Raw genomic sequence first — 113,112 nt, forward strand, 5'->3', positions numbered from 1 at the left:
CATACAACGCCTTAGTAAGCTTTGTAGTAGAAGAAGACGAGGAATGATGGATGATGAAAGCAATTAAAAAACTGTATTAAACATTTTAATTTTAACAAGTTGGTATGCAGCAACTCATATCTAGTGGTATACTGAAGCGCCAAGAAACTGGTATAGGCATGCATATACAAATACAGAGATACGTAAACAGGCAGAATACGACGCTGCGATCAGCAAAGCCTATATAAGACAACGAGTGTCTGGCACAGTTGTCAGATCGGTTACTGCTGCTACAATGGAAGGTTATCAAGATTTATCTAAGTTTGAACGTGGTGTTGTAGTCGCCGCATGAGCGATGGGAGACAGCATCTCCGAGGTAGCGATGAGTGGGGATTTTCCCGTACGACCATTTCACGAGTGTACCGTGAATATCAGGAATCTGCTTATACATCAAATCTCTGACATTGCTGCGGATGGAAAAAGATCCTGCAAGAACGAGACCAACGACGACTGAAGAGAATCGTTCAACGTGACAAAAGTGCAATCCTGCCGCAAATTTCAATGCTGAGGCAGCAGCAAGTGTCAGCGTGCGAACCATTCAACGAAACATCATCGATATGGGCTTTCCGAGCCGGAGGACCACTCATGTACCCTTAATGACTGAACGACATAAAGCTTTACGCCTCACCTGTGCCCGTCAACATCGACATTGGACTATTGATAACTGGAGACATGTTGTCTGGTGGACGAATCTCGTTTGAAATTTTATCTAGCGGATGGACGCGTACGAATATGGAGACAACCTCATGAATCCGTGGTCCCTGCATGTCAGCAGGGGACTGTTCAAGTTGCTGGAGGCAAATCAAATCTCTGACATTGCTGCGGATGGAAAAAGATCCTGCAAGAACGAGACCAACGACGACTGAAGAGAATCGTTCAACGTGACAAAAGTGCAATCCTGCCGCAAATTTCAATGCTGAGGCAGCAGCAAGTGTCAGCGTGCGAACCATTCAACGAAACATCATCGATATGGGCTTTCCGAGCCGGAGGACCACTCATGTACCCTTAATGACTGAACGACATAAAGCTTTACGCCTCACCTGTGCCCGTCAACATCGACATTGGACTATTGATAACTGGAGACATGTTGTCTGGTGGACGAATCTCGTTTGAAATTTTATCTAGCGGATGGACGCGTACGAATATGGAGACAACCTCATGAATCCGTGGTCCCTGCATGTCAGCAGGGGACTGTTCAAGTTGCTGGAGGCTCTGTAACGGTGTGGGGCGTGTGCAGCTGGAGTGATATTGGACCTCTGTTACGTCTAGATACGGTTCTGACAGATGACATGTACGTAAGCATCCTGTCTGTTGTACATTCCGAGGGACTCAGGCAATTCCAGCAGGACAGTGCGTCACCCCAGGGAGCCAGAATTGCTAGAGTGGCTCCAGGAACGCTCTTCTGAGTTTAAACACTTCCGCTGGTCACCAAACTCCCCAGATATGAATATTACTGACAAGGGAACCTCCCCATCGCACCCCCCTCAGATTTAGTTATAAGTTGGCACAGTGGATAGGCCTTGAAAAACTGAACACACATCAATCGAGAAAACAGGAAGAAGTTGTGTGGAACTATGAAAAAATGAGCAAAATATATAAACTGAGTAGTCCATGTGCAACATAAGCAACATCAAGGATAACACAAACACAGGAGCGTCGTGGTCCCGTGGTTAGTGTGAGTAGCTGTGGAACGGGAGGTCCTTGGTTCAAGTCTTGTCTCGAGTGAAAACTTTAAATTTTTATTTTCAGTTTATGTGACAAACTGTATGTTTTCATCAGTGTTTTGGGAGTGATTATCACATCCACAAGAAAACCTAAATCGGGCAAGGTAGAAGAATCTTTTTACCCATTCGCCAAGTGTACAAGTTGGGTGGGTCGACAACAAATTCCTGTCATGTGACACACATACCGTCACCAGTGCCGTATACAATATATCAGACGTGTTTTTCTGTGGAGGAATCGGTTGACCTATGACCTTGCGATCAAATGTTTTCGGTTCCTATTGGAGAGGCACGTCCTTTCGTCTGCTAATCGCACGGTTTTGCGGTGCGGTCGCAAAACACAGACACTAAACTTATTACAGTGTACAGTGACGTCAATGAACGAACGGACAGATCATAACTTTGCGAAAATAAAATATTTCACTCGTGGGAAGACTTGATCCAAGGACCTCTCGCTCTGAAGCTGCTCACGCTAACCACGAGACCACAGCGCCACTGTGCTTACGCCCTCCTTGATGTTGCCTATGTTGCACATGGACTACTCTTTTTGTATATTTTGCTTATTTTTTCATAGTTCCACACAACTTCTTCCTGTTTTCTCGATTGATGTGTGTTCAGTTTTTCAAGGCCTATCCACTGTGCCAACTTATAACTAAATCTGAGAGGGGTGTGATGGGGAGGTTTCCTTGTGAGCATATCTGGGATGCCTTGCAACGTGCTTTTCAGTAGAGATCTTCACCCCCTTTTACTCTGACAGATTTATGGGCAGCCCTGCATAATTCATGGTGTCAGTTCCCTCCAACACTACTTCACACATTAGTGGGGTCCGTGCCATGTCGTGCTGCGGCACTTCAGCGTGCTCGCGGGGTCCTACACGATATTAGGCAGGTGTATCAGTTTCTTTGGCTATTCAGTGTAAGATTGCAGGTGTGTGAGCAAATCGCAGATATCAGTCGCTAATCGGATAGAATTCTACAAGCAACTAAAATTAAGGCTCAAAATCATGAAAAGTTCAATTTTTACTTTTTTGCGTTTTCTGAATCGGCAGACTATTACCTTTTAATAGATATATAATTTATTCAATTCCGAAGACTACAACTATTTCTAAATTTTTTTTGAAATGTGTTCTACATGGGCGTGACCCACTGTGGCGCTGTTAAACTGCTGTCAAATGGTGTTATTATTAACATCCGTGTTCATCAGGTACATTTCAGTGATGTGAGATAAAGTATGTGTTGTGGCAAACTGTGATGGTTCAATATATATCGCTGGTGTGATTGTCGATTGTTTCATGTTTATTTACTCTGTCGTTATCTCGAAAATATTCGTAATTAATTCTGTTTCTTGAGTCTCTGTTTTGTTGAAGTATAATAATGAGTAAAAGTAAAGTTATTAGAAATCCTCTGAAGGCGAGTAAAAGTAAAGTTATTAGAAATCCTCTGAAGGCTTTTAAGAAAAGGAGAAATGTTGAAAAGCCAAAGGTATGTGTTATTACTGTAAACAATAAAGACGATGAAAATCCCCAACATAGCTTGTGTCCCAAAGAAGAAGACAGTTGGTGTAAATATAACAAAGGATTGCTAACTGGTGAAGTGTACACTCATAAGCATAGTCTGCCTCATGCAATAATGGAGGTGATAAAACCTATTTTCAGAGACTTAGCAGCACCTGAACTGTTGAAAAAGTGTATTCACGGAAAAACTCAAAACCCCAATGAAAGTGTAAATAGTGTTATATGGTCGAGAATCCCCAAGACTGTATTTGTTGGAATAGAAACACTTCACTTTGGTGTGTATGATGCTGTTGCGACTTTCAATGATGGCAACATTGTAAGGTGCAAGGTATTTAGAAATATGGGAATGAAGTAGGTTCTAACATGGTACGAGCGATGCTTGCTTTAGACAAGGAACGCCTTCGGGCTGCAGACAGAGCTGTAAAGAGTCTAGAAATACAAGAAAGAGTAAACTGGAGGAGGAACAAGAGGAAGCTGGAGGAGGAGTTTGCAGAGGATGAAGATAATCCATCCTATGTACCTGGAATGCACTAAAAAGTTAATCCAATCTTTGTCGCTCGATTCCCAAAACTTTTATTTTCTCATACTAATTACATGTTTTCTAAGGATCTTCCAAACATATTTGTTTCAAACTTTCAGTAAATGTTACACAGTACCTTCTGCATAATTTAACACGGCCTTTTTCCAAAACACTGTATATTTTTGAATATATAAATAAAAAGTTGCAAAAAAAATGTTGTGAATTTTCATTACAATTGAAAAAAAATCATCTTTAATAACTGAACTAAAATTTTGTAAAATCCCTGTGTTGAGTTGTAGCCTATATTCCAATAAATAATCTGTAAAAAGTTCAACTTCCTACCTCAAATACTTTGTGAGGAAAGATGTAATTTATAAGCGTTATTTTAACATTGCAAGTATAGGGCGTTCCGGAGCCCCTTAATACGGTTGTAAATTGCCGTTAGGCTGAAATCGATTAAGTAGGGCGCGAAAATAAAATTAAGGCTACCGTATTATAGAGGTCAGTCTGTTACCACAACCTTTATATGACATTTGTGTTAGTGTGCTTCGCCAACTCACACCCAAATTATCACGGTTCAACTTAACGTAGACCTCGGGCTACGCTACAGATCAGTTGTGTCACCAGAAGCTAATTTCAAACGAACGCTGGTTGCACCGTACTCATTTAAGCGGCTCATACGAATTCTCATGCAATCCCGCTTGCTCTGTGTGGCAACAGGTCCTGTGACTGCGTCTCGTTAGGTTACTTAAGCGTAACTGTGCAGTTCTGTTTCGTTTCGCTTTGCCTGCGTTGAGTAAGACCTTTGTGTTAGAATTTTTAGTTACTTGAGGTGCACAAACCACTCTGATGATGATGAGTTATTTATGAAACAACGACACACATTATTAGAGGTTTGTACGTCCAAACAAAATTACGTATCATAACGTTATGGGGACATTCTAATTTAAATGTTCAGGGCACATCTATTACACGGCTATACTGAAATCCCTTATCGTTTCGTAAACTATAACTCTTCCTCATTCAATTTGAAACAAGAGTTACGGTAATTAACAGTGCTCCTATTGACAACATTTCTGTAAACATATAGAATCCACAAAACAACTTGTATAAATACTTGCAGTTAAACTGTGACTAATCAACGAAGTGAGTATCGACGACTAATAAATTAAAAAAAATTGTATTAGCACACTGGGAAGATGTAAACAACTCAGCTGGCCTTTTTACCGAAATACCGATGTGTAATATGTTCTGTAAAGTGTCCTAATTAATAAATTACGATATTTTTATTTATTGTTCTTTTCATTTATTGGTAGACAAACGGAGATGAATTTCTGTGTTCAGCAGCAGTAGCAGTTGATTTTCCATAGTAAACTTCAAGACACTGGCATTCTACCCAGTTAATTTAGTAAACGGTTCGAACACAGATAAGGCCGGTATTAACACTATCAAATTTCTTTGTCAAAGATTTGATCAAAGATGTGATCCAATATTCCGTCCAATATATTTGACAAAGATCTTTGACGTAGCGCTAGAAGGGGTATTACACTGTCATCAAATTTTTTGTCAAAGTTCAAGATTGCTGACAACAACTTATTACTAACCGCAGCAGTTCTACGTACTCCAATTGCATTGTGTGCACATGCGGAAAAGAAGTGGGGGGGAAAATGGAACCATACATACGAGGTTGACAGTCTTAAACGTCCTGGGATTACAACTTGATAATAAATTCAGTTGGGAGGAGCACAGCACAGCACAGAACTGCAGAAACGCCTTAACAAATCTGTATTTGCAATTCGAGTGTTAGCAGACATAGGCAACATAAAAATGATAAAGCTTGCATACTTTCATTCCATAATGTCATATGGGATAATATTTTGGGGTAAATCTTCAAGTCAAACAAAAGTTTTCAAGGTCCAAAAGCGTGTAATACGTATTATTTGTGGAGTAAATTCACGGACCTCCTGCAGAAACCTCTTCAAAGAACTGGGTAAACTAACTACTGCCTCTCAGTATATTTACTTCTTAATAAAATTTGTCGTAAATAATATATCTCTTTTTCCAACAAACAACTCAGTTCATACATACAATACCAGGAACAAAAATGATCTGCACAAGGACTTAAAAGCACTTACTTTAGTTCAAAAAGGGGTCCACTACTCAGGAACACTCATCTTCAATAATTTGCCAGGAAACATAAAAAATTTAGTTAGAAATAAAGATTAGTTTAAAAAGAGCCTGAAAGACTTACTACTGGCCAACTCCTTCTACTCCATTGGCGAAACTTTTAATAGAAACAAATGATGTATTTATTCATACTATTAGTATTTTTATTTCAGATTAAAAAAAACCGACATGTTCCACATCCACGAGGATCTCCTCAGCACGGATCTATGGAACGAAAAACTAATCTAATCTGGGTGAAGCCGTGGGTTTTACGACGACACGATAAAAGCATTCAACAAAACTTGTTACGTGAGCTTACAGTGGAAGACGTCAAGTCGTACATCAATTACTTCAGAATGGATGAGCATACATTTCTGTATGTGCTCAATGAAGTGTATCCTCATATCACAAAGCACAATTTTCACTTGAGAACTGCTACATCTTCAGAAGACAGGCTCACTATAACACTCCGATTCCTTGCTACAGGAGAGGGTTATGTTATGTTAGGTTAGGTTTCCAATCTTCTTAATCTATTTTGTATTCAGGGTGCCTCACGTTGTAAAGCGCCTCATCAGCTTCAGACATCTCTATTAATTCTGTAGTTGTCGGCACACACCAATTGCATTTACCGGCAATGGTTATAAAAACACTACAGACGACAGAACGCTGCAGCGATGCTAGCGCTCCGCGTGGTATCATATCGCATTGCAGTGAACAGAAGACAAGCGATTTCTTTGATCAAATATACGGCCTCGGCGTAGATTTGATCAAATATTGGACGACATTTGTCAAAGATCCCTATTACACTATCAAATATCTTTGACGAAGATGTTGGACAAAGAAATTTGATAGTGTAATACCGGCCTCAGTGATTTGTCGCTCCTTGTGGGCCGGGGATCTCGTTCGCGCACGCGCAGTTCGCGGACGTTGTTGCGCATGCGCTCTGATGAGATGGCTCAAGGTATGCGTTGTAACGGTTGAAGCCGCTCATTACTCACCACGAACCGGCCACGCTAATGGCGTGTATGGCTATACGACGGACTGAATTTTAATATTTGTTAGTGGCAACAGGCCTTGGCACGTGTTTCTATTGAACAATAGCAGTGACATGAAAGCAACGGCAGGAGCTGAGGCAACTTGTTCAATTTCCAAACTGATAAAGTTACGTGAGTAGTTGATACTCTCGACACCACAGAGTTTCATCCCAACAACAGCAGTTAAGTAAGAGTTGTTCCTTCTTTAGCTTTTAATTTTCTAGTCTTTGAAGAAGTCTGAAAATATCAGTGTAGAGATTTATAACATAACCTGCTGTAAAGTCTTGTAAGAGTTCGTGCTTAGAATGAGAATTCATATTTTTACAAGTGTGTAAACTAACTTTTCTTAGAACATTTTCAGCCGTATTATATGTACAAAGCCGGCCGGGGTGGCCGTGCGGTTCTAGGCGCTACAGTCTGGAACCGCAGGACCGCTACGGTCGCAGGTTCGAATCCTGCCTCGGGCATGGATGTGTGTGATGTCCTTAGTTTAGTTAGGTTTAAGTAGTTCTAAGTTCTAGGGGACTGATGACCTTAGAAGTTAAGTCCCATAGTGCTCAGAGCCATATATGTACAAAGTGTTCGAAGTGCCACTGACAGCGTAACTGGCTAAATTTTTGCTGCTCACAAAGACTTTTCTCGTCTGAAGAATGGTTATTTAAGTAGTTGCATAGCGAGCTTGTGAGAGATTATTAATTCAAAAGTTTTATGACCACTTCCCTCAACTGCCTGTAGTAGCGAAACAGTAATTTCGCTCTGTTAATAGCACGTATGTTAATAGCTGAAAAGTTTGATAATATTCACGATTTTCCAGATTAATTTCCCTCCCTGCAGCCTGTCTAATTAAACTATCCGGAAGACAATTTTTTTTTTTAATTAATTTGAACTTGCCGCAGAGGCTAAAGACTTCATCCTCTGCAGTAAAGTTCCAGTCGAATTGGTTATGACCGTCGATGTGTGTAGCCTCGAACAAAACTCTATCGTTGTGAATGGAAACATATGAGCAGCGACAGTTTTTGATCCCATTCAACAGTAAACCGGTCGTTAAAGAAGAAAAGAGAGCAAGGGAAATACGTATTTCACAAGAATGTGGTTCAGCATTCAGTTTTCTCTGAAGATTTTTCTGCAGGAGTATGTATTACAATCGTGTTAATATTTTTGCTTATTTTATAAGTCGTATAACGTGTTCCTTTTTTAGTTGGATGTGTCTCCAGTTTTCGTTGCATTAATGACGGCATTGAAGAAACATACGTGACGTTTTGTTGGTTTGAATATCAACTACGGCGATGTGAATGACAGAAGCAATTGCTTGACAGTGTTGTGCTTCCAACGTGAATTGTTAGATCTGCTGTGTGGAGTATATGAAGGTGAAGGTAAGCATTGTTAAAATTGTAATACTTAAGTAAATTTGAAATTAGGCATCTTTTTATGTATAAAGACTTCAGAGTTGCAAGTTTAAGAAATTCTCACTTTACATACGGCACCTAAATTTCATCGTATTGTCTTTCGTGAGAAGTTTTGAACATTTTACTACTAGATTATGCGTAACCGACGTGTTAAGTTTCAAATCAATAAAACGTGTACCAGCGCTGTATCGATTCTAAGGTCCTTCTTGGTAGCAATATTGTAGTACAGTTAGAAAGATTGGTATTTTGTGATGCAGGTGCTAGTAAGATGTAAACAAAAAGAAGTTTCCTTTGCTTGAGACGGAGCAGTAACCGTACGTTGAGTAACTTATCAAAACAAATTAATGTGCACCCGTCGTTTTTAAATGCTCGTTGATTTGTACATAACATTTGAAGACAGATTCTTGAGTTTTGTTTCCTAAACGTAGAGAACTTTTCTTTATACAGCGCAAGCCTGTTAGATTGATAATTTGTCAACTTGGTCTGTACTGTAGCAAGAGCCAGTGGGTGCTGCATCGTTGGCTGCAGCTGCTTCCTTTATTAGCTGGGGAGAGTAGAGATAATTGAACATGTGGGATACATAAGCCACTCATGTTCTCTCAACTTTAGGTAAGTTTTTAACATTGGTGATACCAGTGTAGTTTCCATCAGTATTTTGAAAGGGAGGGACCCTCAGCTGTCTTGAAGTGATATAAGCTTACTGATAATTTCCAGTTTTTGTTTGGTGCAGTTGTGTTAACTGAAAGGAATGTAGTGACTAAAATTACTGCAGTTTGAATAGCTGCATAAATACTCTAGAAATAGCAAATTTAACCAAACTGATGAAGATGGGGAAATGTGACACTAAGATCAGGGATAGTTGAGCTATAGTGGCACTGTGTCTATGCCCCAATTACATCTGTCGATACGTTTTGTAGACCAGAAATTTTTTCACGTTAACAGTTGTATACTACACATGCAAACATGTCTGTAAAGACCAGGCAATTACATATTATTGAATAGTGTAATGTGTTAGTAGGTAAGGCTTATCCACTAGCTTTAAATGTGAATGTTTGCAAAGACTTTAAAGTTAGTGGTATTTTGCCTTGAATAAAAGTATTTTCACTGATGAATTTCGGAGTTCATAGGTAAGGCCGGTATTACACTATCAAATTTCTTTGTCAAAGATTTGATCAAAGATGTGATCCAATATTCCGTCCAATATATTTGACAAAGATCTTTGACGTAGCGCTAGAAGGATTATTACACTGTCATCAAATTTTTCGTCAAAGTTCAAGATGGCTGACAACAACTTGTTATTAACCGCAACAGTTGTACGTACTCCAATTGCATTGTGTGCACATGCGGAAAAGTGGGGGAAAAAATGGAACCATACATAAGAGGTTGACAGTCTTAAAAGTCCTGGGATTACAACTTTTAGCAGACATAGGCAACATAAAAATGAAAAAGCTTGCATACTTTGCCTACTTTCATTCCATAATGTCATATGGGACAATATTTTGGGGTAAATCTTGAAGTCAAACAAAAGTTTTCAGAGTCCAAAGCATGTAATAACGTATTATTTGTGGAGTAAATTCACGGACGTCCTGCAGAAACCTCTTCAAAGAACTGGGTATACTAACTTCTGCTGCTCAGTATATTTACTCATTAATGAAATTTGTCCTAAATAATATATCTCTTTTTCCAACAAACAGCTCAGTTCATACATACAATACCAGGAACAAAAATGATCTGCACAAGGACTTGAGAGCACTTACTTTAGTTCAAAAAGGGGTCCACTACTCAGGAACACTCATCTTCAATAATTTGCCAGGAAACATAAAAAAATTAGTTAGAAATAAATATCAGTTTAAAAGGAGCCTGAAAGACTTATTACTGGCCAACTCCTTCTACTCCATTGGCGAAATTTTTAAAATTTTAATAGAAACAAATGATGTATTGTATTTATTCATACTATTAGTTTTGTTATTTCAGCTTAAAAAAATCGACATGTTCCACATCCACGAGGATCTCCTTAGCACGGATCTATGGAACTAAAAACTAATCTAATCTGGGTGAAGCCGTGGGTTTTACGACACGATAGAAGCATTCAACAAAACTTGTTACGTGAGCTTACAGTGGTACATCAATTACTTAAGAATGGATGAGCATACATTTCTGTATGTGCTCAATGAAGTGTATCCTCATATCACAAAGCACAATATTCACTTAAGAACTGCTGCATCTTAAGAAGACAGGCTCACTGTAACACTCAGATTCCTTTTGCTACAGGAGAGGGTTATGTTAGGTTAGGTTAGATCTCCAATCTTCTTAATCTATTTTTGTATTCAGGATGCCTCACGTTGTAAAGTGCCTCATAAGCTTCAGACATCTCTATTAATTTTGCAGTTGTCGGCACACACCAATTGTATTTACCGGCAATGGTTATAAAAACACTACAGACGACAGAACGCTGCAGCGATGCTAGCGCTCCATTTGGTAACATGTCACATTGCAGTGAACAGAAGACAAGCAGTTTCTTTGATCAAATATACAGCGAGGCCCTAGATTTGATCAAATATTGGACGACATTTGACAAAGTTCCTATTACACCATCAAATATCTTTGACAAAGATATTGGACAAAGAAATTTGATAGTGTAATACTGGCCTAACCAGTAGGACAGTTGTGTGTCCCTGTGGAAAGTACTATTAAAACAGGTGCTACATTCTTCTGTTCAGTCCTCAGCGACTGAAGCCATCATTTCACTAGAAATGGTGAGACCTTACCCCAAATCCTTGCCTTGCAACTTCTACTCCAGAAAAGCTGCGAATTGAGTAGTCTCATCTTGAAAGAGGCAGTGTGAATGGTCAGAGGTTTGTTTAATCTTCAGGAGATTGTCAGATATTGAAGGAACTGAACTAGACTCTTGAACATGATGAAAACTATGCTGAGATTCTAATAAAGTTCAGAGAACAGGCTTTAAATTATTACTGTAGGAATATACTAAAACCCCTTACATATCACTCACATAGAGATCATGAGGATAAGAGTAAAATAATTATTTATGCACAGATGCAGTCAATCATTCTTCCAGCACTCCATGTGTGAATGAATGGGACAGGAAGAAACTGTAATAACTGGTACAGTGTGATCTGCCATGCACCTCGCGATGGTTCGCAGAGTGTAGATGTAGAGGTAGAAAAGTCGGTGAAAAAATTTCATACAGAATAAAAAAGCACAAATTCTTTTACAGAAGCCCAAAATGAAGACTTCAGTAGAATTGCCATACGGAATCTACCATTCATTCAACTAAAAGTATTAGCACATCCATGGAAATGAAGGGGAGCCATAGTGAAGATGTTAGTTGTGAACAGGAAGCCAGTCGTCAATCGTTGGTTGTTGGTAAAATTTCAGGGGAAAAGAGAGATGAGAAATTTAGTGACTGACTTTACTGGCCATATTAAAGTTATTAATTTAGGAGAGGAAGAACTGCAGACGAAGTTTAATTGGCCTCCAATTGAGGGAAAAAATCATTGTTGTTAAGGATCAAATACAAATGATTCTTCAGCCCCTCATAAATATCAAAAATTTTGCATGGCTAATTCCACTTTCAGAAGTAGTTTTGAATGACTTTGTTTCTTAGTTTGTTTCTAACATAATGTGAGATCCTAAGTCCAAAACAAAAATGTTTTCAGAACAAAATGATTTTAGTGTGTTATGTTCCAGGTAAAGTATCCTTACTATCTGGGCCAAGTATCTCCACAATGCGGATCCCTTAGGCCATGGTGTAAAGCAGTTTTGTAAACGAAACACTTTCTTCATAGTTACATATTTTCCAGTTTGTTTTTAAAGATATAATTTAATGGGAAAATGGGAGGCTTACTGTGACCGTTTTTGTTAAAGCACGTAGCAAAAATTAAAATAATTATAAACAAAAATGTGGCTAATCTATGCTAGTTCTCCCCTAAACATTATAGGCCCTACTGACATATTCTGAAGTTGGCCATTAACTGTAATTTTTTCCTCTTCCTCACTGGACTACTTTTCCAAATATAGATTCTCTGAAGGGCCTGCCATTCCTGGTCAAATTAACATTGCTATTGTATATGGTTACTTAAATTTTACGTATTTCTTGCCTAAGATCTCATAATAACCTGACTTTTATGAGTTGTATGTGTGGGCTAAGATTCTTTGTCAATTGTTGCAGCCTTATATACAGGGTGTTTCAGAAGTGAGTAGCAGTATTACCAGAGATATGAGAGGAATGATAATTCAAAACAGTCAAGACAACATGAGCTCAAAAACACATGCCTTAAGAGCTATGAGCAATTCTCGATCTTAATATCGTGAAACAAATCTCTTTTACTGCAAGCTCTTTGCTTTCCATATTTTGGGGAGTGGTAGTATGGACCAAAACAGGAGTCTAGTAAAAATGTGCTCTAAAATAAACACCTTTAGAGCTATGAGCATATATTCATCTTCGCTACTTTGAAACACAACTTTTGTAATGACCAAGTGCTGATAACTGTTCAGATATGCATTTTAGAGCACACGTTTACTGTAGATTTTTGATTTTTTCCTTGTTTTGGTCCACACCACCGAAGACAAAGAATTGTTCATAGCTCTGTGTCCTCGGAGCTCACGTTTACTTGACGTTTTTCTTTCGAATGACCATTCCTGTCATATCCCTGAATATTGACTGTCACTTCTGACACACTCTGCATTTTAAGCAGCTATGGGGCTTATTGATTTGGCTGCTACTGTTTTTTTGTAAAGGTTAATAAGAGGTTTCAGCAGCTTAAAATGGCACTAGTTTTCCAATAAGCCCTTAATTCCATGGAGACCTGCCATGACTATTTGGATACCTGGGGCATGGTGGGAGCTTCAGTTACGAAAATGTCAGAAGGCTCCTGTAGTCTCACCTTGGAGCAGACTTTCCTCACAGGTAGCAAGATTGCAAAGGCAGTGATATTGCGTGTAAGACTGCCGCGGGTATTTAAAACTGCTGATGATACTAAATTTCAGTCCACACCAGCAATTACCGTATTTACTCGAATCTAAGCTGCACCTGAAATTTGAGACTTGAAATTCCAGGGGAGAGAAAAAAATTAGGCCGCACCTCCAAATCGAAACAAAGTTGGTCCATTGTAATATGAGACACAATTTATGTCAAATGAGTGACTATACAGCTACAGTAGTTTCATTCGAGTCGTGAGCTTAGCAGTTACGCTTTACCAGGTAACTACTGCTATGCGTCAGGCACTCCATCCGTATTTATAAGGGTACCCTTCCTTTTTCGTGTGCTTCGTCTGGTTTGAACTGATTACTTATTTTTCTTTCATCCGATAAGAGCCATTCTCTTTGTTATAGGTGTTTAAGTCACTCTAAAATGAAACTGCATTATTTTAATGTGTCGTGCATTGTTTGTCGCATTCCGATAATGAATGTTTACGACCTGTCGCTGCTTGCGGCATGGCTTGCTCTTGTGCGCGCTACCGCCGCTTACAATAAAAACAAAGAGAGAAATTGTCTCACTAGCGAAACAATGGCAAGAGACTGCTATTTGTTGTTACTTATACCGCTGCTTTCTTTGATAAAGATCAACAAGGAGCAAATAATAGACTGCGTATGACAGATGCTCGCAACGAGAGTTTATCGAAAATTTTTCTGTGTTTGAAAATCTTTGCAGGCGCCTCTTTAGTACATTACATTCTGCACAGAAATTAGTCATCTTAGATTTAAAAATCTAGTCAATTGCCGTGCTTCATGTCTGTCAGGCATAAGAATAATACGAATATAAACATGACATGATATGTTTATTCTTCCGCATTTGCTGTTGTCTCACTAGTTTCGTAGTTTATTAGGCCGACAGGATTTAAATGAGATAGCAGCAAACACGAAACAATACATGGCAAAATGTTTATATTCGTATTATTCTTATGGTGAAGAGAATACTGCATGTGATTCACAATTCATAAAAGTTCGTATTAGTAATCATCTCTTCTCACAGGCAGGAAAAAATTCATAATGTAGAGTTGGACATATTGACAAACATCCCAAACAGTCTTGCCATTTGGATTTTAGTAGTACTTTGAAATGCTGCGGCATTCGAAGATGAACAATACGGAATTTGTATTTATTTCATTGGATAATGTATAAAAATCCCTCCCAGGGGACACCGCCTTATAGTAGGCACCTTCAGTGCCGGGCGGGAGGGTTTGCGTGCTTCGGTGAAGTAGAGAGCTATGCCGGCGGTAGCATAGCTACTGTCAGGGCCTCCCAAGCCGGACTGGTCTCGACAGAGGAGCCAGACAAAGTGTGTCCCACAACATAGGGCAGGGAGGGCTCTAGAGGCGTAGCGAAGCGAGCTTCCCTAGAGGAGTAAACCTCATACAAATCCTGGTCCTCCAGGTTCGGGGTTGGGCATGGGGCTAATAACCCCATACTGTAAAAAAAAGAATATTACGGAAATTCAACAGAAGCCTCTGAAACTGGATGGAAAGCATGTATCACGACCCCGGCAAAGGAAACGGAATGGATATCAGCAATATGGGAGTCCGGGGGTGGAAAAGAGCAGCAAATAACCGAGAAGTGTGGAGGAAGATTGTTGAAGAAGCCAAGGCTCACCAAGGGCTGTAGAGCTACTGAAGAAGAATGTATAAAAATGCAGTGGTCGAAACTCGGGGTTGAGAAAAAAGCTCGTCTTCCACCCTTTTTTTAAATTTATTTACTGACGCAGAGGTTTTGGCGCCAATATTTATCTTTGTGCCTGCAAAGCATGTCTGTGGAGCGCTACATATATTCGACGGCAGAAGTTAGTTGTGGCGGCACCTACCTATATTTTTCAGAATTTCCGCTTACTTTGCACTCGATTCTAAGCCGCAGCCGGTTTTTAGGATTACAAAAACTGGAAAAAAAGTGCGGCTTACATTCGAGTAAATACGGTAACTTAGTGCCATTAATTGGTGCCATCAAAAAACCTAACAGATTTTGGCTGAATACTGTTGCCAAGAGACCACATGTGGGACGCACAATTGTTTAATATTGCATTACTGGTAGTGGGCTCTGATAGACTACATGTGCGTGTCCTCGTTGGCAAAATTGCGTACATATTTTTACAATAGGTGAGGACTGTCATGATTGAACCATGGAGTGATGGAAGAAGTTATTCAGGTGAATTGTGCTGCCTGCAGCCTCACATTATGGCCATGTCAGGATATCCACCCGTCCAGAAAAATTGTATGATTCAGAATTGTACACGGTGCAGCACTGGCAGTGTTTTGCGATATAGTGAGCTAAGCCTCTCCAATATTTGTGGCCGTTGCAGAAGACCCAATCAGTGCTTGACAGCTAGTGATGGTAATATTTGCTTCAATCCTTCAGTTGCTCATTCAGTGATCTTATCACAAACAAGAATGTCAGTTCACCAGTTGCAAAAGATAAGTAATAGTTTTTATTATCTAAAAGGTAAAGGCAAGATTTCCTTTAGTGACTAAGGGTGTGTGGATTTTGTTAAGGTATCTTAACAACTCCTGTGAGAATGAGGCATCTAAAATACAAAAGCTGCCTTCACTTATAGTTTGCATAAAAATCATTCCACATGTCAAGGCAAATCACCTTAAGAAAATGCTGGAAAGGTTTTTCCCTCAAGTATTTCTACATTCTTGGCCACCTGGGCTAATCTTCCTTCTGTGATTATCTTGATGGGATCTTAATATCAACAATTTTCAATGCTGATATTTTTTTTTTCCAATGATAACAGGTTTGAAAGTCTCACTTGGCACCATTAAATCTAATTGTGGGGCTGGGTCTACATACAACAAGAGGCAATTAGTTCTGCATTTTCAGGAAAATGTTCTGTAAGTATGTCTTTGATAGTAGATAGAAATGATGGTAGTAATTTACTTTGATTTGAAATTTTGTACTTTTTAAAACATTTATCATATTTGCAATACCAGCAACAGTGCTTCACAACAGGAGTAAAGCTTTATTGTAGTACACTAAATACTATTTAATTTTGAAGAAAAAGATTTCTTTTTGCTCATGTTTTTTCTTAAGGAATTTAACTACAGTTTTCGTATTATGACCTGACTGTCTCTCAGCAGGTTGAACTAATATGAAATTCTCAGCCAGTTGACTTGATCAGAACTGCACAACATTTCACAAAGTGTCAATCATTGCTCTTTGACCAAATGTTGAAATTGGCCAGGGTTGTCATTATGTAGGTGACGGCATATTGATTCTTTGTCAGATGACACTCGTCGCAATGTTTTGACAAATTCACGTGACTGAGAACTTCATATTTTTAATTTGTTTGAAGAGTAGTCAGGCTGGTTCGTGACTTTGATAATAGCTGTTGCATCACAGAGTAGCTACTGCATTGCACAAATGTTATGAAAGTAGTTTGGTTTCAACATTTTGCTTCAGTATTGCATTTTTCTATCAAGCTGGCCATCCTCTGTAAAAGATGCCATCAGTGTGTGCAGACGTGTAATAAATCTTTGGTGGGTGGAGATTGGCATGTTGGTGTGGGACCATAGAAATGTTGATGTGGTGGTAATGGAGCACGTCACATTTGCATGGTCTCGCATCCACATGCACCATCACTGACTGTTCAGAATGTACGTATAACAGAAGATTTATGATTGTTGTTCTGTTGTATATTTAAAATTAGAGCAGTGCCATGAAAATTTCTACGATATAGTTTCTTCTTTTCCAACATTTTAAGAGTAGTTTTCCTTAATGGTTGGAATGGGCTATTGGAAAAAATCTTGAATGCTCTAAATGTTAAGTGTTATTTTATGTCCAGTTAATAATTTAGTATTTCATTCAAATAAACAAACTGAGATGCAGAAGCATTGTAAAATTGTGTGTGTCATGGCTTGTTGGCAACAAAATTCATCAAATGTTATTCTTTCATGTTCATTTAATACCTTCAGGTTGACAACTTTGTTAAAAGTTTAGATTTTCAGTATTTGTTGCTTGTAATGAGACATTCCACGTTTTAGTTCCCATTTTTCTGATTTTGGGTCCCCATCCTGCCTGGTTTTCTCAGCCTGTGGTTCCATGTTGGTTAATAAGCCTGTACCATTTTTTGCTGATGTATTCTCAAAGTGGCAGTTGTTAAAGATAATTTGTATGGCCTTTTCACATTTTTTAATTGTAATATACTATTTCAATAAAATGTCTTGTTTTTCTATGGTAAGGACTAGCAATTGTGATGCTTTTATCATATCTGTTCGTAGATGTAAAACATCCACATTTTTGCTTTTCATGTACAACTGTCTACATTACATGGCATATGATCTGTCGCCTGTGGTGTATCTGATGCTCAGTGGTTCTCTTCAGGCACTAAGTGGGGATAGGTGCTTACTTTAATGTACACCTACCCTGGTGGAATCTAATTCTGCTTAGCATTGACTTAAGATTGTCAACAACAGGAAACTGATAAAATGGCTTAAGTAAAAAAGATACAAAGTATTGGAGGGACTGATGATCTCAGCAGTTTGGTCCCGTAGTAACTTACCACAAAATAAATACAGGCTGGCAATAACAATGGTGTTTATGGGAGAGAAATTCTTTATCAGAAAGAATATAAATTGTAATGTTAGGAAGTTAATTCTGAATGATTGGCTCTGAGTGTAACCTCATACAGAAGAGAAATTTGGTGCTGCAGAAAACATTGAGCATTAGCTGGGTAGGTCATATAACTTGTGGTGTTCTAAATTGTGAAAAACAGAAATTTGCCACAACTTGATTCAAAAGTGTGATGGGTTAAGACACACATCATGGTGTCACCTTCACCGGTGGCAGGGGATAAATATGAGGGCGCTTTTTTAAAACCTCCGACAAGCTATAAATGGGACAAGCTCATAGAAAACAATTATTTGACTAACAAAAGTTTTGTACACTTACGGTTACATTTCAACATAATCACCGAAAAGATTGAGACATCGAACCTCTGAACAAGCTTTGCAATGCCCTTTTCAAAAAATGTTGCCGCCGATGATTGCAAATGAGCATTGTGGTTGTTTTGAAGATATTTGTTGGTTTGAAAGTGCTACCCTCCTAGCCACATCTTCAGTGGGGTTAGTCGCTGGGTTCCAGGTCAAGACTGCACGGCGGATGATCAATAATGTCCCATTGAAATTGTTTAAGGAGCCGTTTGGTAGTGCCAGCAGTGTGTGGACGAGTGTTGTCATGGATCAACACAATTCCTAAAGTCAAATGCAAATTTAGTCATTCAAAACAAATGAAGAGGGATGCTGACTGAAGACGTGGCTATTAGGGCAGGCAGCACTTTCAAACCAACGAAGATCTTCAAAACAGTGTCAGTGCTCGTTTGCAGTCATTGGTGGCAACATTTTTTGAAGAGGATATTGCAAAGCTTGTCCACAGGTACGATAAATATCTCAATCTTCTCGGTGATTATGTTGGAAAAGTAACCATAAGTGTACCAAACTTTTGGTAATAAAATAGTTTCCTATGAACCTGTTTTTTATTTATAGCCTATCGGAGGTTGAAAAGGAAATGGCCCTCATTTGTGGAGGGACACAATACTTGTTCACTTTCTAAAGAGCAATAACACAGACTGATAAGTCATTTCGATAAAGGTCAAAGGACTGTGCAGAACTTGAGTGATATGCTCTTAGAGGTTGTAACGATGGAAAATTGTACTGAAATGTAGGAGGATCTGCAGCGAATTGACGCATGTTGCAGGGAATGGCAATTGAATCTCAATGTAGACAAGTGTAATGTGCTGCGAATACATAGAAAGAAAGATCCCTTATCATTTAGCTACAAAATATGTCAGCAACTGGAAGCAGTTAATTCCATAAATTATCTGGGAGTACGCATTACGAGTGATTTAAAATGGAATGATCATATAAAGTTGATCGTTGGTAAAGCAGATGCCAGACTGAGATTCATTGGAAGAATCCTAAGGAAATGCAATCTGAAAACAAAGGAAGTAGGTTACAGTACGCTTGTTCGCCCACTACTTGAATACTGCTCACCGGTGTGGGATCCGTACCAGATAGGGTTGATAGAAGAGATAGAGAAGATCCAACGGAGAGCAGCGTGCTTCATTACAGGATCATTTAGTAATCGCGAAAGCGTTACGGAGATGATAGATAAACTCCAGTGGAAGACTCTGCAGGAGAGACGCTCAGTAGCTCGGTACGGGCTTTTGTCGAAGTTTCGAGAACATACCTTCACCGAGGAGTCGAGCAGTATATTGCTCCCTCCTACGTATATCTCGCGAAGAGACCGTGAGGATAAAATCAGAGAGATTAGAGCCCACACAGAAGCATACCGACAATCCTTTCCACGAACAATACGAGACTGGAATAGAAGGGAGAACCGATAGAGGTACTCAGGGTACCCTCCGCCACACACCGTCAGGTGGCTTGCGGAGTATGGATGTAGATGTAGATGCAGATGTTAGCTACCAACATTAGCTTCCAGTAATGCGTGCTAGTATGCTGATATTTTTGTAGGCATATTGTTTGGGTTACATTCTGTGTGCTGGGTTTTGACTCGTGAGGCAATTTGCAATTTGTATTTATTACAAAAGTGAGTTAAGTCATGTTGCTTCATAGTGTGGCACCTTCAACCTTCTCATTGAATCTGTGGGAGGAGATCTGAGATACGGAGCTAAGGCACAAAATGCTTCCCTCTTAGTCAAGAGTGCGAACACCCTTGTCACTTGGTCAAATCGTGCGTATAAATGGATTGCATAGGTAGTGTCCAAAAAATTTTGTTCTATAATGTATAGCCAAATTATTAAAGTCCTAGAATTACTGAAATCAAATTTTATAATGTGTTAAAATTACATTAGTGAGGTATAGTTTGTGTTGTGGGATCTGCTTTACATCAGCCTGTCCCTCAGTTAGATGATTCACTGAGCTCTGATCAAGGTGTGGCCATTTTGGTGCTTTATGTAAATTCTTACGACAATAGTTTGTGGATGTTATTTGTCAAAATGAACAATTGTTCCAGTAATGCATAGGAAAAAGGCTTAGCAGCACAGAACTGTGCCATAATAGAAATAAAATAAATGGTGATGTTACTTCATTGTAAGCAAGTGCAGTAATACATGGTAGACTGAACTCAAGACGAAGACATCTGGTTCATCCCTTATGATGTCCTGATGTGTGCAGACCAAAGATAGAAAAGAACAATGGCAATATTTATTCTATTTTTTTTTTTTTTAATGTTGGTTGTAATGACAGGTTGATCTGTAGCATAGTTTCAGGTTGAGAGTATGTTTTAAGGTGGCAGCTTGACGTGTGACATGAGAATCACTAAAATTGTTGTTGGGATTTATATTTTACATGTATTACATGGCAGTGACAAGTTTATATCCACCGTTTTGATATTACTGGTAATTCTGATTCGTGTTGTCAATAGTTTAACACTCCTGTAAAATGTAATTGGTAAGAAAATTGACAAACTGCTCATTCATTTTTCGGTGAAGAATAACTTCCAGCCAGATTTCAAACCTGGTACTTCTTTTTCTTATTGCTATGATGTGGCCTGCCACATGTTCCAGTTCTCAATAATATAATTTTCACTTTATCCATTCATCTTTAGAACTTTTCTTTAAAACACAAAGGGTGAACAGACCTGATGCTATAAACTTAAACAGTATGCTGTTGTGTGTCCAAGTAGTCATTTTGTTTCATTCAAATAAATGGCTTGTTAACAATAACTATTATTCCAATGACAAACTGCCTATTGGCTTCTGTCTCGGGTTCTTCGGCCGATGTTCATCTAATGATTTTTCTGACGTTTCGCCAGCACGAGTGGCTGGCATTGTCAAAGCTTCACCCTCCATTGCCGGTGGCACCCGAGACAGAAGCCAATAGGCAGTTTGTCAACAAGTGGCCACGAAAGCCTTAACAATTTTGTATTATTCCAATGTTGAAGTTTTGTTCTTTTAAAATCTGGTGCACAGCTTGATGTTAAGAGATTTTAAATTTTGTCAGTATTTGCTACTTATGTCGCAGCATTCCTTCTTTGGTTTCTCTTTTTTCTGATTTTGGGTCCCCCTGTCCTTGGTTTTCACTTTATTGTTCCTGAGGTTCCCAGTCTGTCAGTATATCTGCCCCCCCCCCTTTCTATGCAGATGTTCCCCCAAATGTTTGCTAGATTAATGATAATCTATGTAGGTATTGTCATATTTTATTATAGTACACAGTTTCAGTTAAATTTCATCTTATTTTAATTATCTTAAGGAATAACAATTGTGATATGTGTTCATAGGAGATGCAGACAAACCACATTTTACAATGTAGAGCCTCATTGTTTGTAGAACGCAAAATAGTGCTTGTGTTAGCAAGCTCCTTAGCTGCAACCAGCTGTTCTACCTCCTTCCACCACACTATGGCCTCCTAGGAAATCCTAGGTCTAACCACTGTGGCCTATATCCAGTGCATAGCCCTGGGGCTTAGGCCCAAGGTCCATAACACTACTTCCTTATCGTATAGTTTTGTGTACTGCAAAAATAAAATCTACATTTTTTGTTACTTTTATATACAGGGTGAATCACCTAAATCTTGCACGTAAATATTGTGGAATTGGAAAGTGCTATTGATGTACAGTTTTCAGAGAATGGTTTGGTTGTTGGAGGCTCATATTGTAAGCTAATCAGTAGATTGTAATAATACTTACAAAGAGTATTGTTTGTGCAAAAATTGTCTCCTTTAAATGGAGCAATGCCTGTTCACAGTAACAGACTAAAAGTAGGGTAAATCAGAATACTACTGGTACTTGTTGCAGATTTCTTGTGCAAGTCATTTATGAGAAATTTTGGAGAGTTCCACACCAGTATCGAGACAATTGGCCATCACAAGTTGTGTTCAAAATGACCACCAACAGCAGCATTACACGCTTTGTCTGCTATGAAACCACTGCGGCACATGTGCTAGAATTGCAGCAGAGATGTCAGAGCAGGCTGCAAATCATTTGAGGTAGTTGGTATTTCATTGTGGACAGTGTCTTCAGGTTTCCCCACAGATAAGTCTACAGGCATCAAATGTGGGAATGGGCCAGCCTAAGTACAGGTCCTCTGCGTCCAGTCCAGTGATTTGGAAACAATTTGTGAAGACACGCTGTAATATTTCATGCACTACGGGCTGGACAGCCATATTGGTAACACAGGTTCCTCCTAGTCTGCAAAAGAGTCTTCTAGCATCTGTGGAAGATGGTCTGTTAGAAGGCTGCAGTGTTCACTCTATGAAAAAGTGCCTATGGGCTGATGGTTCACTATCCCATGCCATACATTTACACGCTATTCACACTGATGTCCCACCTGACGAAGCAAATGGGTATTGCCAACAGACCATAGAGAATGTTTAGACAGCTTACTGAACCATCATTGGAAAAATGTGGCTTCATTACTACAAAAGATACAAGATATACCTGGAGTATATTGTCGTAACGCCCAAGTAAGGAAGTTAACATGATTTTTATAATTGTTTCCATGCAGCTCTTGGAGTGAGATGTGATAGGGATGGAACCTATGCTGATGGAGAATGCATAGGACACTTGCCTGACTCGTGCCACTTTTGTGATGGGGCAAGAGCTAATGTGTGGATCATCTGCAACGGCAGTAAGATTATTAATTTCCCCCCTTCCTGCTGTTACATCGTCTAGTTGTTACGCTAAAACTTTCACATAACTGGTTGAAGAGGTTGATAAATAATTACGGAGATGGTTGATGTCTGTTGTGAAATTGTGCTGCATAAAATGGACAATAATGAACTGCGTTCTTCCTACAGTGTCCGTACGTCATGAACATATCAGCTTTTTCTACATTGGTAAATCCTATCAACTACACATGACCTACTGCACGCAATGTCTGACTTGCAAGTCGTAGTGCACTCTAGTAACAAACAAGCTTACTGTAAGCAAACATATCATACCCATCAACTTTGCCGGTTGAATGGCACAAACAAATGTCGTTGTGGAAACGTCTCGAAATAGTTATCTTGTAAATTACTTACACTGGAATCCTGCAAAAAACACTGTCATTCTAACTTGCACTACTTTTAGTTTAGTGGCAATAGGCCTTGTTCTATTTAAGTGTGCGTTTACACAAAAAATCCTAACAAGGGAAACTCTCCATTGCACCCTGTTAAGATTTAGTGGTAAGTTGGCCCATTGGATACCCAGTTAGAAACTGAACACAAAGCATGAAAACAGGAAGGTGTACTGAAATGTGGAAAAAATTTGTCTGTCGTGGTGTAATGTCAGTTTCCAACAGTGATGAGTATATAGGAATCTCCAGATGTACATATCACTTATTTGTTCTACACAGATACATGTTATGTCTCTTGTGCTCCATTTTGGAACTTTTAATTCTTGATTTCCTCGTAGTGTAATTCACACCCATTTATTAGTTTAAATTTCTGTGAGAGGTCTATCTGGCATATTGCCTGCTCTCACTATTGTCATACACATGTAGACACTTAAAAGGGAACCTCCCCATCGCACCCCCCTCAGATTGAGTTATTAGTTGACACAGTGGATAGGCCTTGAAAAACTGAACACAGATCAGTCGAGAAAACAGGAAGAAGTTGTGTGGAAGTATGAAAAATTAAGCAAAATATACAAACTGAGTAGTCCATGCGGAAGATATACATCATCCAGGATAGCGTGAGCTCAGCAGTGCCGTGGTCCCGTGGTTAGCGTGAGCAGCTGTGGAACAAGAGGTCCTTGGTTCAAGTCCTTCCTCGTGTGAAAATTTTAATTTATTTATTTTCGCAAAGTTATGATCTGTCCGTTTGTTGATTGACGTCTGTTCATTGCAATAAGGTTAGTGTCTGTGTTTTGCGACCACACCGCAAAACCGTGCGATTAGTAGACGAAAGGACATGCCTCTCCAATGGGAACCGAAAACATTTGATCGCAAGGTCATAGGTCAACCGATTCCTCCACAGGAAAACACGTCTCGTATATTCTATACGACACGGGTGACAGCATGTGCGTCACATGACAGGAATATGTTGTTGACCCACCTAACTTGTACACTTGGCGAATGGGTAAAAAGATTCTTCTAACTTGCCCGATTTAGGTTTCCTTGTGGATGTGGTAATCACTCCCAAAAAGCGATGAAAATGTAAGTTTGTCACAGACTGAAAATAAAAAATTACAGTTTTCCCAAGTCTTGAACCGAGGACCTCTTGTTCCACAGCTGCTCACGCTAACCACCGGACCACGGCGCTCCTGACCGCCCACTCCCTTGATGTTGCCTATCTTGCACATGGACTACTCAGTTTTCATATTTTGTTTATTTTTTCGTAGTCCCACACAACTTCTTCCTGTTTTCTCGATTGATGTGTGTTCAGTTTTTCAAGGCCTATCCACTGTGCCAACTTATAACTAAATCTGAGGGGGGTGCGATGGGGAGGTTCCCTTGTTAGAAACAGAAAACTGATAATATTTGAAAAGTGGAAATGTCAGACATTCTAAGTGCCAAATCTCACATTTGTCAGGAGAGACAAAAACAGTGTATCTTTTTTGTACATAACTTATTTGTATCCAAAAAGTTGAAGGTATTGTGATACCACATAATTACCCCATCACTGCAAAAATAAGACAAATTAACAAAATCAATTTGTTAAGAACATTCTAGGTGCCATACAATGGAACTGATTGTGAGTGCCAGTAATGAGAATATTATGAAAAGGAGAGACTGAGACTCTCCACATAGGGGAGGTGTTGAACACAGACACAAACGACAGCTATACATTTGAGCTTTCAGCCAAAAGACCTTCTGAAGTTAGAGGCACACATATTAATGTAAGCACAGCTCATACACACATGATCACTGTCTCTGGCCACTGAGGCCAATAGAGTAGCTTCTTTTTTTTTAAGTTCCATTAATATTGAGACACTAAGCTTTATTTTTGATAATAAGAAACACAGTGATGTTTTAAATAGTAAAACTGTAGTATAAAAAATCGTTTTATTTTAAATCATTCGCAAGAGAATGACAAAATAAAAGTTTGTGACTTTTGATTCTTACATGGCTTTGTTCTTGCGGTGAGATTCTACAATCTCGAGATAAGCATTGTTTGGTACGAAGAACAAGCAGCATCTAGTAATATATGTTTGAAACATTTTCTCTTTGATTTGGCACATAGGAAAAGGCTAGTAAAAGCACTTCATCTTCAGGCCACAAGTGGCCTACCGGGACCGTCTGACCGCCGTGTCACCCTCAGAAGAGGATGCGGATAGGAGGGGCGTGGGGTCAGCACGCCGCTCTCCCGGTCGTTATGATGGTATTCTTGACCGAAGCCGCTACTATTCGGTTGAGTAGCTCCTCAATTGGCATCACGAGGCTGAGTGCACCCTGAAAAATGGCAACAATGCGTGATGACTCAATGGTTGCCCATCCAAGTGCCAGCCACATCCAACAGCGCTTAACTTCGGTGATCTCACGGGAACCGGTGTATCTACTACGGCAACGCGATTGTAGGAAAAGGCTAGTACCAAGAAAAACTAGTTTTGAAAAAGGACACACACAACATTTGACATTTCCATTTGTCATTCATACTCTTGTATTTTTCAGAACATTGGTTGTGGTTACACATTGATCTGTAGCATATCTCAAGGCCTCAGTTAAATTGGAAGGTGAATGTATGCTTGTGATTTGGCAAAGCTGACAAATGTGATAAGAGAGCAGGTTCTTGTTGCAGCCCAAATTTTACTTGTATTTGGTTGCAAGTAGTAGTTTATATATATCCACTATTTTGATCTTATTGGTCAAAGCTGATTGATGACATAAACAGATTCAGCCGCTCTGTGACATGCTATCAGTAAAAATATTCATAAAGGAACTGCTCTGCTTTTCAACAATTGAGAACTACTAGATTTCAAAAAATTCTATTTCTTCTTCTGAGCAGTTTCATGTGGCCTGCTAACGCTTTGCTGTGCATACTTCGTTGCCTCCGAGTAGCACTTACACCCAAAAAATATCTTGGATGTGTTTGTCTGTCTGAGCTCATGAGGTGTGGGACCATACAAATGTTGATGTGGTGCTACTAAAGCACATCACATTTGTGTGGTCTCGTATCCGTGGGCTTCATCACTGAATACCCCGAATGTACATATAAAAGATTTCTTATTTTGCTATGTTGTGATTTGAAATTAGAGATAGACCATGCAATTTGTGTACTGTTTTCTACAATTAAACGGAACAAATTCTTTGCTTGTCATGGCAAGAAAATTGATCAAATACTGGTGAAGCTTTGTTCCTGTCACACCTTCTGGTCCATAGTTTTGTTATGAAATTTTGGGTTTTGTCAGTATTTGTTGCTTGTAATGAGACTTTCCATTTTTGTTGGGTTCCTCTGTGTGCATTTTCACTCCGTGGTTTCTGAGGTGGCATCCAATTAGAGCTAGTACAGGGTGACACAGAATAATGGGAATGTTTGAAATGAGTAGTGGCAGCCATGGGCAGGTGGCAGCACTGCCGGTTTGTAACAGTTGGTGAGTAAACAGTCCATTTCAGTAATCGTGGATAAGTGGAAGGGACAAAAACTGTAAGTTAGCCATAAAAATGTTTATATAAACATTGATAGTTTGGTAGTGGCAGAGAAGGGAGTTTGTGCATTTTTATAATTGGTCATGATGCCATTCCGTTGAAACATAACATGTTGGCTTAATAACTTTCATGAGACTAGATCTGCCCTCAAGAAGAAACCAACAGGACAACTAAGAAGTGTGCGTACTCCAGAGAACAGTGGTGTTGTGAGTCTCTTACAAAGCCCACAGTGTTCAGTTCGTCAGGAAACAGCAGTGGTTGGAATGCCCCGGGAAAGTGTTCGCAGAATTCATCTTAATTTAAAATTTCATTTTACGAACAACAGATGGTGCAGCAATTGAGACTATTACCAGTTTTGATTAGGATTCTGTCAACAATGATAGCAAAAGTAAGCAATGACAATGAATTTCCAAACAAGTTGTGGATGTCAGATGAGGCACATTTTCATCTGACAGGTTATGTTAATAAACAAAACTGCCACTACTGGGCAAACACACATCCTGATAACATTCATGAGTGCCATTTACATGCTAGTGTGTGACAGTATTGTGCGGTGTTTATTCACGTGGGATTATCGGATTGTATTTCTTCGCAAATGAACAGGGAAACACAATAACTGTCAATGGCGACCGATACGGGGAGATGTTACGACCCTTTGTTACACCTGCATTGAACGAACTTCTTTCCAAATGTTCATGAAGCCTTGTTTAAAAAGGACAGAGCGACATCACACACTGCACTGCAATGGCGTATGTGTGAGAATTGTTTGGTAACTGTGTGATCTCATAATTCGGTAACATTTCCTGGCCCCCTAGACTGCCAGATTTATGTTTGAGATTTTTTCCTTGTGGGGCTACATCAAGAGCAAAGTCTAAACGTCTTGACCAAAAACCCTGGATGAGTTAATAAAGCAGTATCCCAGCTGAGATGTTGCAGCAGTCAATGAAGAATCTCAACTGCAGATTTCATGAATGTATTCGTACAGGACGACAATCTAAAGGATGTAATATTTTTAAAAAAAATGATAAATTCTGTCGGTGTTTTGTAAATGGCAAAGTTGTAAGGTTTCAATTACTATGAATGCAATTTTTCTTTCCTTTCATCACTTCATTCTATTGGATAGTGGAAATGGTGCCGTTCTGTCGCCCTGTATATAGTCTCCCTACCTTTCTATGCAAGTGTTTGCACAAACCTACTGTGATTCTAGATAATTTGTCTCTCTTTAAACTTATTTTAATGTAATTGTTTCAATAAAAATTAGTCTTAATTTATCTTTGTAAGAGCTAGGAATTGTGATGCTGTTATCCTGTGTGTGTTTTTAGGAGATGTAAAACCTCCACATTTTTTGCTTTTCATTTATAAATAACTAGATAAGACTTACCTGTGGTTTTTGTGTACAGAACAAGGGCAACGTGGGTGTTCCCTTCCCCATGTCAATATAATTAGGCTATGTTAATTTCATAGACTACCAAAGATTGCTCTAATATAAAAGGCAGTTCTGGAGATTGGAGTCGAAATGATTTCTAAATTGGAAACAATGTAATACCCACCAAAATTTAACTTCTACTCCTTTCATTCTATTTCTTAGATTGCTGCAGTTTAGCTTTTAAACATATTCAGTACTAAAATTTCCCTGAAATTGCAAATTAGTGTTTCATTATTTTTATGATTTTTATTCAATAAAATCTGTTTTCAAGTATCAATGAACTTTTATTGTAGATATGAGTACACACATCTGATTTGAGCAGCAGCCAAGCTTATACTAACTAAAAATGTTAGGACCTGATTTTTTTGTTTAACATTGCTGTCTTGCTCATGCAAGGTTTTGCATAGGAAGACAGTAGTTGGAGGTCCCTGACCTTGGCATTGGTAGCTCCACACAGCACCTGCTGTGATGTAGGGATTACTGTTATTGAACTCCATTTGCTGCACACTGCCAAAGAAGTGCCACAAACAATAAATATAAAATGCAAATATTTCAAAACGTACACAAAATCACCTACATATAAACCACCACCACCTTTCCAATTAATTGTTCCTGAAATTATAATGAAATTAGTTGTACATACAATTTGTCATCAGTAAATGACGAGGATGCAGAAATTTACACACACGTAATGCATATGAGAAAATTCTTGAATTCAGCGAAATTCTGTATCTCCACAAATGCTACTTCAGTGACGCCTAGCAAACAGAGCTTGAGAATTAGAGTTAATTTCGTCTGAATTCTGTATCTTCGCAAATTTTATTTCAGTGACAACAAGCAAATGAAGCACATTTTATTCATGTACCTGTGGCCACTTGGTTGTGAAATGTTGCTGGATGTAGTATAGCAGGTCCTTACAGGTGTAATGATATGCTCTTAACAGCTACTGTCCTAGGTACATTTGCACATGAAGGGTGATAATGTGGTATGGTAGTTTTATGATGTAGTTACCCTTAATTAATGCCCTACTGTTATAGTTGTACTCACCTCGTTTAATTTCATTGTATACTACCGGGTGTATACGCTCCAGGAAAACCCAGGAAATTCTATCATTTGGGAAAAATGTGGGAACTTTTAAGAATTCTGGGAATTTTTCATTGTTTTAGTTTTCAGTTAAATTTTTGTAGTGTTGACTGGTAAGAACTGATACTCTAACAAAGAATTCTACTTTGGCCCATTACTGCAATATAATACTGTAGCAAAAATGTAAAAGAGGAAAAAGAATAAAACTTAAGTTGCAAAGGAAATGCACCCATTTACAGCAATGACACTGCGTGCACAAAAGTGCCTGCTAACAGCGAAATGTCGAAGGCTTTAGGACGAAGGCTGCAATAGTTCATAACAACAAACTGCTTCCGATGGGTGTGATGTCACAGTGATTAACATTAGGTTCGTTTGAGAAGTTGCCAGCGAGCTTATGTGCATACGCAGTAGAGTTGCGTATGAGCAGTACCTTCTCACGCTTCTGGCTGCTTGAAGTGGGGCTGTTACCTGTATCCAAGGTAACTAGACATGAGCTGTATCAGCAGTATAAATAAGCAGCCAGATGATACCCGGAAACATTTTTCTGGCACACCCAAGCTGCCAGATCCGGACATGTGCAGAGCAGAGTTGTAGGGGGATGAGGGATAGTCTCAATGCGATCCATGTTTACATTTAGTTTGCTGTTTCCTCTTGGTTTTCAGTTCTCAAAAACAAAACGGATTTTTGTGGCTGTGAGCTGTAAAGTGAATTAAAATATTAACATAATTATGGAAGGCTAAAATATGTAATTAGTATGTTTCCCTATTTTATTTCCAGGTGTTTGGCAGTCGGGTATTAATTGCCTTGCAGAACAAAGAGCTTATTCTCGTCGATATGCTAAAAAAATTGTCTTTAATCTTTCCCACAGAGGCTGTCAATTTATTTGAAACACAGTTGGTCAGTGTCAACTGTTTGTGGAATTTAAAGTGCACATTATTATCTTTCGGAACATATGGGAGTATGCCGTAGAACTAAACATTAGAATACAGTACTGGTACTTCAAGAAAATTTGCATTTCGAAAACCACACTGAAGTGTAGTATCAGCTTGGGGCTTTGTAAATCTGGACATACAGATGTGCTCTTTAAGCCGAATTACAGGTTTTATTGTGGGCTAAGATTCTCTTGGCATATCCTCCGATGTCCTGTTTAGATTATGACGTAATGTAAGATCTCTTTCTGCCATTACTTACAAACATACGGGATACCTATGTCATTGTGGCTTTGCAGGCACAGTAATGCCTTTTTCTGGTACTCCCTGACAACTGCTGAAACGAATTCTAAGAGGTCACAGGAAAATATTGCAGTTGGTCGTTTGAAAAGTGCTACTTTCAAAGTGCATTTTATTTTACACAATGAGTTATGTTTGTGTGAATGTGCCTCGAATTTCTTAAATCACAGAGCGTTTGATTTTCATTTGAAGCTTAACACTTTGGGAGCCTGCCACTTAGAAGAATTTAGAGTCCAGATGACCAGACATTTACGTCACTACTTAAAATTTTACTGACACATTTGTGTTATTAGAAGGGAGGTCAGCCTTGACCATAATTTTGATTATTGACAGCAAAATCGATTTTCAATCACATAGTGATTATCTTCAGTGCTGAAGTTTAATTTGTACACTACAGCACTGAAGATAATCACTATGTGATTGAAAATAGTTTTTTCTGTCAATAAACTATCAAAATTACGGCCAACACTGAACTTCCTTCTAATTTCACGTATATGGTTGTTGTGCACACAGCACTCTATGGAGTCGTCAGTCAATAACATTTGTTATATATTGATGTGTAACATGTGCAAAAGACAGATATTGTATGTGAAACCTTAACTTTTCTTGTAGCTACTCCATGTAGATTAATTTAAACCATTAACTTTTCCTGTTTGTGTGTTCGTGCTACTTAAGTGATGTTGCTACAGGCTGAGTACATCACATGCGATACATCTTCCAAAAGAAGAAACTGACTTTTGGAAATCTTTTTTGCTGCCATGTTTACATGTTCGTTCTGAAGTGGATTTACTTGCCCAGTTAACTATGGAGCCGGGAAAACAGCAGATGTAGTTTGATTTAGTCAGCACAATGGCTATCTCTCTTCAGTCACACCAGGTGTTAACACTTACAGTCTAATATTTCTACTTACCTTTCACTGTACAAAAAGCTACTCCCTCAATATTAGCTGAAATGTTTGAAACCAAGACGAAACCTGACAGCCCAACCACATTTCAATACCAGCTGCATTTACATGGCAGTGAAAATGGATTGTGAAACTGGAAAACAAACAGAAGTGGATTTCCAGAATAGATTTTGAAGTGTTTACGTGGGAGATTAATTTACGAAGTAAGGTTTTGGGAGCCCCATGTAAACGCGATGAATACCAATCATCGGCTGGCAAGATCACGTGACATGAGCTATTATTGGCTTACAAAAGCACATAGCAATCTAGATTTCAATGCTTTGGAAACTAACGTTCTGTGTTTGGTGGAAATCAACTATATACTTTCGTAACATGAAAATATGCAGTGTACATGTTGCTGCAAATCAGATTTTTCAAAAACGTTTTTTTCTGGGGTTTATTTCCTAAAGTGGTGGGAGGTTTTACGCCAGTGTATAAAACCTTAACCATTCAAAGGATTGATAAGTTTTATGATCCCGAGGGCAAATATAATGTCACTTAGCACAGAAAAAGCATATTTTCATCTGGAAGTTTATCTGGGAAATCGGAGAAAAACCCGGGGAATTTTTTTTGCCTTGCCTGGGTGTACACCCTGTACAGGGTCAGTCTGGTGATTGCACTTGTTTTTATCATACGGCTTTTTGACACATTGAAAAATTTGTTTCATGATAGTGTGGTGAGAGTCTAAGCCCAAAGTCATGGATAATACTTTCTTCTGTGCCCTAGTTGCTCACTGTTTTGTAGTGTGTTAAGATACAAACAGTATAAACTTCATAATGTACTGAATTACAAAGTGTAACCTAATTTGACAGTCTCTGACTGTAGTAGAAGTATATCAGTCACCAATCTGGCAACACTAAAAGGTTTGGCAGGTATGAAGGACACGGAGTGATGGGAGACCAGTGCCGCATTTAAAACTGTCGCTCCCATATCCCTAAAAGTTTCGAGCATCTCTGTCATCACAATGTAGAGCAGACTACCATTTTTCCTTTCCGTTTTCCTATTTCTTTTTACCGATCCTCCTATGTAGTCAATCACATTACATTACGGCTGTTTTGATGCAAAGATTGCATTGCCAAAAAGCAAGAGGAGCTGTAAAAGTATGCCGACTTGTTCTGTGTGGTGTTTGCCTCAAACACTGTATAGTCAGAAGTGAAATTGTTAAATATATGTTGTCTCAATTGTAGGGGATGGAAGTATTTGTCTCTGAAGGCAGTATCTATACTGTACAGGAGGAGAGTGCTGGGGAGATAATACTCGTGAAAGTAAGCAAATGACAGTATTGATGACATTAGTGTTCACTGGTATCTTCTTACTTGAAGTATTTTGTTTTAGGCAACAAATGATAATCAGTTTGACAATCAAAGGAGCTGCGTTACGGTGTATCACTGCAGGTGATATCGGCATCACTCCTCGACTGAAGCACAACTGCTGGCTGCCTGTAATTGTATCGAGAAATGGGAACTGCACCAGGCAGTTGTAGCAACAAGAGGGAAAGGACGGAATTTTTCTACCGACCTCCCAGAGCTGACTGTTCAGTCCCTGTGCAATGTGGTGTGCAGCGTACAGCTGTAGATGTGGAAATTCCTGCATCCACACCACAGCTGTATGGGCTACTCTCGCGTATGCACAGTCACCTGCCACAAGACTTGTACCCCCTGGTTGGCTTGTGCATAAAACAAATGAATTTTTGGAAACCGTCTCTAGTTAATCACATTTGAAATGAAATATTATAACTACTGCCTCTGTATTCCCAGCAAGCTAGCTACAATGAAGTAGTTCTTCATTGTTTTAGATTTTGATAGTGGATAAAACTAACTCACTTTTGCTTTATATTATTGTGTATACATGCACTGTACAGTGCATGGTGGAGGTTGCTTGGATTGGTGACATTCTTATCATCTGTGTTTTGAGTGAAAAAAAAAGATGGTTGAGGGAGGGGGGGGGGTGTTCTTGCCTAAGATGGTGACAGAATTTTCGTGATCTTTGAACACCGATTTGCAAAATTTACCTGGCAGTTCCCCAAAACACTGCTTTTCTTACAAATATTTCTGTATAAACTCTGAGCCTCTTGTACTTCATAAGAAGTCTAACATCTTACAATCATAATAGCACTTGCCTGTATAACTTCTATGTCTGCTGTCATGCCTACTTGACGTGGCATATGAATGCTGGAGTCTTCCATTCGCTTTTTTGTACTTCTGCCATTTTGTATCACATTTTGAGACAACTGTAATTTAAAAGTTACAACATAGTTGCAGAGTAAAACAGTGATCCAGGAAGTGTAGAACCAACTTTTTCTGCTGCTGATATCATAACTTTTGATCTTTAGATTACCAGTTCATCAGCAGTGACCATTGTCAGATATCAGTGCTGATTTGCTGCTTCATTTTACAGACAGGGTCAAAAGGCTCTGTAAGCTGAAGCAGCAAATCAGCACCCAGATCTGAAGATTGTCATTGCTGACTGAAACCAATTATCTAATGAACAAAAGTTTCATATCAACTGTGATTTAGTTAGAAGAAACACTATTGGTGCCCTTTAGGAAATTAAGAGTGGCCAGCAGTTTTTCGTGAAGGCAACTGCATTGTCACTCAATTTTATGATGCTATTGACCTGTACACGTCATTTCTTTTAAAGATTAACTTTACAGCATAACAGGCTGAGTTGTATTAGTCAGATGTTGAGGCAATTGCATATCTGTGAAGATACCTTAATGTGAAATAAGATTGTCACTCACCACATAAAGGAGGCACTGCTTAGCAGTCAGGCACATAATAAACAAAAAAAAATTGAAAACATAAGTGGTGTGTTTTGGAAATGATTTGTCTAAAAGTGGGAGAAACTTTTGACACCTTCAAATGATACTTGAAATATAGTGTACAGCAGATGAGGTGCGTGAAATATCTCTCTGATCTTATTTTTTAATTTCAGACAAATCACTTCACAAAACATTTGGCAATTTTTTACTCCAGAAGCCGTGAAACATGTAAATATTCATTGCTGTTTTATTACTTACATATTGATGCAATTTGATATTTTTTCAACATGAAACAAAGAATCCCATGTGTGGTGTCGATGCAACTTTTTAAGCACAATATAGCTAAGCCTTGGAGAAATGACTTTCCAGTCACTTCATTTACAATGATAGCAGCAGCTGTTCCTGAAATGTTTAAATTATCCCTCAAACAATTAAATTTTTCTTAGTAAGCCTGATTACTTTCAAGCAATTTTTATTATTCTTATTTTTTACATTGCAAACTAGACCTTATGCTGGTCAATTTGATACTTCCCATTTCTCATCTTTGTTTGGTTATGAGAATTTGGACAAAAATACATTGTGTAATTGCTATGATCCACATAGAGGCATTGAGTGACACAGGAAAATTTCAGACGACTTGAGTACTAAGTTGCAGGTTCTTAAACATGTAGCAGTTGTTGAGAAATTGAAATAACACATTTAATTTCTGTCTGCAATTTGGGAATAGTGTTGTTCGTAAGGGGCATTAAGACAACATTAAGGTGTCCACATAAGAAAGTCAGATGGTGGTAATTCAGGATAATGAGGAAACTACAGCCCATTCAGAATAACTGGTCTGTGAAAACAATGATCAAAGAAATTCACGGTGTTGTCAGCTGTATGAGCCAGTGTTGTCCTGCTGAAACCATGTGTACTGTAGGCATAGTGCTGACAAATTGTTATGCCATCAGTACTCACTGTTTACATTCCTATGAGAGTTTGATGAATTAGCATATCTGACTTTTCACACAAATCCTTCACTTGTGCAGAGGCCACTCAAGTGACTGCTGTGGGTTTTCCATAGCACAAATGAATGAATTCTGTGTGTTCGCATATTGAGCTAGTTGGAATGGTGTCTTGTCAGACTAAAACCAAAGATGGTTCATCCGTATCTGTTGTTACAGGTGACATAAACAACTGATAGGAAGTTAGAGGTTTGCCATTGTCTTAAAGTAACAACTTGTGACCATAACAAAATTTGTATGGTTGCATCTTTAAACACTTCAGGAATTCCACATGAGCACAACCAGTAGTAAAAAAGCAGAATGCTTAGATAGGATCCCACTAACTTCGAGAGACACACAATACACTGCTCATACATTGTTAAACTTCTGTTATTGGCATGTTGATGGCTGCATCTGCTAAGATTCCTGTGACCTGCAACTTGTCAGCCTTCTGATTGATGATGATAGACTTGTCTTACGCACTCTTCTCATATTTGCCTGAATATTGGCATATTCGGCTCATATTGTGTAATTTATGGTAGTGGAAAAACTGTAGAGCCTGGTAATCTAGCAGTAAGGTGTGTGCCTGGAAGCAGAGGTCACAGGATAAAATCCCATATGAACCACAAAAATTTTCAGGCTCCCTTCAATCTAGCCTTCGCCTCTCAGTGGTGGGAAGAATCACCAGGTACAACACACGGTTTGGATACCATGTTAAACTGTACACCCCTTCACTGTTTGGATAAATTGAGTAGAAAAGGGACATGCCAGTTGCTGACATGGCATCAAATTGACACTTGAACTAGGCCATTGAGCTGAGTCAAATTGTTACTAAACTCTTTGTGTAATCTGTGGTCCATTTCTTCCTCAGTAAAACAATAATCATATTAGCCTTCAAAAAGCAACGATCTGGAGGCTGTAAAATGATAACCACTGAAGAGACCATAACACCATTACCTGCAGAAGGTGGTGTGATCCCTGTAAGACATTTTAGGCACCAAACTCATTGCTAGGAGGGCACTGGTGCACACTTAAGTCATGACAGGGGGTGCGTGTGCACTTGACTGTCCACACAGTAGCACTGAAAACAGAAGTGCAGGCGTCAGAAGATGAGCAAAGGCTGTTTCCTTACAGCAGGAGTAGTGCGGGGAACACTGAATGTCCGGCCATCCTGATTTAGGTTTTCCGTGATTTCCCTAAATCGCTCCAGGCCAATGCCAGAATGGTTCCTTTCAAAGGGCACGGCCGACTTCCTTCCCTAATCCGATAAGACCGATGACCTCACTGTTTGGTCTCTTCCCCCCCAAACAAACCCAACCCAGCTGAATGTCCATAGCAATTCAGATGCTTAATGCGACCTGTGGAGCAATGGCTGTCACCATAACTCACCAGTCTGCAGTAATGAGGGCATCCACCTGCTTGGATGATTGTATCAGTAATGTGGTGTAGCATTCCACTTAGTGTGTCACTGGCCAATACATCTGCCCTACCTTGAATCACGTGTTGCGCCTTTACCATTGCATTGTACACTTATGCCATTCTTGGATGAATTTCCATTTTTTGCACTGCTGCTGCTAAGTATTGGCATACCCCTTCACTTCTTTTTTACTTTTTTAGCTTCATGTTCTTTTTCAGCACGACTGTGATGAGTGAATAATCAACATGTAAAAGTCTCATTTGTTGTCGCATCGGTGAGCATCTTTGTCCCTCTAGCCGTGAGTTTAGGTTCTCGGTACTCCTATAGGGACCACACCTTCTTTTGTAGGCAAAGGCATAACGAACCCTTCAGCGGCTTTAATTTTAAAACCTCAGGTTATTTTCTTTTGAAATGAAACTAATGCAGCAAAAAAGCAGCATACTTCCATAAGGTTTCCACTTTTTGAATGATTTGAGGTACTTAAGTTATGAATATACAGCATTTGAAGGAGTCTATCAGTAGTAAATGGTCAAAACCTGTGCAATTAGTTAATAAATAGGATGTAGTACTCTGGAAAAACTAAAAAATTGCCATTGAGATTTTATTCTTAATTCCTGTTACATCAGTGTTAATTGTCTTAGATTGTGGCATTCATCACAGAAGTTTTTGGGTAACATACATGTGCTGAATAAGGGGAGCTCACTCTAACAGTGACTTTAAAGGAAGTCTTCTGTGCAAGTTTTGTAACTTCTTGATGTCATTGCAGTTACGTGAGAATTGCAAATATGGGGAATGACTCATTCACAGTCCAAAGTTTTGAAATATACTAGTACTTTGTGTGGTGGTCATGAAGGTTGCACAGAATTCTACCCTATCTCACAGTTGCCACATAGACAATGTTGCAAATCAACTTTATGACTAGTATACGCCAGTGTTTGAAGCGTGCTGTGACTTAAGTTCAGTGAACTGCCACAAGAATTCGGCACTGGTGTGCCCATGGTGTAGTTGACTGTTGTACTTTCTGAACTTTCATCAGACCTTATCATTTGCTCTAAATCCAAAATATTGAATGTTTGTGTACAGCATGATTTTGTCAGTTCAGTGTCTTTGCTTTTGGCAGGATCTTGCTACATTTTATACTTTCCAGTAAACCCAAAAGATGGAATTTATTGATTCTGCATCTTTGTACAATGCTGCGACTCTGTATTACGATGGTCTGCAGAAAACTGTAATTATTGTAGATAAATATCCCTAACAATTTCAGTGCCTGGAACACTAAAAAGCTGAGAAACAATGTGTGTCAAAATAATTTGGCGCATGGCAAGAGGTGTGAAAATGCAGTGACCTAAGCATGGCCACAGTTTCAAGAATTTAACAAAGAAATTCGCCAAACAGCTGTGCAAATAGCAAAGTTATTTTCATTACTAGCTTCGGCAATTCAGTAGGCCATCTTCAGGCCCCGTATGCACCTTTCAAAAACATGCTTATGGGGCCTGAAGATGGCATATTGAACTGATGAAACTGGTAGTGAAAAAGTAAAATAACTTGTCTATTTGCACAACTGTTAGAATTTCTTTGTTAAATATTTGACCAACCGCTGTCCTCCATCTACAATGGAGCAACAGAGAAGTCTCAAGTATTGTCAAAAGGGTTAATATCAAGGGGCTCCGGAACGCCCTATACTTGCAATGTTAAAATGACACTTATTAATTACATCTTTCCTCACAAAGTATTTGAGGTAGGAAGTTGAACTTTTTACAGATTATTTATTGGAATATGGGCTACAACTTAACACAGGGATTTTACAAAATTTTAGTTCAGTTATTAAAGATGATTTTTTTTCAATTGTAATGAGAATTCACAACATTTTTTTGCAATTTTTTATTTATATATTCAAAAATATACAGTTTTTTGGGAAAAGGCTGTGTTAAATTATGCAGGAGGTACTGTGTAACATTTACTGAAAGTTTGAAACAAATATGTTTGGAAGATCCGTAGAAAACATGTAATTAGTATGAGAAAATAAGTTTTGGGAATCGAGTGACAGATTGGATTAACTTTTTAGTGCATTCCAGGTCCATAGGATGGATTATCTTCATCCTCTGCAAACTCCTCCTCCAGCTTCCTCCTGTTTACTCTTGCTTGTATTTCTAGACTCTTTACAGCCCTGTCTGCAGCCCGAAGGCCTTCCTTGTCTAAAGCAAACATCGCTCGTACCATGTTAGAACCTATCTTCATTCCCATATTTCTAAATACCTTTGGCTTTCCAACATTTCTCCTTTTCTTAAAAGCCTTCAGAGGATTTCTAATAACTTTACTTTTACTCATTATTATACTTCAACAAAACAGAGACTCAAGGAACAGAATTAATTACGAATATTTTCGAGATAACGACAGAGTAAATAAACATGAAACAATCGACAATCACACCAGCGATATATATTGAACCATCACAGGTTAGCCACAACACATACTTTATCTCACATCACTAAAATGTACCTGATGAACACGGATGTTAATAATAACACCATTTGACAGCAGTTTAACAGCGCCACAGTGGGTCACGCCCATGTAGAACACATTTCAAAAAAAATTTAAAAATAGTTGTAGTCTTCGGAATTGAATAAATTATATATCTATTAAAAGGTAATAGTCTGCAGATTCAGAAAACGCAAAAAGTAAAAATTGAACTTTTCATGATTTTGAGCCTTTCCGGAGCCCCTTAAAGTGTCTTGAGAAATGATCAAAGAGTGCGCAAAGCTAGTGGCTGAATTTGCCAAAATTTCTCTGTGGGCAGGGATATTCTTCTCTCTCATCTTGACAAAAGTTAGACTTTACAAGATTTGTATCGATACCACCACAGAATGGACAGACTTGCAAATGACATACAAGTGTGCACCTGTACACCTGATGATGTGATACAGATAACGTATACATCATAGGTGTGCGGGTGTTGTCTTGTATGTAATCGCCCTGATGTTCCACTGGCCTCAGTGGAGTTTTCCTTCTGGTTGAGGTGTGTACATGGATGTTCAAACTACTGCTTGCTATGCCCTTATTCATTTTCTGATTAGTTTCATTTTGGTCTTTTTTAAAATGATTTTTACTCCAACTGTTGTTGGTTCCCACAGTAGTAGTCTTGCTTCCTACCGAGGAGATTTTAAACGTAGATGCACAGGAGATATTTCTAAACTTGTACATTGAATGACTGAAATACTTTTTACTTTGCTATGAATAGCACTGTCTTGCATCGTGCTCTTAGTCTGATACTGCTTTGTAGGTTTGGAGTGCATTGTGATTGCCTAGTGAAGAGGTTGATATGGAAGGTGGCATTTCTCATAAGTGACTTATTTACACTGCATGGCATGAATTATCTACACAGGAATGTTTTTATTTTTACCTTTAAATATTTTTTTGCTGTCAGTTTAAAATTAGACCTTAAATTGAGTGTTTCATGTGAAAGTTGGATTTTAACAAAAGTTAATTCAAGTAGAGGAAGTTTCTAATTGCCACAGTTGAAAGAAACTAAATTATGCATTTAATTTTTTATTTCTGTAGTCAGTGTTACAAGGGAAAATAGAATTCTCTGTGTGCCATTTATGAAATGGAGTTGAAACAACCTAAATGTCCTGTGTTAGGTTCCAAATTGAAGGCTTAATAAACCTGATGAGCATCATTCAGGAGTCATTTTGTAACAGAATCAGCTGAAAATGTTTGGAAGAGGGCGAATAAACATTAAAGTCACAAATATTGAAGTAATTAAACCTCTCCTTGTAGGATTGGTGGTTTTTGTAAGTAGAGGGAATTTGTATTGTGAAAAGTCAGTCAATACTCACTACCTAACATTTTTGCTGGGAATAAAGGATACTTGACCTGTTGCAGATTTTTCAGTGGTAGTACTGTCTACTGTTTGTATAGTATAGCATCGGTGTATAACAGATGTCTCATCTGATAGTGTTCTAATGTTTCAGTAGATACCAGAAATTTAAGTTTTGTGTTATGTTAATGGAGCCAGCCTAAAAAATTGGTACCCATCATGTGATTCACGCAACATTGGCTATTTCGAACTCCAAGGTTCCTTTTGTCAAGACGTCAAATCTGAGTAATGTATTCTACATTGCATGGTTTTTCTTTGTTTTGGCAATATAAATGTGGAAAGAGGAGAGTCAGCTTAACGGATCTCTCTTTCACTTGCTGCTAATGCAATAAAGAATTAAGAGGACATGTATTAGTTCACTACTGTGGCAAAAGGACACCAGCCACTGCTGGCAGTGTTGTGTTGTTGAAACTGTGTGGAGCAGTATTTAAATTAGCAATATGTACTGCAGGAATGGAACACCACAAAGTGAAATCAGTGCTCCAGTAGTGATGCTTCATGATCATTAAACAAAATTCCATACTAAACTATCTGAGAGGGTACATAGTGACCCATTAAAAACGGGAAGTTTGTACTTGTTGTTGATGAAAAGCAAATTGACAATTGCAGGAAACACATGATGAGCAGCATTTGTTTGGGCTGGCTTCATTTAAACATTGCAAAAATGAAGTTTTAAGTATCTGCAACATGAGAGAAAATGCATCTGATTATTAGGAGAGACAACAGTATTTTTTGAATGCTTCAGTTTAGTGTGTGAAAGGGGGGGGGGGGGTACATTTCATATTATTGGACATGTCTTTTCCTGCTGAACTCGTAGCTGGGGTGTTGGAGAAATAATTTGGTCTCGTGCAATTACATAGGAAATCTGTCCAACATTTTATGGCCCTCGGAAAGGTATAGTATGGAAGGAAGAGAATAATTTTAAAACATGTTCTAAATGTTAAATGAAATGAAGTCCCATGCTTCTTTACAGAGCGTAGGGGAATGATGCGGGAGACCCGCACCGCCTTACTAGGCAAGGTCCTAATGGAGGTGGTTTGCCGTTGCCTTCCTCCGACCGTAATGGGGATTGATGATGATGATGATGATGATGATGATGATGATGATGATGATGATGATGATGATGATGATGATGATGACACAACACCCAGTCATCTCGAGGCAGGAAAAATCCCTGACCCCGCCATGAATCGAACCCGGGACCCCGTGCTCGGGAAGCGAGAACGCTACCGCGAGACCACGAGGGCGGACATGTTCTAAATATTGCCACTCAAGAAGCATTTCATAAAATGAGCATCTTTTGCCAAAAAAAATTCTATGACAAAACACTTAAGCATTTGTTGCTGATGTCTTGTATCATCTGTAATTGGTTGCAAATCTAGCAGTATTACTTCTGAAATTATTCTTCCACTCATGAATAGTTTGGTCTGGTGAGCATCACAAAAAGATAGGAATAATCTCAATTGTTTGTTGTCTCTTTGTTAATTTGCTATACTTGCCATGATTTTTGCAGTAACAGTCTCCTTTTGCCCTTTCTACAACAGATCTTGAGTGTTTTTTCTTGTTTTGTATCACTATACAATGTTGAGCCTAGGCATTTTGAATCAGTGGAGACCTGTTGCAAGAATTTATGCTGTACCTGATATGAACCAGGCTTTCTCACTGTAAGTTTCTTATACATGATATTGCATCTGCCTGCATTAGATAAGCTTCTGTCAGTTGCACACATGTTGTTTCTAAGTTATTCTAACCTTCTTTGCAATTACTCAAGAGTGAATGCACAACCCAGTTACAGAGCAAGGAATAAATGCAATCTGTATGACCACATGGTGCTGAGTAATGTCAAGTGTCAGCAAAGCTTTCAGAAAGTCTTTTTAGATGAGTTATACATGCAACTAATTAATAAATTATTTTCCTGTAATTCGTTAGTCTTAAGACTTTAAAAATTCAGAGGAAATAGTTTTTAAACTAGAGGTTTTCAGTTTTTAAGAAACCAAATATTATCAAATCTTCAGTTTAATAAGTCATGGTTGAAAAACATTGTCATGAACCATTTACCGAAGAGAAGAAAAAATAGTGAAAGCCAAACTCAGAATTTAGACACTGAAGAAATGTAAGAACATGCACCACAGCAGTGAACCCACGACTTCTCAGAAGGTAGGCTGAAGAAAGGCAAACTTACTTTTCTAATATTTATAGGTTTAGAAAATTTTATTATGTGTTTGAATACACTCTGATTCAGAGGGCAGCAAGTACAAAATACAGAGAGTGAAAGATTATATTTAAAAGTTGCAGTCTCAAGGGTCAAAGTAGTTGTGTGGTAGTTAAGAATAGAATGAGATAGGATTGCAACTATCCCCAGTGTTGTTCAATCTGTGCACTGAGAAAGCTGTGAATAAAACGGAAGAGAAATTTGGAACTGAATTTAAAGTTCAGGAAAAGAAAATAAAAACTTTGCACTTTGACAATGACAGTGTAATTGTCGGTAATCGCATGATTTGGCATATCAGTTGAATGGGGTGGATAGTTTTTTGGAGAGAGATCACTAGTAGATAAATATCAGACTAATGGAATGTAGTTCAATTAAATCAGACAGTGGTAGGGAAAAGCATTTGGTAATGTAACAGTTGTCACTAAATGTAACTGGGTTTTCTCTTTTAACATCATGTGGGCAGGGTGGGTTCTTCCTTGGCTCGGGTATGAGGTAGAATGAAACAGCATTTTTACATAAGATAACTTTTATTGAAGATTTGTACAACTGTTTCCTTACTCGATGTTCTGGCTCGGAGAGTGGCAGCTGTGTCGTTTGCGAAGCCTTCTGCTGCGGCAGCAGCGGCGTCTGATTACGCGTGGCAGTGTGTATCTCGTGTCGCCGTCTCGCCCAGTTGACTGGAGATGCGCATCGTGCTGTGGCCCGTTTAATTATTGAGAGCGAAGTCTTGCATCTGATGGTGATACCTTGGATGTGGCATCCCAGTGCTTCTCTTCTCTAAGCGGCCGCGTGTGTTGTGCGTCGGCCAGCGGAGCGGCGCGGCGGGGGAAGGCCAGTGTCCCGGACTCGAACAACGGACTCCCGCTTGCCAGTCTTCGGCTGCGAGATCTTCATCCCAGCTCACAAGTGACTGCTGATGTGAGGCTGTCTCCTTCCCGTCCTCACGAGTCACCCGGGTACGTAAAAAATCTTCAAATACCTTCTGTCTTCTGGCAGCGAGGCTGCTGCTTGCTATTCCATTACAGCGGCGGACTTGGTGCGTCTGTGCATGATGTAGTATCTTCTTGCAAGACTGTCTTCAGCACCGAAACTGACTGAAAACAACTGCTACTCTACTCTTCTCTTCTTCCTTCGTCTGTCGGGCCCACTGCGTCTCGCGTATTTATTCACTACAGTTTACTAGAGGTGAATGACTTCACGGTCATTGCCTCTTCTTTCACGTTGAAAAGCTTCTCGAAGAATCTTCTTAACGTCGGTCATTGGCTCTTGGAATGTAGGCGAGGGCCTTTGCTCACATGTGACGACTGAGAAACACGTGAGCCAGTCGGGCGATGCCCTGACAGCTGAATCGACAGCTTCCGCTCATGTGGAACTTGCTGACTTCACGGTCATTGTCTTTTCTGCTCTGCCTGCTGTGTGCCAGTGTGTAATTCTTCTAAACTAATCTGTTTTTCATTTATTTTCTAATTTCTACTTCACTTTGATTTCACTAATTTATTTACTTAAGTACCACTCAACAGTAAGGACACTATAAGTGATATACAAATTTTGTAACATGGGAACAAAATAACTGACAATGGCTGGATTAGAGAGGAAATTAATTGTGGACTGGCAATAGCCAGAAGAGAGAACACAAATTAGTGTGCTGAAGTAGTCCGAAGGCACAATATTTCAGCAAGCAACCAGTGCTCCAGTCGTGAGGTGCGCTGATAAACTGGCCTGTTTAGGGGTTGGGGCAGCACTTTCCTCCCTTTCCCCATTTCAGTTGCAATTCTGCCTGTTGTCCGCACCCAGCATATCTTCACTCACTCCTCGTGCCATAAAGTTGTTCTGCCAGAGGTCTGTACCTAGTTACATATGCTGCCAGAACCTCTGCTGTTCCATCACTAACCAGGAAATATGTTCGTTGTGTGGACATCTCCTTCCTTTTCTTAATCAGACGAATTGCAGGTCTCCAGCCCTTACTAACAATGTGACAACCATCATGATCAATTAGTATTTCCCGTACCTGAATCTTGGGGAAGTTAGATGCCTGTGTCAGAACCTTATCATGGTCATAATCTGATCCATGTAATTTAGATAGGTAATGCTCTGCAATTGCTGACTTGTTGGGCTACTGCAGTCTGGTATGACGGAGTTTTTGACAAAAATCTTTGTGGTATGTACTATCTAGTTTTTACAGAGTCCGCCAGAAAAATGTACACTTTGTCAGGCTCTATCAAGATATCAATATTGTTCGATTTGAGTGTGTGTTGTCGTATGGTCTTTGGTTCAACAGATGTTAATACTTTCGTCTCAGTATTGAGAAAACAAGATGGATGTAGCTCACTTGACAATCGAGCAACGAAAATGTATTGTGAAGTGGTTTTTCATCTTTGATAGTGCCATTGGAGTGCAATGTCAGTGGAGGTGGCAGTTTGAAACAGAACCGCCAAACCTCCTAACTATTAAATGCATCATTGACAAGTTTGAATTGCATGTAACAGTGTGTGATATTTGCAGAGGAGGATCGGGAAGACAGCGTACAGCTAAAAGTCCTGCTTCATCGGCTCTCATGTTGGAAATGTTCGTAAATTCTCCACAGAAGTCTGCTACGCAATGTGCACGTGAAGTGGTGATTAGCAGTACAAGTGTAAGAATAATTCTGAAAGCTGCAAAGTGGAAAGTTTACATTTCACAATTACTGCCCACGATTAATGACAACGATCCTGATCGCTGAATGCAATTTTGCAAATGTTATCAGCAAATGTTAACTGATGACGAACAATTTGTGACGAAGGTAGTGTGGAATGATGAGGCACAATTTAAACTTATTAAAACTGTCAGTCGGCATAACAGTGTGTACTGGGCACTGGAAAATCCGCATGTTCATGGATAAAGCAATTATTCAACCAGGGGTTCATGTGTTGTGTGGACTTCATACAGGGGCTTAGTAGGACCCTTTTTCTTTGTCACTAGAGAAATGTACCTGGAAATGTTATGCGCGTCAATTTTTCCAGGTAGACGTGTGCTTGATGGAACTGATGAAGAGGTCTTCCATGAACAGGATGGGACACAAACACACTACCACCTAGCCATACGAGCTTTCCTGGATGACTATTTTCTGGGGCATTGGACTGGACAAAGAGGACCCATTGATTTCCCTCCACGGTCGCCAGATCTAAAACCTAAGGACTTCTACTTGCGGGGAACTGTGAAGGATAATGTCTATAGACGTAAGCCACGCACGCCAGAACTACTTCGCCAGGAGATCACAGTGACATGTGCAGCGATCTCCACTGTAACATTGACTGACGTAGTTGCGGCGACCATGTCGTCCTCTTACATGTATAGCCACTGACGGTGAACATTTTGAACATTCAAAGTAACCATGTGCTAAACTGAAGGTTGTACAACATTTGTGATCAATTATTTCTGGCGGACTCTGCGTATGTATCGTGCCACTGGCAGGATATCTTGTAGAACCAATTTCTGTAGTCCACAGTCATCTTTGACACTGTCCTTGTTTTAGCTTGTGTTAAGAACACTGTCTTCACTTGCTGTTCCTGGAGAACTCATCTTATTCTGGATAATGCACCAAAAAGGAATAAATGCAATGGCTGCATACTCCAGAGGTTTCTCTTCTATTTCGTTGGTTATACAGTGGTTGAAGATTGTAATGCTTTCTGAATTCCCACTCCTTACAGCCATTCTTCAACACGTGAGGCAATACTGACCTTACGACTTACCTTAGAACGAAGATTAAGGAAAGACAAACCTACATTTCTAGCATTTGTAGACTTAGAGAAAGCTTTTGACAATGTTGACTAGAATACTCTCCTTCAAATTCTAAAGGTGGCAGGGGTAAAATACAGGGAGCGAAAGGCTACTTACAATTTGTACAGAAACCAGATGGCCGTTACAAGAGTCGAGGGGCATGAAAGGGAAGCAGTGGTTGGGAAAGGAGTGAGACAGGGTTGTAGCCTCTCCCCGATGTTATTCAATCTGTATATTGAGCAAGCAGTAAAGGAAACAAAAGAAAAATTCAGAGTAGGTATTAAAATCCAGGGAGAAGAAATAAAAACTTTGAGGTTCGCCGATGACATTGTAATTCTGTCAGAGACAGCAAAGGACTTGGAAGAGCAGTTGAACGGAATGGACAGTGTCTCGAAAGGAGGATATAAGATGAACATCAACAAAAGCAAAAAGAGGATAATGGAATGTAGTCAAATTAAATCGGGTGATGCTGAGGGGATTAGATTAGGAAATGAGACACTTAAAGTGGTAAAGGAGGTTTGCTATTTGGGGAGCAAAATAACTGATGATGGTCGAAGTAGAGAGGATATAAAATGTAGACTGGCAATGGCAAGGAAAGCGTTTCTGAAGAAGAGAAATTTGTTAACATCGAGTATAGATTTCAGTGCCAGGAAGTCGTTTCTGAAAGTATTTGTATGGAGTGTAGCCATGTATGGAAGTGAAACATGGACGATAACTAGTTTGGACAAGAAGAGAATAGAAGCTTTCGAAATGTGGTGCTACAGAAGAATGTTGAAGATTAGGTGGGTAGATCACGTAACTAATGAGGAGGTATTGAATAGGATTGGGGAGAAGAGGAGTTTGTGGTACAGCTTGACTAGAAGAAGGGATCGGTTGGTAGGACATGTCCTGAGGCATCAAGGGATCACAAATTTAGCATTGGAGGGCAGCGTGGAGGGTAAAAATCGTAGAGGGAGACAGAGATGAATACACTAAGCAGATTCAGAAGGATGTAGGTTGCAGTGGGTACTGGGAGATGAAGCAGCTTGCACAGGATAGAGTAGCATGTAGAGCTGCATCAAACCAGTCTATACAATGGTGGTGTCTTTATACCAGAAAAAAACTGGTAGGTTTCCATAGAGGTGATTCCAGAGCTTCCTCTTTGAAATGTACCATATACATGTAGGTGACAACTCGTAAAGTGGCTTCTGCATGGCTACTCACTCTGTCTGCTCGTAAGTACTATTGAAAAATCTCAGCATCACGACTTGCCTAAAAATGTTGGTCTCTCTCTCAAATTTCTGGCCCATAAGTTATAACGATTCTTGTGGAGGTGCTCTGGTAAAAAGTGACATTGTTGAAGCTCACAAGGATATCTGTATGCTTATTCTCAAAGTTAAGGTGTCCAACAAAATCAGTGTCAGTTGCTTGGTCCTATGTAAGGGCTCAGCAAATCCTTTAGGTAAACTACTGGCCATTAAAATTGCTACACCACGAAGATGACGTGCTACAGATGCGAAATTTGACAAAGATGATTCTGTGATATGCAAATGATAAGTTTTTCAGAGCATTCACACAAGATTGGTGCCGGTGGCGACACCTACAACGTGCTGACATCAGGAAAGTTTCCAACCGATTTCTCATACACAAACAGCAGTTGACAGGTGTTGCCTGGTGAAACGTTGTTGTGATGCCTCGTGTAAGGACAAGAAATGCGTACCATCATGTTTCCGACTTTGATAAAGGTCGGATTGTAGCCTAATGCAATTGTGGTTTGTCGTATCGTGATATTGCTGCTCGCGTTAGTCGAGATCCAATGACTGTTAGCAGAATATGGAATCGGTGGGTTCAGGTCGTATTGTAGCCTAATGCAATTGTGGTTTGTCGTATCGCGATATTGCTGCTCGCGTTAGTCGAGATCCAATGACTGTTAGCAGAATATGGAATCGGTGGGTTCAGGAGGGTAATACGGAATGCCGTGCTGGATCCCAACGGCCTCGTATCACTAGCAGTCGAGATGACAGGCATCTTATCCGCACGGCTGTAACAGATTGTGCAGCCGCGTCTCGATCCCTGTGGAAGTTACATTTCAGATGTGTTACGACCCGTGGCTCTACCCTTCATTCAATCCGCGCGAAACCCTACATTTCAGCAGGATAATGCACGGCCGCATGTTGCAGGTCCTGTATGGACCTATGTGGATATAGAAAACATTAGACTGCTGCCCTGGCCAGCACTTTCTCCAGATCTCTCACCAATTGAAAACATCTGGTCAATGGTGGCCGAGCAGCTGGCTCGTCACAATACACCAGTCACTACTCTCGATGATCTGTGGTATCGTGTTGAAGCTGCATGGGCAGCTGTATCTGTACACGCCATCCAAGCTGTTTGACTCAATGCCCAGGCGTATCAAGGCCGTTATTACGGCCAGATGTGGTTGTTCCGGGTACTGATTTCTCAGGATCTATGCACCCAAATTGCGTGAAAATGTAATCATATGTCAGTTCTAGTATAATATATTTGTGCAATGAATTCCCTTTTATCATCTGCTTTTCTTCTTGGTGTAGCAATTTTAATGGCCAGTAGTGTATATGTCAGACACCAGTTGTACCGTAAATAGAATGTAAAACTTCGGTCTGTCCACAAAGTGTCAGTGGACCTGGTGCTCAGACAGAGCTTCGTAACAACCTTTTGTCACAAGTCAGATTCTTTAAGAGGCACCATAGTCTTCCTTTTCACCCTCTGTGTAGGATGAGTGTCAATCTTCATGTGAGCACTGTCTTATAGAATGCCTGCATTTTCTCAGTGTAGTCCCTTTGAGATAGGACCACAGCTGTGTTGCCTTCAGTAGCTGGCAAGACTGCAGTATCTGAATCTTCGTAATTCCCACATGGTACCCTCTCCCTACTACAGATCTTAAGTTTCATAAGACTTGTTTTAGAGTGTGACAGATTTTGTGACCTACTTCTTCAGGTGGAAGTCTTGCAGCTTCCTCTTCCACTGTGCTGATGTCCACGATAAGTGCAGATTTACCAGTTGGAGTGTCTTCTTAGGAAGTGAAACCACAATCTGACCTAGTTGGTTGGCAGGTCGCATCAGAAGGTAGTCTCTGGTACATGCCAGACTTTTTGATATCTACTGACCTTTGTGCGGAGTCCACTCCAGACCATGTGACACCATTAATCCATTCCCATGTCAAGGATTGGAACTTGTCCAGCTGTAGATGTAATTTGAATAGTTCTTTGTTAGTCAAATCAACGCACCAGGGAATAGTGTGTCCTCTCTTCCCTACCATGGCTAAACTGGCACGTTTCTGGGTTCTTCAGTCTGCCACAGACTTGATGTGATGTTATCTTGTTGAAGTTCTGCACCAAAAGTTCTTCAGCTTCTTGGAAGGAATGCAGAAGCAAATGGCTCAACAAGTAATGTAGTTTCTAAAGTCTTTCCATGCTGTGGTACATCTACCCATAGAGGTGTGGGATGTGATTCTTCATCTTCTATGGGCATTCTTCATGACAAAATAGTTCACTGGTGAACAGTCAGTCTGCGTCCAATGGGCACAAATTACATCATTAAATGTCTCTTCAGAAGGTATTTGTCAAGAATGAGGCCTTGCACGTAAGTGAAAAATGGGCAGAAACAATTCATACAAGAAACGAATAGAAGTTTTTAAAATAAGTTTCTAGAGAACACCACAAAATTAGGTAGGTTGATCATATAACCATTGAGGATGTAATGACTCAAATTGGGAAGAAAAGAGATGTGTGGCTCAACTTGACAAAAATAAGATTGATTGAGGTGTAACAATTTTTGAAAGTGACAAATGCCTGAGTACAGTAAATAGGTTCAAATTATGCCTTGCGCAGGATAAAAAAAGTATGGAGAGCTGCATCAAACAAGTCTTTGGACTTACAGCAGAAAAGAAATATGGTTTCATGGAGATTGTTGTGCGCTCTCTCTCTCTCTCTCTCTCTCTCTCTCTCTCTCATACACACACACACACACACACACACACACACACACACACATTTGACCGCACTTTGATTTTTATTTTGTGTGTGTCTCTCTCAGTTGAAGTGGTCTGTTCCAAAACTGGTCTTATCCATTTTTTATTATTTATTTATTTATTTATTTATTTATTTATTTATTTTTTAATGAGTGAAGCCTACTCCGAATTTCTTCAGTACCCAGCACATTGACTGATTAGTCTCTATTCACTCAAAAGTTGTTCTTTACCGTAGAAATTATTAGCTAAAAATCAGTATCGTTCCAAAACTTGCCTTATTTATTCCAAGTGTCATTCCAATAGTTGCCTTATCCTACCAGCCATTGAAATTCTTAATGTTCCAGTCAAAGGAGACACGCGATATTTTTCCCACGTTTTTACAGCTGTCGTCAATAAAGTCTGAAGACGTGCAGTTTTGTGACAAAATAGGATTACGATGGAAGAAAGAATTACTTCAGCTCCAAAAGGCAAAGCAAGATGCCGTAAAAGTAATCCTGCTTTATGGAAGAAAACAAAGGAAAAATATAAAAGGTAAGAAAGACATCAAATTTGTGTAGTGTGTTTACACGACTGGTTTAGGCTCTGGTGTCAATGATCAGTGGATGTATAAAGGTTAACAAAATGGCGGTGGTGGCTGCTGAAAATACCTTTTAGGTATTCACAAATTTTTAGTAATACAATAGATTGTTTACGCAGATAATTTTTTTTTTATTTATGGTGACGAGCAGTTTCAAAACTCCAGGGCTTTATCATCTGTAGAAGATCGCCCAAATATTTACTCCATACAAATTTTTTGATTCAGATAAACCTCAAAGTGTGAAATAGCATTTTCTGTAACAGTTATGGTGATGGTCTGAACAAATTTATACAGCTACAACCACTGAGAAGAATAATAGTAGTAGTAAAAATAATTATTGGCATATTTGAGGAGTGTGCTACCACCTAGTGGGATTTATGTCAATCAAATGGGGACATACGTCTTGCAAATGTCTGTTGTAATGTGCTGCCACCTAGTGGCATTGATGTAAACTGTTACGTTTAACAGTATTCAAAGAATTTAATTACTACTACATCCACAAGGCGTCAAAACTGGTTGTTCACATGCTCTTATGCTCTTACAGAGCAGCTGCCACTGCAAAACGGGAATGTAACAATATTATATTCCTCTGATTTAATCAAACAGGACGTTGGGATTTTATTATCAGTGTCCTCTTCATGTCCCATTTACATCAGGAGCTATTTTCAGGCCATTATTTTTATTGTTACAGGCATGGGCCAATGGAACTACCACAATGCAGTCATAATGGACCAACGTACAAACGCAGGAAATTAAGGATGTTAGGCATTCAACAGTTCCATAAGAACTTCTACAGCTCTCCCAATAAAATTGAGCAAGACACTTTTATACTGAAATATCTGAGAGCAGAAAAACCTGAAAGAGACGCTCAAAAGAAGGTAGCAGTAGGAAGAGTGTTGCTATTGAGTATTTTCTTAAACTTGCTGATACCGATACATTTAAAGTAAAAGTGCGTCAGAAAAAATTCATCACTATTTTACATGTGAGTAAAGATAGAATTCAGAGAACTGCCAGAAATCACTACCAAACCGGTGAAATGCCTAAAGAGAAAAGAGGTGGTGCTAGAGACAGGCCACAGTACGATGCAAAGAGACCATCTGTAAAGTCTTTTATTGAACGTTTGAAGTGCTGTGGAAGTCACTATTGTTGAGGAAAATCGTTGCAAAGAAAATATCTTCCCGGAAACTTTAGCATTGCAAAGTTACACTGCATGTATAATGCAGAGGTTTGTCATATGAGAGTGAAGCGATGGTTCTTTCACAACAGGTTACAACGTCGGTTTTGGTCCACCTGTAAAAGATGCATGTTCTACGTGCATTGAATTTAAGGGAAAAATTGAGCACACGAAGGATAAGTCGGAAAAGAATTCGATGATTATTCAGTTTAGCATTCATAATTTAAAAGCTTAAACTTTTTACGCAAAGCTGCAAGAAAAAGGGATGCTATGCTAACAATGTCATTTGACTGTCAGAAAAATTTGGTTAAACCTAAAATACCGAATCAAATTGCCTACTACAGTCGTCAGATATACACCTATAATTTTACAGTTGTGATGGGCCATTCACATACTGAATGGACAGTACAAAATGTTTTCACATATACATGGATGGAACACGAATACAAAAAGGAATCAAATGAGATACCCTCTGCAATATTTGACACTTTCTAAATGTGATTTATCGAACTACTCAAGTTTGCAACTTCGTGCTGATGGCTGCGGAGGACAGAATAGAAACTCTACAGTGATAATGATGTGCACCTATTTTCTGTCAAAAGTGAGCCCCCCTCCCCCAATGTGAAGCGTATTGAACTGATATTTCCCATTCCAGGACACTCCTTTCTGCCAACGGACAGAGTATTTGGACAAATAGAGGAGGACATTAGGACCAGGCCAGTAATTTGCAGCCCAAGAGTATGAAGATATTTTTGCATCGCATGCTCAGGTTTCTAAATTGGGTGTGGATTGCACAGTGAGAGACTGGAAGAAGGCTGCTGACAATATGATGAAAACACCAAGTAGCTAGCATTTCAAATTTTCTGCAGCAAAGCGGCTCTTCTCGTGTAAAACGTTTGAAGGAAACGTGACAGTACAAGGAGAACCGAATTACAATGTAGACTGTGGTTCAGGAAGGTCTGTGATGAAGAAAGGTAAGTTTGATGAATATGGATGTTACACAAGTTGTGTCCTGAGGAGTGCCCTTGAACCCAGCCAAGATTAAGGACGTAAAGCATTTGCTACAAAAACATTTTGGATTGGAGTGGAAGGTGAATAAAGAACTGGCTTTCTATAAGAATTAGTTAGCGTCCAATATTGGAGAAAGAAATTACTACCCTGAAGAGACTATCAATGAATATTGTGAAATCTTGAGAGGATTTGACAGACTTAGCTATTTGAATTCTGCTCTATGAATAATTATGTAGAATCATTGTTTACTATGAACTGTGTTTTTAAGTTCTAATAAATGAGTATAAACTGAATGTGTCAGCACTACCACAAATGCACAAAAAGTATATTCCTGAGTACCGCACTTGCAGTATGCTGCAACAAAACTTGTCTAATCCTGGATATAAAGCAACATAACCAATTTCTTGATGGGAATAATTATATTCCCAATTAATCATGACTTTATTTATTAAAATTATGCATTCCTACCAGGAAAAGGGTTCAGTTTCTGTTGGCATTAAGAAGTTCTTAGTTTTTTGTCTCCTGTAAAATTTCATATCATGGATAAGGCAAGTTTTGGAACAGATTGCCTCAGTTACAGGTTGCAAAAATCTTCAGATTGTTAATGCTGTGGTGTCATTGTCAAGTAGGTGCTAGCATATATTGCAGAAATTGTAATCTACACACATGACATTTAAAATTTTGTAATTAAGTGACCTGTTTCATAAAAATATTAAAACATACAGAATAATGTTCCAAATCATACATGAATGGTTAGATTAGGCTCTTGTTGTAATTCCTGCACATATTTCTAGGAATCCAGACATGGAAACCTGAAATTCAAATCGAAACCATTGTATGCAGGACCACTCTCAAATGTAACAGAATAAACAACAAAATATTTTCAGAAAATCTCTGAAAACATTCCTGATAGAAACCCGTTTCTAAAATATAAATGATTTTATGTGCACTAAATTGCAAGACAAATTTCAGTGTAATACCACGTACAAAATGAGATGTAGCTTACAGAAACTACAAAATAGGTTCTTAATCATGAAGTTGTCAAACTATATAGAAATATACAGTGTGAACCAGAACTCAGTCTTTCAGAGGTGGTGGTACAGACCTAAATAAGGAAAAAGTTCTATAAACATGGGATCTCTTCTACTAAAATGTACTGACAGCTCTTAAGATATGCATTTTAAAGCTCATGTCTACTTCAGTTTTTCCTGTTTTTGGTTCATACTACCTCCTTCCAAAATATGGAAATTTCCTTGTTTTTGTTCCATACTACCACCTCTGAAAGTTTGATGGTGATGGTGGAACTCTTGTTCACCCTGTATGTACATAACATATATTACGTAATCAATGTTGTAATTAGAATGCTTCCCTCTTTCCTGATGAGGCAACAGTTTGTTGCGAAAGCTTGAATTTTGTGTGTATATTTGTGTTTGTTTGTGTGTCTATCGACCTGCCAGCGCTTTTGTTTGGTAAGTCTCATCATCTTTCTTTTTAGGTATATATAGAATATAGATTTACACACTCATAATTTTCTAATCGCTAGTTATTAGACATATATGTATTTTTGACATCTATGATGCATATTTTTTATCCATGCAATGTATGTAGTTTATGGATCAAATAATAACACAATTTTTTTTAAGAAGTTGGCTGGAAACATGGTGTTAAGATTTCTTGTAATGACTGTACTTGTTGATCTGCACTTGTTGATCTGTTGAAGCTAAAGTGGCCAGCCTGTTTCTCACATTATTAATAGATAATTACGTGAATTGGTGGACTGCTTCAGTAACTGGAGGTTTAAACAAGTGGAAACTCTACATTGTTAATTGAATGATTAGTGCCACTGTCTTTGGTGCAGAAATATCTGGTTTCTATTCCTTATACCACCTGCTGCCTTTTGTCCAGAAGTGTCTGGGTTTGATTCTGGGTACCTCCTCTGATTTTTGTGAGGTAGGAAGGTCTTGAATGGGATCCACTTAGCCTCGTAATGCCAAATGAGGAGCTGGTCAAATAATGCAGGAGTTGCAGCGCCATCAGGAGTTGTCTACTGGCTTTAACGGCCGGAGGGATTGGAGACATGATGGTCACGTGTCCGAAAATTATAGGTTGCCCCCCCCCCCCCCCCCCCCTGTCATACTGCATTGTAGGCAGCAATCAGGCCTAATCTGTGGATGAGAGTGGCATGAATTGTTGTGATTGTACTTAAGGCAAATTCCATGTTGGTTCCTTGGAAAGGGTGCAGCTGATTTCCTTATCTGATCCAAACTTGCTCTTTCTCTAATGGCCTTGTCATTGATGGAATGTTAAACCGTAACCAGCCTTCCTTTTCTGTGAACTGTTTTAAGTTTTTCTGTAAGCCATGTAACATTTGTGATTATAGTATGTTGTAATGAAATATGTTGACCCAAATAATGTTCGTGGCTGTTCATTTGTGTCTAATTGTGTTGCCAATTGTGAAAGATTTTTTGTGATAACATGTATTACGATGTTTGAAAATAGCTATAAGGCTGATACTGCAGTAATACAGAATAATGGGACACTGCATATTCAGGTAACACAAGAAATAAGACCCTACTGTCCATCTCCAACCTGTCATTTTCTTTTCAGCCTTGAAAAACTCATATTTTGTGATCTGTTTCTGTGGTATGAAATGTTCCATGTCCTGCAGGTAAGCAGTGGTGAAACCTTAGGCATATTTCATATGTGAGTCAACCTCGTGATGAAATACATGGGGTGGGGGGGGGGGGGGTTGGTTGACTATTCCACACCAACTTGCTGCTGTAACTTGAGGGATGTTCAGTAAGTAATGCAAGACATTTTTCTTTCTTGGCCACTTTTGGTTGAAAAAAATTCAGAATTCGCTTTGACACCATGAAATATTCTGGCTTCTGCCCGGAAGTTTCATGAAGTTCTGATAGGTGGCGGCACCATACGTAACCTTCAAAATGGCATCTGTAACAGAGTTGCATTGCAATGAGAGAGAGATTCCTTGGAGTTTCTTTTGATGGACGACTTTAGCGTCACACATTCGTAGGTGCCGGCAGTGAACAAAAGCACGGTGGGTCATTTGGCAGAGCATCTGTCACTATCACAAGTCATGCAAACCTGTCATATCTTCCACGTACTGGCAGGCCGCACTCATCTGCGATTCCTGCAGTGTTGAAATATGTAAAGACATTTCTTTCAATGTGATGATGGACCACTGTCGATCACTTCACTGCTCTGGTAGTGCTGACACACTCGTGCACCAGTCGGGATACTCAAAGGTGTGTACTGACTGGGTTCCTTGCTGCCTAATATATCATAAAGAGCAATGAAGAACCATCTGTGCAGAGTTGCTTGCATGTTAAGAGGCTGATCAGGACAATTTTTGTTGACCATTGTCACGGATGATAAAAAATGGGTTCATCACTTCGAACTGGGAACATAATGGCAATTTGTGGAGTTGTGACACACCACTTCTCTGAAGAAAACATTCAAAGCCAGTGGTCGTAGCGACAGTTTTCAGGGAGTCTGGAGGGGTTATTCTGTGTACTGTCCTCCCTATTGGTGCAACAGTCAACTCTGAAGTGTACTGCGGTATCATCAGAAAACTGAAGAAACGACTTTAGTGTATTTGTTACTGCAAAAGTGCAAACGAAATTCTCCTTCCCTATAGCAACGCAAGGCCTCTCACAAATCGGCACACCTGAGATCAGCTCACAGAACTTCATTGTACTGTTCTTAATCATTTGCCCTACAGCCTGGACCTTCTGACTTCCCCTATGTTTGGCCCAATGAAGGATTCACTTGGGGGAAGCAGTATGTGTATGATGGGGAAATTACTGATGGAGCAAGTCGTTGGCTCCGTCGACCAGTAGAATGGTGCCATGCAGGCATAGGCCATTAAATTAAGGTAGTGTAAGGCCATTGCATTGAACAGATTGTGTTGAAAAAATAGGATTTTGTGGCTGAAAGAATTGGGAATAGTGTGGTGTATCGGAATCCTGGATAAAACCAACCTGCCTCCAGAAACGACAATGTGTTGCATTGCTTATTGAAAGTCCATTGAATCTTTGTAAGAGGCTCATTAACATTGCTGGTTAATGATGGAGAGGTTCAAGGTTTTATTGACAGTGCTTGTTTCAGAAGTGTAAGTGTTCAGATGTCAACAGGTACACACAAAACAATGAAAAAAATCACTAGCTTTCAGACAACTCTTTATGAGCTGCACGTGTGTGAGATAGGAATGTACACGCCTGATGCCTCCCTCTGAGCTGTTCAGCCACTGTCCCTCAACCCTCCATCCTGCATCCAGCCTCTGTCCTATACTCACTCCACCAACAGAAGCTCTTACCCTCACCAGTCTGCATGCCTAACCACAGGCATGTATTCAACTGGTACAATGTGTGTGTGTGTGTGTGTGTGTGTGTGTGTGTGTGTGTGTGTGTGTGTGTGTTTCATTCGTTTTTTGTGTGCCTGTCAATGACTCGACACTACTACTATTCAATGAGTTGTTACCTTCACCCCTAAGTTATTTTGTGCTAGCAATTTCCGTACCATAATTAGTGACATTGTCACATAAGCTACTGCAGCTGTGTTCCTCTGATTACTCAGAGGACACGTTATCTGCAGTAGTTTGGCAGATTTTATGTGGTGAGCTGTTCAGTCTTGCACAACTGCTCTTTAACCTGACACAGCCTCTCAGTATGACCCTAATAATTGCCTCAACTTCAATCTTGATTTGAGGAGGTTGATATTCTGAATGCAGTCCAACATGAAAAATTGGTTAGCACAAATTAGTACTGTGGTTTGTAATCCACAATGACAGATAAATGTGAAAAAAAACTAATCACTATTTCACTTAAAATGAAGATGGTTTTGCTTTAGGTAGTGCACGTAGAGAGAAGAGAGATCAGAAGGGATACCTCTACACTTTAACAGTAAAAATAGATCAAATTACGCCAGTGTCAGAGTGCCGTATGTTAGAGAGAATGTAAGAGAGCAGTTAAACATGGAAAAACGGGAGAGTGCATTGCACATTGGGTTCATAGCAGATAGGTCCCAATGTTCCCATGCCTGGTCATTTATTTACTAGAAAGAGCTGGTGCATTTGTGAAACAAATGGGTATGGAATTGGTTGCAAATCCAGATTGGTTGGAATGTTGAAGAGGAGCAGCTGCAGCATAGTGTTCAGAAATGTTTGTGGTGAAGGTAATGAAGTTTTATTGACTATGATTCCAGATTGATTACAGGCTGTATTGCCTTCATTAGTACAGGGATGACACGAAACATTTCTTCAACGTTTGTGAAAGCTACTCACCCAAAAGCTATCTCATTTAAGAGAGAATCATATTCAGGGGAGATACCTCCAAGGAAAAAATTATCCTTTCAGCAGGATGTCGTTCGGATCTATTTGGAAAAATTATCCTTGTTTGTCATGGGGAACATGTAAGAAAATTTCAGTCAACAGATAGCACGAGTGGTGACCACTTTTTTCATAAATTTGATACGTACCTCTTATAGACTGTAAGATTCACAATACACAGTATGTCTGCAAAATCGTGGTGCAATTTTAATCTGTCACAGAAAAGAAATGAAGCAAGATGGATATGAGAAACTTTCAAAGTGTGCATATCTGTTCAGTGCAGTTAAATGTGGCTTCCATTTGTTGCCGTACACACATCTAAAAGATATTCTAGTTCTTCTCACAATTTGTAAGGACATCTGATGTAACAGAATGAACAGTGTGTGTGCTTATATATGTATACGCATGACAGAAAGGAATTACACATTGGCTGTGAGTGGACATAGATTTAAATCAATAAGTTGAAAATTTGTGCCGGACTGGGATTCAAACATGGGTCTTCTGCTTACTATGTAGATGCTCTGATCACTAAGCCATCGAGAGACCCACAGTGGTCATCACAACTGCATGGGTTACCCTGACATGCCTTCTGTCAGCCGCAAATTATCAACTTACGCACACACTACTAATGTAGTGCCCCTGCCCCATTATTAGTAGTGTGTGGATAAGTTGAGAATTTGGGGTCTGGGAGGTGTGTTGTGTAATCTGTGCATTTGCAATGACCACTGTGTATGTATGGCTTAGTGATCACAGAATCTGCCTAGTAAGCAAGAGACTCAGGTTTGACTCCCAGTCAGCACAAACTTTCAGCTTTCACCATTGATTTAAATAAATATCCACTCTCAGCCAATGTTTATCTTCGTATCTTCTAGTGAATAGTATCTGTGATTCTGTTTTTAAATAATGTCACTGGTGTGGTCACGGTGCACACTTGCTTCACATAACCCCAAAAGTACATCAAACAAAAAATCCTGAGAATCGTGGCGGGCGTGTCATAAGACGGCATCTGGGGAAATTTTGTATCCAGAAACCCACGAACATTGTTGGCATAATGTGGAGGAGTGCTGTCTCGTTGAAAGATGACACTTTCTGGAAATCGTAGCACTGCATACAATTGCAACCTGTTGAGGCAGATGTTTATCAGTCTGCTTCACAAAGAAAATGGGCGTATAACTTTATCGTGCACCAGGGCACACCACACAATCACCTTAGGGGTGTTAAGTTTGTATTCAGTGTAGACACGAGGATTTTCAAAAGCTCATATTCTGACCTTATAACAATGAACATAAGACAAGTAATGTGAACTCATTGCTAGTAACATTATTCTTCATAAATTGTACATCATAGTCACTCATTAAGCATGTCTGTAATAAACTCAAATCATTTTGGTCTGTTAGTTAGTTTGATTAGCTTACTACTTGTGAAATTTGTAACCTGAAAAATGGAGAAATTTCTTTAAAACTTTTTGAACTGTAGTCTTTCTTAGGACTTACTCTGGAGAACACTTGCAGATTATATATATATAAAAACAAAGATGATGTGACTTACCAAATGAAAGTGCTGGCAGGTCGACAGACACACAAACATACACACAAAATTCAAGCTTTCGCAACAAACTGTTGCCTCATCGGGAAAGAGGGAAAGACGGAAGGATGTGGGTTTTAAGGGATAGGGTAAGGAGTCATTCCAATCCCGGGAGCGGAAAGACTTACCTTAGGGGGGAAAAAGGACGGGTACACACACACACACACACACACACACACACACACACACACACACAAGCAGACATATGCTGCTTGTGTCTGTATATGTGTGTGTGTGTGTGTGTGTGTGTGTGTGTGTGCGCGCGAGTGTATACCCGTTCTTTTTTCCCCCTAAGGTAAGTCTTTCCGTTCCCGGGATTGGAATGACTCCTTACCCTATCCCTTAAAACCCACATCCTTTCGTCTTTCCCTCTCCTTCCCCTCTTTCCTGATGATGCAACAGTTTGTTGCGAAAGCTTGAATTTTGTGTGTGTGTTTGTGTTTGTTTGTTTGTGTGTCTATCGACCTGCCCGCGCTTTCGTTCGGTAAGTCACATCATCTTTGTGTGTGTGTGTGTGTGTGTGTGTGTGTGTGTGTGTGTGTGTGTGTGTGTGTGTGCGTGCGTGCGTGTGCGCCCTTAGGTAACTATCCCACATAGCTTCGACAAACTCATCACTTACCAAAGGCCTATCAGAATGGAGTTTGCCCATTAAGCTGTTGGGAGCCTTCAACTGCTCATCCCACCAATTCGTGTTGTGGTGGCTCTTCGTTGTACAAGTGACATGGTTCGTGTTGTACATTGGTCACAGATTCAAATATAACAAGTCACATAACACACTAAACTTTTTAGTATACCATCCACACATCAACTGATGTGGCCCGATCCACTGTTGCTGTATGGTTTGTTGCATCATCAGCTTCACACAAACACCAGTGAATATAATACTACAGAAACTCAATACTGTCCAATGTAGTCAAAGTTTCTCCTTTCGTTTTGTTTCTGTTAGTCACAACAAGCATCAGTAACTGCACCATGACTTTACAGATGTACTACATTTTAAGAAGGTAGTGCCCCACAGCTTGTACATATTTGAAAGATGTCGAGTTTCATCACAAAGAGCTGCTGATAAAATTTTTATTATAAGACTAGTTTTGGTCCACATACTATCAAAGGTACCATAAAATATTTATAACTGTGTACAAGGTGATATAAAGTCCTTGGTGTCAAGTACAAATGTCATGATGAATTGAACATTTTATTTGTTTCCACTGATTCTTTATTGCCTTGTATGCTATTGTAAAGATTTCATTATACCTGATGATAGTCTGTGGACTGAAACTAGTTACATCATAAATTATCAGTAGCTCTTAACACTAAATCATGACTCTTTTGAATAGGTTTCAGCCCTCCCAATAAATGTAGAGTATCCGTTATATTCAGAATAAGAACAGCACTTTCATGTTACCTGGATTTATTTATTTAATGTCTAACAGGATTAGTATTTGCATTTGTAGTAATAATTAAACACAATGTCTCAATTATTATGAAGCAATAAGATTTGTATACAATCTACTACTGTCATTCTTTGTAGTACAAAACATGCATAAGACACACTTTCAGATTCACTTTTCTTTAAGCATTTTAGATACATTGGAAGAGCTTTTATATTGCATTTATTAACTTGGCTGCACACCCTCATACTTGAGTTCCACATGTGACGTGTGGATAGCCTAATGAAAAATACAACTTTGTTCAGACTTTGTGGTATTATTCTCATTACAAAACAAGTTTTCTAATTTTTGGCATAAAAGATATATGATGTCTATTCCACAGAGGGTGTCAGTGTCACACAGTTTTATCGCTATTCCATTATCGGAAGCAAATTCCATTGCATACCATCAGGTTTGCTATTTAGTTGTTTGTTGAATGGTAAGCCTAAGCTATTACTTTTAAAGTAATTTCTCATGCCATTTAAAACACTAGAACAATGCACTGCCAGATGACAAGTGTTGCCATTTGCATATGATCAACAAAGGGACTAGTTCTGGCCCTTGGGGGCAAGCCATGTTTTACTGTAGTTGAATTAGAGCTGTAATATTTAATAATGCTAGCCTCTTTTTGTCCACACTGTGCAACCTGGTGTGTCTTGTAAGTATGACTATGAGAGGATTTTCTGTCATTCCTCTGATACAATTAGCTTACAGTTCAGTTAAGAATGCATGCTAAAGACCATGAAACAATGGTCACCTTTTCCTTGTCATTTAATTTCATTAATATTGTATGTAATAGATCTTATATATATGGTGTATGTTAAGTAATCTTTTTTTACTTGACCAAAAAAGTTTAATTTCAGTGAAAAATTACTTGAGACTGGAATTAAACTGATTGGTGATAGAAGGCAAGACAAAATGTGTGGCTAATAAAATTTGTACTTTTTTGATGCATTCATGTAAAAACATAAAAGTATCCTCACTTTTGGAACTATTACTGCCAACCTCATGCTGGGGAGGAGGATAGGTTGAAGGTAGAATGGAGTGGCAGGTCAGAGTGATCTAAATGTTGAGGATGGAATGAGACAATCGGCAGCACTTCTTAGAGCAAACAGTTAGTGGAATTTTACCTGCTTACTGTACATTCTGGCCAGCCATTTTGTCTCCTTGTAAGTTTACAGTTGACCAGGCTTACCATATTTTTGGGTCCGAATCAGGACAATTCTTTACTTTTTTGAAATAGTTTAATTGCTGCACAAAACTCACAACAAAAAGTTTTGAATTTTAACACTTACCTGATTTTCAACAATAGTTTGAAAGTCTACCCCCCTTTCTGCAGACCACATTGTCTTCACTTCAGTAGTATCTCATACTACTACAGAATTTGATTCACATCCAACCCTTAAGTTTAAAGTTACCTGGCTCAACAGTGGACATTCATCAACTGTCATCCATATTCATGGAATATTTCATAATTTCATTACAACTTAGGAATTCTCTTCTGAATCAGACCAGGAAATTTCAGTTCACAATTTACCCACTGAAACTTACTAACATTATCAAAACTGGTTCACCACAACTGTATTTGCTACTAGGATTGTACAACCAGTAGTCTTGCTTCCCCATCAGCACTTTTCCCTTTGCTGGTTTGCCAAGGTACAGCTGTAAAAGAGAGGTTTTAAAAGAATGTCCAACAAATAAGTGTAAAGCTTAAAAAAAAAAGCTCTTGCCAGCCATACAATTCTCAATCATTTGAACTTTTTTTTTTTAGAGCTGTGGACAGCACTAAAAAGTGTGAACTGTTAGGGCTAAACCTGGACATCTGGTAAACCTGATTTTCGTGCAACTGATTCCAAAGATGTGCTTATAAATGGAAAAAGTTGATTGCTACTCACTGTAAAGACATGTAAAGTTGCAGACAGGCATAATTAAGACACTTACATGTAGCTTACAACCACAGCCTTCACCAGTAAAAACCACACAGACAGAGAGAGAGAGAGAGACCACAACTCCAGTATCTTGGGCTGGAACACAACATCACGTGGGATGCAAGCAGCAATCTAGAGGGGGCAGGGAGGAGGAAGGGATAGTAGAGAGAGTGTAAGTTGTGAGTGTGGAGACCGACGTATGCTGTCTGGTAAAGTGTGGAGGGACAATGTCAACAGGCACAGTGCCTAGAGGTTGTGGGGCAAGGTGGTGAAGGAAAAAAACGAGCAAAAAAGGAAAGAGTGGCAGATGTGTTAGTAGTTGGCTGCTAACAAACAGGGTCAGAGATGAGAATGGGGATACAGGGGTGGAAACCGTTGGCTGGAGGGTGTGGGGACAGTATGTTGCTGTAGGTCAAGACCGGGATAATTACGGAAGCAGAGAATGTGATTTAAGGATTACTCTGATCTCTGCAGTTCAGAAAAGCTTACGGTCAAGGGAAGGATCCTGATGGTTAGGGTAGTAAAGCAGCCATTGGAATAAAGTATGTTATGTTCAGCTGCATGTTGTGCCACAGGATGAACTGCTTTGCTCTTGGCCACAGTTTGGTGGTGGCTGTTCATCCTGGCGGACAACAGGTTGGTAGTTGTAGCAGTATAAAAAATTGTGCAAGGATTACAGCAGAGCTGGTAAATGACATGGCTGCTTTCATAGATGGCCCAGCACCTGACGGGGGAGGGGGGGGGGATGGTATGATAAACCTGTGACAGGACTGGAATAGGAAATAGGAAGTGTTAGGTGGGTGGATCAGACAGGTTTTGCACCTGGATCTTTCCCAAGGATATCTTCCTTGTGGCAAGGGGTTGGAATTGGGGGTGGCATAGGGATTGATGGTTTGGTGGGTGACAGAACTCTGCTGTAGGAGATGTAGGAAGTATATCAGGTAGGATGTCCCTCATTTCAGGGCATCATGATTGGTAATCAGTCCTGGTGACCCATGTGGTCCAGTTTTTTCCAGTCTGGGATGGTACTGGGTGATGAATGGGACACTCATTTGCAGCTGGTTTTTTTTTTTGGGGGGGGGGGGGGGGAGGTTCGGAGGTGTGAGGGGAAACGGCACGTGAGATATATTTGTGTACCAGGTCTGGGGATAGTATCTGTGAAGGCCTTGGCAAGACCCTGAGCATACTGAGCAAGGGAGCTTTGTCACTGCAGATATGCTGTCCGCAGGTGGCCAGGCTGTATGGGAGAGCTTTTTTTGTGTGAAAGGGATGGCAGTTGTCAAAATGCAGGTACTGTTGGTGGGTTTAATGTGGACAGAAGTGCAGATGGAGCCATCAGAGGAGGAGGTAGACATCTAGGAAGGTGCCACACTGGCTTTAGAAGGATCAAGTGAAGCGGATCAGAGAGAAGGTGTTGAGAGTGTGAAGAAACAAAGATAGGGTGTCTTGGCCCTGAGTGCAGATCATGAAGTTATCTTCAACTAATGTAAACCAGACTAGAGGTTTGTTGTTTTGGGAGGCTAGGAAGGTCCCCTCTAGATGCCCCAAAAAAGGTTGGCATAGGAGGGTGCCATGCGGGACCCCGTGGCTGTGCCAATGCATTTGCTCGTATACCTTCCCTTCAAATAAGTAGTTGACGGTTAGGATGATGTTACTAAGGTGTAAGAGTAGGTGTAGTGGGCTTGGAGTCTGAAGGACAGTAGGAAAGGTGGTGTTCAGTAGCACTAAGACCACGGGCTTGAGGGACCACTACCTCATTTCTCGTACACTTTATTAACTTCATCCTAACTGCCAACTACTTCTCATTTGAAGGGAAGGTATACAAACAAATGCACGGCACAGTCGTGGGACCTGCATGGCACCCTCCTCTGGCAGCCTTTTTATGGGCCATCTAGAGGGGACCTTGCTAGCCTCCCAAAACAACGAACCCCTAGTCCAGTTTAGGTTCATTGACAATATCTTCACAATCTGCACTCGGGGCCAAGACACCCCATCTCCATTCCTTCACAATCTCGACACCTCTCCCGTCTGCTTCACGTGTTCCTCCTCAACCCAGTGTGGAACTTTCCTAGATGTCGACCTCCTCCTCTCCGATGGCTCCATCTGCACTTCTGTCGACATTAAACCCGACAACCACAAACACTACCTGCATTTTGACAGCTGTCATCCCTTTCACACAAAAATATCCCTCCCTTACAGGATCTGCAAACAGATCTCCCGTGCCATTTCCCCCGACACTCCCAATCCTCCCATCACCCCCAAGAACCGGCCACAATGGAGTGTCCCAGACCGGAACAACTGAACCACAGCCTTCGCCAAAATTTTGATTACCTATCGTAGTGTCCTGAAATGAGGGATATCCTATCTGAGATACTTCCCACCCCCTCCTGAAATTGTGTACTGTTGCCCACCCAAACTCCAAAATATCTTAGTCCATCCCTATGCCAACCTAATCCCAATCCCTTGCCACAAGGATCATATCCTTGGGAAAGATCCAGGTGCAAAACCTGCCCTATTCACCCACCAAGCACTTCGTATTCCAGTCCAGTCCTGTCGTAGGTTTATCCTACCCTATCAGGAGTGAGGCCAGACATGTCATTTACCAGCTCTGCTGCAATCCTTGCACAACTTTTTGTGTTGGTATGACTACCAAGCAGTTGTCCACCAGGATGAACAGTCACTGCCAAACTGTGGCAGAGAGCAAAGTATATCATACTGTGGCACAACATGCAGCAGAACACAACACACTAGATTTCAGTGGATACTTCACTACCTGAGCCATCTGGATCCTTCCTACTGCCACTAGTTCTGAACTGCACAGATGGGAGTTATCCTTAAAACACATTATCCCCGGCCTCAACCTATGGTAACATACTGACTCCACACCCTCCAGCCGACAGTTTCCACCCTGTCTATTCCTGTTCTCATCTCCGACCATGTGTATTTGCAGCCAACTACTAACGCATCTGCCACTCTTTTCCTCGTTCCTCTACTTTTTGCTCGTTTTTTTACTCACCTTGCCCCACAACCTCCAGGCACTGCACCTGTTGACATTCGGTCCCTCCACACTTCTCCAGACAGCATTCGTCTCTCTTCCCACTGTATACCGTACCTTCCTCTTCCCCACCCCATCCAGATCGCTGTTTGCATCCCGTGTGATGTTGCATTCCGACCCGAGATGCTGTCAGATCATTTATGGTTATAATTTGTAATACAGCATCAAATCAGTAAATGAAACATGACACGAAAAAATATTATATTCTCACTTGCAAGTTTATTGCACAAAATGACTAGAATCCCATTTTTAAAGGTACAGATAAACATTTTTGTTAACATTGTCTTCCATAAGTTCTTCTGCAGAATAGTAGCAGTTACCTACTAAAACACTTTACAGGTGTCATTTCAATGAGCCGAGCTCCACATTAAATATATTCCTGAGTTTTAATTTATTATAAATAGTCCCATAAGTGCTAGTGTCTGTACATAGTCTTAGTTTCATTGTAGGAAGTTTGAAGTTTCTTGTGACAGATGCTATCATTGTGCTTGAAATGGTAATTTTAAAGTGTGTTGGTTATTGTGGAGAAAAATCAAACTTTCATAAATGTGTACAGAAAGAATCGTTAATATTTTTATGTAGTGAGACAGAGGAATTTTTTGTTGGACTATACATTTCTGATGATTTTTTGAGTGCTGGAACTCGATTGTGTTGGTTACATTTCCCCAAAATATTATGGCATACCTAATAAATGATACAAAGTAGCCTTGATATATTACTTGTGGTTATGTGACTGGCACCAGAAGAAACATTCAATGCAAAAGCTAGGCTATTCAGTTAGGAAGTTGAAATGTACTTTCAAATTTTGATTTTTGTATAGATTTGGATCTAAAATTGCTTCCGTAATTTCGTGATCATTGTAAGTTAATTTTATTCCAATCTTTGTCTGGTGATTCAGTTCCAAACTGCATCATCTGGGTCTTTGTTACATTCAGTTTCAGGTCCATTTTGATGAAAATGAAAAACTAGGTTTTCTATAGTCTACGTCTACATATATACTCTGCAAACCACCATGAGGTGCATCACAGAGGGTATGTCCCATTGTACCAGTTATTAGTGTTTCTTCCATTCATGTATGGAGTGCAAGTTGAATGTCTCTGTGTGTGCAGTAGTTATTCTAATCTTATCCTCATGATCCCTGTGTGAGCAATGCTTAGAAGATTGTAGTACATCCCTAGAGTCACCACTTAAAACCAGTTCTTGAAACTTTTTAATATACTTTCTCAGGATAGTTTGTGTGTGTTTTCAATTGTCTTCTGGTTCAGTTCCTTCAGTATCTTTGTGACACCCTCCCACGGATTAAACAAATCTGTGACCATTTGGTGCTGCCCTTTTCTGTATACATTAAATACATTTGTGCTGCTCTTCCCTGTATACATACAATAAGCCAGAGTGTACCACCAGCTCTACCCATGACTGAGTCTGTGAGATTATTCCATTTCACACCCCTGCAGTGCATTACACCCAGGTATATTTGTATGAGTTGGCCAGTTCCAACAGTGACTCGTTGACATTATATCATCGGGTACTATGTTTTTGCATTTTGTAAAGTGCACAATTTTAAATTTCTGAACATTTAAAGCAAGTTGCCAGTCTCCACGCTACTTCAAAATCCTATCAAGATCTGACTGAATATTTATGCAACTTCTATGAGATACTTCATTACAGATAACTGCATCCTCTGCAGAAAGCCTGGTTTTACTACTAATATTGTATGCAGCTCATTAATATGCAGCACGATCAGCAAGGGTACGAACATACTTTTCCTCGGGGAAAACCCGAAATTGCTTCTACATCTGATGCTTCTCCATCCAACATAACATGCTATGTCCTCCCTACCAACAAGTCCTCAGATAACTGCATCCTCTGCAGAAAGCCTGGTTTTACTACTAATATTGTATGCAGCTCATTAATATGCAGCACGATCAGCAAGGGTACGAACATACTTTTCCTCGGGGAAAACCCGAAATTGCTTCTACATCTGATGATTCTCCATCCAACATAACATGCTATGTCCTCCCTACCAACAAGTCCTCAGTCCAGTCGCAAATTTCACTTGATACCTCATATGATTGATCCTTTGACAATAAGTGTAGGTTTGTTACTGAGTCAAATGCTTTTCGGAAATAAAGAAATACTGCATCAAACAGATTGCCTTGATTCAAAGCTTTCAGTATGTTGTGAGAAAGGTGCAAGTTGGGCTTCACATGATCGATGTTCTCAGAATCCATGCTGGTTGGCATTGAGATCAGTTCGTTTCAGCTCAGAATATGTTCTGATTTTCTACAACAAATTGATGTCAAGGATAGTGGACTGTGGTTTTGTGGATCACTTCTAATACCCTTCTTGTAGAGGGGTATATCTGTGCTTTTTTCCCCCAAGAACTGGGCATGGTGTTTTGTTTAAGGGCTCCATGATATATTGTAGTCAGAAGAAGGGCTAACGAAGCTGCAACTTCTGTGTATAACCTAACGGGGGTTCCATGAGGCCATGGACCTTTGTTCAATTTTAACAATTTCAGCTGTTTCTCAACACCACTGACACTAATACTTATTTTATTCATCTTTTCAGTGGTACGAATATTAAATTGGGCAGTTCCTCTGGGTTTTCTTTGGTAAAGGAACATTTGAAAATGACATTGAGCATTTCAGCTTTTGCTCTGCTAACCTCAGTTTGTTTCCCTCTGTCGGTATGGCCTGGTGCCACTAACAGCCTTTACATACGACCAGAATTTCTTTGGGGTCCTGTGAAAAATCACTTGACAATATTCTGCTGTGGTATTCATTGAACGCATCACGCATTGTTCTCTTGACAGCCAAACGTGTTTCATTCAGCATCCCTCTGTCTATAGCCCTATACTTTTACAGCTATTATGCAGTAATGTTTCTTTACAGTGCCTGTATATTGGGAAGGTTCCCTCCCATTATGGACTGTTGTAATGGGTACATATCTATCCAGTATGTGGTCAACTATTCTTTTAAATTTGATCCTTAGTTCCTCTATATGCTCTTGCCCTGTTCTGAAATTTCAAGTTCCTTATTGAGATACAATACTAGTTTATTGAATAGACTTCTTTTTACTTGGTTTAGTTGCCACAACTGTCATGGTCAGTGATACCAGCTTTGATGCATACAACCTCAGAGGTCGGGTCTTTTTTTTTTAAAAAAAAAAATATGTAGTATGTTTCCATCATGAGTGGGATTCCTATCTATCTATTCTAGATAGTTGCCAGACAAACCATTTAGTACTGTTCGACAGGATGTATTTATCATACCCACCACTAACAAAACCAATTTTCCCAATTAGTTGTTCTGTGATGAAAGTCTTCACTAATGATTACAGTATGATAGGGGAACTTACGTACAGGTGAACTGCAGTTTTCTCTAAGGTTTTCAGTTACTTTAGGAGATGAGTCTGGTGGGCGATGGAAGAGTCCAGTTATTATTTTATGTCCGCCCTGATACTGAGTGGATTTCCGAGATGGGCGAAAACCGCAGGCCATTTCTGCAGGTATCTGCAATGGATTGGGCCTGTGTATCTGAAGCGATTTGATTCCCATTAATGTGCAGACCGTGCCTGCCCATTGGACATAATCTCACTGACCTGCCTGCAGGCTGGGTCTGTTTGTGTGTGGTGTACTGCAGCTGATTTTCGTGGTTTATCCATAACCCAGGGCTGTGGTGCTTCTCAGCAGGCCAGAGGCCATGGGTGATGCATTTCAGGAATTGCAGCTGTCTCACCACAATTGCATTGTGCAGTGTGGCATTTTATATAAATTTTATTTGTTCTAGTACATTTTGGCACCTAAGTGTATATGTTAGAATATATGCACAATGAGAAGATGAAAATTGTCAGTTGCTGGCGGTTTGTACACTATGTACTCATATATTTCTCGAAAGAAAAATCACACAATACCAGTGAAATAAAAAATATAACACGGTGGGTAATAACTGAAAATAATGAACGTAGTAGAGGGGGAGTAACAACCTCATTAAAAAAAAAGCAAGGTTCACCTTGCCCAGGTGATAGTACCTTGCAAGGGCTCCTTTTTAGGACTTAGTGACGACCTCAACAGTAATGAAGGTGAAGGGAATAGTTCCTGGTACGGTGGAACTAGTGGAAGAGGCAACCAAAGAGAGAATCCATGTGGCGTCTGTCTTGAAACAAGCGGCTAAGTGGTCACCGTCTGTCTAACAGTGGTGCAGCTGAAAACCTTTCCTCGGAGCTGACAACCTCGCGTAGAATCCTTAGGCGACTTGTTCCCTTAACCCAACACACCAACAACAATGAATATGCACATTGTAAGAGCTTTTACCCCAGGGATTAACCAATCTCCAATTTCTAAGGAAATTAAAAGTAGGCATTCGGATTCTGGGGGCCTACAGCAATGTGTGAAGGATGAGTCTGAGCATCCTGAAACTTGCTTTAAGTGAGCAACAAAAAATTACGCAGAAATATAAACTGTTTGGCAACTTTCAATGTAAACTTGCTTCTAAAAACAACAAAATATAATAACAGCACTCCAAGAAACAAGGTATACTGATGAACATTCGTTTGATTCAGAGGGATTCAGAATCTCGAAAGGGAAGCTGGGAAAAAGTTATGAAGAAAGTACCCCAATTTGGAACAGGATTCGTTGTAAACCAAAATATATTAAACTCAATAGTAGAATCTAAATCAATGGAAAAACTTTCACCATTAACCTTCAAATCAATAAACAAACTGTATACCATTGTAAATACACATGCACCAACAAATGAGAAAAACAGAACACACAAAAAACAAACACAATTTTTTTGGCAGGAACTGTCAAACACTTCAGACCAAATTTCATCCAAAACACAATAATATTGCTGGGAGACTTAAATGCTCAAATCGGCAAGGAATGTGATATCCGATTCATAGTAGAAAAATTCCCTGCATGTAAAAGAACCCATGCAAATGGAAAAAAGACTTCCTAGTTTATGCAGAGAATGTGACATAGTTCTAAAATCTACTTTTTTTTTTCCTCCTTCAAAAAAAACTCCGTAGGAGACAAAGACAAATTACATGGGTATCCCCAAATCCAGTCTGTGGGGAGACCATCTACATCAGAGATACTAAATGTAAAAGTGCAGGTTTAGATTCAAAATTAGGCCTATATTTAAAAAAAGAGCAAATATCAACCTAAAAAGTGTGACACTCAGAAATCTACTAAGGAAGATAATTTCAGAACACTTTTGGAAAAGAGAACACTGAAAACATGGGAATAACTTCAAAAAGACATAGTAGAGACAGCAGAAGGTACCATTCTCCTAACCAAAAAATGGAAACATGCTGGTGGAATGATAAACTAATCCTAAAAAGACGACGAGCTTCAAACATGTGGAATGAAAATGATAAAAAAATAGGAACTCCCTAAAAGAAGCAATCATCAAAAGACCTTAAAAAGATCAAAGTACAATACATGAAAGACCAACTAACCTCAATAGGTTCAAACTTCAAACAGAAAAATGCTAAGGACTTTTGTGAAAGTTTCAAAAGTAGCTTAAAGAAATACCCTCTATCTAGTCTATTTTTTATGGACGCAGAAAACTGTAGAATACTCCGAAGAACAACATAACGGTGATCCACCAAAAGAAAAATTTAAGATAGATATCGTAAACCCAATCCCCCCACCATGAACAATGAACCTTGCTGTTGGTGGAGAGGCTTGTGTGCCTCAGCAATACAGATGGCCATACCGCAGGTGGAACCACAATGGAGGGGTATCTATTGAGAGGCCAGACAAACGTGTGCTATCTGAAGAGGGGCCGCAGCCTTTTTAGTAGTTGCAGGGGCAACAATCTGGATGCAGGGGCAACAATCTGGATGATTGACTGATCTGGTCTCGTTACACTAACCAAAATGGCCTTGCTGTGCTGGTACTGCGAACGGCTGAAACAAGGGGAAACTAAAGCAGTCATTTTTCGCCGAGGGCATGCAGCTTTACTGTATGGTTAAATGATGATGGCGTCCTCTGGGGTAAAATATTCCGGAGGTAAAATAGTCCCCCCATTTGGATCTCCGGGCGGGGACTACTCAAAGAGGACGTCAGTATCAGGAGAAAGAAAATTGGTGCTCTACGGATCGGAGCGTGGAATGTCAGATCCCTTAATCGGGCAGGTAGGTTAGAAAATTTAAAAAGGGAAATGGATAGGTTAAAGTTAGATGTAGTGGGAATTAGTGAAGTTCAGTGGCCGGAGGAACAAGACTTTTGGTCAGGTGAATACAGGGTTATAAATATAAAATCAAATAGGGGTAATGCAGGAGTTTGTTTAGTAATGAATAAAAAAAATAGGAGTGCGGGTAAGCTGCTACAAACAGCATAGTGAACGCCTACTACAGTAGAGCAAGTTTATATGCCAACTAGCTCTGCAGATGAAGAAATAGATGAAATGTATGATGAGATAAAAGAAATTATTCAGGTAGTGGAGGGAGACGAAAATTTAATAGTCATGGGTGACTGGAATTCATCAGTAGGAAAAGGGAGAGAAGGAAACATAGTAGGTGAATATGGATTGGGGGGAAGAAATAGAAAGAGGAAGCCGTCTGGTAGAATTTGGCACACAGCAAAACTTAATCATAGCTAACACTTGGTTCAGGAATCATAAAAGGTTGTATACATGGAAGAATCCTGGATATACTAGAAGGTATCAAATTATATAATGGTAAGACTGAGATTTAGGAACCAGATTTTAAATTGTAAGACATTTCCGGGGGCAGATGTGGTCTCTGGCCACAATCTATTGGTTATGAACTGTAGATTAAAACTGAAGAAACTGCAAAAAGGTGGGAATTTAAGGAGATGGGACCTTGATAAACTGACTACACCAGAGGTTGTACAGAGTTTCAGGGAGAGCATAAGGGAACAATTTACATGAATGGGGGAAAGAAATACTGTAGAAGAAGAATGGGTAGCTCTTAGGGATGAAGTAGTGAAGGCAGCAGAGGATCAAGTAGGTAAAAAGACGAGGGCTAGTAGGAATCCTTGGGTAACAGAAATATTGAACTTAACTGATGAAAGGAGAAAATACAAAAATGCAGTAAATGAAGCAGGCAAAAAGAAATACAAATGTCTCAAAAATGAGATCGACAGGAAGTGCAAAATGGCTAAGCAGGGATGGCTAGAGGACAAATGTAAGGATGTAGAGGCTTATCTCACTAGGGGTAAGATAGATACTGCCTAAAGGAAAATTAAAGAGACCTTTGGAGAAAAGAGAACCACTTGTATGAATATCAGGAGCTCAGATGGAAACCAAGTTCTAAGCAAAGAAGGGAAAGGAGGAAGGAGTATATAGAGGGTTTTTACAAGGGCGATGTACTTGAGGACAATATTATGGAAATTGAAGAGTATGTAGATGAAGATCAAATGGGAGATAGGATACTGCATGAAAAGTTTGACAGAGCACTGAAAGACCTGAGTCGAAACAAGGCCCCAGGAGTAGACAACATTCCATTTGAACTACTGACGGCCTTCGGAGAGCCAGCCCTGACAAAACTCTACCATCTGGTGAGCAAGATGTACGAGACAGGCGAAATACCCTCAGACCTCAAGAAGAATATAATAATTCCAATCCCAAAGAAAGCAGGTGTTGACAGACATGAAAATTACCGAACTGTCAGTTTAATAAGTCACAGCTGCAAAAATACTAACACGAATTCCTTACAGACGAATGGAAAAACTGGTAGAAGCTGTCCTCGGGGAACATCAATTTGTATTCCGTAGAAATATTGGAACATGTGAGGCAATACTGGCCTTACGACTCATCTTAGAAGAAAGATTGAGGAAAGGTAAGCCTACGTTTCTAGTGTTTGTAGACTTAGAGAAGGCTTTTGACAATATTGACTGGAATACTTTCTTTCAAATTCTGAAAGGGGCAGGGGTAAAATACAGGGAGCAAAAGGCTATTTACAATTTGTACAGAAACCAGATGGCAGTTATAAAGAGTCGAGGGGCATGAAAGGGAAGCAGTGGTTGGGAAGGGAGTAAGACAGGGTTGTAGCCTCTCCCCGATGTTATTCAATCTGTATATTGAGCAGTAAAGGAAACAAAAAAAAAATTTGGAGTAGGTATTAAAATCCATGGAGAAGAAATAAAAACTTTGATGTTCGCCGATGACATCTACATCTACATGACTACTCTGCAATTCACATTTAAGTGCTGGGCAGAGGGTTCGTCGAACCACAATCATACTATCTCTCTACCATTCCACTCCCGATCAGCGCACGGGAAAAATGAACACCTAAACCTTTCTGTTCAAGCTCTGATTTCTCTTATTTTATTTTGATGATCATTCCTACCTATGTAGGTTGGGCTCAACAAAATATTTTCGCATTCAGAAGAGAAAGTTGGTGACTGAAATTTCGTAAATAGATCTCGCCGCGACGAAAAACGTCTTTGCTGTAATGACTTCCATCCCAATTCGCGTATCATATCTGCCACACTCTCTCCCCTACTACGTGATAATAGAAAACGAGCTGCCCTTTTTTGCACTCTTGATGTCCTCCGTCAATCCCACCTGGTAAGGATCCCACACCGCGCAGCGATATTCTGACAGAGGATGAACGAGTGTAGTGTAAGCTGTCTCTTTAGTGGACTCGTTGCATCTTCTAAGTGTCCTGCCAATGAAACGCAACCTTTGGCTCGCCTTCCCCACAATATTATCTAAGCGGTCTTTCCAACTGAAGTTGTTCGTAATTTTAACACCCAGGTACTTAGTTGAATTGACAGCCTTGAGAATTTTACTATTTATCGAGTAATCAAATTCCAACGGATTTCTTTTGGAACTCGTGTGGATCACCTCACACTTTTCGTTATTTAGCGTCAACTGCCACCTGCCACACCATACAGCAATCTTTTCTAAATCTTCGGATGACCTTACCAGACAGTAAATTACAGCATCACCTGCGAACAGCCTAAGAGAACTGCTCAAATTGTCACCCAGGTCATTTATATAGATCAGGAACAGCAGAGGTCCCAGGGCGCTTCCCTGGGGAACACCTGATATCACTTCACTCGATTTGCCGTCTATTACTATACTATGAACTGCGACCTTCCTGACAGGAAGTGACGAATCCAGTCGCACAACTGTCAGGGGCAGCAAAGGACTTGGAAGAGCAGGTGAACAGAATGAACAGTGTCATGAAAGGAGGATATAAGATAAACATTAACAAAAGCAAAATAAGGATAATGGAATTAAGTCGGGTGGGAAATGAGACACTAAAAGTAGTAAATTAGTTTTGCTATTTGGGGAGCAAAATAACTGATGATGGTCGAAGTAGAGAGGATATAAAATGTAGACTGGCAATGGCAAGGAAAGCGTTTCTGAAGAAGAAATATTTGTTAACATCGTGTACAGATTTAAGTGTCAGGAAGTCGTTTCTGAAAGCATTTGTATGGAAGTGAAACATGGACAATGAATTGAATTGTTTGGACAAAAAGAGAATAGTCTTTCGAAATGTGGTGCTACAGAAGAATGTTGAAGATTAGATGGGATAGTTAATGAGGAGGTATTGAATAGAACTGGGGAGAAGAGGAGTTTGTGGCACAACTTGACAGGAAGAAGGGACCAGTTGGTAGGACATGTTCTGAGGCATCAAGGGATCACAAATTTTGCATTGGAGTGCACTGTGGAGGGTAAAAATCGTAGAGGGAGACCAAGAGATGAATACAGTAAGCAGATTCAGAAGGATGTAGGTTGCAGTAAGCACTGGGAGATGACTCTTGCACAGGATAGAGTAGCATGGAGAGCTGCATCAAACCAGTCTCAGGACTGGAAACAACAACAACACCGGACTTGAAAGCTGCCTACTACAAAAGAAATCATAAAAGACCTTAAAAATTATAAAGTGCCTAGAGAGGATAATACAGTTACTTTACTATAGAAATACTCTAGGGACAACATGATACGATGTCTATCAGAAATACTCGGACATATGGACAACATACCGCTTACCACCAGAAATTGACTTCTGCAGTAATACATCCACTACATAAATAAGGGAAGAAAAGGCCCTAGCAATTATATGGGAATCTCCCTCTTACCAGTGACCTACAAGATCATGTCTAAGGCACTTTTAAAAAGAGCAAAAGAAATAATTGACAAACTACTAAGAGAGTATCAGGCTGGATTTAAGAAAGGCAGGTCATGTGCAGCACAAATATTAAACTTAAAGAATATAATAGAAATGAGGAAAAATCAGGAACTTAAAATATGTAATTACTCTTGTGGATTTTAATAAAGCCTATGATTAAATTGATGTAAATACACGGCTTGATATCCTAAAACAATTTGGATTTGGTACTAAAACAACTGAAATAATTAAAGTAATTTGACAAATACAAAATCAAAAGTAAAATTTAGGGGAGAGCTATCAGAATAGTTTGAAATAAATCAGTGAAAGTATTTTAAATCTGCCTTGCAACTCCAAGGAAATGCATATGTTTATCACAAAGTGTTTAGTTTTATTAATATGGAGATAGTTTCTCACCTCTGCTTTTCAGTTGTGTATTCGAGAAGGTAGTTCAAGAATGGAAGGCCATCAATACTAAAGAGATTGAACTAGGAAGAAATCCAAACAAGATACCTGTAGACTGTTTAGCCACCACAGATGACTTGGGCATTATCTAGCAAATCTAATCAATGCCAAGAACAAATAAAGGAACAGCAAAACAAGCAGTCAAAGTAGGCCTACAAATACCCTTTGAAAAAACAAAGTTCATGACAAATATCTGTGATTCTCCACAAAATATCGCAGTTGACAACAATACAATACACAAAACAGATTCCTTTAAATACCTAGGAGAGTGGATTACATACAATGCAAAAGAAAAGACAGCTATAGAAACTAGAGTGCACAAAATGGAAAGTGTTTCATGACCAAAAACGTTTATAACATAAAAAAAAACCTTGTCCTGGAACACGAAATTAAGACACTACGAAACAGTGGTCAGACCTGAAGCGCTGTATGTAGCAGAAACACGTAAACTAACGAGAAATGGAGATCTTGAGAAACTACAGAAGGTCGAAAGAAGTATTTTAAGGAAAATACGGGGAGCAGATGTTCACATTACTCCATAGCTACAAATCCCAGCCTGCTTGGTTCATTGAGACTGAAAAGGACATGGAAAACACTGGAATTACAATACAAAACAGAACACATTTCCGAAAGGCAGAATTTCAGGAGAGAAAGGAAACTAGACAAAAGTGTACTCAAGAAGAGAGGGAACAACACTCTAAAAGGATGAAGGAAATTTGGAAACTAATGAAATCTAATACAGTATAAAGTAGCCAAAGCTGATTCATTGTACCCTCCAAGTGAGTTACTCAGAAGAGGAAGAAGAACCAACATTTTATTGGCAGTCACCTGCAGTGTTGGTTTACACAATTCTTTCCCGCCTTAAACACGCCTTTCAACAGGCCTACTTTTTTCTGAGGTTATTTCTGAAATAAGTGAAAGAATTTTAAATCTGCCTTGTGACTCCAAGGAAATGCATATTTTTATCACAAAGTGTTTCGTTTTATTGAAATAAAATATCAGTGGTCTTAATGAACCACACTTACTACAGGGTGCCCATAAAGTAAGTATTCATTTTCCAGATAAGTTGCAACAAAATAAACGTTCAGAGATAGTAGCTAATGTCCACCTTCATTGGCAACACACTGTTCCCATCCCCTCGTGGTTGCGTGGTACACGCACTGAACATTTGAGGGGTTATTAGCAAGCATACCTCTCATATTTGCTAGTTCAGTTCATTCATATGTGGCACCCTGGTAGCATAAACTCAGTTCTTGATGAAACCCCAAGCAAAAAATAAGTCCAGGGGAATGGGGTCAGGGGAGCGAGCAACCCACATGCAACCTGCAACTCTCCTATCCACCTGTTAGGAGAGGTCTCGTTCAGGTAGTCCCGGACAAGGGTTGCATATTGGGATGGTACCCCATCTTGTTGATACAACTGTGGCTCTAAGAACAACTGCAGCATGTCCAGGTAGGTTGCTCTGGTAATAGTCTTTTCAGCAAACATAAATAGCCCATAGATCCTATCTTTTTTCATGAGATCAAGACACACATTGACTTTGGGAGAGTCCCTTTGCCACTCAGTGGATTCACGGGGTTGCTCCTCTGCCCAGATCTGGCAATTGTGTTTACTGTCAATGACACAGACATGAAATGAAATGTCGCCTCGTTGCTGAACATAACATAACGTAACATGACACGTGGCTGCTCATGCCGCATGGTCTTCATCCTCTAGCTGGCGAAGCACCTGGATATGATATGCCTCCTTTTTAAGGGTGAAGTTAAGCACTTTCCACAGTGTGGATTTCGGCATGGATAGTTCACGACTCAGCCGGCGGGTAGAAGCTGTTGGACTTCTTTTGATAGCTTCCCTCACGCTGTACAGATTGTGGGCTGACTGCTCGCCCAGTGCGTCTCTCATCAGCTACAGATCCTGTATGCCGGAATTTGTTGACGAGCTTTCGAATGGCAAGTCTTGTAGGGGCATCCTTCCAATACTTCCTCTGGACCTCGGCATGGGTTTTGCCACATAAATGATGTTCCAGAATTGTGATTCTTTTGGCAATTGTTAACATTGTGATGTCTCTTCACGGTACCAGTAACGGAAATAATCCACATGTACGTTTTCCGCAAAATGGATACCTACTTTATGGGCATCCTGTATTTGGCTTGCTTTCTCCATCTGTAAACAGTTAACTATGAAAGATGTTGATGTTAGTACTTATGATTTTTGCTCACATCAGGAAACGCCACCTGCTTGCAAGTATTTTTTTTTAGATATTTCCTCGTTTGCACTATTGTTTCATGTACCATAACTGCAAACACAGATTGTCAACTTAGGTCTTACGTTACACTTCAGATCTCAAAATTTGGGGAAAATTGCTAAAAATTATCTGAAAATCGGGGAATTTCCCTTGGGAAAACTTATGACAATCCTGGTTATAATGCTGTAGTTGGATTTTGCAGGTATGTGAATCAATAAGGGGTGATCCACTAATGTGCTAATTAGTAGTTTGACATGGCAAATTCAAATAGAGGAATAACTGCTTGAAACTGAAAAGGGTGTCATGCCTGCCATTTTCATGCACTTTTGTGAAAGTCATTTATTTATTCATACATGGCATAATATATAGTATGAATATCAGCAGCAGTTGATACAGTGGTCTCTATTATTAAATAACATTAAAGCTTGGGTACATTTAATACCCCTTAACAGTATAACAACTTATTTAATAAATGTTTTAAGCCTTTGGCTTAAGTTGCTGGAATCATTTAAATCTCTTATTACTGGCAGGCTATTCTAAAATTTTAGTCTGTGGTATAACACCTTGATTTGTGTTTTACACTTTGTTTCTGCTAACAGCCATTATTTGTACGGCCGTTTTCTGCGCCTTGAACACAGTCTTTATGTTCGCAGCAGTTATTCGCCAAAATTTATTACAGAAACTAGAAACATTAGAAATAAGAGAAATGGTAAATAAGTGGTTTGAATCTTATCCACAAAACAGAGGTCAGTCAGTTAAATTTTCACATACAAGAAGATTACTTGTACAACATTTAAGATTCAGACATTATTAGTAAAGGTGCACTCTTTAGAAGTGTATTCTGTGTAATTTCCCCCACTGTGTCAAAAGTGTGGAAAAACTGTTTGCAGACAATAGCACCCTACTGATCAGTTGACAGAAAAGCCAATGATGTCCACATCATTTACTTTTAACGCAATGTGATGGAGACAGAATGCAATTAAAATATGAGATAAGTCATAAAATATTCACACCCATATACAGGGTGATTCAAAAAGAATACCACAACTTTAGGAATTTAAAACTCTGGAACGACAAAAGGCAGAGCTAAGCACTATCTGTCGGCGAATTAAGGGAGCTATAAAGTTTCATTTAGTTGTACATTTGTTCGCTTGAGGCGCTGTTGACTAGGCGTCAGCGTCAGTTGATGCTAAGATGGCGACCACTCAACAGAAAGCTTTTTGTGTTATCGAGTATGGCAGAAGTGAATCGACGACAGTTGTTCAGCGTGCATTTCGAACGAAGTATGGTGTTAAACCTCCTGATAGGTGGTATATTAAACTTTGGTATAAACAGTTTACAGAGAATGGGTGTTTGTTCAAAGGGAAAAGTTCTGGACGGCCGAGAACGAGTGATGAAGATGTAGCACGCATCCAGCAAGCATTTGTTCGCAGCCCAGGAAAATCGACTCGCAGAGCTAGCAGAGAGCTGCAAATTCCACAATCGACTGTATGGAGAGTCCTACGAAAAAGGTTAGTTATGAAACCTGAACGTCAACTACCCGAGGCGATGGATCGGCCGCCAGGCAGCCCGTGACAGAGCACTTCATCACTGGCCTCCAAGAAGCCCTGATCTTACCCCCTGCGATATTTTCTTATGGGGGTATGTTAAGGATATGGTGTTTCGGCCACCTCTCCCAGCCACCATTGATGATTTGAAACGAGAAATAACAGCAGCTATCCAAACTGTTACGCCTGATATGCTACAGAGAGTGTGGAACGAGTTGGAGTATCGGGTTGATATTGCTCGTGTGTCTGGAGGGGGCCATATTGAACATCTCTGAACTTGTTTTTGAGTGAAAAAAACCTTTTTAAATACTCTTTGTAATGATGTATAACAGAAGGTTACATTATGTTTCTTTCATTAAATACACATTTTTAAAGTTGTGGTATTCTTTTTGAATCACCCTGTATATTTGTATTTCTTTATTGGTCCTGTAAATAGTGTTTAGGTACATATTTTGCACAAACAATGTAGGACAAGTCAGGTTGGTACAGTATACACATCATCATACACATTGTTATTTTGAAAAGATAAATAATTAAAAATTATTCAATATATATAAATATGTTGAATACTGATGACAAAATTAATATAATGAAATAAAGTGATAGATTGGTTAAGAATAATAGAGCAGTTACACTACAGTTTCCTGGTACTCTAAAAATTCGAAACAGAATAGAAGCAGTGGTCAAGCAAGTAGTCTTTCAGTTTCACTTTAAACTTTTGTAAATTTTGTATCTGTTTCAAATAGGATGGCATGTGATTGTACAGCATTATGCCACTCCTCGCTTACAATTGTTTGTACTTACTGTATTGACATGCAAATAATGCTTCTGCCTAGTATCAGGAGGCTGGTAATCACAGTTATACTAGAAATATTTCCATCTCTTAAAATACTTCCTTTTGTGAAATTTAGTATTTCATACATATATAAGCAAGGAAGAGGCAGTAGATTGAGATTTTGAAATATTGTCTACAGGAGAGTCTGTACTTAACATGGTTTATTATTCTAACAATCTTTTTCTGTAGCCTAAATGTTTTGTTTGTACCTACGGAGTTCCCCCAAAGATAATGCCATACATCAGCAGTGACTGAATACTGCCGTGGTACATTGTGATCACTGACGCACAGTTTGTATTTTGTGTGAGGATTCTTACTGCATTCGTAAGTGTGTTTAACTTCTTATTTATATGATTAAGATTTGTGTCCCATTTTAGGTTTTGCTGAATATGTATACCTAAAAATTTTGTCTCTCTCTCAGATAAGACAGTTTTTCCATCAATTTTAAAAATCGGTCTTGCAGGATGTAGTTTCTGTGAATTGTGGAAATTCACTGTCACTGTTTTTTCATTATTTATTATTAACTTGTTTGTTCTGAACCATTGTGTTAAATTTTGTATTATACCTGTAGCTGTTTTTTGTAGGCTTTCCTCATCACATGATTTGATTAGGATATTTGTGTCATCTGCAAAAAGTACTGTTGTCCCTTTAGTTATTTTTTCTGACCAATCATTAACATAAAGACTGAAAAGAATTGGCCCAAGGACTGACCCTTGAACTCCATATGTAATGTTTTGTGCATTACTGTAAAAATTACAAATTTTTTTGTGTTTTTATGTCTTTGTATTTTATTTGAGTGATCTGTTGATGGTCATGAAGGTAGGAATGTATCCACTTGTTTGGCAGGCCTCGTATTCCATAATTACCTAGCTTCTGCAACAGAGTATTATGATCAGTTACATCGAAGGCTTTACTAAGGTCAAGAAATATGCCAGACACATGTTGCTTATTATATACTGCAGTCAGAATTTCATTTAAGACAGTACAAGTAGCTGACTGTGTTGATCTTTTTCAAGAATTTTACCAAAGCCTGACAATATTGATACAGGTGTATAGTTTGCAGCTTCAGGTTTGTCCCCTCTCTTGTACAGTGGTGTCACTTTTGCCATTTTCTGATTTTTTGGGAATATACCACTCGCGAATGATGAATTGAATATATCGGTTAGTGGTTCTATGATAGGTGTTACACTTGCTTTAATGATAATATCTGGTATTTCATCAGTACCTGCTGAATACTTATTGGGTAACCTTTTTATAATGACAAATAATTCCTCAGGTGTTGTAGGAGACATGAATAGGGTTCTTGTAAGAATTTTTGTATCTGACTAGAGTGTATTGCTGTCTGGTTGTGAGTTGTTATGTTTGGTATTCAAGCGGTGTGCTACATTAGAAAAGTAGTTGTTAAATTTATTAGCCACTACCGTGGGGTTGATTATTTTATTGTTTTCATGAAGTTCTATATTTTTGTGGGCTAATGATGTAGTACCTGTTTCTCTTTTTTGTGATAATCCATGTTGCTTTAGTCTTATTCCTGGAATTTTTTATTTGTTTGTCGTTTTTCATTTTCTTTGCTTTTGTTATACCTTGTCTAAGTATTTGTTTATATTGTTTGAAGTAGTTGATAAATACAGGATTTGTGTATTCATACAAGTTCCTTTTATTCTGGCATGATATTTTTATTCCTGTTGTGATCCATTTATTTGGTTTGTGTACAGAACTTCTAAGTGACGTTTGTTTAGGAAAGGCTATTTCAAAAAAACTATTTGTATGTGGCCATAAATTTATCAAACTTGTCATCTTTGTTATTTGAACTGTAAATATCAGTCCAGATTTCTCTTGTCAAGATGTTTACTGGAATAGCAATTGTTAGTATTTGGGCATTGTGATCACTAAAACCAGTGTTTGCAGTCTGTGTGTTGCAGCTATATTTATCTGAATTTACAAACGCCTGATCTACTGTTGTTGCAGAAGTAGTGGTTATACAAGTTGGGATAGTTATAGTTGGTTTTAGGTTAAAGGACTTCAGTAAGTCTTTGATTTTATCTTTAAATTTACTGAGTTTTGAGATATCAACATTGAAATCGCCACATATGATAATTTTGTGTGTGTGTGTGTGTGTGTGTGTGTGTGTGTGTGTGTGTGTGTGTGTGTGTGTGTGTGTGTGTGTTGAAATCCTCTAACAGCTCTTCCATGTGATTATAAAAAAACTTTTTATCACCATCTGGTGACCTATACACACAGATGATTACAGAATTTCTAGTTGGCAGTTCTTCTATTGAGAGTTCTATGTCTCTTTCTTTAGATAAGCTGTCAAATTTGGTTATGTTAGTGAAGTCTATATCTTCTCGAACATATATGCAGCTACCACCATGCCTGAGCACTTTTCTACAAAATGTGGCAGCTAATTTAAACTGAGGTAGGTGTGCTAGTTCTATTATGTCTTTATTTAGCCAGTGCTCAGTAAAGCATAAAACAGAAATATCACTCATATCATTTAACGAGATTTGTGTTTCATTCAGTTTATTGGAAAGAGACTGAACATTCTGATGGAACAATTTAAAGTATGAAGCAGGGGCTATATTGTGTCTTGCTTGACCACTTACCTCTTTTTTACATCTAGTATTGTTAGCTGTAAAAAATCCTCCTTGTTTTGAGGTGTGGGTGGTGTTTTCTTGCTAGCTGGTTCCCTGGATTCTGGGCCCTGCCTCTCATGTGCTGTGGTGCTTCTAATGGTAATCCACTTGTCAAGTAGCATTTGTTTCATTTTAGGCACTTGTATTGCACTGGCTTTCACATTGTATTTATTTTGGTGAAACACTGATGACTTCAGGTAGACTGGTCGATTCAGAGATAAATGCATCTGGTTTGTACAATTGTTAATTTTAATTAGCGAAGACAGTCTATTGCATACTTGCTCCTTCCCGCCTGTTCGAGTGGAATCCGTGACGTGTGAATTTATCACGATACAGTCTTTCCATTTCAAACTTTATGGATATTCTACTTTCGTTGCAAGCTTTTGAACAGTTCACTGTTTGCACTAAATGATGATTAACCATGTCGATTTTTTTGTTTATATATTCTTTGTCAAATCTTTTGTGAATTGGATGCAAAATGATGTTTGTCTTGTTACTGAGTTGGAGAACATTTGGTAACATGTTACCAATGCTTTCCACAATGTTGTTGTAGGACTTTTCAGTATTGTTCAACTTGGCCATTAATATAAGAGTATCACTCACATTCAAGTCTTCTGCTAATTTGTCAGTTCGATTAAAAACTTCACAGAGAGGAGCATTTGTTTTAATAAAACTTTGAATGTCATATTTTGTGTCTAGTTTTGTCTCCAGAATGTTTCTGCAGTTCCTGCCTTGACTGTCACTCACTATTAAAACTTTCAGATTCTGTACAGCATTCCTTAACTCGCAACTCTGCTTCATATTTTCAGGTCTTTTATCTTTTGGAACACTACTGGTATCATTCATTACAGTTTCGTTTTCACTGATTGCCGTGTAAACACTGTGTTCAGTTACACTTACACATTGCACTGGCTCTTTACCAGCTGGCATCAGAACTGTTTCTTTATCTGAAAATGCACTTACTTGTTTAGACTCACTTTTTCTGGATACTGTTGGCATTGCAGATACATTATAACATGAGTGCATCTTTAGTTGCAATTTTAAATTGTGTGTGTTCGAAGCAATTTTTACGGTACACCACTTTTCACTGCTTACATATTTGCTTAGTTCTTGTTCTAACTCGCTGATTCTCGCTAACAGAATGTTTCTATCCTCTTGCAACACTTTAATTATTTCGTCTTTCGATGCTTAGTCCGTTTCGAGTTTGTGATCACCATGTGGCACCAAAACACAGTTCTTCGTTTTTGATCGGGTAAACATACCTTTACAGTTATTTACTTTTACAGCGCATGAGTAGCACAGATTGTCCTTATCGCCACCATTTTTTTTTTTTTACACATTTCACACATAATAGTCTCATATTTATATCAGTTTTCGTGAGCTTTGAATATGTTATAATTTTACTCATCGTTCATCGCATCCCGTATATAACATCAAGGAGAAACTTCAGGTACGAGCAACAAGGTGTACATTAACAAAATACAGGTAAATTGTGGGAAATTCAAACTGTGTGCCTCATTAACAATAAATCAACACTACACATCGATTAAAATAACTTTGCGATCGACAGGTTGTAGTGGCAGCAGCAGTGATGCTGGCTGGCAACAAGCCACACTTGAAAATGCTTTGCTGGTACCTACGAAACAGGCAGCACAGGACAGCGAGCATGTGGTACCGGAGGAAACAGCGATTTATTTTATTTACATGTCAAGTTCTGTAGGACCAAATAGAGGAGCAAATCTCAAAGGTCATGGAACGTGTCAGTATATGAAATTACAACATAAAAGTAATAACAGATAAAAATAAAATGTTTATGAACCCGAAAAAAAGTCAATCCATAAATTTAAGTAAATGCAATCAACAATACAACAAGAATCAGCTTAATTTTTCAAGGAACTCCTCAACAGAATAGGAGTGACCCATGAGGAAACTCTTCAGTTCGATATGAAAGCGTGTGGATCTCTGCTAAGATTTTTGAATTTGAGTGGCAGCTTATTGAAAATGGATGCAGCAGTATACAGCACACATTTCTGCAAAAGAGTTAAGGAAGTCCGATCCAAATGCAGGTTTGATTTCTGCTGAGTATTAACTGAGTGAAAGCTGCTTATTCTTGGGAATAAACTAATACTGTTAACAGGAAATGACAGTAAGAAATATATGTATTAAGAGGCCAATGTCAAAATACCCAGACTTGTGAACAGCGGTTAAGAAAAGGTTCGTGAACTTGCACCAGTTATTGCCCGAACTGCCTGTTTCTAAGCTAAAAATATCATTTTAGAATGGGAAGAGTTACTCCAAAACACAATACAATACCATACGACATAAGCAAATGAAAATAAGCAAAGTAGACTAATTTTCATGTTGAACGATCATTCATTTCATATACTGTTTGAATAGCAAAAATCGCAGCAGTAAGTCTTTGAATAAGGTCCTGAACGTGGGCTTTCCACAACAGTTCACCGTCTATCTGAACACCTAGAAATTTGAACTGATCAGTTTCACTAATCATAAGCCCATTCTGTGAAATTGAAACGTCAGGTTTTGTTGAATTGTGTGTTAGAAACTGTAGAAACTGAGTCTTACTGAGATTTAGCGTTAGTTTAGTTTCTACGAGTCATGAACTACACTATTTTAAACTGAGCCAGTGTTGTACACAACATCCCTTACTACCAAGCTAGAGTCATCAGCAAACAGAAATATTTTAGAGTTACCGGTAATACTAGAGGGCATACCATTTATATAAATAAGGAACAGGAGGGACACCAACAGATCCTTGGGGCACCCCCCACTTGACAGTACCCTGCTCAGATCCCACATCACAGCCATTATCAACATTGTGAATAATGACCTTTTGCTGCCTGTTGGTAAAGTAGGAGGTGAACCAATTGTGAGCTACTTCCCGTATTCCGTAATGGTCCAACTTCTGGAGCAATATTTTGTGATCAACACAATCAAACACCTTAGTTAAATCAAAAAATATACCTAGTGTTCGAAACCTTTTGTTTAGCCCATCCAGTAACTCACAGAGAAAAGAGAATATAGCATTTTCAGTTGTTCAACGACTTCTAAAGCCGAACTGTACATTTGATAGCAAATTGTGTGATATAAAATGATCGATTATCCTTACATACTCAGCCTTTTCAATAACTTTTGCAAATACTGCTGGCATAGAAACAGGTATAAAATTCTCTATATTATCCCTTCCTCCCTTTTTATAAAGTCACTTTACTACTGAGTACTTAAATGGTTCAGGAAATTGACCATTCCTAAAGGAAAAAAATTACAAATAAGGCTAAATACAGGGCTAACATGTGCAGCACAGTACTTTAATATTCTGCTAGGCACTCCATCATATCCATGACAGTCTTAATCTTAAGTGATTTAATTATTGACTCGATCTCCCCCTTGTCTGTATCACAGAGGAGTATTTCAGACATCAGTCTCGGAAAGGCATTTGCCAAGAAAGTTATACGATTCCCTGTAGAAACTAAATTTTGATTTAATTCACCAGCAATGCTCAGAAAATGATTGTTAAATACTGTACATATGTCTGATTTATCAATAACAAATATTTTTACTGCGAACTGACTTTATATCGTCGACCTTGTGCTGCTGACTGGACAATTCCATCGCAACTGAACATATGGTTTTAATTTTATCCTGTGAACTAGCTATTCTATTTGCATACCTCATACTCTTTGCCTTCCTAATAACATTTTTAAGCACCTTACAATACTGTTTGTAATGGGCTACTGTAGCTTGATTGTGACTACTTCTAACATTTTGATATAATTCCCGCTTTGTTCTACAAGATATCCTTATCCCACTAGCCAGCCACCCAGGCTGCATATTACTGCTAGTATCCTATTTAGAATGTTCTAATGGAAAGCGAAAGCAACTCTCAAACAGCACGAGAAATGTGTTGAGGACACCATGTATGTTATGAGCACTATGAACATCCTGCCACTCTTGTTCCTTCAAAAGGTTTAAAAAAACACTCTTGCTGTTTGATTAACTTTCCTACACAGTTTGTAATTATATGTGACATTCGTTTCAGTACAAAAGCCTTTTAGTGTTAAAACTTGTGCATCATGGCCTAAAAGGCCATTCACCCTTTTACAAACAGAATGCCCATCTATTAATGAAGAATGAATAAAAATATTGTCTATGGCTGTTCCCCTGCACCCTAGCTCGAGCAAAAATCCTCTGAAGTCAAGAGTTAGGGAACCTATAAACAACAATTAGAAGCTTAGTTTCACTAAATTCAACTGCCCCTGCACAACATTCAAATATCTGTTCAGTGCTGGGTCGTGATATGTCTATGAACTCAAATGGAATAATGTTTTTTACATACATAGCCACTCCCCCAGCCCTCAAGGAACTCCTTGAAAAACAGCCAGCTAATCTGTATTCTGGTAAAGGAAGCCTCTGACTTGTCAAATTATTTAAGTGGTGCTCAGATATACCAATAATTTCAGAGTCAACATATATATATAAGCAGACCACTAACTTTATCTCTAATATCTCTTATACAAAGGGTGTTCAAAAAGTTTTGCACAGTTGTGTGTAATATTTTTATTTTTTGCAGGAGAATGAAAGTTTCTGTGAACATACTTGGAACATTTAGCTATAAGTTGGTATATAAAAGTATTTTCTTTTATTTACAGGTGAGCTATAATGGACCGTCAAGTAGATGCCAGGTTGTGACAACGGTCGGTGATGGAGTTACTCTTAGAGACCGGCGATGACTCTGCCACATCGATTCACAGGAAGTTGCGCCCTGTTTGTGGGGAGGACACACTGGATCGCAACAGTATCCAGCGGTGGTTGCAGAGGTTTAAAGAAGGTGATTTCTCTCCACTGGACAGTCCACGGTGTAGATCATCGACGGCAGTGAGTGATGTGAATTAGACCATTGATCAAATCGTCCAAAATGACAGATGTGTGACAATACAACAGCTTGCTGAAATGACTTTTGTCATTGGGTAGTGTGGTATCACTGGTACAGTCACTAGGGTACAGAAAAACCTGTGCACTTTGGGTGCCCAGATTATTGACAAGAGAAATGAAAACTATGAGGAAGAATGTGTGTGAGGGTCTCATGAAGACCTTTACTGAAGAGTGGAAACAGTGTTCTGGGTCCCTCTTGGAAGAAGAAACCAAGACTTTCACGAACAGCAGGCCGAAAGGTGATGCCCTCCTCCTTCTGGGCTTTGTGTGATGTCATTTTCATTGACTTTTTGGAAGCTGGCTCCATAATTAACTGGGACTGTTACTGTTTGTCATCGGACAAGCTGCGACATATCATCAAGACTAACAGACGACAGCTTCAGGGTCAGCTCATCAGACTACACCATGACATTGCCAAACCCCATACAGGAGAAAATCGGGAAAATGGGTTAGAAAGTTGTTCCTCATCCTCCCTACAGCCCGGACTTGGCTCCGTGTGATTTTTACTACTTTGGTCATCTGAAGGCCCATCTGTGCGGTAAAACATTTGATATTGAGAAACACTTTATTTCCTGTGACAAGCGATGGTGTACAAGTCAGTCCCCAGAATTTTACCAAAGTGAATTTACATATTGGAAAAAAATGTTGGGCCAGATGCGTCACAGCTGATGGAGGCTACATTGAGTAGGCTCAATGTATAGATAAATGTTCCAAGTACGTTCACAAAAAATTTCATTCTCCTCCTGCAAAAAATAAAAAAAAATTAGAGACTACTGTGCAAAACTTTTTGTAATGCCCTTTGTATTTTGATGAATATGCTAATTCCTTCTCTACTTGGAAATATAGTGTCCTCTGAAGGTGAGCCCTTAGTTAGAGGGACTTCCATTAAGCAGATATACCTATCAGCTGTTTTCAATCTAAGAATAGGTGCAGCTCTAACACCAACTACTACAGGAATTTTTTCACGAGAGATCCCACCACCACCCACTATACTGTCACCTATTAGCTTTGCCAGCCTCCCGTTCCCATACCTATTGCCAACTGGCACCACTGAAATTTGACCCATGCCCTCTGCCATCAGCACCCTCTCCAGCCACATGTTAATGCGCCTAACAGTCACATTAAGATGAGGCCAATCATGATGCTGAAACAACTGCACAAAATGCACATTAGTGCCACCAGTTTGAGTAGATATCTTTACCAGGTCACCATCTACATCATATTCCCCGTCCCTATCAAGACTGTTCCCTGCTTCATCCACTATCACTACCTGATCCTCCTAGTTAAAATTCCTACATTACTCCACTATGCTGTCACTCACCTGAGCCAACCCTGCACTAGGCTTCATAATGCTGGTGACCTGGTACTTACTCCCCAACACTTCCTGCAACTACTGGCCCAAACATCTACCATGTGAACTACCTAGCAGCAGAATCTTCTTCTTTCTGTTAGACTGACTGGCAGCTGGCCTCTGCCATGTGACTTGCTGAAATGTCTAATTGCACAGTTGCTGTAATCAAAGTATATAGATTACTGCTAAAGCTTCCAAATCTTAACGAAAAGCATTGGTGAATACTCAACCAAATAATCTTGAAAAAGTGATTCACAACCTTAAACTGTTTCATTACACTGTCCAGTACACATAAAATAAATAATTAGAGTTAAAAATTATATTTTCACATTAATTAATAAATACTTCCATGTGTCTTAAGTGAGTATTGGTTTGAGGGAGCATACACTGATAGTCTATACTATTATATAAAGCCGAGACTCAAAGTTCTGGACCAGTTTACTTCAAAAATTTTCAAAATCCTTTAATAAACATTCAGACATAATAGGATACTGTAAAAAAAAATTGCAGACACACAGGTATATATCCTAATGATACTGTGTGCATTTTCTGTTAAACAAGACTGCAACTAAAATAAGTACTGTGAAAATGTGCAGTTTAGTTTTCTTTCTTGCAGTCAGTTTTAACTATGATAGCAAGGTGTTTAAACCACTAGACAAATTGTTAAACATGATGAAGAAAGATTAACATGGGAACCAATCGGCATAAGTCATGATGGTAACATTATAATGAATCCAGATACTATATGTAATATTTTTAATAACTACTACATTTCTGTTGAACAATGAACCTATATTATAGATTCACTGGTAGAGACCCGATGCCATCTCACCCAGTGTGTCGAATTTGAATTTGTGGAAGTGAATGAGCAGGATGTTTGGAGGGAAATATACATGCTAAAGAAAAAGTTTTCATTTGGATTGGATGGTGTATCCAGTGCTATTACTAAAGTGTGCTTAAAAGAAATCTCTAAACCTCTTACTCACCTGATTAATTGCAGCATTAGAGAAAACACGTATCCAATGGTTCTAAAAATGAGTGTAGTGAAACCAATGTATAAAAGGGAAGTAAGGAAGATGTGTCTAAATATTGACCAAATTCATTAATTCCCACTTTTAGTAAGAAGTGCCTTTTTCACAAAACATAAACTGCTTGTAGATTTGCATGGCTTCAGAAAAGAGCTAAGTACAACCACAGAAGTTACACAGTTCATCCATGAAGTTTACTGTCTGTTGGACCGGAAGATGCAGACTGCAGGTATATTTTTGGACCTGACAAGAGCATTTGATACGGTAAACCATAGGGTACTCCCAGTTGTAACATCATAGATTAAGGGTCGAGCTGCGACAGCAATCGCACAACTTGCGTACGGGCCGCTACACGCCGCCGCGAGCGCATTGCGTTCGCAGGCGCACGTGTTGTGTATGGGCCGCGAGGTGCTGCCACGAGCGCAACCGTATATAAGTGCCGACGGAGTTCGGCCAGCTCTCATTTTGTTGGCATCTCATTTTTGCCTGTTCTCTTATTTTATTAGTTGCTTAGCTCTTATTCGTTAGCCGGCCGGAGTGGCCGAGCGGTTAAAGGCGCTGCAGTCTGGAACCGCACGACCGCTACGGTCGCAGGTTCGAATCCTGCCTCGGGCATGGATGTGTGTGATGTCCTTAGGTTAGTTAGGTTTAAGTAGTTCTAAGTTCTAGGGGACTTATGACCACAGCAGTTGAGTCCCATAGTGCTCAGAGCCATCGTATTCGTTTATGGGTCATGTTATTGTGCTCTCTTCCAGCCATTCTGATTGTTTTGATTAACATAGTCTCATGTAATGTTTGTTCGTTTCAGCCTGTTCATATTTTGATGTTCTTTAAATACTGTAATAATTATCGGAAGCATTTCTTCCCTTAAACTTGTGTAAAATATTCTCGATGTAGGATTTGTTCTGTGACACAGGTGTAAGGTTTTGAATATAAATTATATTCGAAACTGTGCTTTAAAAGGAATTTATTTTTTCAGTTTGTACTACATCAGACGACAATTTTGTGATATGAGGGAGAAAATTGAGGGGCGGACCCATGGAAATAGTCTTACGTGATTCCCTTTAAAAATAAAAATTCGTGTGACACTGAAAGACATGACACTGTAGGCACCGAAAATTTATATATGTAAAATTATACGTCACCCAGTCCACCAGTGAACCTGTATCACAAGGTGTACCACAGGGCTCAATCCTTGGGCCCCTTTCTCTTCCTTATATATATATATATATATATATATATATATATATACAAAAAGAAAGATGATGAGACTTGCCAAACAAAAGCGCTGGCAGGTCGATAGACACACAAGCAAACACAAATATACACACAAAATTCAAGCTTTCGCAACAAACTGTTGCCTCATCAGGAAAGAGGGAAGGAGAGGGAAAGACGAAAGGATGTGGGTTTTAAGGGAGAGGGGAAGGAGTCATTCCAATCCCGGGAGCGGAAAGACTTACCTTAGGGGGAAAAAAGGACAGGTATACACTCGCACACACACACACATATCCATCCACACATCCACACATACAGCTGCTTGTGTCTGTATGTGTGGATGGATATGTGTGTGTGTGCGAGTGTATACCTGTCCTTTTTTCCCCCTAAGGTAAGTCTTTCCGCTCCCGGAATTGGAATGACTCCTTCCCCTCTCCCTTAAAACCCACATCCTTTCGTCTTTCCCTCTCCTTCCCTCTTTCCTGATGAGGCAACAGTTTGTTGCGAAAGCTTGAATTTTGTGTGTATATTTGTGTTTGCTTGTGTGTCTATCGACCTGCCAGCGCTTTTGTTTGGTAAGTCTCATCATCTTTCTTTTTGGATGTATTTTTTCCGCGTGGAGTGTTTCCCTCTGTTATATATATATATATATATATATATATATATATATATATATATATATATATATATATATATATATATATATACATACAACATTGCACAATCCAGTAGCTCCCATATTGTAAGCTATGCAGATAACACATCAATCTTATTCTATAGCAGTGAATCGAATGAGCTAGAATCTCTTGCTACTAATTAGTGGTTTAACAGAAGTAACAAAATACTTCAATGATCAGGGATTACAGGTGAATGTCACAAAATCTGAACTAGCGACATTTAAAACGGGCAGTTCTCACCACAACAACATGAACAGTGTGTATAATATCTCTGCAACAGAAAATGGTAACTGTAAATTCGTGGGTATGTTGATGAAAATTTGCGGTGGACATACCACATTAATTTCTTTGCGGAAAAGCCAGTAGTGCCATATATCTCCTCAGCCAGCTCGCAAAGATAGTTCCTAGCAAAGCACTGAAATTAGTATATTACGGAACACTTTACCCCTTTCTCAACTACGGAATTTAATTTTGGGGCTGTGCAGCTGATGTACATTTAGAAAGAATACTACTGCTACAGAAAAGAGCAATAAGACATATGCATGGGATGGGACATAGAGACTCATGTCGTGAAGTGTTTGCACAGCACAAATATCCGAGTATTCTCTGTACATCTTCAAAATAGTTGTATTTTTTATAAGTCAACCAACAGAAGCTATCAAGAGCAGTGATGTACATGATCACAACACTATAACAAAGTGTAACTATTTTCGTAACAACAATGTTAAAAATGTCTGATAGAAGTCCATATATCAGTGGTTTGATTTGGTATACCAAGCTACCAAATGCTCTAAGAACATACGCGGGAAATGTTTTTAAAACAAAATTAAAATCTTTTCTAATAGGTCCTACGGAACTTGACGTGTAAATAAAAGAATAAAAAATAAGCAAATGCAATTTAAAACAAGTGTCTGTTCACTTCTAAGAGTTCATTAAACGACATTCTCTGTCCAAGTCACCCCTGGTTGATTATTTACAATCAAGCGGATGAGAGCTGCTCTTCTATCGTCCGATTAGGCTTCTGTCCGTTGTCGACTGGTTATTCGGATTGTACTCGGCTGGCATTTGGCAGAGGTGAAGTCGATATCTTCATCCTCAGAGCCGCCCGTGGCACTGGTGGAACTCGCACAAGTGACAGGTCTCTACGACACAGGCACCAGCTCGCATCTTTGCACGTGTGGTGCTTTTGCCCAGGCTTTGTCTTGTTCACACGACACAGAACTCACTGCCTCAGAAACTGCATCTCAGAAATGCTGAAGCCGGTCAGCTGTTTGCATGCTATTGTCGTGAGCATCTAAGGAAAGTCCCTGGAGGACATTAGTACCCCAAGTAGGCGATCAGGTTACATCCATTCACAAATCATCACGGAATGTGGAGCTCGGAGGTTTGCTGGCTGTGTAAGGCAGGATAGGCAGTGATCTTTGGTACATAAAACAAGAAAGTACAATGCTGGTGCAGGGACAAGTGTTTCGAAGCACACCAATGAATGTGGGGATCTACAGCACACGATCCCAATGTTTTCCCACGATGATAAACAACAACACTGACAATTAAAATTGCACTTGGCACAGAATCATCAACATTGGACTGCAAGTCATTGGAAAAACGTTGCTTGGTTGGATGAATCACATTTCTCGTTATATCTGGACGATGCTCGTGGTTGGATACACCATCATCAAAGTGAACTGCTCAAAACCTGCACTGCACCATGGTTCAAGTATCATGAGAGTGAACTCGCATTGAATGTCTATGCCATGAAATTCATTTAATCTGAGTGTATTGGAGCCCATCTAGGATACTATTATGTGCCATGTCTGCACATGCAAACCATTGCTCCTTAATTTACAGGAATTCTGCAACCAGTGCAATACGCATCTGTCCAACAATCAGTCTTTACTTCTCATCCCCCCAAGTAAGTCTCCCTTAGCCTGTGGTTCTGAGTGACTTTTCCAAATTCTCCCCATTTCCCAAACCTCACCAGTCCATTTCCTTCACACTTCTTCCTTCCTCTTCAACCCTTCTGTCAGAGAAAGAGCCACTGGCTCCGAAATCTTGCAAATTCCTTTATCTTTATACATGTGTTCTCCTCCACCACTTGATGAGTAATTTTTTATCTACCCAATTACATAGGAATATTAATTATACTGAATTACTATTTTTCATTAGATATAGAATCAATTTTACGTAACAAAGGCAAGAACATGTCACAACTCCTCCATTCTGAAAAGTGACATGGTCAGCAATTTGAAATGCTGTTTCCTATTACATGATGGGTGGTTGAGTCATATTTTTCAAGCATTATTAATAATATTCAGTTTTATTTCAAATACATAATTATGCTGTAGTACAATACATTCTATCCATAATTTCATTTCATTATCAACTGACAGTCTAGAAACAGAAAAAGAAATATGACCAAAATCGGTCATTTCAATGATGATATACGAGGGCTATCCACGAAGTACATTACATTTTGGAATTAAAAATAAATAAAGTATTGGAAATTATTTTTATTATATACAGATGAAAGCCACACTTAAATACTACTTTTCTACATAGTTGCCATTTAAATTAAGGCACTTATTGTAGCGATGGATGAGCTTGGAAATTCCTTCGTCATAAAATTCGGCCGCCTGCGCCTTCAACCACGTGGTTACCTCTTCTGGAAGCTGTGCGTCGTCATCAAAACGCTGCATAGCCAACCACTTCTTCATTGCTGGGAATAAGTGGAAGTCGCTCGGTGCCAGGTCGGGACTGTACAGCAGATGAGGAAACAACTCCCACTTAAAAGATTCGAGAACTTCACGAGTGGCATTTGCCGTGTGGGCCCGGGCGTTGTCGTGAATCAGCAAGATCTTTCGAGCCCAACTTTCGCCTGCACTTGTTTTGTATTGCTCTTCTGAGGTTGTGCAGAGTTTGGCAATACCTTTGAGAGTTTATTGTAGTGGCTCTTTCCAGGAAATCCAAAAAAATCACACCTTTTCTGTCCCAAAAGAGGTAACCACCAGGCGGCCGAATTTTACGACGAAGGAATTTCCAAGCTCGTCCATCGCTACGATAAGAGCCTTAATTTAAATGGCAACTATGTAGAAAAGTAGTATTTAAGTGTGGCTTTCATCTGTATATAATAAAAAAAATTTCTAATACTTTATTTATTTTTAATTCCAAAACGTAATGTACTTTGTGGATAGCCCTCGTATTACTTCATTTAAAAACACATCATCAAAAAGTGGAGAAATAAAAGAAGAATGGAACTGAATCTAACTAACTGGGTTACATTTTATAACCCTATGTTGCTAATACTGAATAGTTGAAAAATTTTGTTTTGTGTGGTCTATGTCTAAACAGGCATCAATGCACAGAATGCACTTTTGGTAATGAAGCTATTCTCTCTAATGCTGCCCACAGAAAAATCAGCCAGCAAGAATGGGCAACAGAAACTGATGAAGGTCACGCCAAACCATACTGTTCCACCATAAACTGATGAAGATCACACTAAATCAGGCTGTTCCAACTGGCTCACTGAGCACGAGTGCCTGTGTGCACCTGTTAGCTCACCCACACACAGATGTAGTTACGGTAGGCAACCTCTCGGGCAGTTCTACTGCACTACACAACTACAGAGTGAGCTCCACTGGGTGCACACCTGACTATTGTAATCCCTGAATTTATTAACATTTCACATTTCATGGTGAACGTAGCCTAGCAATAGCACCTCGAAACAGCCTGTTGTCCTTTTCCCTTTGTTGGGAAGGGCAAATCTTATTTGTTGAAAAAGATGGGTTGCCTCAGTGTGTAGTATGCCACAAGGTGCTTACTGCAATGAAGAAGTACAACATCCTGTGTTACTATGTGTCCCTTCACAGTGCACAGTTTGATAAGGTTGGCGACAATGCAAAAAAGCAACTTGTTGCTGCACTGAAGGACGACATACAGCAACAGATACTTTTGAGGCAGAAAAAATCATAATGTAGACTTTCTGTGTGTCCTTCATAGTGTCAATTTCAATTTTTACATACATTTTATGTAATTAATTTTAGAAATATTGACTGATGCAGCATTATGAGCAGCTACAAAAGTTGCACACATCAATGCAAGAAGTGGTACATCATTTTCAATGGGACCCCTGCTCAAATCCTGTTTGCTGGCTGTTGCAGAGTGCCAGGAGAGGTAAGGAGATTTGAAGGAATTTGCATCTACAAGCAAACAGTTTCTCGACAGATCTAAGACATGGTTGGTGAACTAGAAAACCCACTGAAGGAGAAAGGTCAGACTTTTATTGTTTATTCTTTAACATTTGATGAAATCACCAATGTAACAGGCTATGCACAGCTTACAATATTTGTGCAGCATGTTGGCTCAAAACTATAGGTTTCTGAGGTACGATTAGACATTATACCCACTGATTACACAACCACAAGTTGCGATGTATTTGAAGTGGTATGTGAATCCGTTGAAAATGTGTTTGTTGTGGGAGAGGCTCTGTTCTGTGGTGACAGATGGAGCTCAGAAGATAGTCGGGAGTCAGCAAGAATTTGTGTCTGTACAATGTGGGTATTTTGTAATGTGCCACGGTGTCACTCACCGCCAGTTCAAGGGATTTTTGCAAGACCTTGAAGCAGCATACGGTGACACACTGCAACAGTACCTAATGGTTACTGCTTGAGTAGTTGCTCTTCCAGACAGCATTCCATACGATCAAACCAGTTGCATATTTACCTGCAGTTACTCGTACTTTAGGTACTGGGTTTATGCACAGCTCTGTTTAAAAAGAACAGCTTGATGTAGTCATAGCATCAAGCCCCACATGTCTGCTTTCATGTCTCACAGCTAATTCAGTGCAAATAATAAAATAATAACCTGAAGCTGTGACCCTGCAGTCAAATAGTCTATGCATTGGATAGAATTGTGAGTTAATAAAATACACAAAAATACAAAGAAAAAGTTAAATGAATAATTTAATAAGAAGGCTTCTATTCCAATGTCTATAATTGATACAGGTGGCAGAGAATTAAGTTGACTAACATTTATTCAAGAAAGGACATCTCAAATTAACAGGAAGTGGTCCTATGATATTCAATTAAAAAGCAAATATAAAATGCCCTTATCAAATACAGTAAAGCTGTGTAGAGAGCATTACAAGAATGGTAGCAAAATTCCCAAACTAAGTCCATTTCGTGATCACAGTATGTGAAATATTCCCCAGCTCAAAACAGTTCAGAGTTCAATATGTTGATACACAAATTGACACACACAATACAAGGAACAGTAACTCATACTATGCACAGTTCCATATTTCAAATGGAAAAAGTTAGAATCCTAACTATGGAGCACATTCAGACCTCTCAAAACAAAAAGTCACCTGAGGAACTAAGTATGGTAGTGACCACTCACTGCCCAGAATCAAACACCCATATGACTGAATCATGCACGTTACCATAGGCAGGTCTGCCTTCTTCCAGGACTGGCCTCCAAGTGTCCAGAATCACACTCTTGCGATCTTTCCTCAAAAAAATTTGTCACCACTTGACCCCAGCAGTGTTCCAACACTGTCCAACTCTTGTTGGCTGAAGGCCATCCACACCAAAAATATATCTTTCTCAAGCTCTACAGACATGATTTGACTCACCTGACCAGATTCCTGCACTAACCTAATACATTATTACACTATTTAAATTAAAGAAATGTTGTAAACATTCAGACTATTTACAATAAATATAGGTAATAGTCTGTTCATAAATAAATATGTCAGCATTGTTCCACAAGTGTGCTCACATTAAATGACAATGAATTGTTAAGTATAGTTTGAACAATTAATTAAGGCCTGCTTGTCAGAAGTGTCTTTTGGCATTCTTATACTAAGGTGGTGTCCGCTAACACATGCAACTGACCACTTTTAAATTAACAGTTTTTTTAGCAGCACTTGCACACGACATTTAAATAAAGTTACTGGCAAAATAGTAACCTATTCATTAAATAAAAATGCAAGTATGACAAAATGAGGTATTGATGCTGTTTTCATTTCCTATATAAAACATTTGCATATTGAAAGTGATATAAAAGATGTAAATCAATAAATAAGATAGATACAGATATATAGCTTTCAGGGATAATAGCTATAATGCAATGCTATCATCTGAGACATTGTTATGTTGAAATCGCTTAAAGTTGTTAATTCAGAGGTTCATTGTGAATACATATTGCAAAAATGCAAGAACTTTAAAATATGATATTCAGAACATCGTAGAGCTTTAAGAAGCGAAAGCTCCCATAGTACATTTGCCAACCATTTAATAGCTAACAAACATCAACTAAAATAAAAACAGATTAAAAATAACAATTTTGTAAGCTGACAATAGAAGAAAAATTCCATATACAGAAGACATTAGCAGAAAGAAACCAGATTATAAATGAGAATATAAATAAAGTTCAGATCTGGAAGTAAATTGATGTGAGGGAATTAAGAGCCAAAGTTGAAAGGCATGTGATTTCAAAGATTAGATTTGAAAATGACACTGCAACAAACTCTGTTCAGATGTTAAATTGTTTTAATGAAGTCTTCAGATTGGATGTAGGTTATAGCAGCCTGTCAAGACAATGTAAATTTCATAAGCTGGGAAAACAACCCAAACACATCTTCCAGACAGTTTGAAAAAAATCATCCAAAGCGATATGGGTGGGATGGGGTGAAATACGCACATCTGTAATCAGGAGCATGCTTAATGTCATTTCAAAACCATAGTCAGTTATCATAAACCAACTCTTTGAGCAGAGATGTTTTCCAAATGTATTAAAATTTGTTGAGATAAAACCACTATTTAAAAAGTGCTTGACAGAAGATATCGGGTTTACTCTCTCTCTCTCTCTCTCTCTCTCTCTCTCTCTCTCTCTCTCTCTCTCTCTCTCTCTCTCTCTCCTACCAGTACTTTCGAAATTGTTTGAAAAGATTGCAGCAAAACAAATTCAAAATTCTTTTACTGTAAATGACATAATTTTTACAAATGAGTTTGGATTCCAACAAGGAAAAAGCACTGTAAATGCAATCAATGAGTTTACTCAGAGGAAAGGTCAGGAATATTTTGTGATCTAACAAAAGCTTTTGATTCAGTGAATTATTCCTTACTTCTACGCATATTACATATAGATGGAATCAGAGACACTGCTTTACGATGGTTCACCTCTTACTTAACAGATAGGAAACAAAGAGTAATTTTAACATCAGATTCAAAAAATTACTCCTCAGACTGGAAAACAAGTCAAGCCAAGGAGTCATGCAGGGTTTGATACTGGTTCCCAACCTGTTCTTTTTCTACATTTAGGACCTCCCATTTGCTACTGATGCTGATTCAGTTTTATTTGCTGATGGCACATCAGTTCCAATTGAAAATGAGATGCCTGAAAGAATTCTCGAAAGTGTCAAATACAAGGGGCATTCAAAAAGAAATGAGCCGAAGGCATAATTACAGAAACCAGTACCTGTATGTTAGAAGTATTGACCCTGGCTGTTGAGACACTTGTCCCACTGTGGCACAAGGCAGTGAATGGCTGTCTCATAAAATTCCCACGGCTGCAATGTTCAACAGTTCCACATGTACTGCTGGAGGTGAATCGGAAAGGTTATGCTGACGTTCTTCTTTGACCAAGATGGCCCTCTTCTGATTCATTTCCTGCAGCATGGAACAACAGTGAGTGCCCAGAATTACTCGCAAACCTTTACCACCCTTTGCCAAGCGATTAAATCAAAACGACTAGGCAATCTCACTTGTGGGGTCATTCTGCCCCACGACAATGCAGAGCCTCATATGGCCAACACAGTCGTGCCACTCCTGCAGAAATTCAAATGGGATGTTCTCAGCTGCTCTCCATACAGTCTGGACCTCTCCCCCTGTGATTACTCCATTTTTGGTCCCCTTAAAAAGGTTCTGACGGGCAAACGATTCACCTCAGATGACAATGTCCAGCTGTATGTGTGGAACTCGTTAACATCACAGCCCTGGGAATTTTATGAGACAGCCATTCACAACCTTGTGTCACGGTGGGACAAGTGTCTCAACAACCACAGTCAATATTTCTAACATACAGGTACTGGTTTCTGTAATTATGCCTCCAGCTCATTCCTTTTTGAACATCTCTTATACTTTACAGAAACTTGAATCTCAGTTCCATCAAAATGGATTGAAGCTAAATGTAACTAAAACCATAATGATGCCATTTGAAGCTAAATAGTTGGAATGTTCAGGATATCGCAAAAGTAGACAAAACGAAGTTCATAGGCCTAAATCTCGATAAAAATTTAAATTGGAAAATGCGCATAGACTGCTCAGCAAACAAACATAAGAACCCAGTTTTTGCAATGTCTGTTTGTCAGGTGCCACAACCACTGATAATATTCTGGGGAAATTCATCAAATGTCACCAGAAAATTAGGAACACTGTTGCCAAACAATGGGCACCATGTTGACCACTGTTAAAAATACTATATATTACTTCTCTTTACATACATGAGGGACTGTTGTCCTTATATTTAAAAAAAAAAAAAAAATCAACATACACTTTCCATTTTGGCCACAAGTACAGCACTAACCGAAGACAAAATTTGTAACTCCCAACATAACGTTTAAAACTCTATGCTCAACATCAGTGTGTGTGAGGTTAAAAATTTACAATAAAATAAAAGGCAGTGATATATTTAACATGGAGTTAGGTTCATACACATCTGATGCAAAAATGCTGCTCTTCTATTGAAGAAATTTTTGATGACAATTTTACGTTTTGAACAAGGAAATTATACATCTTCTTTCGTATAATGGACTCTGTAGTAAGTAATTGTGTAGCAATATCTGAGAAATGTACATAAAATGATGTAAAAATCCTGCTAGGTCTCTTTGAAACTGGATGTTATGAGATGAAAAAATAAATATGTCTATGTATCTATCTGTGTGACAGACTATCTGTTCTACTTTTGACAAACACATTGTTGGCTGAAAGATAACTTTCTGACAATCTTTTTGTTGTGCCTCTCTGCATCTCAGCATCTCCGCTATATGGTGAGTAGCAAATCCTTTTCATTATATTATCTATCTATTTCCTTGCAAATGACAAGCTACTAACATACAGTAATATTCAGAGGATCCTCCATAACCCAGAAACATAGGAAAAATTAAGATAATGACAACAACAGAAATACTGGTTTTAGGCACAAACTTACGTTAGAATAAGTATTACTTAAAACATGTTTACATTTTACAGAACTTGAAAAAAGAATACCCACTGACTATGGCACACAGACAGGGAAACATGTTTGAGTTTATACTAAAAAAAAAAAAAAAAACAGCTGTTTGCATAACACATGGACCTGAAATATAGTAATTATTGTCAATATGTACTATGTATGGCCAACAGCCTTGCTGCAGTGGTAACACCGGTTCCCACCAGATCACGGAAATTAAGCGCTGTCAGACTGGGCAAGCACTTGCACGGGTGACCATCCGGTCTGCCGAGCACTGAAGGCACGTGGGGTGCACTCAGCCCTTGAGAGGCAAACTGAGGAGCTACTCGACTGAGAAGTAGCGGCTCCGGTCTCGTGAACTGACATACGGCCAGGAGAGTGGTGTGCTGATCACATGCCCCTCCATATCCACATCCAGTGACGCCTGTGGGCTAAGGATGACACGGCGCCTGGTCGGTACCATTGGGCCTTCATGGCCTGTTCGGGCAGAGTTTAGTGTATGTACTATATATGTTGTAATGTTGACTCACTAATAATGTCTGATTAGACGCAAGAGAGGGGCTGAAATCTCTATCTTGCCAGGTGAAATAAACATACAAATAACTATATGAGAAGCTGCTTGAAAAAGTAAGCACAGAGTTTATGCACCAACAGTCAAAAGTGGCATAAAAGGCCTGCACCAGGCTCTGTACCAAAATGCATTTTTCATTTATGTTGAATACAATACACTACTGGCCATTAAAATTGCTACACCACGAAGACGACATGCTACAGAAGCAAAATTTAACCGACAGGAAGATGATGCTGCGATATGCAAGTGATTAGCTTTTCAGAGCATTCACACAATTTTGGCACCAGTGGCGACACCTACAATGTGCTGACACGAGGAAAGTTGCCAATCGATTTCTCATACACAAACAGCAGTTGACCGGCGTTGCCTGGTGAAAAGTTGTTGTGATGCCTCGTGTGAGGAGGAGAAATGTGTACCATCATGTTTCCGACTTTGGTAAAGGTCAGATTGTAGCCTATCACGATTGCAGTTTATCGTATCACAACATTGCTGCTTGTGTTGGTAGAGATCCAATGACTGTTAGTAGAATATGGAATTCGTGGGTTCAGGAGGGTAATACGGAACGCCGTGCTGGATCCCAACGGCCTCATATCACTAGAAGTCGAGATGACAGGCATCTTATCCGCACGGCTGTAACGGATCGTGCAGCCACGTCTTGATCCCTGAGTCAACAGATGGGGACGTTTGCAAGACAACAACCATCTGCACGAACAGTTCGACGATGTTTGCAGCAACATGGACTATCAGCTCGGAGACCATCGCTGCGGTTACCCTTGACGCTCCATCACAGACAGGAGTGCCTGCAATGGTGTACTCGACGACGAACCTTGGTGCACGAATGGCAAAACGTCATTTTTTTTGGATGAATCCAGGTTCTCTTTACAGCATCACAACGGTCACATCCATGTTTGGCGACATATGGTGAACGCACATTGGAAGCATGTATTCGTCACTGCCATACTGGCGTATCGCCTGGCGTGATGGTATGGGGTGCCATTAGTTACACGTCTCGGTCATCTCTTGTTCACATTGACGGCACTTTGAACAGTGGACGTTACATTTCAGATGTGTTACAACCTGTGGCTCTACCCTTCATTCAATCCCTGCGAAACCCTACATTTCAGCAGGATAATGCACAACTGCATGTTGCAGGTCCTGTACGGGTCTTCCTGGATACAAAAAATGTTAGACTGCTTCCCTGGCCAGCACATTTTCCAGATCTCTCACCAATTGAAAACGTCTGGTCAATAGTGGCCGAGCAACTGGCTCGTGACGATACGCCAGTCACTACTCTTGATGAACTGTGGTATCGTGTTGAAGCTGCATGGGCAGCTATACCTGTACACGCCATCCAAGCTCTGTTTGACTCAATGCCCAGGTGTATCAAGGCCGTTATTACAGCCAGAGGTGGTTGTTCTGGGTACTGATTTCTCAGGATCTATGCACCCAAATTGTGTGAAAATGTAATCAGATGTCAGTTCTAGTATAACATATTTGTCCCATGAATACCCTTTTGTCATTTGCATTTCTTCTTTGTGTAGCAATTTTAATGGCCAGTAGTGTATGTTTAGTACACGTCAATGGCAACCAAGAGGTAAACATGAACCATGGACTACCTCATACTTCTCCAGAAAATAAATTGCAGTTCTATAGAAAACTCAATATGTTCATATTACAGAAAAAATATAAACAGTAATACGAACATATTACTTTCATAGAGAGATGCATTTCCAATGTAAGCTACATACTGACCATCTTTGTTTCATTTCTTTGATTAAATCGTTCCGCTAATTAACACATTCGGTGCAGCAATGCTTTAAAGCATTTCCGTAACTCGTGAACCAGTGTGACAGTCGCTTGTAAGTGTGTGTGTCCATGGACTTATTATTTGTAGAAGCAGTGAACTCTCTGGCAACAGATTTTTGTGCCTAATCTTGTTTTCTTGTGCTTAGTTGTCTGTAACGTGCGTTGTTCCAAAAGCCAGCTAATTAACTGACACCTTATTATGCTAAAAAGTGTAGGAAGAATGAAAAAATTACTGCCGATCAGTGACTGAATGTATTTGATATACCGATTGTGAGTTTCAAGATAGCAACTTGGAGGACAGCTGTAATATCAAGAATGCACATACCTGCCATAATGATGACAAGCTTTCAAATATGTTTCATAACATTGCAGAATATGAAGATATGGATGATGATGGTGATGGTTATGGTGATAGTGACGGTGGTGGTATTGTTGGTGATGAAAAGCTCACACTTGGAAAAGTTAACAAATCAGGTGAAACTTGGCATGATGAACCACACGAGATGAAGTACCATTTGTTTGCAAAGTAAGAATGTTTATTTTTTTCATCCTACTGGCAATACACCTGTGGATCTCTCTCTAGGCTACAGATGAAATACTTCATGGTATAATTAATGAAACAAACAACAGTGCTGTGAATATATTCCTGAGCAATAACACAAAGGACCAATCTACAATTTCTAGCTGGAAAGTGGTTAGTATAGATAAAGTACTTGTCTTCTTGTGTATTTTGCTACAAATGTGGAACGTGAAATCAATTTCATTGGTAGACAGACTACTAAAGAAAGATTTTCTGTCTTTAAACAGAGTAAACAATGAGCACGAGCAGAACAGCTGTATGATTACATTACACTCACTACATTTGCAAAAGTTCCATAGCCACATCACCCAGAACCAGTTGATTGATGATACAAAATATGAATTATTTAGGAATAAAGGAGATGACTCATGAAAAGGCTGAAGCGCTGTGTCACTGACAGGTACACAAACAAAAGGTACCGTGCTTTGCTTTGCTAGCTTTCGCAATGAAATTCTTTCTCAAGCTGTAGGAGGAAACACACACACACACACACACACACACACACACACACACACACACCGTCTCCCTACATTGTGCTGTTGCTTGCCAGCTCTTTCCTGTCCAGCAGTGAGTGCACTGGGATGGAGTGGGGGTGCAGGGTGGGGTGAGGGATGGAGAGAGACTATGGTGTGAGATGGCAACACACAACTAGCTGACACATATTAGGCAGGGATACTGGGACAGGGGATGGTGTGTGTGTCCACACACATACACAAAATGGGGTGGAGGGGGTGGGGGGAGGGCAGTGAGTTACCTTAGGTTTAGGCCAGTGAGGTTAGGGGGGTGAGCGATGGGCTACAAGGATAGCTTCCATCCGTGCAACTCAGAAAAGCTGGTGATGGTGGGGAGGATCCAGATGGCAAGGGTTGTGAAGCAACCATTGGAATCTCACTTGTGCTCTGCTGCATGTTGCATCATTGTGTGGTCCACCTTGGTTTTGGCAACAGTTTGGCAGTGGCCATTCATTCTGGTTGACAGCTGGTTGGCTGTCATACTGACATAAAATGCTGTGCAGTGGTTGCAGGAGAGCTGGTGTATAACACAGCTGCTTTCATAGGTGGTCTCGCCTTTGATGGGGTAGGATAAGCCTGCAACAGGACTGGAGTAGGTGGTGCTGGGTCTCCTTTATTCCTGAATACTTCGTTATTCTCAACCACGACATTTCATACATTATTATACAAAACACAACCTATACTAAATTAGTATAACAAGAAAATGTGTCAAGTGTATTATCCTGGGAAACACCTATCTTTGATTCTTTGGAGCAAAATTTTCTTTGGACAATATACACGAAACAAATAGGATACACACATAGTCAAAATGTACAAATTAAATAAAGATGGTTTTATAAATAGGTGCTTGACGATATGTATGGATAATGTCAAGCTGAAAAGATTGTTTAACATTTGCTACAGGGGAAGTTGCATGTTGGCCAACATATTTACACGGATGTTTATTACAACAGTTTTGCATTAGCAAAAATTTTATTGAATCTGAAGAGACACTGCACTGAAACAGTAAGATTAAAGAGGACTAACATACTTAAGGAGATGAAACTGCAAAACTGTTGAAAGGAAATACAACTGCTAGCTATTTGCAGAGCATGATAAAAAAAATGGAAGGATAAATGAGAGGATAGCTACATTTCCACAAAATTTCATAACAGAATGATGCAAGTGATGAATTTACACTAACAAAAAGTCTCAAAAGTTAGACAATTGTCAAATAAAAAGCTAATATGCAGGGGATTGATAGGCAGGACTAAATGATGTCATATTATTTATGTGAATGGAGGAGTGCCTGCTGCCATTAAAAATTAATCTTCCACCTTACTGGCATGCTACTTTTCAGTTCGAATTACCTGTACGACAAATATTCAGGGAGTAAAATGATGTTATACGATTACAGAGTAAAAATAATAAAGGAACTATTTCCTCCAAGAGGTATTGGGAAGAGACCTCATAACAAAACATACATTGCATACAAGTGGAAAGCAACTGAAGGTAAAAAGCTGGTCATGAGGCAGATGAGTAAAAAGTGCCAATGTGCTGACACAATATACGAGTGTACAGCCTGTCAAAACTGTGCATTTTTTTAAGCGGTTTTGAATTAATATTTCCATAGAGATCTGCTTTTTATATGAATAATGTCTGAATATCTTTTGTTTAATGTTTTATAATTTTTTTAAATCTTTCAAAGCCATATTTTTTCTTCTTTGCCAAAGATGTACATTTGCCTGTTGTTTGAATGTTAGTTTCTTCATACTTAAGCCGGTAGAAAACATGTCAATGAAAACCTTAGAATGGATGTGGGTTTTAAGGGAGAGGGTAAGGAGTCATTCCAATCCCGGGAGCGGAAAGACTTACCTTAGGGGGGAAAAAAGGACAGGTATACACTCGCGCACACACACACATATCCATCCACACATATACAGACACAAGCAGACATATTTATCCCCCTAAGGTAAGTCTTTCCGCTCCCGGGATTGGAATGACTCCTTACCCTCTCCCTTAAAACCCACGTCCTTTCATCTTTCCCTCTCCTTCCCTCTTTCCTGAAGAGGCAACAGTTTGTTGCGAAAGCTTGAATTTTGTGTGTGTGTTTGTGTGTCTATCGACCTGCCAGCACTTTCGTTCAGTAAGTCACATCATCTTTGTTTTTAGATATATTTTTCCCACGTGGAATGTTTCCCTCTATTATATTGAAAACCTTAGAATGGTGACAAAAGACCACATAATAATTGAAAGGTAAATACAATACAATGAATAACCATATTTAATTATCATATCATAAAGACCAAGTCACATAATTATTTTTAGAGGATTTCATCTTCCTTTCAACACTTAGAATTTTATTTTGCAACTACAGTTTTGACATTAAGCCATTTTCAAGCATCTACAGAACACAATACAATGTAACGAGAACAATTTACTGTGGGATTAACAATAGGTACAAAGAATTTTGTAGTTTTTTGACACTCATATACCATACGTAACATTTATATACTGTACTACGAGATACTGGCATATAGATGGAGATAACAACATAATATGCACAACTGCACAACTAGTCACTGATGCTAGTCAATATTCCATTTTATGTGCTCAGATTATACATGTCACAAAACTAAAAAGTATGCACTTACAATACGTTAGCGTAAATATCTAAAATAAACACGAAAATTTTTATTTCTGAGGTCTGTTTGTTCACGGAGCATGTACTGTGGTTGTTCTCCAAAGGCACTATAAATTTACACAATCAGGGATTTATAAAATCAAGTGTGGTGAATGTAAAAATTTATATGTGGAGCAAACAGGTGGATGTTTCTCCACAGGATTCAGAGCACACACGAACATGAGTGAGAACTGTTAATCTTCATTTAGTGCACATCTCTGAATCTATAATCTTAACACCAACAGCACTGAGGAATCATCTAAGGTACTATACAGGGTAGAGAAAGGCAGATTAATGGATGCTCTAGAAAAAATCGAAATTTACTTTGCCTTCAAAGAACAACCACAATACGTATTCACTGAACAAACAGCACTCAGAAATAAAAATTTCCTCGGTTGTTTTAGACATTTACTCTGATGTACTGTAAGTGGCCACTTTTAGATGTGTGATATATGTACAGGGTGTACGTAAAGTCTGGGAACACTTTCAATTATTTATTGCACAAGAACTAAACATTGTACAGATGTAATACATATTGCATTTTGAAGAGAAACTCTGAAAGTTTTTTTTCACAAACATTCGATATGCAAACCACGAGTGACCCAGCAGACGTCAGTACAGTAATCGAGTTCTTGCCATACCTGTCCCAGCATGGCATCGTCAACTGTGGCAGTCGCTTCCCATATTCTCTCCCGGACCTCTGCTACATCATTTGGTAGAGGTGGTACATACACCAGATCTTTAAGGTGACACCACAGAAAAAAAGTCACACAGAGTGAGATCTGGTGATCGGGAAGACAATTTCATGAAACAGCTGTCCTCTTCTGTAGCACGCCCGATTCATCGATGCAGCAGCTATCAGCAAATTATTAAACTATGCTGTGGCAGTATACATAGAAAAAAAAATCTGTCTCTCTCTTCAAAATGACATATGTATGATATCTGTACAATGTTTGGTTCCTGTGCAATAAATAAATGAAAGTGTTCTTGACTTTATGTACACCCTGTGTCTATAGTCCACTTAATATTGCAGTACATAAAATGGAATATTAACCAGTATCACTGACTAGTTGTTCTCTGATGTGCAATAGCACATATTATGTTGTTATCTCTGCCTGTATGTCAAAACGTTGTATGTACAGCATGTGAGTGTCAAAAATGATTGTACCTACTGTAAATTGTTCTCATTATTGTATTATATTTTGTACACGCTTGAAATGATTGTACCTACTGTAAATTGTTCTCATTATTGTATTATATTTTGTACACGCTTGAAAATGGCTTAATGTCATAATTTCAGTCACAGAATAAAATTCTAACAGCTGAAAGCAAGAAGAAATCCTTTAAAAGATTTATAGAAGATGTGGACTCATACTACAAGAAAATAAATTTGTCTGTTTGTTTGCAGACACACGTTTCCAGTCCTGGCACATGCTGAAATTCTCATGCCACAGTCCTGTAGCACTCCACTACAGGAGTCAAAACAAAATAATGCAGTCCTTCGATAAAATGAAGTGCTGTGCTTCTCCACTGCAGCTGTGTGAGGCAAATCCAGATGACCTCTTTACCCACCTACCCAGTGTGCAGCACTGTGACCCCAAACAAAGAAGCAAAGCAAGCAGTGGAAACTTGTGGGTTCACCACTGCTGAAAGAGGTAAAGACTCGACCACCATCAGCCACGGTAAGGCTAACTGTTTCTTTTTTTTACTGCCACAGTGTGGTGCTAACAGATTATGCTCGTAATGGGCAAACTGCAGCAGGAGCATACTACCGAAATCTCTTGATGAGGTCAGTTGAAGGCTTTCATGAAAAAACATCATGGAAGCTGTCCGAGTGGGATGTTTATGCTCCACAACAATGCCCCAGCTCGTTCTGCATAGGACAGCCACATGTGCTGCTTCTTTGAGCCATCAAATTTTGCCTCACATCCTATATTCTCATAACATTCTTTTTCTTTTCCCTGATGAAAGAAGCATTGTGTGGCAAACATTTCCAGAATGAAAATGTGGTGATTTTTGAGATGTAACATTTCCCGAAGAGACAAAATGCAGTCTTCTACAAGCAAAGTATCTGTCAAGTCATCCAATATTGGGGAAAAAATTGTCCCATAGAAAGGTGAATATGTAGGAGAAGAACTGAAACAAGCACCGAGATTCATGTTTCAAGGCGCTAAAGTGCGCGTCATTTATGTTGGCGGCCGAGTTTAGGTTCGTTCTGCGCATCTGACGTCACAAAACACAGTCAGCCAATGAACAGAGAACGACATTGCCAGATCTCGATTGCAGTGCAGAGCATGGACGAGTGTGTTCAGTTTTAGAAACGTTCAGTCATAAATAAAGTAATAGAACAAAAGCAATGTCTTGATAGGAGACTTTCTTTTATAGAAAGTTTGGAAAAAGCATTCTTTATACCAATTGCTTCATATTCTATTAATTAATTAAACCAAACAAGCAATAAGACTCCTAATTCAGGCGATAGCAAGGAAAGGTGTTTGTATCAATCTCACGAACCGCTTTTTCGCAATAAAGAACAGCGGTAATTGTTTATTTCCTATTGTACTTCGACGAAGCGTGAGTAATTCATAGTCATACCAACCGTGTTTGTCAGTATTTTGCGTGATGTCTTATAATCCTCGTTGCATTCTGTACACAGACGAGCTGCGTTAGCATAACGGTTAAGGTGTTGGGCTTCCACACGAAAGGTTATGAGTTCAAAACTTTTCATTATTTACAAACAATATCGAAGTGCCTTACGTCACGAATTATATTCGTTTGAATGCAATTTTTTGAAATTTCTAGTGCTTTGTCTCTTCATTAACCCTTTCGCTGCTGCAGACACGTGCTCCCCGCACTCTCCGCTGTGCGCGATTTTGTCATCACTGCACTGCTCGCCTGTGCAGACACATGGTGTTCCGACTGCTTTGACACACTTATCATTCGATTTCACAAAAACTATTTGGCCCAAAAATTTGATTTTTACCCGTCTTCTTGACTGATACCTTCCCCCCATAAATGACTTAATTTTGTTTCGATGTTCAACGCAGCTATTATGCAGCATTAAATGTGGTAAACCATTGCACGAAATTTTGAAGAGTTTGCAGAGGTAGAAGTCCATAGCGTATACTTTCCATGTGGTCGATTTTAGTTGCCACAATGTTGAGAATGAAATGTGGGCAAGATACCTAAATTTCATATAAAATTTACTGTATAACAATATCTCATTTAATTTAATTGCAAACTCTTCAAAATTTCGTGCAATGGTTTACTATATTTAATGCTGCATTATAACTGCATTGAACATCGAAACAAAATTAAGTCATTTATGGGGGGAAGGTATCAGTCAAGAAGATGTGTAAAAATCAGATTTTTGGGGCCAAATAGTTTTTGTAAAATCGAATGATAAGTGTGTCAAAGCAGTCGGAACACCATGTGTCTGCACAGGCGAGCAGTGCAGTGATGACAAAATCGCGCACAGCGCGGAATGCGGGGAGCACGTCTCTGTAGCAGCGAAAGGGTTAATGCGGCCGTGGTGGCTTTACTTCATGAACTGCGCGCTCCCCCCTAAACGTAAGTTTGCGAACTATACTATGGCGCTGCTTCTCTTGGCGCGTACAACTGGCAACGCAGCAATCTCCCGCATCTGGGCGGGCATGCGTGAGCCGCCAAGATAAAAGAATTGAACTACTGAAACTTGATGACTGTCACTCATACACTGCTTTTCTTGCTGAATATACAGTCTTGTACACATTAGTTTTTAAAGCAGACACATCTCATCAGAGGTTAACTGAAAATCTGTCCAATCAAAAACCAAACCACCTCAGTTCATGAGCCGATTGTGATTTGTGTGCATTCTCAAGAAAATACAGCACTTTTCACTAACTCTCAAGACTCCTTATGAAGTCATTTGGAATGTGACTGTCTTGGTATTTGCAAGTGATATTCTGATCCACTGTTTATGAACTCACTGGAGAAACAGTTAGTCGTTCCTGAAGACATACTT

The 113,112-nt window shown here is 39.3% G+C and overlaps 2 long non-coding RNA genes across 2 annotated transcripts; both read left to right on the forward strand.

Annotated features, from left to right (window-relative positions):
* The first annotated feature begins 6,961 nt into the window (after nt 1–6,961).
* Nucleotides 6,962–91,111, forward strand: LOC126213472 (uncharacterized). The gene is made up of 5 exons (XR_007541190.1): nt 6,962–7,180; nt 8,192–8,366; nt 8,894–9,008; nt 16,144–16,240; nt 89,200–91,111. It is a non-coding gene; the product is annotated as an uncharacterized LOC126213472 (long non-coding RNA).
* Nucleotides 50,765–53,661, forward strand: LOC126213471 (uncharacterized). The gene is made up of 2 exons (XR_007541189.1): nt 50,765–51,137; nt 51,875–53,661. It is a non-coding gene; the product is annotated as an uncharacterized LOC126213471 (long non-coding RNA).
* Nucleotides 91,112–113,112: the final 22,001 nt, after the last annotated feature.

This window comes from Schistocerca nitens, chromosome 11, assembly GCF_023898315.1.
Source record: "Schistocerca nitens isolate TAMUIC-IGC-003100 chromosome 11, iqSchNite1.1, whole genome shotgun sequence".
Lineage (NCBI taxonomy): Eukaryota > Metazoa > Arthropoda > Insecta > Orthoptera > Acrididae > Schistocerca > Schistocerca nitens.